The following is a 144,179-nucleotide window of genomic DNA, read 5'->3' as shown; positions in this document are numbered from 1 at the left end:
ATAACGAAGATGTCATAATTTCAATTCCTGTGCGTGTACAGAGGGAATATGAATTATAATTAATTTCTCAACAGTTCTGAGAATGTATTGGTTGGACAGACGGACGGACGGACGAACCGAATAATTATGCCTCTGTTTAAAAGAAAACGCTTAAAGAACATTAAACAAGAAACATGGGCATCATGTTTCCCAGTTTACTAAAAAAATTAACCCGTAAAAAGACAGTTTTTCACTCTAAATCCTTTATATGCGTGGCGGCTAGAGTCCTCTCGTCCTCTGGCTTGAGATGGCTGCCACCTATGGGTCAGATGATTGTCTACCAGCATTAAGCAATTGGTAATTAAATATTTTTTAAAAATCCCTAAACAGTGTAAAATTTAGGATTTTTTTTCACGAAAATTAATTGTCACACACAACGAGTCTGTGTGGAAAATGTCAGCTCGATTGGATCACGGGAAGTGTGTTAAAAAACGACCGAAAGATTTGCACGGTCGTAAGCAAGCAAGCAAGCACGCAAGCAAGCAAGCGAACTTAATATAAAGGATTTTAAAAAAAATTCAGCCGAGATCTTCCCTTTGGGGTTTGGGAGTGGGGGCGCTGTTGGCGTGGTTCGCTGAGGGTCGCCAGTTGCGGGCATGCAGCTCGTCTAGGGCCTCCCCTGCCTCCACCTCCGTGCTGATAGAAATATCTTTACAAAATGTTCCCTCGTAGTGTGTGCCTGCAAGAAGGACTCCCACCGCCCCCCCTAGCAAGCACTTCGGCACCATCTGGAAACGTTCAGCAAGTCTTGTTTATCCACTACGTTGAATTTAAGTTGTTTTAAGCGCAAAAATAAGCAAACAGAGATGAAAAAAACATAGATCTGGACGTGCACATTATATGCTTCGTCATGCATGCGAGGCTCTTTCATGGGTGTAAGAGTGGTTGGCATGGGCCTTGATGTGAGGAATACAAATGTGTCAATGTTCAATTCTACTCTCCTGGTTGTAGGCAGGGGGCCTCGGTGCAGTCGCACCGCCTGCACCTTCGATAGCCACGCAACTAGGCCTTGACTCAGACAGCCAATTGGGAGTTTGTGCTCAGAATGACTGCTTATTACGCACAGCAGGTTTATGAAACAATTTTTTTTCTCTCTCTCTTTCGATTATCTACTACTCATCGTCCCTCCGCGGGCGAGAAAATGAGCACCGCTTTGTGTGGATAAAAATCAACAGCGGTTCTCCAACGGAGGAGAGTGTCCCTGTGAGCGGGATGTGAATTCCCCGCACCCTGGATCAGCACCAGAGTTTGAGTTCACGTGATGACACACAGGCACCACCATAGACGATGTTCACAACGCGTCTTGTGCATCCAAAGGGCTTCGCTTCCGATCACCGTCAGACCCCAGAAGCCAAGCAGCATTGAGCCCGGAGAGTGCTTGGTGCGGTATCCCCCCATGTGTGACGACGACAACGAAAATCCAGGTGCTCATGGCACTGTGGGCAGTAGAGGGACGCGCAGCAAAATCCGATGTTGTTTTGCATTCCCTGTCCCGACCAAGTCTTCAAGTCTTACCCCCCCCCCCCCCCCACGTCTGAGCTGCCAAGGGATATGCATGGTGCTCGATGGGTTTTTGATTCCCTCTCCAGATCCGAGTGTATCACCAGCTCCAATACGAACACGCCCATTGTGCTTTAGAGATGTTTTTTTTTAATTCGGAAGCCACTGGAACCACGCACCTTTAAATCTCAATTGGAAAAACGAATTTCTTTAGAACGGATTTTTTTCCCTCTTCAGTTTGTTGTCCTTCCCCTCCCCCGCACCTCCGATTAGCGCGGTTGGCTACGTACGGTGCGAAAGAAGTTTAACGTTATACATACTTAGCAGGCTTCACTCATTCGCTGTTGGCTTGAGCGTCACGCTGCACAGGAGGTGCGTTATTTGTCTCGCTGATGGAGAGGATTATTATTTTCTAAATGTTGAGGGCTTGACTTAAGAAATGCTGCACCTTGGGTTAACTCTGTCCTGTGAGTGAGAGCAATCAACCTCTGGGCTCTAAATCTTGCGGTCACAAATTCTGAATATTTACTTTTCAAATGTTTGTAGATACTTTACAAGCGCACATTTGACTGTACAGTATATGTGCTTAACGTTAGATGTAGAACCCTTCTACGTCATTAGAATTGACATCGTTCGGTCACAGTCACCTACACGTCTAAACCATGGTGTGAGGGAGGCAGGAGGGACAGTCTGGAGGTATCTTCTTGGTTCTTTCGGTAAAGTCACGTAGAAGGGAAGTAATAAAATAATAAAAATAAAATAAAACATAATAAAATAATTCTCACGACTTTTCGGCCACAACACAAGTAGCCGTCCTCAGGTGAAGACAGGTCTGTCGAGGCGACAGCGTCTAAAAGAAAAACACCACTACGCTTGGAGCGTCTATTTAAGCTGGGTTGGAAGGGGTGGAAATGCGCATTGACAAAATAATCTGCATATCAAGAGGAATTTTGCATATTTATGGGAAATGCAGGAATGCGATTAGTGCTATTTAGTGCTAGTCTGGAGGTAGGCGGCTGACGAGGAGCAGATGACACAAGACTGCACCAGTTAGGGGCCGTCCATAAATGACGTCACGCGATTTTGGACGATTTTTGACCCCCCCCCCCGTCACACGGCGTCACAAAAAGTCAGACCCCCCCCCTTAAATATGACGTCACAAAGCTCTACCCCACCCCCCCAAAATGAAACATGCTTCAAATCGCTTTAAACTATTGTCATTGAAGTGCCAATTTAATGTGGCGCTGCACTCTGATGTTGTAGGAGAAAACATGTATTAAAAAGTCTATTTAATTAAGAAGAACGTGTTGTCTACATTTATTTAGAGTTGCGCATTTTGATGTGACGTCACATTTCTCAACCCCCCCCCCCCTCGTCACACATCGTCACAAATGTCTAACCCCCGCCCCCTAGGTGCGTGACGTCATTTATGGACGGTCCATTATGCATTGAACGTGTGCGCCACGAACACAACAACACTGGGGGTTAAAAGCCACTGGATGGTACCTGCAATCGCCCTTTGAAGACAACAAAATGCTCTAAAAAAATCCCTTATGAACCCTTAAAGCTGCCTGCCACCTAGGGTTAACTACTCCTGAGGTGCAAAAGCCCAGAACATATCGTGGGAATAGTATCCCACAAGCAGGGAAAAGGGCAACACTTCACGCGCATGCATTGTTGTCGCGAGTGTTGGGTTTTTTTATCATGACAAAACTGGCAAAAGACGTCCAGATTTCTCAGGACAGTTGCCCCGAAGAGAGGACGATCCTGGGAAATCCAGGATAAGGTGGCAACCCAACTCCCACTCCTCTAGGTGGCTACGAATGCTGTTCACGCGGAACCCAGCTGCAACTTTCATTTCTTTTCTCGATTTATTCTGTTTCTTATTCCTTTTCAAAAGTCCCATCCCGCCACCTGACCTACTCCCACCCACCACGTGTCCTCGTCTAACCCACCACGTGTCCTAGTTCCACCCACCACGTGTCCTAGTCCCACCCACCACGCGTCCTCGTCCCACCCACCACGTCTCCTAACCCCACCCACTACCCATATTACAGTCCCACCCACTACCTCTTCTAGCCCGCCCACTACCCATCACAATCTCATCCACCCACTGCCCCCGTCACATCTCCAAATTGTTTTAATCCCAACCACCACGTATTTATCCATAATTGGTGGCACACACCTGTAATCCAACACATTGGAAGTGGGGTTGGTGGATGATAGGGAGATCATTGATAACACATCCTAAGCAGGACCCCTACCGAAAGCCTCTACTCTGTGCAGCTGTCCTGTAACAATGCGCACATCCATGGGTCTTGCATACATGTCAACCCCAAAGGCTTCGTATCCTGATGAAACCCAATACATTTTAGAGAAACCCCAAATAAAGGGAGGCACACAAACATTGACATGTCAATGATAATTTAAAATCACCTTGGATAGTTGTGATGAGTTTCCTGCTGTTTCCTCAGAGCAAGGCTGTGAGTAAAGACAGCACTTTTGGAGCTGACCCTTACATGAGGCATGAGCCATCGGCAGCATCCACCGGTGAGACACGGCAATACATAGGGCTGAGTTGTGTACGAAAGGTAAACAACAACAACAACAAAAACAACAACATGAAAATCCATTGCACGGCCACGAAACGCTCAACGTGTGAGTGTCAAGGATAATTATAATCCTAGAAAATGGACAGGATTATGCCATACTCTTAGGTTTTTTCGTTAAAGTCACGTAGGTAAATAAATAAGTAATAAAAGATAAATAATAAAAATAATAGAAATAAAATAAAGGTTTATGCCAGTCATCGGTGATCGGACTGATACCATAAACTCACCTCACTTGACAAAAGGGTTTAATCACAACTCAGACCCTGTGAGCATATGGGTCTCTGCAATTATCTGGGTCTCTATGCAAGTCTACGGTTCTGTATCTACATCTATGGCTCGCTATATCATTGATTGCTGACAGGGCTGAGGCCATCAACTCAACCAAACATGAGCACCAACTCCGTCTACACAGGTCGACGGTTCTGCGTGGCGAGATGCGAACTCCCTCGCCTGGCACACCGGGGTAGTAGTGGGCTCCATCCCGACCCTGACGCCTGCACATTTTGGAGTTTGCGTGGATGATTTTTTCTCCGGGTCCTCCAGGGTTTCCCATCCACAGTAAGAAAGATGCATTTACAGCGAGTGGCTCGTGATAATCGTCCACTTTGTTGGTCAATCGTTTGTGGCCAGCTCGTTTCTGAAGAAGAACTATTGAGGCTCAGCTGGGCCTTACCTGGTAAAATACAACAACAATAAAAATAGTGTGCAAACCTCGGGGTCTCTTGTGCGAGTGTACGGGTGACCTAGGGGCCGTCCATAAATGACGTCACTCACCTAGGGGGGGGTCAGACATTTGTGACGATGTGTGACGAGGGGGGGGGAGTTTGAGAAATGTGACGTCACATCAAAATGCGCAACTTTAAGTAAATATAGACAACACGTTCTACTTAATTAAATAGACTTTTTAATAAATGTTTTCTCCTACGACATCAGAGTGCAGCGCCACATTAAATACGCACTACAATGACACTAGTTTAAAGCGATTTGAAGCATGTTTTATTTTAAAAATGGAAATATGGTTTGGGGGGGGGGGCAGAGCTTTGTGACGTCATATTTGAGGGGGGGGGTCTGACTTTTTGTGACGCCGTGTGACGAGGGGAGGGGGGGGAGTTCAAAAATCGTCCAAAATCGCGTGACGTCATTTGTGGACGGCCCCTATTAAGGGCCAGAGCCAGCGTTCGGCAATCAGAGCTGTATCGGAGGCGGCAGAAGGCAGCAGTCAGTGGCTCTGGATGAAGAGGAAAGACCCCAGCTGGGCCCCAAAGTGAGAGGGCCAGGAGGTATGCAGTCAACAATGCTTGACTCAGGGAGGAGGACGCCCCTGCCATGCATAGTCCCATGGGATGTTGGCTACCAACAACAAGGCAACTCCTATGACTAATTGGGAATGGGACGCAAGCGTAGGATTGATCACCCTGTCGCTGGCCGCCTTTGGGGAGGGTGTATAGTATGAAAGGCCGAAACACCCTAGGAACCAAAGGGTCACTACTGACGATGCGCTCCCCAAATTTCACCAGGCTCACTGTTCATGAACTCTTGGAAGTGCTTGCACAAAGGATAGTAACATCTCATCCTGTGTTCTTTGGAATCAGAGTGCAGCGCCACATTAATACGCACTACAAAGACAATAGTTTAACGCGATTTGAAGCATGTTTTATTTTCAAAATGGAAACATGTTTTTTTTGGGGGGGGGGGCAGAGCTTTGTGACGTCATATTCGAGAGGGGGGGGGGGGTCTGACCTTTTATGACGCCGTGTGACGAGACGAGGGGAGAGGGGGGGGGGTCAAAAATCGTCCAAAATCGCGTGACGTCATTTATGATGGACGGAGTCCACGCGCGTAGCCCGGTCTCTATGCCAGTCACCGGCGGCGAGGCTCGAGCCGTGGGAAGGAACTCGAACCCCGCTCCTGGCCGCAGCGGTGGTCCGGGCACGCGTGGAGAGCCCGCGGCTGCGGTGCTGCCAACTCAGCCGAATCAGCGACTGAGTCGTGGACCACACGAGCTTGCTGTGGGGTTCCTTGGCGACTGCTGCTGGCGACTCATCGCTACCGAGGACATTGACGATGATGATGATGCTGACTTAAGATCGATCCACGCACCTCCCTGGGTGTGTATTGAAGATGCATGGCGTGCGGTGTTATCGTGTTTAGTTAGCGCAGGTTAAGTTGGTTTAGCTCTTGACTTAAAGCTTTCGTGAGTGCAGGAATTCATATTATTTGGGTCTTTCGGTAAAGCCATGTAGATAGGTTCCTGATGAAGAACGCTTGTGTTGCGATCGAAACGTCGTAGTTTTTTGTGATTTTTGAAAACATTTTCTGTGAACCTATCTACGTGACTTTACCGAAAGACCCAAACAATTGGGTTTAGCTCGTCGAAGGTGGTTGTTGTAAAAGGTCAAATCTGTCGTGGTGCGGTGGTCAGCACACTGGCCTTGCTGGACGTCTGTGAAAAAGAGCTTCATGGCTCATCGGATTTCTCCAGCACGAATTAATGTTCTGATCGTGATTCTGAAGAGTTGTTTGGGGCATCTTAAAACCCCACGCCCCCCCCCCTCCCTGCCTGTACCCACCCAGCAGCTCCGATCAGCACGGTTGGCTTCGTACGGTGCGAAAGAAGTTCAGCGGACAGTAGACCACACATAGCGGTCAATCGCAAGGCGGCGCGCGGTGGGATCAAACGCCGTGCCCCCCCCCCACCAGTCGTTCTCAAAAGTCGAAGAGTAGGCCAAGAGCCGAACAGCTACCGCAAGTGGAGCCTCCTCCTCTGCGGCAGCAGTGGGCGTGAGGGGGGCTTTTGCGGTGCTGCGCCTTTGCCCGTTTCTCCACACCCACAACCAACCAGCACCACCACCCCACACCTCCCTACGGCCACAGGACGCACGGACCGAGTTGGTGGTGGCGGCGGTGGTGGCGGCAACTCCCAAGAGGTCGAATGGGCGACAGCGGCGGTGGGGTCGATGCCGTGGCGGTTCCTGCCAAGCGCGGCTCGCGACAAGAGGAGAGCGGCGAGCGGTCCCAGGTGAGGCCACCGGCTGCGTCCACGCGTCTTTTGCGACCAATCCCCGCGATCATAATAAGACGCGCTCCGGGAAAAAAGTCAAGACGCGCAAACTTGCAGACATCATCAACCACCACCGCCACCACCACGCCGCCACTTGTCAATAAGGTCACGCAAATCTGGTCTCACGCACACACGCACGCACACACGCACGAGTGCGCGCACGCCGGATTATAAGAGGAGCGAAACGTCCCCGATCCAGATCCTGACGCCTGTATATTTGGAGTTTGCATTTTCTCCCCGTGGTCGTGTGGATTCGACTTTAGGTCCTCCCGTTTTTCCCTCCACATTTATAAACATGTGTTTAAGAGTATTTGGCTGCTATAAATGTCCACATGATAAGCCACTTCGTTGGGCTATAATTTGTGGCCAAATCGCTTCTGAAAAGAGCTATATAGACTCAATGGGCCTTACCTGGTAAAATAAAAAAAAATTGTTTAGTTTCAATTAAAGTGGAACAAAAGATGAAAAGTGCCAAGAATCGGAGAGAGGCACGTGCTTGAAATATGAGTGCGCTTTCCGTTGAATTGCGGGGATGCTTTTTTTTGCGCGCGCGTCTTTAACCCAACGTCGGAGGCATTGTGATGGGCCACGCAGGATGACGTGAGCGGCTCCGGAGATGAGAATGCGGAGCGCGGCAACTGGACGTCAAAGAGCGAGTACATGCTCTCCATGATCGGCAACGCCGTGGGGCTGGGAAACCTGTGGAGGTTCCCCTACCTGGCCTACAAGAATGGCGGCGGTGAGCGCGCACTCGTGCAAAGAGATAGAGACAAAGATACCCCCCCCCCTGTATAGCCTTAACAGATTGTTAGGGGCAAGTGCTGTTAGCTAGTAGCACCTATTAAGGCCGGCACGGCACACGAGGGGAGTAGGTGGCCAGCACCATGCCCGACTGCCGTCTCCCTGGTGCTGATGTTTACAGAACGCTAGGGACTCATTTTAGGCTGAGTCGACCTAGGGGAGGCCTAGGATCAGTTAATATATTCGTCACTGATGTTGGCCGTGAGCGGGAATCAAACCCGGGTCACCAAGTCTGCAGCACAGTGCTCTAACCACTGCACCACCGCTTGCCACATTCATGCACACACACGTTCTGGCATTATACTGGTAGGAACCTCCTGGTTACACCAGCCCACAGGGGATTATTGTGTCCGTCCATCCGTCGTGAATCCAAAAATGGGAGGTGTGGGGCTGGGTGGAGAGGGGAGGGTGGGGAGGGGCTGGGTGGGGAGGGCGGGGAGGGGCTGGGTGGGGAGGGGCTGGGTGGGGAGGGTGGGGCTGGGTGGGGGGTGGGAGGGGTGGGGCTGGGTGGGGAGGGGCTGGTCACCCCGTGGTGCCCTTATAAAACTCGACGTTTAACCTACTCACGCCGGCTTGTGTCCGCCCTCACAGTCGGCCATATTTGCGGAATACACCACGCCGCCGTTGACCCTGGCCATTGACCGAGCAACCCAACGTTCCTACCAGCTCCCTCCGCAGGAATGTGTTACGAGCAATGCTTTTACCATATAGTGTAGTTGGTCATGCGCCTATATGGAGATGCACTGAACATTTGGCTGTGCTGAATATTTGGGAGCAGTGTTGAATTTTGACCAAATGCCCGATTCGTCTAAAGCAGGAACATCTTGCTCTGTTGCAACACTAGTTTTGTACATTGGCAGCTCAATGCGTAATTGCTCTATTTTCATGATTATGAACAAATGAAAACACTTGATTTGAAGCTTTCGTGACTGCAGGAATCCATACTCTTTGGTTATTTCGGTAAAGTCACGTCGGTATAAAATAAAATAAATCACGACGTTTCGGGCAAAACACAAGCGTCTGTCATCTGATGACGTCATCTGAAAGAACCAAAGAATATAAATGAAAACAATACAAGAGAGATGTGGTGTATTGAGCTGACCTCTTCCATTCAATGCATTCTCATTTGGTTGAGGTTGCCGGTATATTATGCATACGGAATTATTGTTCTGTGATTCGTGTTGTAATGTGCTTAATGTAAATTGCACAGGCGTGTTCTGTCTTGTAGTCATGGCACGATGCTGGTGTTTTAAGGTTTCATCTTATCATCTGTGGAGCTTTTATTAAACTTGGTTTTGTCATCAGCAGTAAATTTTGCTAAGAAAAGATACCTTTCCCTTCTCAGCCATCATTTCATCAACTGCACCTTGTTCCCCTTCTTTCATCTCTGAACCTTTTTCGTCTCATTCGTAATCTCCACAGAGGGCATCTACCCCACCGTGAATCTGCAACGCAACAATCGAGTCCGTGTCTTCAAAGTCATAAATAAGTACCTTTATAACCGGCGAAGTCCATTCGAGGCCTCACAACAGGGCTTGACTAGAAATAAGTGCCTGTAAAGAGAAACGTGGCATGTTTATACGTCACGGTCTGTGGTGGCCAGGAGTGTCACCTCACACATTTCTGGTAATCGCCTTGTGTATTTTTTCCACATGCCTTTGCGCAAGGAAGAACACATACGTGTACGGCCCTTTTGTAAATCTACTGCTGGATGAGGACCTCCCCCCTAAGTTTCGCCCACACACCGCCTTGCAACGTAGTATACAACAATAAGAGAAATTGAATAGCAACGTACTCATTTTTTTTCAGACTCTGTCTCCTCGACAGACCTGTTCTCCACCTGAGGATGGCTGCTTGCGTTGTGGCCGAAACGTCGTGAGAATTATTTTATTATGTTTTATTATTATTATTTTATTATTTCCATTCTACGTGACTTTACCGAAAGAACCAAGAAGATGAATCCCTGCAGTCACGAAAGCTTTAAATCGAAATTTAGCACTGGTTGTCCAATGGATAGACTTGCTGCCGTCATAGAAACGTGGAGCTTCTACCGCTGGCTCAGAGCTATAAACAGGAGATGAGCACCACCACGATGTTCATTTGAGATAGAAATCACTCAGACCCAATTAATATCATTATCATAGTGCCTGGTCTACCAACGACTGGATGAGGACCTCACACTGTCGTCTTTCCACACAGTCCTGCACACTCCATCTCCACGGTGGCCATGCTCAGTTGTGATCTCTGCTCTGCTATCAGGCTTGTCCACCAGCCACTCTGCCTTCTAACGATACGTCCTCTCTAAGGCCTTCTGGTTTTCTCAACAACCAGATTTATGTCTCTCACTCGTGTGTGCATATTCTTGGTTTTTTGTTTTGTTATTTTTGGTTATTTTCTTTGAACCTATCTACGTGTTTAGATCGCGTTATTTATAAATGTGTCGTAACCCTCCACCACCCGACACGGCCAATCAGTAAAAAATGTGTACTGATTGGCCGTGTCGGGTGGTGGAGGGTTACGACACATTTATAAATAACGCGATCTAAACCCAAAAACGTTGATTATGAATAACATTGGTCGCGAAAGCCTACGTGTTAAACTATCTACGTGTATTTACCGAAAGACCTAACAATATGAATTCCTGCAGCCACGAAAGCTTTAAGACAGTCAAGATCTTGTGTGCATGTTCCTAATCCATGCGAGTCTCTTTCTATCTCTCAGTGTAATTTCAAGAATGCATCTCTCCATGCTGCCAGGCAATATTCAGCTCTTTTTTTGTCATTACAAATTCTTCTAAATCATGGCAGAGTGGGCATAACGGATTTATTCATCAAAGCGATTTAACCTACTTGCGCGCACACACACAGGCATCGTTCATTAAATTAATAAGAAACAGATTGATTTTTAGAGACCAGTCAAACACACACGAGCAAGCTGGATTTGGGGAAGGGTTTTCTACCACATCGAGAGTAGCTATCAACCAGAATTATGTTTAACGTGCCTAATTCTCCAGTTATTTGTGTGAAGTTTTGACCAAAGGATATAAAATAAGTCAAGTAAAATCCCATTCAGCAATAAGCAAGACCTTTGACATGTGCGGAACAACAGCGAGGGTTGATCATAAATTACAACACTTGGCATCATAAATGTTTCTTTATTGTGTCGAGAACCAAGGTTGAACAGCGTAAAACACAAACCGCATTGCAACTCAAGGCCATGCGGGCCTTGTAGATTGCAGGGCTGGTGAGGTTTTTTTTTTCCTGCAAGTTATGTATCCCTATAGGTGTGCCTATGTTCACAAATGCATTGTGGATATTGCCCATGTGTTTTCTACACGTCCATACACCTCTTGTTGAAAGACACACGGATACCTTGTATGTTAACCATAGCCAAAGCTAATATAGATCAAGTATTCAACTAGAATGACCTCGATATGTACTCTAAGTTGAGATTACTTTCGTGGAGGCCACTGTGGTAAGTTTAATATAAAATCAGTTTTAGTTTATAAAGTTCCCCTCTCCTCCCCTCCTGTTGGAAGAGTAGGCAAAAAACACCCTCCAGAGCAGTGCGAGACACGGACAGATTTTTTTAGAAAGTAAATCATCGAAACACAAATTAAGCATGGGCTCGTAAGTACAACCTTAAATTTCGATTTAAAGCTTTCGTGACTGCAGGGATTCATCTTCTTGGTTCTTTCGGTAAAGTCAGTGACTACAAATTTGTTTCGTCAAACCCCCTGTGTGTTTATTAACATTGTACATTGTTTTAAGCGATTGAGAACTGGAGGGGTGCAAGGCTGCAGCGAAGTTGAACAACCACGATTCGAGAGCCATTTTTGCCGAATCCGGTAAAAAAAAACTAAAATATTTAAAGAGCCGCGATGCATGTGAATGCGAGACCATCCGGAATAAATAACCATCACGAAGCAGTCCTTCAATTTTGATTTAAAGTTTTCGTGACTGCAGGGATTCATCTTCTTGGTTCTTTCGGTAAAGTCACGTAGAAGGGAAATAATAAAATAATAAAAATGAAACATAATAAAATAATTCTCACGACGTTTCGGCCACAACGCTGTCTCCCCGACAGACCTGGTCTTCACCTGAGGACGGCTGCTTGCGTTGTGGCCGAAACGTGGTGAGAATTATTTTATTATGTTTTATTTTTATTATTTTGTTTTTTCCCTTCTACGTGACTTTACCGAAAGAACCAAGAAGATGAATCAGTCCTTGAAGAGCCGCATGCGCCTGTGGAGCCGCAGGCTACAGACCCCTGCTGTCGTGGAAAGTCTTCTACCAGCGGTGGTGCGAGCGAGCACTTGCAGGGCTGTTCCATTAACCATCGCGAGGCTTCAACACAGAATGTCATTGCGATGGGTGGACTCTTCATTGGCCCATCTTATTTATATTGTTTTTACATATCAGTAAAACGACAGGTTAAACCTTTTTGAATCTGTAAGAACGACCCATTTAGTGAGGCTATTAAGATTACAGTTTTTTGCAGGGTCAGTAATCCATCAGCTTAAAATGGGCGTGAAGCCTCCATAATTTAGTTAAGCATTCTCAGCTACATTCAGTTTATTTTCCAGCCGTAAGTGTTCCGTCACTGCAATTTCCTATTCTATGTCAAGGACTCACGAATGCATACTTCTGTTTTAACTTCACTCAAATAAGTTGGATTGCAGAAAAACGTCTGAATTGTGTTTCATCTGGATTGCAATCTTGTGACGTGTCCATTGCGATTCATATATCGGGATTTAATAAACCTGCCTCCTTGTTTGAACTACCACGGTGGGAGATCAAACCGGCGACACCTGGATTGCAAGTACAGTGTGCTGCTAACCATCACACTGCAGCGGCATTCCAATCACATGTACATTTATAGAATCTGCATTGAACACCGAGAATATATTCAAGGTATCGTGTTACCAACGGCTCGACATTTGTTCTCATGCCCGGTTCTCAAACGCGTCCTCTTCTCCTGCCCCTGTGCCCCCCCCCCCCACCGGATGTTGCCCCCACAGGAGCCTTCCTCATTCCCTACATCATCATGCTGGCCTTTGTGGGGCTCCCGCTCTTCTTCCTCGAGTGCTCCATTGGCCAGTTCGCCAGCCTGGGTCCCATCACCATATGGAAGGTCGTCCCTATCCTCAAAGGTCAGCGACACATGTGGGGGGGGGGGGGGGGGGTGTGAACTTGAGGTGCGACCGAGGCCGGGGTCTGTGCGGCCGGGGGTTCGTTCGCAGTGGGCTCGTCACCGGAGCCAGCTCACGCAGCGTATTACGCAGAGCCCCATCATAACAGAGATTGGTGTCTTCCCGAGTTGAAAGGTGCACAGATAAACGAAGTGCGTCTCTGAGTAGGTCTCAGGATAGAGTCAGACTGGGAGGAACCCCCCCCCCCCCACTCAATAAATCCGTGTCCAGTCCCCCAAGAGACCATGAAGCCCTGGCTGAGAACCCTGCCTTGTTGATCAAATTGAGATGATGGCTTTTTTTTACTTTAATAAATATGTGTACCTGGAAAATTTATTGAAATTGAACATCTCGTTTGCAAGCATGTCCAGAGTCTGAATATTTGAAAAGAATGAAAAAAATAACCCCATATCCTCTTTCCCTCTCCTCCCTCTCGTAGGCTTGGGCTGGATGATGGTGATAACGTCCTCCCTCATCGCACTCTACTACAACTCCATCATCGCCTATGGCCTCTTCTACCTGTTTGCGAGCTTCACGTCCGAGCTGCCGTGGTCATCCTGCAAGGAGTGGTGGGGAGCTGACGAAAACTGCTTCGACCGCTCAGGTGAGACGTGAAACCACGTGTGGCGTGGAGTCGCTAGGGAAGTGTGCATTATCAGCACCGCACTATTTTCACCTTTTCGTTGTCGGCGCATTAAAGCATGAAGTAAATTATTATGGACTTACATTTATAGTTGGGACTGCTCACTTTTTGCGACATTGCATCCCTCTGTTCCAAGTTTGCAACAGCTCCCTGGCAGAGGCAAACTGTTCCAGCGTCAATTCCAGCAAGCAGACGCCCAGCGAGCAGTACTGGAAGTGAGGATTGCCCATCCGCACACACACACACAGCAGTAGCAGCCCAGCGCTCTCCCATCGCAAGCCCCTTCAGCGGGGCTGACGCTCGTGTTGTGACGCAGAATCAGCAGCTCTAGGGGCCTCGGTTTGAGCACTGGGTCACTCGCTACTTTTGGTGTAAGATGTGTTACACACTGTACGGTACTTGCAAAAGTATAACGGGCAAAGCAGTTTGAAAATAATAATAAGTATAGACACTCACAAATGGTTCCAAAACTCTTGAAATCCATAATTTGCATTTTAAATAAATATTTCTCTCCATTTCGGTTTGTCCATCTGTGAGGCTGTGTAAATAAGCAGCAGATGCAGCGTGCCGCATTAAAACCTCCGATTGGCACGGTTGGCAATGCATGGTGTGAAAAAAGTTCAACATACATACAGAGTGCAAATAATAGCTCTTTTACACGGTACAACTGTGACGTTCCGTGCCCATGCCAAGCCAGCCCGGTGCGGCTCACGAAACACTGGAAGTGTTCCCATTGCAATGCCACAGCTCTGCCACCGACACACACAACGAACGAGTCGAGGTGCGTTTAAATGACGCGGTCACGCCGTGCCCTCACCGTGTCTCGACCGACCTGACGTGCAACGAACGCGTCGATTGCGCCGTCACTGGCCCTGCCTGTTGGGGCCACAAGAGATCTGCCTCGGCATACAAGGAGCCGTCCATATTTAAATAAATATAGACAAGACGTTCTACTTTATTAAATAGACGTTTTAATAAATGTTTTCTCCTACAACATCAGAGTGCAGCGCCACATTAAATACGCACTACAATGACAATAGTTTAAAGCGATTTGAAGCATGTTTTATTTTTTTTTGGGGGGGGGGCAGAGCTTTGTGACGTCATATTTGAGGGGGGGTCTGACTTTTTGTGACGCCGTGTGACGAAGGGAGGGGGGGGTCAAAAATCGTCCAAAATCGCGTGACGTCATTTATGGACGGCCCCCAAAGTATCCAGTAGAAAAGCACCCATACCTCGAGGGCCCTGCGCTGGCTCGGATCGAATCAGATGTCCCAGTGGAATAAGGATATAAATATGCTCTTTGAACGAGGCTGTTAAGCGAATGAGGCTGCTGATCGCGATATTCGCCGAGCAGACCTACGTATCAAGAATCACCGATGCACGTGTGCGCGCGGGTGCCCCGCTCCCCTCCAGCAAGTACGCTCTGCGGCGGTCGGAATCCATGGACGAAACAGGGGACGTCGTGTGGCACCTCGCGCTCACCCTGCTGCTGTCCTGGATCGTCACGTGCGCGGCACTCGTCAAGGGAATCAAGTCGTCTGGCAAGGTGGGCGCTCGCACGCTGAGAAGGGGGCACGCGGGGGCACGGCCAGGAGGTCAGAGGGGCACACTCGCCCGTCCCGACGACTTTTTGCATCGTTTTACAGGAGGATGGGAAGCGTTCGGGATGGTTTATTGTTGCCCCTAAGCAACATCCGGCTCGCGAGGCACAAGGGAGCAGGAGGGGAAACCAAGGATGCCTAGACTGGCCTCAGTGATTCCTAAGAAGGATGGAGCCGGTGTAGAGCCGTCTCATTATCCTGCTGTTGTGCGAAATGACAGGGCCACAACATTGACTCGCCATCTTTTAAACAATGCTGTGCGCATTGCACGTGCAGAATGGTGATGTCACGTGACATGCAAGGCATGCTGAGAGGACTCATCCTATGGTCACAATTGCATATTGTTAATCTGGAAATCACCTTTTTGCCCGTGTTGCCGTACGATTGCGACTATATTTGTGATTCAATGTGGGGTTATGGACTGCATGTTTCGCATGCAGGTGGTGTACTTCACGGCCATCTTCCCATACGTGGTGCTCATCATTCTGTTGATCCGCGGGGCAACGCTGCCGGGAGCCATCCTGGGCATCGAGTACTACATCGGACGCCAGTCCAACTTCACGAAGCTGCAATCTGCCGAGGTTCGTCATGGCTTTAGCTTTTCCCACTCCAAACCTCCACACCGAAGCCAGACAAATCCATTCCTCCTCTTGGACAATTAACCGTGGGGAGTAGAGCGGTGGTATAATTGTTAGTGCACTGTGCTATGTAAATGTAGGGACAGTGCGGGGAGTGAGATGGTGCTGGTGTCGAGACAGTGCGGGTGCAGGGACAGTGCATGGCCGAGTGGTCACGAGGGGTAACGACAGAAGGGAACCGTCTGGAAAGTTCGGGAAAGTGCGATCTAATTCGAGGAAGAGGGCGCGGCCGAAGGCGGAGTGGGGGGGCCACGCCGGCAATAAAAGGGGTGAGAGGCGAGGTTCGGGGCTGCTGTGGGATCGGGGTCGACTGTCTTCACGCCATCGCTGTCTTCACGTCATCGCTACTTGCGTGCCATCCCTGGCCCAAGCGATCTGTGCGTTATCCCTGCCCAAGTCAAGTTATCTGCGTGGCGCGTCCTAAGTAATAAATAAAGCAACCTCTACAGTTCAAGTTGTCCGAGTGTCACTACATATGTTTGTAGAACTTCTTCCTTTGCACCGTACGTAGCCAACCATGCTAATCGGAGGTGCTATGAACCCAGTGACCCGAGTTTTTTTCACATCAGTGGTAAATGACATCTGAACTGGTCCTGGGATTCCCTCCGCTGGTTCCCAATCTTTTTGTACAACTTCTACAGACACAGCTGTATTTTCACGCGACAAAAACCCAAATTGCATCGTGCGTATCGTGCGTTGCCAAGTTTGTGCCTCCAGAAATTCGTTTTACCCACGTTTATCTCGAGCCAAGGGTGCATTTTGCATGCGCAGCCACTGTACGTGTACGCCTGGGTGTGTGCTCTTAGGTGTTCTCCAACAGCACTTGCCCCAACAGTCTGTCGAGGCTATACGGGGGGGGGGAATCTTTGTCTTTGTCTTCAGGTGTGGAAGGACGCAGCCACCCAGATCGTCTTCTCCCTGGCCACGGCCTCCGGCTGCCTCATCGCTCTCACCTCCTACAACAAGTTCCACAACAACTGCTTCAAGGACGCTCTCGTCGTCACCATCACCAACTGCTCCACCAGCGTCTTCGCCGGCTTTGTGATCTTCAGTGTTCTTGGGCACATGGCTTACACCACCGGGCAGCCGGTTTCAGAGGTGGCCGATGCCGGTGAGTTTCTGTAGTTACCTGCACGGTTCCCGTGTGCAGCTATTGCACAGTAAAAAGTTTCAGTTTTGTTGCCAGAAAAAAGGGTAAAAAAAAACTAATATTATATTTTGCTACTGGCAAAGGAGGCCTCATGATGTAAATCCTTACCCCGAGCCCTCATTACTCTGATGGTGGCGTTGTCTTTGAGTTGTGCGCCTTTTGGCGTCATCTGGTCGAACACCATATGAGACTGGGCTCTAACGAAAGCTGTTTCTGGTGTGGACCAATCAATTTCAAGGACAATGCATACATTATCAGAGTGCTGTTTTGTGTTTGCATTCTGACTGCAGGTATTGTGGTTAATGTAAACATGATTCCTTGTAAAAAGGTTTCAGTTTTGCTGCCAGAAAAAAGGGTAAAAAAAACTATTATTAGCCATTACATGGATCCCGTGTGCAGCTATTGCACAGCTATTGCACAGTTCCTGTGCGGTTGGTGCTATGCAGACATTGGTATAGTGCTGCGCTATAAACCCGGCGACCCCAGGTTGATTCTCGCTCACGGCTAACACCAGCGACGATTATTTGAACCGGTCCTGGGCCTCCCCTAAGTCGACTCAGCCTCAAATGAGTACCTGGTATGGTGTGTAAAAGCATTGCCACTGGAGAGACAAAGGCGATGTTGTTGTCCACAGGATTTGGACTGGCGTTTGTGGCCTACCCTGAAGCGCTGGCACAACTGCCAATCTCTCCCCTTTGGTCAATCCTCTTCTTCCTCATGTTCCTCACGCTGGGCCTCGACAGCCAGTTTGCCACTATAGGTAAGTCCGCGTCACATTTCCCATGAACCATGCCTCTCAAAAAAGGCTCGTGCCCATGCTGTGGAGCACGGAGGCGTCGCTCCACATTCAGGGTTCATGCGCTCTGGGCCCCTTGCATGGCTCGTAATCTGTTCCTTCACCGGTGAGTTGAATAAAAAGAAACATCCGAGTGTTCGGGGTAACAGCATGTACGCGTACGGACAGCCCTGACGTCATTGCACTACTGGAAGAGGGCCTCGCCACACAATGCTGGCCATGGGGAGTATTTAAAACGTAGCCACGTTGGTAAGAGTAGGGTTGGTGAAAGTAAGGAGCATAGGTATTGGAACGTAGAAATACATGATGTTAAGGAAGCTGACAAACAATCCAAAGTAGAACCCTGATAAAAAGTCTTGAGTTGTTCCAAAATAGAGAACACATTTTTTTTATTCTAGGCATGATACGTGTGGGACCCGACGCCTGTATTTTTGGAGTTTGCATGTTCTCGCTGTGGTCACGTGGATTTTTTCTCCCGGTCCCTCAGTTTTCCCCTCCACATTTGGAAACATGCGTTTAGAGTTTCTGGCCACTATAAATTTCCGCACGACAAGCCAATTTCGTTGAGCTGTCATTTGCGGTCAGGTCACTTCTGAAAAAAACCTGTACAGCCCAGTGGGCTTTACCGAGCAAATCAAAACAAAAAGTACCTGCTCAGAGCAGGCAAACGATTGAAAGAGCAGCTGCTCCGTGAGTGCACAGCACGTGGTGTCGCCTGCAGAGACGGTGACCACGGGATTGGTGGACGAGTTCCCCAACTTCTTCCGCAAGCGCCGCCTCCCGCTACTCTTCTCGGTGTGCGTGTTGCTGTTCCTGCTCGGGCTGACAACCACAACTCAGGTGCCCCATGTTCTCTTGCCAAGGTGACACTTTGTTGCCCAAACCACGTGGCCCACACGCCGCATGCAGCCCAACTGAGGTTCAATCGACGTCGGAGCCTAGCTTATGATTATTTTATTCTGTGAATCACTCTGTACGGAATCTTGGGATACTCTACGTATTTAGGCAAGATGTGCATTCACAGTTGTATTACCGTGTGTATGCGTGTCTTCATCTCCCAAGACTGGGATCTACTGGGTGAATCTGGTTGACCATTTCTGCGGTGGGTGGGGACTTTTGGTGGCTGCTGCGCTAGAGCTGATTGGAATCAACTGGATATATGGTGAGATATAACACATTTAGCTGCAACGATACAAGCCAGTGCTCGCGAGAGCATTGTTTATCCAAAGATAACTCTGAACCGGCATCGACTCTACAGTTGCACCAGCAGTGTGGCCTTTAGATTCATGATACTGGATAGACTGATGGCATCGACAAGTCATCGACGTAAAATTTGGGCTTCCAAATCGAATTCAGTGGAGTACAGGCATTGTTGCTGTATGGCAAAGGCTACCTGGGTACTATTGGTCCTGAAATTCCATTAGGTGGTGGATGAGATGTTACTTTTGTGAAGGAGCACGCGTCACATGTTTATTTGTCTATGCAAGTGCACGCATGTCCTGCGCTAGAAGCACTTGTGCTCTGTCGTGGAGGATTGTGAGTAGCAAATAAGACAGCAGTCTGTGTCTCCATGTAAAACTCATCTCAGCCAACATGTGGGTTGTAGTTCCTTATTCCAATCCTAAAACCTCTCAGGGCCAGACTCAGCTCAGTCAAGATTTTGGCCATATGCCTCCCAAAAATATTTAAAGTACAAAACATTGCAAGCTGCGTGCGTTCTACGCTCATGCCACACGGGTACCCACGGGCACTGGTTCACCGATCGCGGCCTACTGATGGTGCGGTGAGATTCTTGGACATTTTATAATTTAAATGCATTTTAATTGAAACATGTTTAAGAAAGACCACACCAACTTGTCCTTCCGTCACACGGCTTGGTTTACGTGCCGACGGTATTCCAGCTGGAGTTAAAACAAAACATTTTGGGAAGACTTTTTGGCACACACGTAATTATAGCTTAATCCTGTCTGCCTTCGAGAGGTGTTGAGTACGTACGGTGTCTTCTTGCAAGACAACCAATGACCCTGCCTGCGCTTTCCACTTATGAGCACATGTCATGTATTTCAGTAGTCGAACCAACAGCTTGGTAAAGGGAAGTCTTAAGGGACGTGTCCACTTCAAATCGGATTCACCAGTTGCACACCAAAGTATTTTACCATAACCACCGTGAACAAACACTGCCTTATGAACTCCTGCTATAGCGGTGTGCTTCGAGGATTACCATTTTGACATTGGCCACCTGTTATACGGCCACTGCTACATGTCTGCTTTACATTTGTAATTCGAGCACGGCCCTCTGAGAGCTGGAGGTAAGTGTGTTTGCACACTTTCAGGTGGAAACCGTTTCATCCGCGACATTGAGATGATGATTGGGAAGAAGTCACAGCTTTTCTGGATTTGGTGGCGTGCGTGTTGGTTCGTGATCTCACCCCTACTCCTCATCGTAAGTCCATCGCCTCTCCTTACCGCAAGTCAATTTATGAGCACTCACGACGATGGCTGCCTCAAATCACTTCCCGACTGTGCACGACTAACCATGGCCTTCTCCCTCCAGATAATCGTACGTACGTACGTGGTCAATTGTAGATTTGTTTTCGTAATCCAGTTTGCTTATGCAGTTGCTTGTCTTCTAAATTGCCCATTATGATATTTAAGGCCGATTTATATATACACACACACACACACACGTGTGATAATGGGCAAAACTGGAAAGTACAATTGAGAATGTCTATCTCGCGTAAATGCTGATGAAAAGTAAGAGCTAATCAGGTGCGTGAGAGCAGGTTAGTCATTTTGGAAAATGTATTTTGATCATGAAAAGCAACAGCATCCTGTGCTTGAATTTCACATGACCTGTTGTTTCCACGAGCCTCATCCATTGAATGTAAAAAAAACATCCGTTTTAGGCCATCTTCCTGTGGTCAATCATCACATTTCAAGCACCAACATACGGAGACGTGGTCTACCCCATGTGGGCCATTGCACTTGGCTGGTGCATGATCATCTTCAGTCTCATCTGGATCCCTATCATTGGCGTGTGGAAGATCATCAAGGCGGAAGGTGGCACCATCTGGGAGGTGAGGCTGCACCGCTCAAACGAAGCACCTCTGGTTTTGGACAGGGACTGAATAAGTTTGAATGCGCAATGCACATCCTTGTGTGTTGTTTAATTTTTGGTCTTCCAGCCTGTACACTTTTTTCTGTTGCGATGGGGCATTTCTCATCGTTTACAGATGTGAATTGTTCCTTTGAGGCAGTGCGAATGGGGTCCCCAGAATCTCAAGGCTACGGCCCTCTTCATATCGGGCTCCTAGATGTATACAAGAGCAGCAAACAGGGATGACTATAATGAGGATGAAACCCATCTATAGCTTGTTTCACTGTTGCCTGTCGAGATGGTCTCAAACATTTTTTCACCTCTTCCGAGTTGGTGTTCTAAATGACAAAATGGCCACACGCTCAGGTATGTTGAGCTGGTGGTCTGGATAAGGCTTGAGAGCTTTGGTACTTGCAATGTTGAACATACCTGGTGCTCGCTCACAACACTTGCCCCAACAGTCTGTTAAGGCTATATGGTGGGATCTTTGTCTTTGTGGACAAAATAATGTCTGTACGGATAAACGTCGAGATTATTAGGTGTTGACATCGATGAAGCTCTCCACAATAATCTAACTCTGCACTCTTCTTGACATGACAGCGCTTCCAGGCCGTCTGCAGGCCCGAGGCCGACTGGGGCCCCTACCTTGCCCAGCACCGCACGGGACGATACGCGCATCTTGCGAGCTCCCAGGGCCCGCCCGACAAAGAGACCACGAACGGCTGCTCAACGGGATCGAGCCACCCAGGCTCCGATGCAGAGAGCCAGAAAGAAGTTCGCTACACCACGGCACTATAGACCACACGCTACACACAAAGACAGAGATAAGCTCCGTTACAACACAGCACTGCAGACGACACGCTTACACACAAAGCCAGAGATAAGCTCCGTTACAACACAGCACTGCAGACCACACGCTACACACAAAGCCAGAGATAAGCTCGCTACAACACGGGACTGTGGACCACTCATGACTCACAAAGTTGACGATCAGCAAAGTTGCACATTAATGACAAACAGAAAAAAATGACCTCATTTGCTTGCACTGTTTTGTATTCTATTTTTGGTTGGGGGTAATTTAATAAACATTCAGGAACCAGAGTATTTGATTCCACTGTTAAGCGACCGCCTGTCCCTCGTCCCTCCACGGAGAGACGTCTCCAGCCGGCCTCGTCATTCGGTGCGGAGTCTCGCCTCTATGTCGCTAGGGTTGCCGCGATATATTATATACGATATAAATATATTATATATATTATTGGTTCTTTCGGTAAAGTCACGTAGAAGGGAAATAATAAAATTATAAAAATAAAACATAATAAAATAATTCTCACGACGTTTCGGCCACAACGCAAGCAGCCGTCATCAGGTGAAGAACAGGTCTGTCGGAAAGACAGCGTCTGAATGAGTGTCTGAATGAAATTATTTCCCTTCTACGTGACTTTACCGAAAGAACCAAGAAGATGAATCCCTGCAGTCACGAAAGCTTTAAATCAAAACGTATGCACTGTTTATTCATATCAGAAGCAAAGTACGAAAGCAATGCCATAAAAGTTTAGAAAAAAATGATACCGCGATTGTCGTCGAAGTGTGAAATTTTATATCGCGGCAGCCCTACATCTAGACCAGGGGTCGACAAACTGCGGCTCTTGAAAGGACTGCTTGGTGACAGTTATTTATTAAGGACCCACCGTTCCGTATTCACCACAGTGCATTGCGGCTCCTGAAATATAAAGTTTTTTTTTTAAACCGAATTCGTAAAAAACGGCTCTTCTTGTTATTTTGGTTTCTGAGCCCTGGTCTAGACGACACACGTTGGCCCTGAGAAAATATGACCGGCGTCATTGCTGCCTTTGCCGTGGGGTGTGCTCAGCACAGGGCTCTGGAGGTTTGGGATGATGCACGCGTCTCCCGACAATGATCCTCTCTCAAGACAGCGGCGGAACCCCGTGGCTCAGGCCAAGCTGCAGGGATTGCATCGGACCGTTCATGGGTTGCTTGAATGTCTCCACATAAAAAAAGTATTTTCTACATCAACTCCCATCGGGGCCTCACAGCCTTCTGGCAGTGCATAAAAGTAGCAAGCATTGCTTCAAGAGACGTCAACTCTGGACCGGTTTAGATATAGTGTCTCATCGGCAGATTCAGGCTTGCTCGAATTAAACCGGTCCACAGTTTGTTTGTTTTGACACAACGCGGCAGAAATTGTGCACTTCTGGAAAGGCATGCGGCTGATGGGTCGTCTAATAAAATTCTTAAGATTTATTTTTTGTAGAGGGACGGATAAGTGGAGACATGTCTGCTTATTTGCCCCCAAATTCTTGCAAATGAGACTAACCCTGGGGCTCTTGAGTTACTTCGCCTGGTTAAACAAACGCAGATTGCCAGGCCTGCATATACGCGTGGTCTGCCTCGTGTTTTCGTGCCTGATGCCAAGTCCACGTTGGTGCTACACACTGCACCAACATCAGAGCTGACCACGACTTCAAACGCTTTTCCCACAAGCGAATCTTCAAACCCGTGTTAGACATTTTGGGACAGGGCCTAGGAGGTGTGTAACTACAATACTCGTATCGTTTATTTAAAACGGATGGAATATACCCACAGACATTGCATGAAACATCATCGCCTCTTCTTCACCAACCGCAAAGAAGCGTTGTTTCCGCAAGCTGTGGTGCAAAGTACAGGATGGAGCGAGTGTTGCATTGCCCATCGAAGACTGATGCAGCCATCAAACGCACCAGAACATCATATTCTTAGGTTTTTTTCGGTAAAGTCACGTAGGTAAAAAATTAAAATTAATAAAAGTAAAATACTTTAGAAAAGTAAAATACTTTTATTAATTAAATTTTTTTACCTACGTGACTTTACCGAAAAAGCCAAAAAATATGAATCCTTGCAGTCACGAAAGCTTCAAATCTAGAAGCATCAGAACAGCAAATGTAAAGTTAAAGGACAAGCCACGGCAGTGTGCTGGTTGATCATATACCACAGTCGTCTGCGCCGCTTCACACGGAGAGTCATTTATAGATTAACACGCAAACGCGAGGCCATCTCGCCGCGGCGAGATTTAAATCGAGCGCCTCAAACAACAATAACGATGCTGCCACCATGCGGAGAAGAACGGAAAAGTCGGCAGGAGTGGCGATATGGAGCTTTGATGGGAGATGGTGATGGAGGAGGCGTGGTGACTGAGGTGGGAGGCGTGGTGATGGAGGTGGGAGGAGGCGTGGTGATGGAGGTGGAAGCGTGGTGATGGAGAAGGCGTGGTGATGGAGGTGGAGGCGTGGTGATGGAGGTGGGAGGCGTGGTGATGGAGGAGGGAGAAGGCGTGGTGATGGAGGAGGCGTGGTGATGGAGGAGGGAGGAGGCGTGGTGATGGAGGAGGCGTGGTGATGGAGGCGTGGTGATGGAGGCGTGGTGATGGAGGTGGAGACGAGGCGTGGTGATGCAGGAGGGAGGAGGCGTGGTGATGGAGGAGGGAGGAGGCGTGGTGATGGAGGAGGAGGCGTGGTGATGGAGGAGGCGTGGTGATGGAGGTGGAGACGAGGCGTGGTGATGGAGGAGGGAGGAGGCGTGGTGATGGAGGTGGAGGAGGCGTGGTGATGGAGGAGGGAGGAGGCGTGGTGATGGAGGAGGGAGGAGGCGTGGTGATGGAGGAGGAGGCGTGGTGATGGAGGAGGCGTGGTGATGGAGGTGGAGACGAGGCGTGGTGATGGAGGAGGGAGGAGGCGTGGTGATGGAGGATGGAGGAGGCGTGGTGATGGAGGATGGAGGAGGCGTGGTGATGGAGGAGGGAGGAGGCGTGGTGATGGAGGTGGTGGAGGCGTGGTGATGGAGGAGGGAGGAGGCGTGGTGATGGAGGAGGGAGAAGGCGTGGTGATGGAGGATGGAGGAGGCGTGGTGATGGAGGATGGAGGAGGCGTGGTGATGGAGGTGGTGGAGGCGTGGTGATGGAGGAGGCGTGGTGATGGAGGAGGGAGAAGGCGTGGTGATGGAGGAGGGAGAAGGCGTGGTGATGGAGGTGGAGGAGGCGTGGTGATGGAGGTGGAGGAGGCGTGGTGATGGAGGAGGGAGGAGGCGTGGTGATGGAGGTGGTGGAGGCGTGGTGATGGAGGAGGCGTGGTGATGGAGGAGGGAGAAGGCGTGGTGATGGAGGAGGGAGAAGGCGTGGTGATGGAGGTGGAGGAGGCGTGGTGATGGAGGTGGAGGAGGCGTGGTGATGGAGGTGGAGGAGGCGTGGTGATGGAGGAGGCGTGGTGATGGAGGAGGCGTGGTGATGGAGGAGGCGTGGTGATGGAGGAGGCGTGGTGATGGAGGAGGTGGAGGCGTGGTGATGGAGGTGGTGGAGGCGTGGTGATGGAGGAGGCGTGGTGATGGAGGAGGGAGAAGGCGTGGTGATGGAGGTGGAGGAGGCGTGGTGATGGAGGAGGCGTGGTGATGGAGGAGGCGTGGTGATGGAGGAGGCGTGGTGATGGAGGAGGCGTGGTGATGGAGGAGGTGGAGGCGTGGTGGGGGTGTTGTGGGAAGTGTTGGCAGTCGAGGCGCTGTAGTCGGCTGTGATGTCCCCGCTGCTGCTGCTGCTGTTCGCGCTGTTCACGTTGCTGGTCCCGGGCTCCGCGCTCTCGCGGACTCAGAAGGAGCGACAGCAGAAGCCCGAGGTCACGGTGAGGGGCCCCACTCCAAAAGACAAAGATCCCCCGTGTAGCCTTCACAGACTGTTGGGGCAAGTGCTGTTAGTGAGCGCCTATGAAGGCCGGCACGGCACACGAGGGGGTGGTGGGTGGCCAGCACCACGCCCGACCGCGTTTGTCTCCCCGGTGGCGATGCTTACACACCGCACCAGGTTACTCGTTTGAGGCTGAGCCGACCTTGAGGAGGCCCAGAACCGGTTAAGATAATCGTCACCTGGTGTTGGCCTTTACATTGAACTCGGGTGCCCACGTGATCGTAGCGCAGCGTGCTAATCGCTGCACCACCGCTCCTCATCCTCATTGACCCACGGACTCCACTCAAATCTCTCCCCGAGCTCGTCTCGTTCGTAAGCTAAGCAGGTTTTGAGCCTGGATATTAGCCGGTAGTGGAGCCTTGCATTGACTCAATTTGCAATCATCATCATCATCCCATAACTGTCAACGCATCACGTTTTAACTCCGTGTATTCTTGTACAATGCAATTGAGTTTTCAGGTCCCTACACCGTACAGCCGTTTCAATGCGGGGAATAAAAAAAAGTTTGTCAATTTGTTTGTGTTTCTCCCTTGTAATGGGAACTTTGTAGGATGAACGTTGAGATGTATAAGGGCACGGGGTGACCAATAAGGTCTGAGTTGGTCTGTAATAAGGTAAGGGCATTGATAAGGGGTTGACAGGTATATTCGATCCGTGGGCAGATAAACGCGTAAATTTGGTGTCCGCTGCACATTTCGTCATTTATTGTTTCCACCGTCCTGCAGTGCCAATATGCTCAAGTAGTGTGGCCGCATCTTTCTGGCAACCAAATCTCTTCTGATGTCGTCAGTCGTCAAGCCATTTGCCCTCTTGGGTCTTCCTCTCTTTACGGTTTACTTCCATTCCCCCCCCTCCCCCGAACAACAACACCGCACTTTCTGACCCAGCATTACATTTTTTTTTAAATGACCATCGGGTCAGAGTGTGTGTATATGTGAAAATTCCGTCACAGTTCCTATGATCACTGTTTCATTGCTTTATTTTGGTGATTTCGAAAAGTTTACTGGTTTGGCCATGTTTGTTTGTTGTAGTACGGAGTAAGACTGATGGTCTTAATCTAAGTTGTCTTGTGGTTGTTGTTGTTTGACTTGCATCCCACTGGGATTTTTGCACACAGCGTTTGTGTACAGTGTTTTTTTCTGCAATATTTTGCTGTCTTTTCTTGAATTTCTGTTTGCACTTAGTCACTTATTCACTTTAGATGTTTTCTTGTTCATGTTTTTGTTTTTTTGTTTGTTGCGGTTGCACCCGATTCAAGAGCCGAATGGCTCACAGGGCTCTACCTAATACATGAACTTGTATATGCATGGTTGTCCTTCCCCAGCTGCTGGAGGCGGACGCCAGCGTGTGGGAGCGAGACCTGGTGACTCTCTCGCCACGCTCCAAGGACATCGTGAAGGAGCACGGGACCTTCTGCCCTCGACGGAACCTCTCCACTCACTTGGCTGGCCCGGTTCTCGGCTACATCACACCGGTCAGTGTAGGCCGGGGGGTGTTGTCGCTGCTGGTTGCGGCGAGGTTGGTCTTCCACGGCCACTGTGTTGCACGGTTGGCTACGTACGGTGCGAAAGAAGTTCAACATACAGTTCATACAATGGCGTAGCGAGGGGTAAAGGTACCGCCCTGTAATTTCTCTCACGCCGTCACCGCTAGCCGAAGGGCGTTCACTTAATGGGAGCTCTAGAGGGTGCCACCCATACCTCTTTCGTGCTGACCAGTTTTCTTAAGACGAGGAGGGTGTACCCACACTTTGACCCACCACACCCGACCTGCCGATCTACTGATGGGTGGACTATCAAGGGGAGGGATGATGGGTGGGTGGGAATTTAAACAACTTGCCCCATTGTTTCAACTTCCATGCTGGGGGAGATCAAACTGGTGACCTTTTACCCGAAGGCTCAAGTCTAAAATTAGTACCTTGCGTGACACAGCCCTGTGTATGTAATCCTGACTTTTAGAGGTGCTTACTCAGGCATATTGTACTGAAATAATATCTCTCTCTAAGGCAAAGCAGGAGATCTTTGTTTTGCGTACAGCAATAAAAACAGTTCTGCAAGTGTGGAGGTGGAGTGGTTTTGTAGGCATACGCAGATGTTGGAGCATGTAAGGTGAAAAAGGGGGCCTTCATGTGTTGGTCACAATGTTGCTGGAGTATTACAGATTGATAGAGGCGAAATGTCGAACTCGAATTGTAAATGTTGTAGGTTTACTCTCCAACACACCGGAGTGCTGTACGAGTAACTAATTTGCACGTTTTGTTTACGTGAAATACCTTACTCATTGGCTGTGTCGGGTTTAACGACGCATTTATATTTATGTGATCTAGCCCAAAAACCTCTCTTATGGATCTGCGGAAGTTGTTAAGAGTAGGTACATTGCTTTATTGTATATCTATCTCGTAGATGCAGGAATTGCTACTTCATCTGGGATGTTGAGCATCATGTTAACAAGTAATGGACTTAAATTGTATAGCCTCACACACTTTACACGGTTTTGCCGAACTGCAGTATAGAGGCCACCAAAACGGAAACGGCACACTCTCAGTGTGGCTTCTATGATGTCAACCAAAGCCACTCCACGAGAAAATGAAAGTCTATGTAGGCACGAGAAACACCGCGTCGTCATTCTCTAAAATGGCACGTGACGGACGTTTATTGTTAAACTTGTTTCACTGGATGTTCATGATGTGATTTTCTTTCACGGCGCTTGCACCAATTACCGTACACTGACAAGATGTGTTTGTTTCCCCCCCCCCCTCCTTCCCTTCCTCAGTGGAACAGTCATGGATATGATATTGCAAAAACTTTGGGGTCAAAGTTTACGACCATTTCTCCAGTATGGCTGCAGGTGAAACCCAAGGTTCAGGGGTCATATGATGTCACAGGTCGCCATGACGTTGATCAAGGTTACCAAACTTTACACACACGCCTCACTCTCGACTCATTAAGACACCGTTTAAACATCATTTGCATTGCGTACAACTCCGGTTCTGAATTGTACAATCACACTTGCAAACCATTAATGTAAAGTGGTGGATGCCCCCACTGAAGATGGTGCATCTGTCACGGACCCACTTCCATGTCTCAAAAAATAGATTTTAGCATCTCTGCAGGGATACATTAAGAGATGGAAAGTGAAGTACATAGATTAGAGAACATATGCAAGTTTGGGGATGTGATTTTATCTGTTATGATAAACATTTGGCTACTATACATTTCCACGTGGTACGCCACTTCGTTGAGCTATCATTTGTGGCCAGGTCGCTTCTGAAAAAGAGCTACATAGCTCAGTGGGCCTTACCAGGTAAAATTAAACATAAAAAGTAAAGAAAAACGTTTAAAACAATGGGCTTGGGCAAGACATAGGAGGGATGATGGCTGGTGGTCGAGACTAAGCCACGGAGGGCACACGTACTGCAAGGGTTTCCTCCCATAGCTTCAAAAAACGCCACGAGATGTGACTGGTATTGGCCAACACAATCACAGTTCTGAAACTTTACTTGCAAATTACTCATTTGGGATTATGTACAGCAACATCGCCCCCCCCCCTCACTGCAAAGCCGAGGAAGAACATTCATGAAAAATGATGAACAGGCATAGTGGTAAATGTGTATTTTAGATTCTTAATTGCATATTGATAGGTTTTAAAAGTAATTAAAAAAGTAGTCCAACACTTTGCGCATGTCACAATGATGATTCTGCCTTGTAATATATAGTTATTGTACATAAACTAGAAGACTGTGGCTGTGTAAGGTGTCATAACGTAAGCCGAGCTACCGTTGCCAACTACTGTTGGGCATTGTTGTGCTGTTCAGGGTGGATACGGGACGTGAAACGAGGAAAAAAGGATCTCAAAATCCGTGAGTCCCTCCCCCCACTCTGTTCTCATTTCACACAGATCGCTTACACATTGTAGTAAAAACAACAACAACAACAACTCTGTGCTTCATGCATTGTATCCATCATTATTTACACCGGTGGATGAGAGTTGTAGTCCTGGAACACAATCCTGACAATTGTTATTTCAAAAACTCCCCGTCAGACCTCCGTTGATGAGTTTTTGCCAGGTATTCCAGCCAGTTTCCTCAAACCTGACAGGTGTGTACGATGTGATGGAGCACTTTCTTGTGTTGTGGTAAATGCAGATTGTGCGAATGTGTTATTCGGCAGGTGTTGTGTGTGTGTGTGAGATGGGAGGCGAAACTCAAGCTGGACTTAAGGTTGACTCCTGTCCTGGTTTTTCCAGGATAATACCATTGAGGCAGGCTAGCTGACCAATAAAGATTTGTTAGTCTTCCCAGGACATTTAAAGATCCCAGTTTCCATCGTTTGCAAGCAATGATAATCCACGCAAGACATTGCAATTCACTTTTAGTTTACCCCCTCTTCCGGTATTGTGAGATATTCTCCCCACTGATAGGTTCTGTTCTTTTAACCCGAGGGGAGGTGGCAATTCTCAGCTTCAGAATATTTATACTGGAGGAATCCGAGGAGCTGTAAAGCTCACAGATGTCCAGTCGCTTGATCTGTGTTAGGGGGTCTAGGGTGATGGGCGCTTGGCGTGTGTCGCGGTGTCGCTGCGAGTCGTCGTGTGAGCGCCTCGGTGTGGTGTGCCGTGCCCAGTTCCCCGCGTGCTCTTTGAGGCATGGAGCATGGCGGATTACGCGCAAGTGTTTGGCAGTCGTAAAGAAGCAAAACTACTGAGCAAGGCCCTCATAAAAGTCGCCAAGGTGCGTATATATACTGCATGTGCCGTGTACCTGGGTTTGGATGGCCAATCATCGCATCTCTGTGAAAATTTCGCTGGGAACCTATTGAAAAAGTCATGAAACTCTGCAAGGCTGCTCCTGGGTGAACGAGCGTAATAATCATAACATCAGATCATATAAAAATAATACTCCTAGCATCTCACTGTGGTCTGTGCAAGACACCTATTCAGACTTGCCTTCTTGACTTATTTGATTAATTTTGATCCATTTACTTTCTGATGCTATTCGTCGTGCGCGGGTGCACTTTTTTTGTTCAGTCAGTGTTAGCCGCTGAGGGCGTGACGGGTTTCTATTTTCACTTCCTGTTGCTCCGTGCCCCACCCTGTACCGCGCCCGCTGTAATGTGCACGATGGACATCAAAGTAAAGGATTGATAGATAAATAATGAGTAGCCATACAGCGCATACAACATTTAAAACCAGGTGAGAGCGATGACACGGATCCCATTTGCAGGGGAAGTGATTTTTTTTTTCTGTCGGTTGTCTGTGAAACAGTCCACTCGGCTTCTGTTGCTGTCTCAGTGGGGAACCTTTACTGTGGCCTTGCACCCCTTTGGTTCTTAACCATAAAAAAAAAATGTATAATGTTAATATATCGGTTTGATTAAACAAAGTAGCTGTATGCTTAATGTGTTTCGATGATTTGACTTCTAAAGCAAAATCTGGCCACGTCTCGCACCCCCACAAAGGGCATCTCTCACCGCCAGGGGGTGCAGAACCACCGTGTAAACGTCTGCCGTGTTTGACCCTCAGACGGACAAGTTTCATGGATTTGTGCTGGAGGTGTGGAGTCAGTTTGGCGGCCATAAGAAAAGGCATGTCGTAGCTTCTCCCACGTACACACACACGCCGCGTGCCAGCTTTAGTTCGTCGTCCTTCCCCCTCGCCTCCGATCAGCACGTTTGGCCACGTGCGGCGCGAAAGAAGTTCAACGTACTGTACACACATCCACCAACATCACCCAGAATGCAACAGCACTAGCCAGGTCGAACCTGCCCTCTGCTGTACACCAGATCAGCTCGCAGAAGGCTCTCGTCATCTGCTGTACATGGTGGTCGCCCATACCAAGCACTGTCTGGGTCGAGCCTGGACCCACATTCGACGAGTAGTGCAGTGAAATTTGGTCAAATAACCCTGAATCTGCACAGTGTGTGCGGAATGCCCTTATCCAGGAGTGGATCGACAGGGCTGTACAGGCGCACATGCATCGTGTTCACCGGTGGTGTCGCCAGACTCTGCAGAGGGAGCACCATCTGCAGTTTGTGCGAGGTCGGAGCTGCTGCTCAATTACGAGATTGTCCCCTTTTTAAATATAACAAGTGGGCGCTAATCCACTTGTATTGAATAGGTTGTTTTATGTAGTCATTGGTGGCGACTTCTTACATGTAAACTCCGAGCAAGATAATCGGCTTTTATCAGAAAGGACGGGCCTTTGATCCCACAAATTCAGAGGCATTCAAAAGCCAAAGTGACTTTCTGCTCAAATGATCATTGAGGCAGTATCCATCTCCCATTCACAGCTCTGAGGCAGTGGTGAAAGTTCAACATACCTATGGTGAGGCAACGACCAATGGCTTACCTGACAAAGTGGCACTGCATTTGTCAACGTTGGGAAGATGATGGGTTGAATCCACCCCCAACCAGGATTTGAACTCACAACCGTTTGATAGAGAGCCACTCACCTCTACACTGCCCACACAATACCTACTACTCGTTTGTGGCCACCCATCCAGGCGCCGTCCAGGTTCGTGCTCAGCTTCCAAGGGCCGATTGGATTAGGCACACGTGAGATGATTTAATAAAAAAAAGGCAAAGACTGCTGTGTAGCCGTTAGAAAATCTTCAGACGTAACAATATCACATTCGTTATAAATCACATAAATGCCTCTGCCAGTTGACACGTGTTGGGCCGTCTGGCTGCCTCCCATTCGCGGTGTTTGTGCCGGCGCCCACAGCGATCTCATGAAGCTGATCGAGCGCCTGGCCGAAGACTTCCACGCGGAGCAGCTTAAGCTCATCCTGGTCATTCCTCCCGGCATCGTCCCGGGGTACGTGACATCTAAAGCACAATGCCGCGTTACGTGATCATTTGTCAGCAGGAGTCCTTATACTGGGGGGCATAGGAACGTTGACTTGAAATGACGTCAGTCAACTTCCCTTGACATTTCCCCCACCCCCCACCCTGCTCCCATTCTGCACTCTACTTGACCATACTCCCCTCTTGACTGTTCCCCAACGACCCTTGTAATTCGAATGGGAGTCCCCTATTCAAGGACCCTGGTGTACGGAATAATACATTAAATACCATATAGTGTAGGATGTTACTCGCAGAGCAAAGCTTGGCAGTTTCGAGTGGGCTGTTGAGTTGACCACTGCTGTAACTACTGTTGGTGCCGCTGCTGGTAGCGTAGCTGACCTCTACTGTGGCTAGCTGTTGATGTCTTCCAAATCCTCTGGGCTCCTGAGTTTTATTTATACCATTCCTGGGAGAGCAGCACCACCCTTATCCATTACACATCGCTGCCTAATTGCTCCGTATCAGCCCTCTGCACAATTCCAGACAATCAACTGCTTGATTTTAAAACCATGCAAAATAGACCACAAGTGAGCCAGCGCTTTCATCTTCTGCTGGGGACATGCAGCATTCGCCCCCCAACACGTGTGCAAATGCAGCCAATCACTGCCACGAGCCTCTCTTACCAGTGGGTGTTTCAGGCCTAGACAATAATTATCGCTGTCATCCCCGTGTCCGCATTGTCGAAAACCTGCGCACACTGAGTAGACACTGCACCACAGCCACACACCCATATCTTGCAGCCAGTGACCAGCTTGACACCCAGCCGTAGGATAATATAGAGCAGTGGTTTTTCACCTGGGGTGCACACACCCTCTGGGGGTGCGAGATGCCTTTTCTGGGGGTGCGAGGCATGGCCAGATTTAGTTTGTGAAGTTAAATCATTGAAACACAAATTCAGCGTGGGTACGTAAGTACTTTGTTTCATCAAACTCTGTGTTTATTAACATTATACATTTTTGTAACAATTGAGAACCAAAGGGGTGCAAGGCTGCAGTAAAGATTAAGAACCGCTGACGGAGAGCGATGGTAATTATACCCATCAGTCACTGACCACCCACTCCTCCCATCATGACGGCCCTTGTATGAAACTGCACTGTCGAGAACGCTGCACCAAGATTTGCAACAGCGTAAACCTCGTTGACCAGAAGAGGGCAGTGGGAAGCCTGTGAGGCTTCGCTCGCTTTATACACAGTGGCTCAATTTGCTGTGTCTGTGCGTGGCACTTAACTTGGCAGTGTGTGGCGTCCCATGTTCAGCTGGCGAAACATTGTGTTTTATTCATCGGCCGTTGTTTAACATTGGCCATGTTTCGTCTTGAGTTTTTTTCCTCCCCAGGATAGCTTGCGTACAATGAATCTGGCTCCTAATTTAATTGCTTTTAATTTGTGACGACACGGTTTCCCCACTTTCACAGCGGTCAGTGCAGGCCTCGTCGTGTAATAAATCGATCGGAACTTATTATATTTACACCGACCGCACCCGCGGTGGTGCGCGTGCGCTCTGTGTGTGTGTGGGACCAGGCCCGGGGAGCAACGTGGCGAGTTTGGAGAAGCCGAGTTTGCTCGCCTGGTGCTCACCGTGGACGCATTCAGCCTCATGACCTACGATTACTCCAACCCGGCACGGCAAGTCCTCTCCGCGCATCCACGCCACACGCTCACAAACACAGCGACGCGCACAACCACGCAAGCCCTACAAAGCACAACCAAGTGGATTCATCTGCACCATTACCACGCTGCTGCATCTTCGTAGCATCTTGCCCCGTTCATGCGCCCCTGAAAGGTCACTCGGATGTTTACATCGTAGGTATCTCCGCGTGCGTGTTCTGCAGTTTGTCTCTGTGCATGCCGCACCATTTGTAGGCTGTCTTGAGAAGCGGCTACACGTAGACATGTCGTAAATACAACTTGTGTTGTTGAATGCATCATCTGCCATGGTTAATTTACTGCTGGATGAAGGTCTCCGTGAGCTGTAGCTGTCTGTCACGGTTTTGTGATGTATAAATACGTACATAAGCTGCTATGTATGTGTGCATGTTGAACTTCTTTCGCACCGCACGTAGCCAACCGTGCTAATTGGAGGTGCGGGGGAAGGACAACAAACTAAAAACACAAAAAGCAGTTCTTAAGAAATTACTTTTCAATCTATATTTAAAAGTGCATAGCTCCAGTGGCTTCCTCATTTCGGAAGGAAGAGCGTTCCAGACGGCCGCAGAAGCGCATCTGAAAGCGCGCGATGCGGTGGCCATCTTTGTTCGATGGCGAGCCAAAAAGCCGCTGATACTGCGAGGATGACCGGAGTTTGCGCGATGGTTTACGCTCCTTGAGATAAGCAAGGTATTGTAATCGCTCCATACTCCACGGCGTGCGCGCTCCCCGTGTCGTTCCGGTTATGTTTCGACTTTCTTTGAAATCTACTTTTTGCCGGGATGAGCTCAAATGCGGGCGGTTGCTGTTGCCGGCGGTGGTGGCGGCGGTGGTGTTTGGCGGCGCGGCAGGCCCGGGGCGGTGGCGCCGCTGGGCTGGATGAGGAGGTGCGTGGAGTCGCTTGACCCGCTCTCCCTGCACCGCGAGCGCATGCTGCTCGGAGTCAACCTCTACGGCATGGAGTACAGCGCCACAGGAGGGCAGCCCATCCTGGGGATGCGGTAAGTCAACGCTCGTTCAACACACTCCTCGCCCGGTAACCAGCTCATAGACCAAAGACAAAGATCTCCCCGTATAGCCTCAATAAACTGTTGGGGCACGTCCATAATAATGTATTTTTTGGGGTTAGATTGTGTAAATAGAATGTGTCGTTAACTCGCCACCACCCGGAACAGCCAATTAGTGAGCTTTGTGACATAAAACGTGCCAATTGGTTATCAGTTCAGCACACCGGTGTGTTGGTGAGTAAACCCACAACTTTTACAAATTGAGTACTGTGACGTTTCGTTGGTGAATACAACCAGCTTCGTCGGGCGATTTGTTTTTGTTACCAATTACATTGCACTCACGATTTTTACCGCAGCGATGGAGGGAGGCCCCCGTGTGTTCACGTGTGCACGCGCTGCTCACGTTTGCAGGTACTTGGAGATTTTAATGAAGCACAAGCCCAAGCTAAAGTGGGACGAAGAGACAGCCGAGCACTTCTTTGAGTACAAAACGTACGTACGCCGACGCAGTGAAGTTGTTGGCTCACGGTTCGCATCCGGCAAGCCGCCTTGCTTATTGCTGCGGTGTGCATTGACTATAAATTACTCGCCGTCTGCTTCGCAGCGGACGTTAAAGGTCCCTTTGACGTCATTCGTGACGAGTCGGGTAAATCTTTGTGCCGGTGTCACGGTCCAAATTCGCCAAATTCGGAAGATATTACCCACAGCTTACTCAATTGGGATGACACAAAGCAGCAATCCTCTCTCCCTTGCCCACCAATGGCAGACTGATGCCCACTTGCAGTTCAGGTGCAGCGTCGCCTTGCACCACACAGTGACAGCTGCTACCGGGGGTGCCCTTTAAAACGTCTTGATGTGGGATGTGATGCAAGTCGCTCGTCGCGTGCGAAGCCGCTCCGAGATGCCCTGGTGTGAAGGAGGGGTGACTCCATCAATCGCAGATCACTGTCGTTATCACTTGGGACGACGGGGATGTCACTGCACGGGTGTTGGGAGTTGCGCTGCACCGCTCCTGATTGCGCTGCACTGCTCTGCAACCAGAAGAGCCATCACGGAGGCGTCACCGGGGAATTATGACTTGGAGATTAGGGAACTTATATTTGATTAACAATAGTCATTTACAGCCTGTAGTGGTATCCCAGCGATAATGGCGAGAACACTTTATAATTACCTGCGCTGCACAACGATAATACTTTGCAAACATGTTCAACAATCCGAGTTTGCGGTGGTGAGATGTTAGCTACCTCGCCTGGTATGCAGGAGGTCGTGGGTTCGATCCCAACCCTGACACTTGTATATTTGGAGTTTGTATGTTCTCTCTGTGGACGTGTGGATATATCTCTGGGTCCTCAACGTGCGTTTAGAGTATTTGGCTGCTATAAATATCCACGTGATAATCCACTTCGTTGAACTCTCGTTTGCAGCCAGTTCGCTTCTGAAAAAGACCGACATAGCTCAGTTGGGCCTTAGCCTGGTAAAACCAAAAATATGTTAACTGCTTGTAAAAATGAGACGTTTGCAGTTTTGAACATCAAAGACAAAAGTCTGCGCCAAGGGCCGGTGCTGCTGCAGCTGCTACAGCCCTCGTGTGGTGGAGCCCCGTTGCAGGGATGGCCATTACTGCCTCTGTCGAAGGGGATAGTGCCAGGCCACCATCGATGGCTGCACAAACAACACTTGGCTGCACACAATGCACAGTTTGTGTCTTGGTGTGTGCCTAAGCACGCAAGGTAGAGCAGCCCGTCTGCTTACCATCGGCGTCGTTCGCTGGTGGTAGGAGGTTGGTGAAAGTGAAGTGCGTTGTACGGAGACACACACTTGTTCATGGAGGCAACACGTTTATTACAACACCCCAACAGGGCTAACTACATAAACGTACACTGGTTCTACATCTAGGTGATAACTACACGGTTAACTAGACCACAACAGGGTAAGTACATAACCGGGTCAGTCAGTAACACACTGCCTGACCCACGATGCCGAGCGTAACATCGAAGACCGAGGATCGAGGATCGAAGCACCGACGGGTTCCATTCCAACAGAGAGCCTCGATCGCTCTCGGGACTTCCCTTTTATGCCCCCGAGCGTGGCCTCGCTCCGCCCTCGGCCACAGATCCTTCTAGATCCTACTAGAAGGCTCTGGCCCATATCACGTGTCCCTCGAGCCCCCTTTCGGGCCCCCTTGCTACCCTGCCCCGGTCACGTGCCCTCTCGGGTTCACACAGAGTATCACGTCCGCACTTGCTCTCTCTCCTACCCTCACCAGAACGATGCCCCCTACTGCCCGCTTCCATGCCATATCCACTCTGGTGCCAGTAGCTGGCGCTAAACACCATAGTGACTCCATATAAGTCACGACACAAGGAATGTGGGAAACAGCTGTTTGAATTCTGTCCAGAAGTTTTTTCACCCAACTTGTCATGGTTGCTCCCCTTAAGGAGAATCTGTTGCAGATCTTAATTCGTAATTTATTTTTCCAAAACAAAATCGGCACGCATTTTCTCAGGAAATCAATGAAATTATCACGTAAAAAAATGCAAGCCAAAGATCGTGATGCTGTAAACGTTTCTGAATAACCTTACTGTGACGGTGATCCAACGGAACTTGAAGAAGAAAACAATGGATCAGAAGTGATGGGACTGCTTTGGTAGTGGTGTACAAACACGTAAGAAACATCTCTCCACCCCCGTCATTCAAAGTCTTATATGGACTTATTTCAGTCAGCGGTCCGTCTGGCTTTCAGGGAAGAGAGATTGACATTTATAGTCGGAGCTGGAGCTTTACACTGTGGTCCCTTGAAAACACTGGGCTACGTGAGGCAAAGGTGCAGCCCTGCGATGGCTTTCTCACGCCCCTGCTGGTAGAAGGGGACTTGGCTAGAGAGGGCTCTGAAGCGGCCCCTCTAGACGGGTTTTATCCAACTCTTACACACTCGGCACATCCGTGAATGATGGGGAGGGGCGGGCGAAACGTATCGCAAACAGAAGAATTGTGAAGGCTGGGGAACCATACGTTGCAACCGAGATGCAAAAAAAATGTGTAAAAAGCACACAGCCCTTGTGCATTTTACATAGAGCATCAGCGGTTCCTAAAGAAGTGCGTCCGTGGGTCTGTCACACTGGCCTGGCGTCTCAGAAGAAAGAGGTGGAGATGTGCACATTATCCCGCCACACGCAACCTGCAGGTGGACAGCCTGCAGCGTGACCCATTCATTCTGCTGCGTGGACAGAGGTGGGTGGGTGTGGGGGGTTTTAAAAAACTTCTGTTTTAGCTGCCGCGCCGGGAGATGTGCAGTGGGAAATTAATAATAATATTTCGATTTAAAGCTTTCGTGACTGCAGGGATTCATCTTCTTGGTTCTTTCGGTAAAATCACGTAGAAGGGAAATAATAAAATAAAATAAATAAAACATGATAAAATACAATTGCAAAAAAAATATTTTATTATGTTTTATTATAATTTTATTATTTCCCTTCTACGTGACTTTACCGAAAGAACCAAGAAGATTATCATAATATGGCAACGTCCTTCCACGCCAAAGCCACAGCAGCTCTTCGAGAAGGGTCCTCTGTTGTCACGTTTTTTTCCCACAGCTAATATCGGTGGCCTCTAAAACGCCTGAACCTCCGATTAGCACGGCTGTCTACGTATGGTGCGAAAGAAGTCCGACATACACGGATACATACGGACGTCTTTTAGTAGGAACCAGGATAACCTGAGCAAAGCTGCTTTGTGGGGCAATTTACTTCCGATAGTTGGTGATGATTTGTGTGGTGGCTGCCAGCATTGGCTGGTGGTTGCCAGCATTGGCTGACGTGCGCCCGGCCTGACGATTCTGTTTGGCTTCGATCTCCGCCAGCAGGTGGTGCTGCACACCTGTGTGTGTGTGCACCCACCTGTGTGTGTGTGTGCACCCACCTGTGTGTGTGTGTGCACCCACCTGTGTGTGTGCACCCGCCTGTGTGTGTGTGCACCCACCTGTGTGTGTGTGTGCACCCACCTGTGCGTGTGTGTGCACCCACCTGTGCGTGTGTGCACCCGCCTGTGTGTGTGCACGCCTACCTGTGTGTGTGTGCACCCACCTGTGTGTGTGTGCACCCACCTGTGTGTGTGTGCACCCACCTGTGTGTGTGCACCCGCCTGTGTGTGTGCACGCCTACCTGTGTGTGTGTGCACCCACCTGTGTGTGTGTGCACCCACCTGTGTGTGTGTGCACCCACCTGTGTGTGTGTGCACCCACCTGTGTGTGTGTGCACCCACCTGTGTGTGTGTGTGCACCCACCTGTGTGTGTGTGCACCCACCTGTGTGTGTGCACCCACCTGTGTGTGTGTGCACCCACCTGTGTGTGTGCACCCACCTGTGTGTGTGTGCACCCACCTGTGTGTGTGCACCCACCTGTGTGTGTGTGTGCACCCACCTGTGTGTGTGCACCCACCTGTGTGTCTGTGCGCCCACCTGTGTGTGTGCACCCACCTGTGTGTGTCTGTGCGCCCACCTGTGTGTGTCTGTGCGCCCACCTGTGTGTGTGCGCCCACGGCTCCTCCACTCAAGGAGGGGCTTCAGATTAAATTTTTTGAGATAATTGAATTTTCTGGTGTTTCGGGGGTTCCCAAGTTTGTATTTGATTTTGTATTTTGAGGCTTGCGTGTATAAAATGTTAACGGTGCCCATTGTTTCTGCACTAAATGTATTCATTGAAATATTTTATAAAAATGTGATTTTTTTTTTTGTTCTCAAAGTTTCAACAGAATTTTTAAAATGTATATAATCATTTCAATATTTTAATGTGAGCAAAAGTGTACATCAAAATGACACCACGTGGAGTTTTCACCATATTCTCTGGGCAGTGGCTATGTATCGCTCGCTTGAGCATTGGGAAATCTCTCCGACGTGCTGTGGAACGTTGTGTGTGGTGGCGTCGTGTTGCACAGGGCACGTCTGTTGCACGTGTGTCTGTAAGCGTCTGTGTGTCACCGGTGTACCCTGTCACACGACCATGCAATCCGCCCGAGTTTATCCATTGCGTGACTTTGGAAGAGTTACAACAGGGATTGTTGCATCCAAGGATTGTGGAAGATGGCCGATGGCCTGGGGGGAAACCTTCATCCAATCTAGCAGTGGATTGATGGAATGCTATTTTTATTTTTGTAAGGTACAAAAAAAATGTTGTGTCAGGGGGCGTTCCTACATTTACCTGTTTTAAATTACTGGACATCTGTAAAAAAGAAAGAGCTTTATAGCTCATCGGATTCCTCCGGTATGAATACATATTCTGAATCTGAAGCGTGGCACTGGCTCACACGAAGTTGTGTTGATGTGGCAGGGACAGAGGCGGCAAGGGGATCGTGTTCTTCCCAACACTGCAGGTGAGCGAGATTCGCGGACATGTTACCCGATTGCGCCCAGGTGCACGGCCCCTTTTGTCTTGCAGCATTTGATGGATGAGGTCCACTTATCTTCAATCGGGGGAAAATAAGTCTCAATTGATCGCGTTAAATGTCTGCACACACGTGTCGCAAGATGTCCTGTACTTATCCCCTGCACCACTTGAATACATTCCATCGACCCACCCTCCTCTCCCCCTTTACCTCCACTGTTGTTCCCTTGATATAAATATTCATCCCTGGCCTTTCGCTGTTCTCAATTACGTATCTGTCCCACTGTACTTGTGCCTGTCCCTCTTGCTCAGTCTGTGCCCGTAACCGTCTCTGCCTTCCCCTCCTGTGCCCCCCCCCCCTTCTCGCTCTGCGAGTCTCTGTGTGCGATGGGCGGTAGTGCCATGCTCAGCGCGCTGCACCGCAAACCCAGTCACCCGAGTCCGATTCCCGCTCACGGCCAACACCGGTGACGATTATCTGAACCGGTGTTGGGCCTCCCCTGGGTCGACTCAACCTCAAATGAGTACCTGGTGCGGCGTGTAATTATTGCCACTCGGGAGACAAAGGCGGTCGGGCGTGGTGCTGGCCACCTACCCCTCTCGTGTGCCGGTCTTCATAGGTGCTCGCTAACAGCACTTGCCCCAACAGTCTTTTAAGGCGACACGGGGGATCTTTGTTTGGGCACGTGTTTCTTTGTGGGCGCGTGTCTCTTTGTTTCGGCACGTGTCTCGCTTCGTGAACCCCGCTCCGTGTCTGCCCCGTCCCCCCGCCTGTGTCCCCCCGCCTGTCTCCGCCTCAGTCGGTGTGGGAGCGCCTGCACCTGGCGAGCAGCCTGGGCACGGGACTGGCTCTCTGGGAGCTGGGGCAAGGCCTCAACTACTTCTACGACCTGCTCTGACCTCAAAGAGAGTGCGCGCGCGCGCAGACCACACGGCTCCGTTGCCATTCTGACTCGTGCGTAAAAAAAAGATTAATATTTTTTGGACACGTTCTAATATAATTGGCTGCAATGATGTACGCGTTTGGGATTATTCTCGGATAATTTATAAACGTCTGCTTTTGTGCTGAGTGTGTGTTGGACTCGTGCCTTTCTGTATAAGGGGAAGTTATGAACTTGCACCACAACAACAGAAACTTTTATTTTACCAGGTAAGGCCCACTGAGCAATATAGCTTCTTTTCCAGAAGCGACCTGGACACAAATGATAGCTCAATAAAGTGGCTGAGCATGTGAACACAGCAGCAGCATAATCTAAATCATCTTGACCTGGTAAGGAACATTATTTCCCTTCCACTCCAAGAAGTCGTCCTCCTCACAGCAGCAGTCCTCGCGATCATCCCCCGTCACCAGGTGGCCTTGTAACTTCCTCCACCTCGCCCCTCTCCACCGTGGCGTAGCCATGGTCGACATGGGCCCCGAGTAAAATTCATGATATGTGGCCCTGCGTCTCTCCAATTCTCCCCCCCCCCCTGTTTTAACACTCAAGAGTTGCTCGTCTAATCTCCGCACAGATCTATTCACGAATCCACTCTGGCCATCTCGACACACCAATGTGCACGTGATATGTTCATCAAACGTGAGCCGGGGAGGTTCGTCGGGTAAATGCGCATATCGCTGCGTCGACGCGCGCTCCCCGATGTACATTTGAAGAGCGACGGGCTGTGAATTCATGGTGTTAAGTAAAGATCAGTAGGTAGGAGTGGCAGAGGGCCCATGATATTGCACGCATGCGCAAGCAAGAGTCGCAGCTAAAACGGCAGTAAAACGTTACACCAAGAAACAATACAAAAACACGATAGGAGTGCAAAGTATAGGAAAGGTAAACAAATCACTTAAAAATAGTACAAAGAAACTTTTTAAAATCTTACCAGGTCAAGCCCATCCAGCTATTAACTTATTTTTCAAAAGCGACCTGGACACAAATGATAGCTTATCATGTGGACATAGCTACAATAGTAATCTAAACCTGGTAAGGAACATTATTTCCCTTCCAGTCTAAGAAGACGTCCTCCCCACAGCCCCAGTCCTCGCGACCCACCATCAATAGGGGGGCCTCTAACCCGCTCCGCCCCCCTCCGTCTCGCCCCTCCCCACCGTAGCGGAGCCAGGTCGACATTTTCCCCGAGTAAAATTCGTAAAAAGTGGCCCTTAGAATCTTCAATTCTCCCCTCCCCCCGCTCTTTTAGCACTCAAGAGTTGCTCGTTTAATCTCCGCACAGATATTCACGAATCCACTCTTGTAACTGCCTTCTGGCCATCTCGACACACCAATGTGCACGTGATATGGTTATCAAACGTAAGCCGTGGAGATTTTTCGATTTAAAGCTTTCGTGACTGCAGGGATTCATCTTCTTGGTTCTTTCGGTAAAATCATTATTTTATTATTTCCCTTCTACGTGACTTTACCGAAAGAACCAAGAAGATAAGCCGTGGAGGTTCGTATGGTAAATGCGCATATGGCTGCGTCGCCGCGTGCTCCCCGATGTACATTTGAAGAGCGATGGGCTGTGAATTCATGGTGTTAAGTAAAGATCAGTAGGTAGGAGTGGCAGAGGGCCCATGATATTGCACGCATGCGCAAGCAAGAGTCGCAGCTGAAACGGCAGTAAAGTCGCTGCGCGTTCCGTGTTGTGTGAAATCGCGTCGTGCGGGGACGTAATGGCTGGGAGTTCGTGCTAAATCAACCGCTTGCGAATTGCCAACAGGCACAACATTTTTTTAATAAAAATGTGTCGACGCAAGGATTAGGCCCCAAGCGTTCACGGGGCTTTGTGTTACTCGGGTTGTGAATGTAATTATGGGAGTATATTTACAGTGATGGTGATCGAATACAATTATACATGGGTGTTTATATTGAGGGAATGCATACCTATCAACCCCTTATCAGTGCCATACCTTATTTCAGACCAATTCAGGCCTTATTGGTCACCCCGTGCCCTTATAAATCTCAACATTCATCCTATAAAGTCCCATCACAAGGGAGAAACACAAAAAAATAGACAAACATTTTTTTTTATCCCGTATAAAAACGACTGCGCCGTATGGACGTGAAAACTCAATTTTTCTGCACAAGAACACGGGGTAAACCGAATGGGTTGACAGGTATGGGAATGGTGCTCCAGATGATGATGAAGCTATTCATGTAACCATTGTTGCTGCTGATATTGCGAAGAAGACTGCCGAGCCGAGGGCATTTCCCACTATTTAGCAGTCGCAACTCCGCAGATGTATTCGAGATCCCACGGCATGATTGTTGTACACAATCACTATGCCCGTCTCTGCACACCAATGTGTACTGTGGCCAATAAACTCGTACAAGTCGCCGCCGGGTGTATGGGGACGTGCACAAAACACTTCGCCACGACTCCCGTTCAGCAACACGCGCACGTCAAAGTGGGTCAGTGGGTGTGTCGCACTTGAACTGCGACGGATCAAAGGCGACGGGGCCACAATTAGCGACAGCCGCCTGGAGCTTGCCGAAGAGCAGACGTGACGCCGCTCCGCCAAACCCTTCGGATCGATACTCTTTGGTTCTTTCGGTAAAGTCACGTAGGTAAAATAAAATAAATCACGACGTTTCGATCGCAACACAAGCGATCGAAACGTCGTGATTTAGTTTATTTTATTTCTACATACGTGACTTTTACCGAAAGAACCAAAGAGTATAGATTCCTGCAGTCACGAAAGCTTCAAATCACCCTTTGGATCGACTCGAAAACTTTTTTCAAACGGTGCCAACGTACGGGCGTGTGCCGAGCGAACGCGTTGTAACGGACCTGTGCGCGACTTCACAGACGCCACGTGATCGAACACTCGTGTGTGTGTGTGTGTGCGTGTGATGATAATTGACCGACACGCGGCCCTTTCGCGAAACGCATGCATGTATGTACATATGCACGTGTGCTGCACACAGTGCTGCATTAAGCTAGTGCGGGGCCTGTAGCACATGTTAAAAAGGGGCCCTTACATAAAAAAAACATAAATTTTAAAACACGAATTTTTAACTTGCATAGTAAAGTAATTGCATTTTTTTCATCTGCTATGCAGCCAGATAATACGATAAATCGCTAAGGGGCCGTTCATAAACGACGTCACGCGATTTTGGACGATTTTGACCCCCCCCCCTCGTCACACGGCGTCACAAAAGACCCCCCTAAAATATGACGTCACGAAGCTCTGCCCCCCCTCCCAAAATCATATTTCATTTTGAAAATGAAACATGCTTCAAATCGCTTTAAAACTATTGTCATTGCAGTGCGTATTTAATGTGGCCCTGCACTCTGATGTTGATATTTTTATTAAAAAGGAGGCGTTGGAAAGCTGAAATTTAGCATAAAATTCACTTGAAAATATTAATCGTCTAACTAAAACTGCAGATGTTCAGAATATTATATTGAAATTCTCTTAGAATTATCATATATTAAAAGTAATTATAACTATAAATAGTATTTGAAACTTTGTAGTAGAATGAAGCAAAATGAAGAGTACAATTATAACTCACATTCATTCCACAGAATGAAAAGCCCTGGTAGAATCATTAAAATAAAAATGTTGAATAACTAAATTTATGCTTCTCCATTCTGGATAAGCAGAATGCTCCTTCATGGAATAAATAAAAGGTGACCTTAGTAAATTAAAATAATCAAATAGTTAATGATAAAAATTAATCAAAAAAGTAGAACGTGTTGTTCATATTTAAAGTTGCGCATTTTGATGTGACGTCATATTTCTCACAAATATCTGACCCCCTAGGTGCGTGACGTCATTTATGGACGGCCCCTAACATTAAACACCCAGTCATTCATAAAAGTTAAAGGCGGTATAGTACTTTAGTAATAGTGCAAGTGCAGAATAACTGAACTCGAATTTATATCTTGAAAGCATTTAGCGCGGGGCCCTTAGAGTGTGTAGCTACTTGTGCTACTGAGATAATGCGGCAATGGTTGCACGCATTTCGCATCGTACGTAGCCAACCGTGCTCGTCGGAGTGGGCGAGGGGGAAGGACGACAAATTGAACACAAAGAAAGCTGCTGAGTCCGCTGTCCTTCACCCGCAACTCCGATGTGTTTTTTCGTCCATTTTAGAGCACTCCTGTCGGCGCCTGTGTTGAGCTCTTGATGTCCCCGTAGAGCGCTGCGTGGATTCCGTCGGTAAGAATCAATCGCTGTGCATGCTTCTAATCGCATGATGGAAAAGACGAACAAAAACTTGTATTTTACCAGGTAAGGCCCACTGAGCTATATAGCTTCTTATTCAGAAGCGACCTGGCCACAAATGATAGCTCCACAAAGTGGATTATCATGTGTAAATGTATAGCAGCCAATTACTCGTAAAGCATGTTTCTAAATGTGGAGGGAAAACCGGAGGAGCCGGCTAAAAAGTAACGCGACCACGTGAAGAATATGCAAACTCGAAATATACTCCAGGGGTCGGGATTTAACCCACGACCTCCTGCATACTAGGCAAGGTAGTTAACATCTCGCTACCGTAATTTAAATTGTCTTCATGCCGAACTTTTGGGGAGACTATGAAAGAGAATTAAATTCAAACTGTAACAAAAAAGTTAATGAGACATCCCATTTACTTTTCATCAGTGCGCTCGGTGGATTGATAACATCGTGGGATCGTGAGAGGTGACTCGTGAAGGCCTCTCATCCAGCAGTGGAATCGACAGAATTACGACGACGTTCAAATAATTCTCACTTTGAAAAGTTCCAAGCCGTGAAAATAGACCGCGCGAGTTCGTTGGCCGGGCTATTCATGCGCGCATTGCCCGCCCTCATCGTTGGCGTTCACACAACACAATCGGTGCGCGAAGCCCTCTTCGCAAGCGACCTCCCCCCCCCATTTGCATTTGAGTTGCATGTAAATAATGCGCCGTGCGAGCCGTGAGTTTTAAAAGGGAGGGTCACACGCCAGGTCAAAGTGTCTTTGGTCGCGCGGCTCGTCGGTGACTGTTGCCGACCTCACCTCCACCATGAACATCTACGGAGGCTCCTATCTGGCGCAGCCGCTGGGCTACAACCACCCCAAGAGGCCCTTCACCATCGAGGCGCTGCTCGCGGACGACGCGGAGCAGGACCCGGCCCGTGTGGGTCCTGTGGGCCTCGTGGGTCCCGTGGGCCCCGCGAGGCCCGTGATCTCGCCGCTACAGGGCCCCCTGGCCTTCCCGTGGCCCGCGGCGAGTGGCGTCCTCCTGCCTCCTCACCCGCTGCTGTCCGGCGAGGTCGTCTACGTGCGCGCGTATCCCTTGATGGGGCCGCCCGCTCCTCTCCCTGTTCCGTGGCACTACCTGCAGCAGCGGCACGCCGCTATTGCTGCTGCTGGGACACTGATGGAGAGCGCAGCTGTAACTTTTGGTAAGTCGTCAAGAGTGCCCACCCATACCTACACATTCATTCAGACAGTTATGGAACAATAGGGCTTGCAAAGACGATTGCATGTTCGAAAGCGTTATATAATCCACGCAACGAAAGTGGTTTCCTTTGTTTTTGATGCACACTCATTCACCGTCCGTAAATCATATCAACACAAATGTCTTCTCGCACACACCCACGCGCGTGTGTGTGTGTAGGAACTGCCTCGTGTTAATTTCGAAAATTCCGCGAAAATCAAATACCATCGCGCAAAACACCCAAGCATGAGCTCCGTGAATAGATAGACGTCCGTGGCTCACCTGGGTGGAATGTTGTTCATGTGATAATCTCCATATCGCACAGAGAGAGGACAGAGTGTTAACGTGCATGGACATTGGCAACCGAGGGGGTTTCTATTAAACGGACTGGCACCCACCATACGAGTGGATATCCGTAGCTCATCGGCTTCCTCCAGTACGAATAACTATTCAAATGTTTTTAATTTTGAGTGTGGAAGTTTCACCGCCGCGTCCCCCGCGTCGTCCCACTTGCGTTCTTCCCTATCAGGCAACGGCGCCGCGGCCTCCGAGGTCGCCGTGGACTCCGCGGCGGGCTCGGATCGAGGCCACGAGGCGGTGGGGAGGCCAAAGCGGTGCCGAGGCCGACAGCGTCCGCGCTTCACGGCGGAGCAACTGGACGCGCTCGAGAGGGAGTTCGCGCGCGCGCCGCGCCCGGGAGCCGCGGAGCGGGCCAGCCTCGGGGTCACCATCGGCCTCACTCCAGAGCAGGTGAGGGCTCAGGGTTCGCTGACCCACCGCTCCCCCCCCCACCCACTCCACCCACTCCACCCACCACACCACGCGACGCGTCCGTTTTTATTCAGCTATTTTCATCCAGATTTCGTGACTGCAGGAATCCATACTCTTTGGTTCTTTCGGTGAAGTCATGTAGGTATAAATAATATTTAAAAATATTATTTTATACCTACTTGACTTTGAAGCTTTCGTGACTGCAGGAATCCATACTCTTTTGTTCTTTCGGTAAAGTCATGTAGGTATAAAATAATATAAAAAAAAGAATATTTTAAAATATAAAAAAAGAATATTTTAAAATATTATTTTATACCTACGTGACTTTACCGAAAGAACCAAAGAGTATTTTCAGCCAGAATAAATATATATAAAAATATATACCTTGATCTGTATGTACGTCTCAATAAAACGCTCGGGTACTTCCCTACAAGGTAGAACGCTGACTATTTTGCTACCCAGGAAGCTTTTAGGACAACAAACAATTGGGGAAATTCGATATTATTCATTTGAAGGCCCCGAAATCTCGATTTTAAGTGCCCCATACATTGTTTGTGCCTGGTGTCATTCAGAAATCATTCAAACTATAAGATTGCGGTTTTTTTTCATTTGAAAGAGCGTTCAACAGCAAAACAAAATTAAAGCAAGAACCATTGTTCTATCTTTTATTGCGTTTTGAGATTTTTCGGATTCAAGCGGTTTTCAACGAAAAAATACAGATTTTATGATTTTCGAATCTGAATAGTCAGAAAACGGTAAAAGATAGGAGCTTCCCCTCATAGAGTATTAAGTTAATAAAAAATTGTTTTCTAATAAAAAAGAAGGGAATCTTTAAATTTAGCGGGTTTCGACTGCTATGTCCCCTAGGTCGACTCAGTCCTCAAATAAATACCTGGTGCGGCGTGTAAACATCGCCACTAGAGAGACAAAGGCGGCCAAGCGTGGTGCTGGCTACCCACCCCTCGTGTGCCGTGCCAGGCTTCATAGGTGTTCGCTAAAAGCACTTGCCCTGACAACCTGTTTAGGTTGCACGGGGGATCTTTGTCGTTGGGGTGTGCGCGCCTGTGTGCGCGCCTGTGTGCGCGCGCGTGCCCGCGTACAATTGTGGTGAACTCATTGCCCCCCATCCCACTACAAGCTAGCAGTAGAAATTACCAAGCACTTGCAGGGCTGCGCCTTAACTTACAAACCTGACCGTGGCCTAGCGCCGATGTCTCCCTCCCGACTTGGTGCTCTATCTGCACGCCCCATCGCCGTTTCTCACCCCAGCCATTCACACGCCGCACAGAGCCGAGCCTCCCGCTGCTGCTGCTGTCGTGCCCGTTGGGCGATCGGGGATCAAGGGTGAGGGTGGGTGGGGTTGGTTACCCCGCCTCACCCTCCCATGGGGGTCTGGAGGGGGTCCCAAAGGTGAGAGATAGCCGCGGGCAGGAGGCGAGACGTTACGGGATAACAGCGATGGAGGAGGCCCTTTGCTGGGATTTGTCTCCAGTCGGCCCGAATGATACACAGTATAACCCAAGTAAAACCCCGTTCCGTCTCCACGCATGAACATGCATCTGTTCTGGTCGCATCAGCTAATTGGTTTTGCAGACATTATCAAGCAGCGACTTGTCTAAGCGTAGATACGACACGTGACTTGTACGGGAATGTATTTAATGAGCGGAATGAGTGCCTGTGAGTGGGTGGGTCACCTGCAAAGGTCACGTGTAGGCATTACATCGCAATTAAAGTTAGGTGTGTCTCGTAAATCCGCACGCGCGTGATTAACGCACGTGGCAGTTGCATTGCTGCTGCTTCGGCAACACCACCGCGTTGCGCTGCTGGAGATGAGCGATCCACTCGCATTTGAACAATTTGGTGCAGGAGTTAGAGGCGCAATCCACTGCTGGATAAAGGCCTCGCCAAGCCGACCTCCGATTGGCACGGTCGGCTGCGTACGGGTGAGAAAGAAGTGATGCGTAAATGCAAAGCCGTCGCCCCCCCCCCCGCTCTTAGGACCTTGCGATGTTAACGATGCAGGTGTTGAAGCGAGGCAGAACTCTTTCGCATGCAAATGCGGCGCGTGCAAACACACGCGCCTTCCCCAAAGGTCGATATTTGAATTTCAAGGGGTCCCACCACCATCACCACCACGCCCATGGCGGTGAGGTGTGGCGTGGGGGTGGGGTGGAGAGTGGGGGTGAGGTGTGGCGTGGGGTGTGAGGTGTGGTGTGGGGGTGAGGTGTGGCGGTGAGGTTTGGGGGTGGGGTGGAGAGTGGGGGTGAGGTGTGGGGTGGAGAGTGGGGGTGAGGTGTGGCGTGGGGTGTGAGGTGTGGTGTGGGGGTGAGGTGTGGCGGTGAGGTGTGGGGTGGAGGTGGGGGTGAGGTGTGGGGGTGGGGTGGAGAGTGGGGGTTGGGTGTGGGGTGTGGCGTGGCGGCGAGGTGAGGTGTGGGGTGGGGTGGAGAGTGGGGGGAGGTGTGGGGGTGGGGTGGAGAGTGGGGGTGGTGTGGAGGGTGAGGTGGGGGGGTGGGGTGGAGAGTGGGGGTGAGGTGGGGTGAGGTGTGGCGGTGAGGTGTGGCGTGGGGTGTGGCGGTGAGGTGTGGCGTGGGGTGTGGCGGTGAGGTGTGGCGTGGGGTGTGGCGGTGAGGTGTGGCGTGGGGTGTGGCGGTGATGTGGGGTGGAGAGTGGGGGTGAGGGGTGACGGTGAGGTGTGGTGTGGGGTGGGAGGGTGGTGGGGTTCACGGGGTGGGGTGGGAGTGCAGCTTTAAAGACAAAAACCTGTTGCGGCAAAGCAGGGGATGCGCTTTGTGTGTGCACGAGACAATGGGATTTGTATTTGGTTTTATATTGATGAGTCTGAGAGCGACTGCATCTCAATAGGCTGCCCGCACCGTTTCTCGGCATGTATTCTGTTCTCATGTCTGAGTAGTCACTACATACGCATGTTCAACTTCGTTCCCACGGTACGTAAGCCGATGGTGTTAATCGTGGGTGCGTGGGGAGGACAACGAACTAAACACAAAAAGCAGTTTTAAAGAAATTAAATCTATTTTTAAAGGTGCACAGCTCCGGTGGCTTCCTAATGTAGGACGGAAGAGCGTTCCAGACGGCCCCAGAAGCGCGTCTGAAAGCGCAACGCGATGCGGTGACCGTCTTTGTTCGATGGTCAGCAGCCAAAAAGCTGTTGAGAAGTCCGTGGTCTCATTAGTTACAAATCAGTGGGCTATTGAGAGATTACGGGACGCCCTATACGCCACCCACCATGGATTCATTTAAAAATAAAGTTCTGGCACTCCCACTAGAGTATAAGATACCATCCACAATAACTACTCATTGACTTAAAGCTTTCGTGACTGTAGGAATTCATATTCTTGGTTCTTTCGGTAAAGTCACGTAGATAGAAAACAAAAACTAAAAATAATAAAATAAACATTTTTAATTAAAAATAATCAATTTAAAATAAGAATAAAAACGACGATAAAAAGAGTAAAATAAATGTTAAAATTAAAATAAATTGAAAATAATAAAAGCAAAAAAGCCCACGACGTTTCGATCGCAACACAGGCGGTCTTCCTCATGCGGAGAGAAAAGAGGGGGCAAGTCTCAAAATGCCACTGGCTTTCAGGGCTTCCAAAGCGAGTGGGCGGGGGGACGAGAGAGCTGCCCAAGCAACACGGGCGGGGCAGCCGGGGCAGCCCCCCCCCCACCACCACCCGCGCTTGAGATGATGAAGCAGCGAAGCGCCGTCTCGCTAGACGGCACCCCCCTACCCACGTGGGCGATGTCCGCGCCGTGGATTGCTGATGGCTTTGTTTCTGTCGTGGAAGCGTCCACCACACGGGCCCCCACTAGCCGCCTCACCACCTGTTGTGTGGGATAGAGAGCGCTCCCGTTCCATGAAGCATGGGGCAGTGCATCGGCGGAGTTTGGGGAGAGCACGGGGGGGGGGGAGGCAAGCCCCCCCCAAACTGGTCACCTTTATTCATTTAATTTCAGTAGTTTATAATAATCATTAATTATATGCACACGCGATTCCTTACGTGCGGGACAAAGCGAACCGCTTGCTGACCCCCCAAAATATAGAAGTCAAACTCCGCCTATTAATTCCCTGTAAATTACAGCAGACCAGTAACAAAGATATTTGCATTTAATGTACAAAAGCCTCCGGCCTTGTCCTAACCACGTGCTCAAAAATATCTAAACGCGTGTCGCTCTTTGTCTTTGAGACCACCACGTTCACGGTCACGTTTCTCGACTCTTTGAGTCGGCGGTCACAACGACAGACATGGTCGCATATTCAGTTCCGTTGAGCTGGTGGTATGGACAGGGCTGCATTTGTTGGTGGCGCGAGTTGGTCATTGTGTGTACAGTATGTTGAACTTCTCTCGTACCGTACGTAACAAAAAAACCCTGCTGCCATATAGGCAGCTGAGAGTCTACGTTGTATGAATGTTGAACTTTTTCGCACCGTACGTAGCCAACTGTGCGAATCGGAGGTGCGGAAGGACAACAAACTAAACACATAAAGGCAGTTCTGAAAGAAATTAGTTTTCTATCCAGATTATTTAAAAGTAGAGAGCTCCAGTGTCTTCCTAATATCGGAAGGGAAGAGCGTTCCAGACGGCCGCAGAAACGCGTCTGAAAGCGCCGCGCAATGCGGTGACCGTTCGTGCCGCAGCTGCCGACGTCACCCGACACCGTTCCGTGACCGCGTGTGTTTGTCTCGTGTTGTTGATGATGGTGGCCAGGTGACCTCGTGGTTCCAGAATCAAAGAGTGTTCTACAAGAAGCAGCGCCCGGCAGGTCCGCAGGCCTCCTCGCCTCCGGGTGGCGCCGAGTCGCCACCAGCCGGCGGCCACGACTGAGAGGGCGAGCGGCCGGATGCTCACAGCGGATTCACTGGGGAGATGGTGCCATGTGTATGTATGTTAAACTTCTTTCGCACCGTACGTAGCCAACCGTGCTAATCAGGGGGCGCTGGAAGACAACAAACTAGACGCAACAAGTGGTTCTTGAAGAGATGAGTTTTCAATCTTGATTTAAAGGGGCATATCTCCAGTGGCTTCCTAATATCGGAAGAGCGTTCCAACCGGCCGCAGAAGCGCATCTGAAATAAGAACATCATTCTTAATTACCAGTAAGGGGCTCCTTCCCCTCCTAAACTAAAACACCGATGTTCATTTTACCAGATAAAACCCAATTGAGCTATAGTTCTTTTTCAGAAGTCACCTGGCCACAAATTATAGCTCCACGAAGTGCCTTTATCGTGTGGAAATTCATAGCAGCGAAATACTCTCAGCGCATTTTCTAAATGTGGAGGGATGTTAGATCCACGTACGATGTTAGGTGAACGATAATCGCATTGTCCCGTTCCCCCCCCCCCCCCCCACACACAAATATGGTGACATCGCAAATTTTATTTCCTTTTCATCTTATTATTCAAAAATTTATCGAAGTCACAACTATTTTTATTGGCTCCCAACATCGATTCATATAATTCGTTGCAATTTAAAACCAAAAAACTAAAAAAACCCTTAAAAAACACCAAAAAAATCATTATTTTTTCTCTCTTCAAATAATACATCACAAACACGATGACATTAAGTTTAACATGATTTGGAGCTTTCGTGACTGCAGGAATTACTCTTCGGTTCTTTCGGTAAAGTCACGTAGAAATTTCCACGTGGCTTTACTGGAAGAACCAAAGAGTAAATGTAACATTTTACCGCTGTGACATTGGTGCTATAATTGACCGTATGGTAATATCAATATATGGTCATCATATTCATACTAATATGAGGTCATCATATTCATAATAATATGACGTCATCACATTCAGAATAAAATGACGCCACCACATCAATAATAATAATATGACATCGTCACATTCATACTATGCCGTCGTATCATAACGGATCATATTCATGGTTGGTTTTTATTGAATCAGAATCAGAATCTTTACTGGGACCGTAGGAATCCGATGAGCAATGAAGCTCTTTTTAAATCCTTTATATTAAGTTCGCTTGCTTGCGTGCTTGCGTGCTTGCTTGCTTACGACCGTGCAAATCTTTCGGTCGTTTTTTAACCCACTTCCAGTGATCCAATCGAGCTGACATTTTGCACACAGACTCGTGCGAGACAATTCATATTCATGAAAAAAAATGTCCAAAATTTTACACTGTTTAGGGAAAACAAATTAAATATTTAATTACCAATTGCTTAATACTGGCAGACAATCATCTGACCCATAGGTGGCAGCCATCTCAAGCCAGAGGACGAGAGGACTCTAGCCGCCACGTATATAAAGGATTTATAGTGAAAAACTTTGTTTTTACGGGTTATACTTATTCACAGATGTCCATTACGGGTCGGGTCAGCAAGCTGCAACCGCAAATGGCTTCTCTGTGACTCACTGATGTCAGTGCTACTGATGGCGTGAGCGTCTCGTGCCAGGGTTATGTTGAGTCAAGTGCCGATGAAGAACATTCGAATCATTATTCGGAGGGCCTGCGAGCTAAAAACAACAATAACGCAAGATGCGAGATGCAGTTCTAATGCTTAAGTGGAGGGGAGGGGAGGTGGGTGTGGTGGGACGGGGGTCACATCGCGATAATCGCCATATCGTGAACATATCGTATCGCGATTTTTGATATATGGCGTCGGCCACACGATCACGCCTCGCAAATCTGGTTCTCAATCTTCACAAAAAATGTCAATAAACATGTCGGGGTTGATGAAACAAAGTTAAGCACGGTGCCCCGTGCTTAATTTGTTTCATGATTTACTTTAAAAAAAAAAAAATGGCCGTGTCTCGCACCGCCCCCCTCCCCTCCCGAAAGGGCATCTCGCACCCTCAGGGTGTGCGTGCACCCCCTGGGGGGCTGAGACCCACCGGTTTAGATTCATGATCTGTGTTCTGTAACGATCAACTTATAGCCGTGATACAACGATGGCATTGGCGATCGGGGAGGGTGGGGTGGGTGGGTGGGGGTAGGAAGATTTCGCACACCGCTTCGATGGAACGATGGTTTTTTGATCAACACCTCTGGGATTACTCGGAGCTTCGTGACATTGAGTGGTGACCCCGCACACTCGTTTCGCCGCTGCCCGCGCAACACAACGCACTCACAGCACAAGATACATCGCCTCATGCTTATCACGTTTGGCACGTGCTTTTTTTGTATTAATTGTAACATTTGCTTCTTTTTCGTAGTTATTAAACTTACACTTTGAGTGTATTTGGTTTCCGTGTGCCTGGTTTGTTTTTTGTACGTGTGTCGTTACGGGCTTGTTTTTTGTTGTTGGTATTTTTGGCTGGGCACAACTTTGGGTCGACACGTGAACTTTGAGCCCTTTCGTCAAGGCCCCCGCCGCTGCTGTATGACGGCCTCGCTTTGCCACGTCAAGCGCAAGGTCGTCATGGCGCTTTGACCATACTTCACCACGCCGGTGGTTAGTCCGGGTCACTCAACGTTTGGGGACGTGGAAGTGAGATCCTAAGGACGGTACAACAATGGGTATTTGCAGTAGCCAATGCTGGTAGCGCTATCCCGGAAATATCCGTAAAATAATGCATTTGAGTAACGAGAGTACGGCCCAGGAACCATGAATGCGGTAGTACCCTTGATGGTATGAGTCTGTTACTCGATTTCTTCCCACTCATGGCCGCAACAAATCTCCCACTGAACCTGCACACATGCAGGGCACCTCAAAGCCGTGGAGAAGTGCCCATCGACGCTGCATCCGGAAAACATTTCAAAATTCGCTGCAGAGGACAGACGAAACTAGTATGGGAAATAAATAAGTTCAAGATTTACCCTTTCTGGCTATAGAACAGGTATTGAGATATTCAAACACCACATAGATACATTTTGCAAGGAGTCACGTGTGCATTAACCACACACACGCGGGACTTGTGGTGAACATACAATCAAACATTCTCTAATAATAGACGCATTGTCTTTGAAACCGATTGTAATGTTCACCACAAGTACGTGTGGTTAATGCGGATTTGATTCCTTGCAAAATGTACCTTATTTGGTGTTCAGACATCTTAACGCCTGTTTGATTGCCAGAAAGGGTAAAAACCTATTCTTATTTTTCATACTTTGATACTGGCAACAACAAAAAAGGTCCACATGACGAACCTACATCAGCGCTCTCTCTCTCTGGCCAACCCCTAGCACTGAGGTCCTGAAATCATCCACGGCCGTGCAGTCACGCAGGCATACATCTCTTCTCTGAACTCCGCCACGGCAAACAATCTCATTGGAAGACAAACAAGTACGTCCTTACAGCCTCCTTTGCAAAAAAAAAACAAATCTAACATCCAGTGCCGGATTAAGCTAGTTACGGGGCATGTAGTATGTGTTATAAAGGGGCCCTAATTTTTTTTTTTAAACACGTAAATATTAAAACACAATTGTTTTTACTTTCATTTGGTATACAACCAGATAATACTACAAATCGCTAATCTTAAACACCTAGTTCATGAACGTTGAAGGCAGTATGGTACTATAGTAATAGAGCAAGTGCAGAATCACTGAACCGGAATTGATAGCTTGAAAATATTTAACGTGCGGGGCCCGTAGTATTTGTAGCTACTTTTGCTACTGGGATAATCCGGCACTGCCAACATCAACACCGACACACACGGGGGGTCTTTGTGGCTGAAGACCACTCGGATCGGCTCTGTTGCACTCTTTTGAGTCTCTCCGGCGAGATCACGAGGAAGGAGGGAGCTCACAGCTCCACCGACTCACCTCCGATAAGCACGGTTGGCTACGTACGGTGCGAAAGAAGTTCAAGAAGACAAAAGAAGATTCCCCCATATAGCCTTAAGAGACTGTAGGGGCAAGTGCTGTGAGCGAGCACCTATGAAGACCAGCACGGCACACGAGGGGGTGGGTGGGCCAGCACCACGCTCGACCACCTTTGTCTCTTTAGTGGCGATGTTTACACATCTCACCAGGTATTTATTTGAGGCTGAGCCGACCTAGGGGAGGCCCAGGACCGGTTAAGATAATCGTCACTTGGTGTTGGCCGTGAGCGGGAATCGAACCCAGGTGGCCAGGTTCGCAGCGCAGCGCGCTCACCTCTACACTACCCGTAAACACATTTGACTCGCTAAGTTACCAACGTCCCCGCCGGTGACAGTCGAGAACGCACAGAATCACGGTGGGAAGCAAGTCATCCTCGATGCACGAGGTACTTGCCTAAGGAGTAGAAATAGCACGTTGCTTGATATTCAAAGAAGACCCTTGCGGCCCTTGACACAAAACCCAGTCCTGTGTGTTTTAAGTGGCACGACCGCGCTCTAAATGTAAACGATAACATCGTCAGTCTCCACGTGTAGCTCTATGACGACCACAACAACATTACTTATCCCATTAACTGGCAAGGACACGTTGCCTTGAAAGTTAGGACGGTTCAACTCGGAGGGCATTGGCCAAATAGGTCTGCAAACACTTGAAGTTTTGATTTAAGTTCGCTTTCACCTATTGCATGTGGCCACGCGCCAGCTGGCAACGCTTTTTGAACAGCAGCCTCCCATTAGCGGCAGGTTTTTTCTGTTTACCTCCATCCACCTGCCCTCCTCCTCCTCCTCCGCCACACGCCCCTGTGGTCGACGCCGTGCGAGAGGGCACGGGCTCGAAAACCCCACGCCGGCCGCTTTGAAAGCCTCAAAGTGAAGGAGAAGGGCTGGGTCGCTTTAAGTTTACACGACGGCAAACTCTCTTATTCTTTGGGCCTTTCGGTAAAGTCACGTAGATAGTACAATAACGTAATTAAAAAAAATAAAAATAAAGTGAATCAAAAATTATAAAAAAATAAAAATATCACGACGTTTCGATCGCAACACAAGCAATCGTCATCATGTGAAAAAGAGAGGGGGAAAGCTGCTGAAGCAGGCTGTTTTAAACCTTTAAAACAACCTGCCTCAGCAGCGTTTCCCCCTCTTTCTTCAGCTAATGGAAATTTCTTGTGTTGCGATAGAAACGTCGTGATATTTTAATTATAAATTATTATTATTATTTATTATTTGTATTCACTTTATTATAATTTAGATTTATTTTTATTTTATTGTTCTATCTACGTGACTTTACCGAAACACCCAAACAATATTCATTCCTGCAAGTCACGAAAGCTTTAAGTCAAGAGCAAACTCTCCGTTTCGTTCGCTCGACGTGCCACCACGTGCGCGTGAACACGCCCATGGAGTCGGTGACGCGCGCCCTGCGCGTCACGAAGACAACACCAGTGGGGGGCAGCGGGCGGGTTGGGGGGGGGGGGCAGCACGTGCAGTGGGGTCCGTGCCACGAAGAGCCGAGGTCAGTTCGGTCCGACATCACAAAAAAACGGAGATCAAACGTTGGAACGGCTCCCGGGAGGGCTACCGTCGCCCCGCAATACAGATTGATGTTTACGATCGTCGCCTTATAGATTCCACGGGGGCATTCTTTAACGCGCCTTGGACAAGCCGCTGGCGTGGTGCTTTGCGCACACACGGAACGCGTTCTCTCCCAGCGCGATGGGTTGGGGCTCCTGGCACCGTGGGGAGCACAGCATCGCGACACGAACCCGGTGATCCGAGACGGATTGAACAGGTGATGCTGTTCCACACATCCCTCCCCTCTCTCGCTTTCTCTCTCTCCGGACTCTTTTATCGACCCGTACCGACCAGCGCGGTGAAGTATGGTCAAACAACCCCCCCGTTACTAAAAAGCACGTGGAGGCCTTCATCCAGCAGTAGATTTACAAAGGGCTGTGGTGTTCATAATAGAGGGTTTTTTGGGTTAGATCGCGTAAAATGTATGTAGTAAATTGGTTAACCATCGCCAGCGATCGGTGTCCAGTTCAGAAGTTCTGTCCTTTGGGTTGCCTCTGGGAGAAGGGACTCCTCCACCGTGGGCGGTCACGAGAATGTTTAGAGACGTAAATGTCACCCAGGAACCTCGAAACAAATCGCCTAGAATGAAAGCCGATGTGGTCAGGTCTCAGAAAGCTAAGCTGTGTTGAGCCTGGATAACGCTTGGATGAGCAACCACCACGCATCGACAACAACACTAAAAGCTGGTGTGCCCCGTGCGCCTGCAGGTCTACGTGTTATAGGCGTGTCTACGTTGAACTTCTTACGCACCGTACGTAGCCAACCGTTGTTAATCGAAGGTGCGGGGGAAGGACAACAGATGAAACGTACAAAGCAGTTTTGCATTTTTTAGTTTTAAATCTATTTGATGTAAAAGTGCAGAGCTCCAGTGGCTGTTTGAGAAATGTGACGTCACAACAAAATGCGCATCTTGAAATAAATATAGACAGCACGTTATGCTTAATTAAATAGACTTTTTAATAAATGTTTCTCCTACAACATCAGAGTGCAGCGGCACATTAAATGCGCACTACAATGACAATCGTTTAAAGCAATTTGAAGCATGTTTTATTTTGGGAGGGGGCAGAGATGTGTGACGTCATATTTGAGGGGGGGTCTGACTTTTTGTGACGCCGTGTGACGATGGGGGGGGGGGGGGGTCAAAAATCGTCCAAAATCGCGTGACGTCATTTATGGACGGCCCCTAAGCCACTTCGTTGAACTATCATTTGTGGCCAGGTCGCATCTAAAAAACATCTACATAGCTCAGTTGGCCTTACCAGATAAAAAAATAAAATTGTTAAAAATAGTTTAGATCCTGGGTTCGCATCCAGGATCTCACTAACGACTGCAAAACAAAGAAAAAATTATATCAAAATTTGTTCTGCACTTTTGTCCTGGTGAGGCTGCGACGAACGAAATTCCAGCTTTAGGAATTAAAATGATCGGTTTGATAGCCTTGCCATAAACATGACTCTCATATGGCATAGCGGGTGGGAAAATGCTGTCCTCTACTGTGTGGACCAGAGGTCACTGTAAAATGCACCTCAGTAGTAGATCTGTGGTAACTGCTTCCGTGCACCATTCTATAACACTTAAGGTGGCACTGCTTTGGGAGATATCAGAATGGGTTCTACATCTCATGATTTGATGACGATACCACAATTAAAGTGAGATTGGGGGAAAAGATTAAAACAATTTAAATATATACTGCAAAGGAATGATATTTATCAGTTTCATAATAAAACATTTTAGTTTTAATAAAAAAAATTCAGATTGGCCGCCCAATCATCATCATCATCATACTATAATGGAGCGCGTAACGTTTGTGAAAGTCCGAGTAGGCCTCAGACCTCCGAGACATACTCGGACGCTCTCTTTATAGATCTTCCCCTGGGTCGCAGACCCCTCGGTGGGGCTCCGATGCCCTTCCCGGTGACCTCCCCTCCCTCCCCCTCCCCGCATGCCTCGTCAATCACAACCTCCCATTCACGATTACACATCTGCAGTGCTCTCCTTAGCGCGTTCTATTTTAAATGTCCGTGTCACTTGCCCCCGCCATGCCATGCCATTCCAAGCACCCCCACCCTCCATATATCTCTCTCTCCATGGGCCAAGGTATTCAGAGTTGCCTATCAGGGTAACGCAAACGTTACCACTGCCCCGGACCTCATCTCGTCGTGGCGAATTTGAATTCCTACGCTATTACACAAATCGGTTCAGATGCTTCGTAAAAATATACTGTATTGATACACAGGTCAAGTCTGATTGGTGCAACATTCACATGAGTCGTTGGTGGCCTACAAATGAAACGGAAGGAATGGAATGCATCTGAGAGGATGTAACATCGAGGAGATGGAGTGACAACATCGGTTCGTGTGCAAGGTGCAGGTGGAGCATTCACATCGCGGGATCGTGAGAGGCGGCGGCGGCGGCAGTAGTTTCTGGAGGCCTTCATCCAGCAGTGGATTGAAGGCAGCTGCTGCTGATGGTAAATGAAATGCAATACGGTAACACGATGATCAATCCTCTAGAGTAGTGGTTCTTAACCTGGCGTGCACCGCATCCCCTGGTGGTGCGAGATGCCCTTTCTGGGGGTGCGAGACATGGGCAGATCGAAAACGCGAGCGAGTGACATGCATCACGACACCGCACAGCTGGTGCTTTATACGATTTAATAACAACAACAACAGCAGCAGCAGACCAGGCGATGGGTTGTTACAAGGCTCCCTCTTTAGTTCCGACACACGGAGGGGGCGACACGAATGCTGTGCGCGACTTCACGCGAACAACCGACACGCGTCGGGCAAAGGCAAGCCCCGACACCCAGGAGTCGTCAACGAAAATAACACAAGATGAGACATTTTCTTTTATTGTTGTTCGAATTCGGTAACAAACAACAACAAAAAAACCCTCGAAATGTCAAGAGCCGCGATGCATGCGAATACGAGACGGTGGTGTTTCAAAAACAGAGCCGCACGCCACTCCGGAGATTACAGGGTTCAAGCGGTACAGGGCACACGGTTGCCGCACCCTTTGCCCTGTACCGGTGTGGGACGCAAGGTGGCATACGGCAGCTTTATGACGCTCAGATATTCTTTATTTCTCTCACTCCCACCCGCACGGACGGCCATGATGGTTTGTTTGGTGATACCAAGGACAGCGCCTCGTACCCCTGGCGCCGCCGGGCCGAACACGAGCCGCGTGAACGCGCGCCGAGTTTAAGGAGTTCAGTGGGCAGCCCATTGTCTGTCTCGCGATTACCCCCCGGGCTTAGAAGGAGGGGGGGGGTCATGCTCTACTGTTTGAGCCGGTCCCATTTACCATTCAAACCGCTTTTTAACGAATTAAAAGGCGGCGAAGATCACTGCGAAGAAGCGAAGTCAGATCCATGCGCATCGAATGGAGAAGGCCCGGGTGAAACATAAAACACACATCAAGCGAATGTAGGCACTTGCGATGATTACCATACATGTATTGCCTACTGGTGTAGAACAGGGGTGAAGACGCGCATACGGCTTCTCACATCGATCCGATGACGCGCCGACGTGTTGCGTGCCACGTGGGGACCGAGCCAGTCAGTGACCCTCGACGAGTGAGGAGCAGCGGACACTTTTTAGACCAGCGTGGCCGAGATCATCGACGATTGCGTCCCTTGGCCAGCACGGCTGCTGCGCGAAACCCCAGGTGGGCTTATTTTGGCGAACGAACGGTATGAACGAGGGTTCATTGCATCATTGCGAGTGTTTCTGTTTTACATCGGCGATGGCAGGCCAAGACGACATCGGCCGTCATTGGTATCAAAATGTGCAAACGGCGAACGTTTGCGCGAGAAGCCAACAAGCCAAATGTTCGACGACTGTTTGGCTCACCTCGATTTGCTTCACGAGATTAAATTGAGAAACGCGTTTGTCAGGTGTTGGACGCAAAAGACGGCAGTGGTGGCAGTGGTGGTGGGGGGTTGGTCGCGTTGAGCAGCGTGGAAGGCCAAGGGGAGACAAGCCAGGAGTGGAATAAGTGACCGGGGAGCGATATTGATTAGCCAAACACTTCAACGCGAGCAAGCGAATGGGAGGGTGGCGTCCAGCGGCTCGCGCGGCCGCTCTCAGGCACGTGGTTGAAAGGCTGCGCACGGATCCCGTGCAGGTGAAGATGTCAAATGTGTGCGGGGAGACCTCAGTCCCACGTCGTGGCGACAAAACACGCGAACGCACAAGCCGACAGAAATCTTCTTGATTCTTTCGGTAAAGTCACGTAGAAGGGAAGTAATAAAATAATAAAAATAAAACATAAAAATAAAACATAATAATAAAATAATATGTAATATATTATTTTATTATTTTTATTATTTACAAATAAAACATAATAAAATAATATATATTATTTATTATAAAAATAAAACATAATAAAATAATATATATTATATACTATTTTATTATGTTTAATTTTTATTATTTTATTACTTCCCTTCTACGTGACTTTACCGAAAGAACAAAGAAGATGAATCCCTGCAGTCACGAAAGCTTTAAATCGAAATTTAAGCCGACAGAAAGTTTAAGTTCCACGGGTGCGGATTGGGGGGAGGGGAGGTGGGGTGTAGATAGAGTGGTGTTGATAGGCGGGCTGCCGTACACACACGGTTGATAAGCCACCGAGCTTAATGTTTGAAGGAAATTTATCGACGTGTGACTAAGTGGAAGGAGAAATCGAGTTTTGGGATGACAGGTAAGCTACGAAGTGGACCGGAGTGGAAATGTGAATTCAGAATTTCAGCTCCTTCCATCATGAACACAAAGCTGGCAATGTAGCAGAGGCTCGGGAATGATCAGAAGTATGGTCTTGGGTTGATGTCCGCTCTCTGAGACACCAAAGAGGGTTGTTAGCCTTTGAAGGAGCATTCCTGTATGTTTGGGGTTTTCACATCTCGTTGTAATCGCAAATCTGGGTCCAAGCCAAAACCTTTCAAGTTTGAGAGAGAGAGAAAAATTGGTTACCCTAAGATCAGCGGGAACACCTTTGGGATGATGAGGAATGAGCGGTATGTTAATTGAAGCCATACCAGCCAAGCGGTGGAGTGGGGGGGGGGCACACGTTGAATCTGAAGGCAGTAGCAAGATACTCGGAATGTCACTCGTGTTCAAACAAACACACACACACGATTGTAACGTGCAACTCGTCGCACATAAGTCGCTCACTCTCAGAGAGAGCGACGGAGGGAGAACGACTCTAGGAGGCGGCGCGAGGAGGCACCGCGGACAAGCAGGAAGGGAGCCTAGGCGGCGAGCCGGCGTCAATTGCCCAAGCTCTGCGGTTTACACTCATTCGTTTGGTGGGCGTGGCCTCTGCCGCCATGTTTAATATGCTAAAGCAATCTGGATTTGAAGCTTTCGTGACTGCAGGAATCAATACGCTTTGGTTCTTTCGGTAAAGTCACGTAGGTAGAAAAATAATAGATAACGACGTTTCGATCGCAACACAAAAAAAACTGCTGAAGTAGGCATCCTTCAGCAGTTGTTTCTTGCGGTGGTTGTCCCACCTGATGACGATTGCTCGTGTTGCGATCGAAACGTCGTGATCTATTATTTTTCTACCTACGTGACTTTATCGAAAGAACCAAAGAGTATGCTAAAGCAACTCAACGTTATTTCACCAGGAAAGGGCCCATCGAGCTGCATAACTCTTTTTCAGAAGCGACCTGGCCACAGACGGTAGCTCAACGGAGTGGCTTAGCACGTGTATATTAATCGCAGCCACATACTCTAAACGCGTGATGTTGATTATAAAGGTGGAGGGAAAAACTGGAGGACCAGTAGAAACAAATCCACGCGACCAATGGGAGAACGTGCACACTCCAAACATATATATAGCATCAGGGTCGGGATCGAACCAACGAACTCCTGCATACCAGGCAAAGTAGTTAACATCTTACCACCGCGGCACCCCAGTGAATGTGCTGGCACCTGGGGCCACTCTGGCCCGTGGGCCCCGGGTGCAGTTGCACCGCCTGCACACTCAAGTCACCCCACCGCATGCGACTGGCACCCAGCGTCCAGCGCGTGATTGACGCGTCGGTGGACACCCTTACCCACGTTACAGTAGACGGTGCACTCTGATCAACATGGACACCAGCATCAGCAGGTAGATGTGCCACTTAGCATAGCGAGTCTTTGCAACCCGTTGCTCAATAGTGGCACGCAGGTTTTGACACAAGATCTGAGATTCGTCGTTGAAGAAAATACAGAAGCAGGCCCACGATTATCTGCCGCGTTTCGAGCATTTCCCCCATGAATACGCTTCCAAAATGGCCTTCTTACGGGGACTTAATTTTCACTGCGTTGCACATAGCCAGGCGCGGACTAATTTAATCGGATTCACGTCCCTCCGGTAGACACCTATTTGATGCCGTGAAACTTTCAAGGGCCAAGGCCGTTTGGGTTATCTTGAGCAAAGCCCTGGCAACCCTCACTTTGGCCTGCCCGGAGGTTCAACGAACAAATTTTCTCGGCCCAGCAATAAGCGAAGAGACTTTACGAACCAATGGATCATTGTGCATCAAAACTTCTGGACTGCTTCCGCGAGACATTCAGAAAAAAAAATATTTTTTAAAACCACGGACAAAATCTGGGGCCTTCAGCCACGAGTGGGCGAGATGCATTCTGGGACCACGCTGGAGTGGCGGTGAAGCCGTCAAAACCTGCAAAAGCGCAGCCACAGTCATCGTGTTTGGCAGAGGTGAACTTATTTACAAGGCCATGAAAACCGTACGTGAAACATACGTACGGATAATTTCTTTTTGGTTTAATACAAATCTAATATTTTGTTACCGTAAGATAGTTACATTCATTTCTTCCCAGCCCCCAGCACCACCTCCGCACAAAAGTTCCCACGCCACTGCGCTCGCAGTCGACGCGTGCGGTGCGTGGTGGCGTCCGCCAGGCTGGGGAGGAGGGGAGGGTGCGAGCGCGTCGTTTGGGTCATCGCGGGCCGGGAAGATTGCGCGTGCAACGTTACAAATGGGAATGGGGGGGGGGGGGCTTAGCTCGGCAATCGACATTTAGGTGCTTGCACACACAAAGGGAAATGGGTCCTCGCAGCAGCTTCTTTTGGCTCTCGGATGTGCCTTCTGCGGCCACCTGGAACGCGGTTCCTTTGCGATATTAGGAAGCCACTGAAGCGGTGCATTTAAATCTGGATTGAAAACGGGGTTTCTTTGAAACTGCTTGGCGTTTAGTTTGAAGTCCGTTCCCCCGCACCTCCGATTAGCGCCGTTGGCTACGTACGGCGAGAAAGATTTCCACCATACATATAAGAAATGCCACGTGGATGGCGCGCGTACATCCGGGGCCCAGCCACTGTGTGGGTTGTTGTGGATGTCTGGATAACCAAATGAAAATATTGGTAACAACAACAAAAAAACCCCACCCCTTGCAGGAAATGTATTCCCTCCCTTCAAAACGAAAGGCGACGCAAAATAGCAAATTGCGCGGACGTCAAAGCCGTTAAATACGCAGCAACAGCAGAAAGCAATGCGCGCACCACCAGCATTCTCGGTGCCGTGTCAAGGCCAGTAGGTCGCGTGGATTTCATTTGACGAAGGCGCAGTCGTTCAACGCAGTGACAGACGCAGCGAGTTCGGTCACCCCCCCCCCCCCCCACCGCATGAACCTTCGTAGCGATTGCGAGCGAGCGAATCCCGACCACGGCACACGCGATGACTGCGTATTGCCGAAGACTCGGTTCCCTTCGCCCCCCCCGCCCATTGACGTCCCAAGTCCGGCACACAAAAAGGGACTCTCGCTTCAAGGGCCGAGTCGGCCAAGCAGAGGCCCAGCCAGGAGCGAACGGCTGTGCCTGCTCCGACTCACTGCACCCGCTCCGACTCACTGCACCCGCTCCGACTCACTGCACCCGCTCCGACTCACTGCACCCGCTCCGACTCACTGCACCCGCTCCGACTCACTGCACCCGCTCCGACTCACTGCACCCGCTCCGACTCACTGCACCCGCTCCGACACTCACCTCGCTCCGACTCACTGCACCCGCTCCGACTCACTGCACCCGCTCCGACTCACTGCACCCGCTCCGACTCACTGCACCCGCTCCGACTCACTGCACCCGCTCCGACTCACTGCACCCGCTCCGACTCACTGCACCCGCTCCGACTCACTGCACCGCACACACAGTGATGGGGGGAGGGGGGATACTCCATATCTCTCGAGGCAGTTTTATTTTATTCTGTTAAATTGAAATGTATAGACTTATAAGACTTTGAAGCACAGGACACAAAAAGACTATATTACTTTTACATATACAAAAGATACAATAATTAATATGCAACCGATGTACAAGTGAAGAAGAGTAAAGAAGTTGCAAGTACAGGGGCCTGCCCAACCCCCGCCCCTCGCTCAAAAAGCGTCAGCAACTCAAAGCGCCTTGCGTCTCACATCAACCATCCCAATGCCCTGCTGCAGTCGAGCCAAGGGGACCCCCTCGCCCTGTGGCAGCTGTCTCTGTGTGGCCGCAAGGTGAACGCAGCACCGGCCTGATAGGTCATTGATAGTCTGCCAGTAGGGAGGAGGAGGAGGCGATATAAAAGTGACCGTGGGCACTGCAGTCAGGGCCGGGACTCGACTCGAGCCACTCGTTTCGCTTTGACGAAATCTCGAGCGGCTCACACGTGGCTCGGCTTTGATCCCGAGCGTGGCTGGGACCGTGGCTCCGAGCCGGCTCAAGTCGAGCGTGGCTCAAGAGCCGACGGACTTCGCTTGAGAACACTTCGGGACCTTCGGCACCGTTTCTCCCTAACAACCCCAACATCTTTATTAGTCTTGAAATAAAAACGTATATAAAATTCGGTATATTAACTAGTGTATGCGAAAACCTTCACCCATTTTTATTATGAAACTTTTGAGAAATGTTTAAGCTTCACTTGTGAAATGCTTTGTATTTGATAACAAGACTACATTTGCTAAATCAAATGAGAGTAACTGAACTATTTAAAAGCAAGGGTTGGTATATTACAAGGAGGTTTACTGGAAATAAAGGATATAGACTAAAATTATATCATGATCATCTTGGTGGGAGTCTATGTTACATTTTTTGACCCAAAATGCTCAATGTGGGATGCCAGATCAGAACAAAATTACAAACACCATTCTCATTTTGACATTGTCTTTAAGGGAGGCCCAATTATTTTTCACCGCGCGGTTAGAATCGGCTCCACTATAAAGCTTTGCTGGACAGGGGTCGCTCTTACTTTACAATGTACGTCTAGTATCTAGAACCAAAACATACAAATGTCAGCAGCGAATATAGTTTGCCAATTCAAGCTGCACGGACCACAATGAGCGGTTCCTACTTCATGTTACACGGGCAGCTTTTGGTTTACAAGTCACCCACCACAGGGATCACAGTCCGCCGACGCTCGTAACTCGCGACACCCACGCCGCACGCGACACCCGCGCTGCAGCGCGATGGAGCCGGCTGCGTGACCCGGCTCTCTGGCCTGTCAAAGGGGTTCACACGCGTCACGGCAACCTTAGCGGAAGCCTTGGCCCGGGGAAAAAACGAGACGACTCGCCAACTTGCGCAACTGAATCTGGCCCGATTATCGAATGCTGTTAACGGATACGGGGGATCCACGCAACAGCCTCGTTGCGTCTCGCCCCGGCGGGTTTGAGGGGGCCGCTGACGAGTCGCCGTGCCCCACGCGATCCCCTTTTGTCCCACTGTCCAGGGTTTTTTATGTGGTCGCGCTGCACGGTTCTCCGATGTGGTTCTCGGGAGGGGGGGGGGGGGGGGGGCGGGGGGCATCGTTCGGCACACGATGTCCGACGTTTTGCTCCACGTGCCGAGGAGTTTCTTGGGTGACCGTGCCGAATTCTGGATTTCTTAGGTTGCCGAAGAAGCTCTCGTGGCACGTGGAGGAGAAACGTCGGAACGTCGTGCCGCGGAACGGACGGCACGAAAACCACGTGGGAGGAGCTGCCTTCATCGTTCCACACTAGAGCGCCCCCCTCCCCTCAACCACCCCACCCCTCTCACCCCTCACCCCCGCGCCCTATCAGCACATGGCGTCTGCCATGTTGGCCTGCAGCTTTGCGAGCTCCTGGTGCGATCGCGGGGTCCCGGGCTCGGGCCCGGAGCTGGCCGGCTCTTCGGGGAGGTGCAGGCCGATGAAGATCTCGTAGATGAAGGCGCCCAGCACGCCGCCCAGCATGGGCGCCACCACAGGCACCCAGCTCCAGTAGTTGCCCGCCCTGCAGCAGAACGCACACTCGCGGCGTGAGCTCACGTTTGTTCGTCAGTGGGTGTTGTTGCTGTTGGTCAGTAGGTGTTGCGAAAGAAGTTCAACATACACCTGTGCATCGATGCAGTGGGGCCACTGCCTTGTAAAACAATGCTCGGGTCAAATTTTCGGAGCGCAATATTCGTGGTGCGTGGCAGCCAAAACGCTCGATCACCCATGGGAAATCTTTTTTTTCATAAAAAAATAATAATTCTCATGTCTGCGAGGCCTTCATCCGCCAGTGGATTGACCACAGCCGACTGACGACGAGACTTACGAGAAGACCTGCCAGCCCCAGCCGGCGAGGGCGGTGAAGATGCGGGGGCCGAGGTCGCGCGCAGGGTTCACGGCGTAGCCGGCGTTGAAGCCCATGGAGAGGCCGATGAGCACGACGATGAGGCCGATGAGGAAGGGCTGCATGCCGCGGGGCGCCGGGTTGTTGCGCTTGTCGATCACGGCGAGGATGCACACGAGCAGCGCCGCTGTGCCAATCAGCTGCGGAGGGGGGGGGGCGAGAGGGGGGCACTGGAGCTCAACGCGCAGCTTTCCATCGGGCAGTTGGCGAGTCCAGGTCAACGGTCAGCCAAGGCCGTTATCACTCGGCGATCAATAAAATAGAGTAACACTCCGGAAAGGTGGCAAGGCCGCAGAAACCTATTTGCTGGCCAAGTGCAACGTCCTACGTTTACAACTTCAGAATGTCCCTGCATGGCCCGGCGAGCCTCGCGACTCAATGGAGGGAGGGAGGGAGAGTTTGTCACCTGATCAACAAATCCGTTTCCGATGGAGAGATGCGGTGACGGGAAGGTGGCGAAGACCCCTGCGAGCTGCAGCGTCAGGTTCCCTTTGGAGACGTACATGAAGGCGTCTGCGAAAAAACCGTGACAAACGTGTTAACGCACCTAAGAGAGAGCGAGAGAGCGAGAGAGAGGAGGACATCTGCCTCGGCGATGCCGGAGCAACGAGAGAGCGCCCGAGCCAGACGGATCGGTTTCATCGCAAGACCCTTCATCCGGCGGGGGAGAGGCCGCGGCTGACGACTGAGATTGGATGCGCCGAGCGAGAGGAGGGCTGTCGGTGATGAACTCCGGGAGCCAAAAGAAAAGCAAAACGCATCTCTCCGCCGACGTCACGGTTGGCGGACACTGCAGGGTGCGGTGGTGCTCTGCAAGTCGAGTGCAGGCCACACCACCACGGGAGAGATTGTGGCCCAAATCTCTAACGCAGAGAGGGGAGGTGGAGGGGTGGATCTGTATTGGAGGACAATGGGGGTTCGCTACGCACCACAGATCGGGGGGATGCACTGGCAGGGATGCTTTAAGGGTCGCGCCATAAATATTAGCGATGTTGACTTTGGGGGTTGCAGGTCGGACTGCCAGTCGGTTCACTCGTGACGCTCGTGGGGATTAGAAGTCACGTCGCTGAGACGATAGGGTTACACAAACAAAAAACAGCCACCGCACTCGCCCACCTGCTAAGCAAACACTCATCTTTGCAGCACCAAAACAGATCAAGGTCCTTTTGCCTTTTGAACTCAAGGTCCTGGAATACATTGATCCACAATGCACCGGCTTTACAATACACACACGAGGTCTCGGAGGAGGAGGGAGGCGAGGGGAGTCGCGTTGGAGATTTGAAATATCAGAGGGGAATTTTCAGTGGATACCGGGAGGACGTTTCAATGAACGGGGTGGGGGTGGGGGGGGTGGGGAGCAGCAGATAAGAGGAAGTGACCACGTACCGCGCCAGAGGTTACCGTGAGAATTGCGGAGGTGGTGCGGAGTTCCTCATGCAGAGAAAGTTAAAAAGCACGCGAGAGGAGACATCAGATCACGAAGGTGGCAGACGGGGCAAGGTGGTGGGGGGGGGGGGCGTGTTGCCGTGTCCCCCCCCCCGTGCGAGCGAGGCCGCTGTGTGGGGGTAAATAAATGAATAGAAATAAACATACTAATAAGGTTTTTCCCCTTTTTTCTGGCAACAAAACTGACACCTTTTGCAAGGCATCGTGCTTACATTAACCACAATACTTGCAGTCAAATGCAAACAAAAAACAATACTCTGATAATTTATGCATTGTCTTTAAAATTGATTGGTCCACACCAGAGACAGCTGTCAGTTTTGTTGCCAGAAAAAAGGGGAAAAACCTTATTAGTATATTTTGGTACTGGTAAAGGAAGTCCCATGATGAAGAAATAAACATTTCAAAAACCAGACAGGGTGGAACACAAAGCCCACGGCAGGCGCGCGGTCATCTGTGAGAACCGTGTCCACGCGTCGGGGTTTATAAATCCGACCTCACGTGCTAATCAACGTCCCTCACCCACATCTTCCTGTCCACCGCCAGTTGTATCATTTACCATCACACATTCCTGCCCCAGGACTCATACCTTGAGAATATCAAAAACAACGACCGAACCTCTTTGTGTAGATTAAGATCGCAACGCTTTCAGCGTTAACAGCATAGGTGGTAAGGTAAAAAAACCCCCATTGCCAGACAGCGTTGGTGGTGGTGGTAGTGGCGGCGCCGAAAGTGGACCCCGTGGTGGGGGGGGGGGGGGTTGGGCGTCAAATGCAAGACAGCCAAAAGGATTTGGGGCAGAAGGAAAACATTTTGGGCTCCACCGGTGGCAATGGCTGCGACGACCTCTTCATCGAGGTGACGCTAGCGAGGATCTCGTAAGTTGCCGAACGCTGCGTCAGCCGTTATGGAAAGTGAAGCGCGGTCGTGTTTGCAGGGCCGTGTTAAACTGTTGACCATGCGCACATTGTCATACCTGTCAACCCCTTATCAGTGCCCTACCTTATTACAGACCAAGTCAGACCTTATTGGTCACCCCGTGCCCATTATAAATCTCAACGTTCATCCTACAAAGTCCCTTCACTAGGGAGAAAAACAAAGAGAGACAAAAAAATGTTGCCTGTATTGAAACGGCTGTACAGGAATAGGGGTAAACCGTATGGGTTGACAGGCATTACATGAGCTAGACTTTTTATGTAACTAGGTAAGGCCCACTACTGAGCTATATAAACGCGTTTTCCGAAGGGACCTGGTCACAAATGATAGCCCAATGAAGTGGCTTATCATGTGCAAATGTATAGCAGCCAAATATCTCTAAAACACATGTTTCTAAATGTCGAGGGGGAAAACCAGAGGACTGGGAGAAAAATCCACATGACCATGGGGAGCGAGACACGCAAACTCCAAATATACAGCAGGCGTCAGGGTCGGAATCGAACTCACAACCTCCTGTGTACCAGACGCCGCCAGGAAGAGCTCAGAAGGAAAATATTTACAGGACGAAGGTATTAGGCGGATGTGCTAATAAGGTCGGATGTGTGAATATATGAAGCAAACGAGAGCTACACTGCGCACGCACAGTACACTGGGAGTGGGCGGTTATCAGCCAGGTAGAGAGGCATTGGCCGAGGTGTGACGTGCCGTACTGCATGTGTATATTTTTTTACCAGACACAGTGTAATTTCCAGCAGAATCGAAACCCCTGCGCATGCACACACTTCGCAAACTTCTTCAAAACGCCGCAATGGTCACAATGGATCGCGTGCAAAACATTAAATCGTCACATTCCTAGGTGCAGGAAAAAAACACAACCCTCGAGTCCTCACGCAACACAAAAACGCTATCTGAATTCAGCAACAAACAACAGCGCGCCTGTTAGCGTTTGGGAAAATACGGTCTTGTCGCTCACGTGGAAGCGACCCTCGGAAACTCTCATGCTGGTGCGAGCCACTTGTGCGCACGCACGCACAGATGTCAGATAAAAGAATGTTTGTACATCACAACTCTGCATTGTGCAGACGTGGAGTGTCCTTAAAAAAAACACCACCCCGGGCCGTGACACATGCGCACTACGAAGGAGGAAGCGTGGCGACACAACGGTTTGTTAAAATACAGAATCAGAATATGTATTTATACTGGTAGAAATCCGATGAGCTATAAAGCTCTTTTTCATAGATGTCCAGTCGGGGCGGGTAAGAATGCGACAACAAACAGCACAACACACGATAGGAGTTCAAAGTACTAGAAAAGGTAAACAAATCGTCCAAACACACGCAAATAAATCTACACCATCCCCTTCCTATCAGCCAAAGCCCACAGAGGTGTTTATCAAAAGCGACCTGGCCAAAAATGATAAAGTGGCTTATCATTCGGACATTTTAAATTGCAGAACAATCTAAATAGTCTAAAAGCGTGTTCCTAAATGTGGAGGGAAATCCCGGAGGACGCGGAGAAAAAAATCCACGCGACCACGGGGGCGAGACACGCAAACTCCAAATGTACAGCAGGCGTCAGGGTCGGGATCGAAGCAGCGAGTTCCAGCGGCATTGGACAAGCAAGCCAGCAACTTTGCTCGTCTCGCTTAAAATTCGATTTCTGGCTTACTGTAACCGAGTGCTTATTCACTGCGATCACATCGACAACCAACATCGTTTGGGCACAGCACCGTCCGGTGAACCTTGCCAGGACAATGCACAGGGCCTCACGAGGATTGGTCAACTTGGCTGCCAGTGGACACGCAGATACACCGACTGCGATCGAGCCCGTGTATAGCGCTGGGTGGACAGAGTTGGTGGGGAGAGGGGGGAAGAGATAAAAAAAAATTCTCCACCATTGTATCAACTGCCACGCCAGGGGATGGAATCGATCCGGTGACCTCTGGATTGCAAGTCAAGTTTGTTAACCGTTACGCCACAGAAGCATTCCTGTCACTCCGCAACTGTTGACAAATGACGGAATAGATAAACAAATAACGACAAGAAGAGAGAGAGGAGGTGGGGGGAGGGGGCGCAGGTGACGCGTGTGCACAGCCGCACCGTAGTAGAGGCCGAAGACGGTGCCGGCGCCCATGAAGGCCCCGAGCAGCTGAGCGGTGACGTACAAGGGGAACTTGCTCCAAGAGAAGCGGCCGAGCACCGCCAGTGCCATCGACACCGCCGGGTTCAAGTGCGCGCCTGCATGGGGACAAGGACGGGGGTGGGTGGCGGTGGGGGGAGGGGGGGGGGTCACAGAGCACAACGGTTCAGGAAAGGTCAACCAAAGCCCCCTCCGCCCAAGTGTTCAGATCGACCCGATCATCCACGGAGGTCGGACCAGGTTCCGTAGCGGTGGCAACGCAGCAGCTGCGGAATGCGAACGCTCGCACGTCTGTCCGTGTGTACGCCTCCCCTCCCCCCCCCATGTCAATCCGCTGCTGGATGAGGGCTTTCCCCGGGCCGTGGGGCTCATTTGACTATACTTCACCGTGATGGGTGGGCGCGAGTTGGTGAATGCGGAGGGCGCATCGAACTAAAAAAGCACAGCGATAGATGTTGTGCTGCAATGCTGCACGTAAATTTTGCTGTAAAAAAGACTCCGTCCTGCCCATCAGTCCATCCAGGGCTGGGATGGAGGGAAGTCCATTAGCGGAAAAAGCCACATCCGTGGAGCGGATGTGCGTGCAGTCGCTGGTGTCCAGGGTGGGACCACCACTCACGCCAATTGCAAAACGAGTGACCCCGAGTGGCCGGGAGCACGTCCGCTGTCGAAACGAGAGCAACGAATTCAGCTCGCGGGGGCAGGAGTCGGATCGATTGTTACGACGCACGGCCACGAGCGAGAGAGAGAGAGAGAGGGCAGGACGACTTCTGGAGGCCTTCATCCGGCAGCGGTACAGACCCGGGGATGCTAACAATGACAAGCATCTAAAAAAATTGTTGGTTTTGGCGATGGGGGTTTTCGGGGTGAGAAAATCAGGTCACGAGAGAACGCGGAGCGGACAGTGCTCAGTGGATGAGCGGGGGGCGTCCCCGGCAGAGGAGGGATAGACTTACATAATTGGTGTCTGGGTAATGAGGTTTGGGTGCGATGGGTTTCTTGCAGAGGACGGCTGAAAATCAATCAAGGAGGGGCATTGAGTGTTAAGCTTCGGTTCGGGTTGTAAGCATGGCGAGAGGAAAACCACCACGTGAACGGTCAACAAAAAAAAAAGGGGTGCTACTGATGAGCGACCTACCCTGGCCACGCGCGGGACGCTCGGTCATCTCTCACAACCGTGACCACCTTGAGATGGTTTACAGCCATGACCCGATTGTACAGGAGTGCCGTCATACGGAGACGCTTCTACCTTTACACACGGATCATTCTATATTTCTGCGCAAAAAGTGTTTGCATAAAACCCCACCAAGTGGAAGCTCAGAGTCCCAAGAGGCTGCTCAAGGGGCCCTGGATTCACAGTAAAACGGGTGCATTAAATAGGAGCTCAAATTCAATTCCTAATAAGCATAAAAATAAAAAACGAACCTAGGCAAAGACAACAAAACTCAATGCATGTCTGTCCATTGTCTACAACTCTAAATTCACATCCGTCTCAACTGAAGCTCTCTTCCTTTAATCTCTTCTCACGACGTAGCCATCTCGGGTCTCGAGGCGGCTCTCAGAGCATCTCACAGGGAGATTAAAAATCCAAAAGGTCGGAGAGACCAAAAATTATTTCTGCTTGGGGCTCCCAATGGGCCGGTCATCCCCAAAGCACAATCCATAATTCCTTGCCTTCGTGAAAATGTGTGAATTGAATAAAAAATAATTACCTGGTTAAAATGAAAATAGCTTAGTTTTAAAATAAAACATTGTTTAGTTTAGTAAACGATCATCCAGAAGCATGTAAAAACTCACACACCGTAATGATTATTGTAGCACAGAGTGGGTTAGCGTGCCGAGCCATCGCCCAACTATAGACCGAGGGACCAGACCATGAAGTTTAAATACGTTCTCATGGCTTCCCCAAGCTTCAAACAGTCACACGGCCCACGTCTAGAGAAGCAATGTTGCAGCAGGGGGTGAGAGCCTGCAGAGCGCTTTGATGAGCGACCACCAGAATTTCCAGGTGGCGGTTTTCAGGGCGGCCAGGATAGTGCAGGGCTGGCCGACGAGCACAGCAGGCCGTCATGGGCGGCTGCAGGAGACATGTGCCACGTGCCAGGCCCACGATTGTGGTCCCTGCAGTGGCCGGCGGTGACGGGCGCTCGGATGAACCCCACGACCCTGCACCGTGCGGGGTCGTGGGGGTCATTTGAGCGCCCGTCACCAGGGAGGCCCTCGAGCAGAACCAGCGGCGGTGGTCGTGGCTCGAGAGCGCTGCGTGTGGAACAGGAGCCGCTTGTTCGTTCGGGTTTCACCTGGGAACAGCGAGCGCTGTTCCCAGCACGATGAGTGCCCACCGCAAGAAGCCTCCCCCCCCCCCACCACCACCGGCAACTCCTGCAGGGCCCACCACAGGGCCTCGATTCACACGCGGCTCTGTGGGGACGTGGATTCCCCCTCCCCCTCCTCCACCCCCCCGCCCAGCCCGCTCCCCAACGCCGACCCAATTGGTGCTGAACTGGGAGAACCCCAAATCCACCCTGGCGACTACACAGCAACGCCTTCGTCAGCAGTGGAGGGTCCACTTGGGCCAAAATTCGCGATGGCGTGATTATCGGTCGCTCGTTTTATTCACCTCAATGTTTTTACTTTTTGACAAAATGCTTACAAATGAACAAAAGTGTACGATTAAAGTTGTAAATAAATACCTCCTGTTAGCTATTCAATTAGGGGGTGGCATGGAGATTAGGGGTCGTTTAAGGTGATCGATTTATTTTATTGGAAGCGTTCGACTGACAGCGGCGTGTGCGGTTTAACCACGAGGGGGTTGTTGTGAAGTTGCTACGATTCAAATTCTCTTGACGTTGTCCTGCCAAGGGAACTGCATTTGAAGAACTTTTAAGCCACCTTCAATTTCATTACAAGAAATACGAAGCAAAGCAGCAAAACTAAAATAAAATCCGAGACAATGCACACCGCCATGAGAAACTGGCCACTGGTAAAATCGCGTCAGTCGTCACGTTTGGCAGCGTATCGTCGGAAAATTATATCGTTGAGAGCTTAGCGAACGTCACACGGTCACTGCCCTCAAAGCACTCAGTAGCGAGCAATTGCCCCCGCTCCTCCCTCCCCCCGACAGCTTGCGACGGTGGTGGACTTACACATTCCAAAATGCAGCAAGGATGATTGGGCCACGCCGACCTCCCGAACAGGATACGAATCAGAATATGTATTTATGCTGGAGGAATCAGATGAGCTGTAAAGATTCTCCAACTGCAGAGCCACCAAGCCAGATGTACTTAGTACACTCTACTGTACAGGAAGACCTCGATATGCATACATTCGATAAACTTAAGTTTTGATATAACGAACTTGTTTTTTTTTACAGCCTTATGTTACACAGAAAGGTAGAAACAAAGTAAAATAATGCACTGAAAATTATAAATAAATATTTAACCCATCTACAGTACTATGAAATAAGAATAACAAGTTTCTTCCACATGACTCATTAGATAATCTATTGAAATTGAGAAATAAAAATAATTTTAACCATTTGGATAGCAACAGACTTAGTGCTGCTTGACTCATCAAATAATATAGTTTAAATGCATGCCTCTCCAGGTCACCACACGTCAATTGGGATTACCTGTGAACAGACAATAACGTACTGCTATTTCAGTGCACACAAACGACAGGAGATACAAGATCAATGTACATGCATCATGTTCGTTGATTACCATACAAATATATTCTTTGGGTCTTTCGGTATAGTCGCAAGCATTGCGTTGCGATTGAAACGTCGTAGTTTTTTTGTTTGTTATTTTCTTTTAACCTATCTACTCAACTTTACCAAAAGACCCAAAGAATTTGAATTCCTGCAGTCACGAAAGCTTTAAAAGTCAAGATGTTACCATGTATATAACCCACCCGGTAATGGCTGCCCATTGTGATTTAGATGCATTCATCAATCCCCCCCCCCCACCCACCACGCACAAGAAGGGCTCACAAGGGATGTCTTCACAGCTACCCCCCTATTTAAGGAACGAAACAGGCAGATTTATCCACAAACTGGCTGTCGCCTGAGGCCGGCTGTAAATACTGGCGAAACGTCGTATTCAGATGATAATATTATTTTCAATACAGTCTGTTTACAATACGAATGGGCAAGTTATGGACGTGTTTATGGGATGAAATGGAAAGTTACAAAGGCTGCGTGAAAGCATCCTCAGTGATGTTATACGTCGGTCAAGATACGACGCTACAGGAATGTATCTCCTCCACATATCGAGGTCTTACTTCGCCATCTACTTTTGACCGTACAGTACAAGGAGCATGTATCACCCTCGGTGACAGCAGCCACTGCAATGCCTACGATTCTCGACAACGGCCGAGCAAAGACATTTTCCCCCTCACTCTAAAAATCAATGTCTCGCTGTTTAACAGAACGCGATTTACTTACGGAGGAAATCGCCAGGCTGATTGCAGCTAAAAAGGAATGACCACTCATCCTGGGATGTTACATTTTAGAATAATGCATTATTTTTTTCTGAAATGAAAAATTCACATTCACTCATGACGTCCATTTTCCCCCTCAGCTGGGAGTTTTAATCCTACCAATTGCACGGTCAAATATAAAAGTGCCCTAATGGTAGGGGGGACAGGATGCGGTGTCTGTAGAACATCGCCACGTCATTAACACGTCACCCAGCGGCACTTCTTTGTTCAGAAATGGAGATGGACTCGGCCCATCATCACTCAGGGGTAGATAAAATTAGTCGCCTCTGTGGTAAGTGACCATTGATAAAAAAAAAATCACATTGTACATTCTAACCCCCTGCCATTGGAATGTCGAATTTCCATCACCGACTTGGAAACACCAACGCAGACGAAGAATGCTGCCCAAGCGCTCGTTTGCGCAAGGAAAAACCTGGGCTCACCGAGCACCTCCAATGAGCACGGCTGGCTACGTACAGCGCGGAAGAAGTTCAACGTACGTACAACTCAGCATGGAGAGCATCAGTGGCAGGGACTTCTCTCCACAGTGGCTCAAGGCAAAATCACCAATGTGGCAACTTTCAAAAGAAGGATAAATGGTGCATCCGTGCAATTCTTTCTTCACGCCACTGCTGCTGCTGGTGGTGGAAGGGCTTTCGGAGGGTATTTGGCCTACTCTTCCAGGGTGAGCAGACAACGCTAGCCGATTGACTGACTGCGGTGTTCGCATTTACACCGCTGGGTGGAAAGAGGCGGCTATGGGGCTGAAATTAAAAAAAAAATACTCGCTCATCGTTTCAACTGCTGCCCCGGGCGATCTAAAAAAATGCAGTCACTGGTCAATTGGAGGAAGGCTGGCGGATCGGCGGCCATGCGAAACGAGCAGTTCCGTCTTGTGGGATTTCCCCCCCCCCCCCCCCCCAGAAACATATTTTAACAAAGTGCAAATAAACCGAGCACGCGAGTCCGTGCCGGTTCCCACCACCTACGTGTAAACGATATCTGTTATGCGAAACTTCTGGCACTCAAGAGCAGCATAAACACGACAATTTGCCATGATTAAAACAATAAGGACCATGCGACTCTCTAATCCGCAAATTGCTTACTTGAAGTTGATCAACGCCTATTTCAACAGGGCGTATGTCCACACGGTGGTGTGGCGGGGGTGGCGCAGCGATTAGCATGCCGCCACTTTAAAGCCAGCGACCAGAGTTCAATTTCCAGCCACTGCCAACAACGCCAGTGGCGAGGGCATGCCCGGAGCGGTGCCGGACCGCCGCTTCGCCAAACCTTGCACAGAGCAGCCAAGTGAAGTCTGGTCCAACAACGTTTCCCTGCGACTGATGCAGCTTAGGGATGGATGGCTTAATCCATAGGTGTGAAACAAAAAGATGTTTGGATGAAGAAAATAATTACGTAAGCCTATAGTTTAAGCCGCATCACCAGTACCATTACTTGGGCCCATGTGACTACTGTGACTCCACTAAAATCAGGGGTTGGGCAGCCAAAATAACAATATTTTCTTTTTCGAATTCGGTAAAAAAAACCCTCAATATTTCAAGAGCCACACCGTACGTGAAAACGAGACTGTGGTCCCTTAATAATGTCACGAACCGGTCCCTTAAAGAACCACACATGGCTCTGGTGCCGTAGGTTGCCCCCTCCTTTACTTAAACGTATTGCTGGGGATTTCGAGTGAATTAGTCAACTACTTTGTGCGTGGTCGATTAGCCAGGCCCATTAAAATACAGCACTCCGATCACCCATGCAGCCTCTCAAAAAGGCAAGAAACCCGCTAAAAAGCCACGCCCGGTGTCACGCGGCCGATGACGTCAAAGCCTGTCCATCACCTCCCGTCCAGCGGCACATGTGGAAACAGAGGCGAGAAATGTTTTTATCCCCTACAATCGTGTTACTTGTCGAGTGACCAAACCGATGATAAATACGCGCAATCAATGAATATAAATGGTTTCCATTCGGCTTCTACTTAACTGCATGGTTAAATAAAAAATATTGATACCGGAGTCTTTAAAATGATAACATTTTAGCTTCAACACCGGTGTTACGATGCACGAGGCAAATCCAATCTGCAACTCCGGCAACGCGCACATGGCATTGATCGAATGGAAGGGGGGGGGGGGGCAATCTTCCAGCGAGAGAACTGATGCAGCATTAAGTACCGTACGCACAGGATCAGGTGTCATGCCCGGTACGAGGAAGGCTTTTTGAGCAATCTACCATGCAAATGATTCGTAAAAGGGAATTTCCGCCCCCCCCCCTTCCAAATTCAACTTTCAATATCAAGGAAGGTATTCTCGTCCCGTAAACGGAGCTCACAAGGGTCCTTTGAGCAATGTACGTCACACGGCAATGCTTCAGTTTCAGAGTCATTAATAAACCCAGCAGATTTAATCCATTATCCTGACAACCACATAAACGGATAAATACACGACGCTGCGAGGTCACGCCTATACTTGGGCCAAATTTTTGGGGGGAGACGAAAATGGCAATACAAACTGGCCCAAGGATAGGCCACGTGGTGCTAGTACGATGCTAAAATGTGGCATTAGCCTGCTACCACCTAACAATATTGTCCTGTACACAAATATAAAATTTTGAACAACCAAGCTTCAACTCAATGGTGGCCGTAGAGGGCTTTAAAAGTTGGCCGAGGGTTAGTTTACAGAAGCGTTCATGACAAGCGCGAGGGTACAAACCGTCCGTACAGGCCTGGGCAGTTACTGTGTGGTGCGTCATGCTGCATCGATTTTTATTTTTAAGAAACTTAGATTAACCTCGATTTGAAGCTTTCGTGACTGCAGGAATCCATACTCTTTGGGTTCTTTCGGTAAAGTCACGTAGGTATGAAATAAACCACGACGTTTCGGGACGCTTGTGTTGCGCCCGAAACGTCGTGATTTATTTTATTTTATACCTACCTGACTTTACCGAAAGAACCAAAGACTTAGATTAGAGTGTATTGATTAATTTCGGCAGGAAGGGCCCACCAAGCCGTTAGTTCAGTTCCAGTCATGGTGTTATATATATAGGTCAAGATACAAAAAGGAGAGTACATCGGCACACGCTTTAAAAACACGTGACAGGATTTGCTTGCAGGCAGGACCGCGGCGCGTTACTGCGAATGTAAAGCGTTGATACACAAAGTGGTCCTGGTCAAAGCAGCAGCAGCAGCAGCCACATTATTGGCCGACAGGCCTCCCTCCAGTGGGCTTTTATTCAATTGGCATCTACACTTAGCCCCCCCCCCCCATGCCTATCACGTTCTCAGTCATAGTCGATTGCCCATAGGCGCTTTGTTGACTCGCTCTTGGATTGAGGGGGGATTCCCGCAACCGTGCCGGTCACGTGCCGGTTGTTGGCCCGCACTTCATCGAGCTGGTCAGTGAACGTCAAAGGCAGGGGACGGCACAAGTATAATAACATTGGATTTTGAAGCACTGCCATTTGCTGCAAACGATAGCACCTGTTGGGTGTGGTGGTCACTATCCAGGCTAAAATACAAACCCTGCCCGGCGTCGGCAAATTTGCCGAAATTGGGGTCATAGGCACCGGTAAATCGTAAGCGCAGTGCGCAAACAGTGTGCAGCGGACTCTAACGTCTCGGAGTAGGCCGTGTACTACTTTGATTAATTATTCCTCCTCTCATAATTGGGAGTATCAGACGTAGCACAGGTCATGCCAACGCCGTGTTAGGGCATTTGACTCTCCAGGCGTGCGCCCTCTTGTGGGTGCATACGATTTGTTACATCAGAATACGACCAAACAATAGGTTTTTATTTTACCAAATCTTTGCGAATTATTTGCAATTCATTAACTGCCCAGCAATATCTCCGAGATTTTTTAATTAACCTTCATTAGTTCGCGCCGTTCAACGGGAGAGATCTCCCAGAAGGCATTACAATTTCTGAAGTTTGCATTGAACACTCAACTTCCATTCAGTAGTTTTCTTCACAAGGCGAATAACTGTGGCTCACAGCCACCGTGTTGGCTCCGATTAGAGTGGGCTTAGACGATTTTAAATTGAGAATCGTTGCGAATTTACACGCGCGTTTTTAGTGGCGTATCCTAGCATATGTACGGTGCGAAAGAAGCTCAACATACGCTACCGTGGCCAAAAGTTTTTCTCCAATAAAAAAGGGACTGGCCAAACATGGCAAGGCAGGCTTTCTCCTGCGGCTCCCAAATGCAGAGCAGATTGGCCTGGTTTCCTAGGAATATCTGATCAGCTGATCATAACTGGAACGGGGTTTAATGGCAAATATCAAATTGCGTACAATGATAACGCGGGCGCCCTCTTGTCGAGAGGCTGCGATAATAACGTGCACTATTTAATTAAGTGCGGTTCCTAATGGAACACTGGAACCTAATCAAGCCGTTGATCGGTGATGGGCTTCACGAGTGAGCCCACGGCTCAATAACGAGCACGCTATAAGTGCCACACTGCCAATCGACTAAAAAGACAGCTGTGCAAGACCGGTCCCCACCACCGGAATGTGGAATTTCCACCTCTTGTTCGGAACATCCAATAGCGATAAGCACCACCCAACAGCTAGAGTATGAACAAACTCCCGGATATATATATTAATGCCAGTACTAGGATGGTGTTCGATTGTTTTGGCTTGATCTGAATAAAACAAAAATCAGCCCTAGATAGGAGATCTGTAAAATGAGTTTTGGATGGATATGAATGGATGGCGTCACAGCAAACATCACCGATATCCCGCGACATCTGCATCTTTCCTGCCAAGCGATATCACACGGCATCGGGTGACACCACTTTTGTAAGCGTGGACATGCGCTAGATTATAAAAAAACCCGATCTATAAAGACCCGAAATTGTTCTAAAAAAAGGCATCCCTCCCACCGATTCATAAACAGACTTTTGGATGAGATTGCACAAGTTACAAGGTGCCTGCCATAAAACCCTCCTCAAACTCGACACAGCCCAATGAAGGATGAAGCTATTGCACAACACCGGTGGCATTCCTTGAGAGCGATCCACGCACAATTGGGTGCAAACGTTTCGCTGGTGGCTATAAAGCAGCAGCAGCAAACAGTTGCCAGAATTGTATTTGTGCCATCCAACCAAAAAAAAAACTATTTAGAATCAAAAATATTGCTTGAAGGCCTCAACATGTTATATATATAAAAAATACCTTGGGAACTAAACCAAATACTGCGTCTGGCAATAGGACAATCAGCTGTTGGACCTCGGCCGGTCAGGTTTTTATTAGTTATTCCTAAAGAGAAGCGCTGTCGCGTGATGAAGAGAGCAGTGCGTGCGCGCGCGCGGACACGAGCAGAAATTCCGCGAATTCGCACACGCCGCACGTGCCACGCCACCAGAGCGCCGTGTAAGCGTAGGAGCCTCCCCCGCGATGTCGTTGACGTCAAGCAAACGGAGGGGAAAAGCTTCGAATGGATCGTCGTTTAAAAAAAGGTGCTGGCAGAAAAACAAGAAGAAAAAAAACGGGGGGCTTTGAGGAGACGCGCCATGCACGCGCACATTCCAAAAAAAAAAGGAACCGAATCTGGCAGAAAATGAAAACGAACACCGGCGATGAAGTTGCCCCGGCTGTGCGGTTTCACTTTCGGCTGCGGTACGAACCCTTGAGAGCCGACACAGCCAAGCCCGTTGTTGTGCCCGACTGCCTCGAGCTGGTTTTAATGATAATCGCTCAGCATTTATTTGCGTACGCAGGAAAGCCTCGCCGTGGTTAGTGACCCCACGTCCCCCCCCCCACCGCCTGCCAGGTCCGCTTGGGAGGAACCTCCCAATTCCCTTAAGGGTATTTCTACATGGGAGCAAAGGGAGGGGGGGGGGGGGAGCCGAGAGAAAATACAAAAACACGGAGGGAAGAACGTGAGAACTATCGCACGGAGAACAAAAACCATGCCGGGAGTAAAGAGATAACAGGAGCGAGGGGCCCTGAGATTGCTGGTGGAAGAGCCTCCACCAGGAGGGAGCTCTAGCAGCACCTCGAGAAGCGATTTGGTCTCCACCTTTCAGTACCCCCCCCGAGACTCCTACTCCACGGCCTCTCCACCTGCCGTTGGACTAAACTTGTCCTCATCACGTCCCGCGGCGGAGACACCTTGCCGCGCCTACGCGTGCGATGTTGTTTTGCCATCTCGGTGTGATCCACCGACCCTGCAGCAAACAAATTGCTGGAGTTGAGAGTGTAATGGGGAAAGAGAAAAAACCCCCCAACACTCTTGCCGACCACAAGTGCCTTGGAAGCTCCCAGGGCACGGGCGTGTAAGTGGGTGCGACGTTGACCATGGACAAGAGGGCAGTGAAAAATTGATTTGAAGCTTTCGTGACAGCAGGAATTACCCTTTGGTTCTTTTGGTAAAGTCACGTGGAAAGAAAATAAATTAAATAGAATACGACGTTTCGATTACAACACAAGCATCCGTCATTGGGTAGAACTAAATTTGAGAGAGAGACAAAACACAGACACGGAGACACACAAGCAGAGACAACACAGAGACACACACAGAGAGAAACACCCAACATGTCTATGTCTGTGTGTCTCCGTGTCTGTGTTTTGTCTCTTTCTGAAATTTACTTCTACCCGATGACCGACTGCTTGTGTTGCAGTGAGACTCGCGCAGCCAGACAAACAAAAATCCGCTGCATGTAAACGTTTTTTTTTTTACACGTAATATCAGCCGAGCAGTGTCAGTCTCGGAAGTCCGTGTGGCCGATGGGTTGTGTGTAAAAAATAAGCAAAAAAAAGTAAAAAAAACGTTTTTTTAAAGTTTTTAAAAAGGTTTAGGTTTCGAGAGAAGGTCCCAGCACATGGAGCGAAATGTCAGACATCGCACGGTACAACCCGGATTGCATCGGGCAGCCGCACGGCGCAAGCGACACACGCGCTTTTTGTTTGTCCCCCTCCCCCCGCAACTCCAATTATCACGGTTGACGACGCACGGTGCGAAAGAAGTCTCAACGTACGCACGTGCGTACGTTTGTCACGTCAGGGTCGAGTCGAGTCGTAGGGGGTTGCGTTTTTTTTTTGGTTTTGGCGGCGACGTGCGGCGAGTTCCTCGCTCGCGCCTACCGGAGACGCCGGCGGCACAGTAGGCGCCCATGGTGACGGCGAAGCCGAAGGCGAGGTTGATGGTGAGGAACCGTCCCTTGGTGCCGTCGCTCAGCTCCACCTGCGCCACTGAGCCACAGCCAAACAGCTGCGTGGCAGCGGGGGGGGGGGGGGGGTCACACGGGGTCACACGGGTGGGGTGGGAAGAGTCGCGGCTTAGCTTGAGCCAAGTTTGAGGTTTTGAGAGTCTATGCCCATCCCGGGGCTGCTCCCACGTTTAGCCGCGACGTGGCCCCGTTATTACCTCCGTCGCCTCGGAGCTTCGTCCCCCCCCCCCCCCCCTTTGCCCGCCCACACACTGGCCCCGTCGGCCACGCACACGCACGCACGTACACACACGCACACGCACGCACGCACACGCATGCACAGGCAGGCAAGGGGCACACGCCCCCACATGAGCTCACCCGGCAATGCCGTCACCTGTGCAGCCGAACAAATCGCAGATTAGATTTTTTTTTTATAAGTTCCATGAAGAGCACAGTTTATGGTCGACGACAGCCAACTGCACCAGCCGTCGCAAACTAATTAAGGCCCCTACAAGCCCCACAGCCCCGGTCTACGGCGACGTTAGCCGCACCAAAGAAATGCATCACAAAAAATGGCAACGAGACAACGCATGGTCATCGTGCCGATTTGTGGCGGACAGAACGGCGGCAATGTTTTTTGACGGCGACGCGCCCGTTTTTCTCGCACGGTTGGCAGAGTTTGCCGTCTTTAAGAGATCAAGGGGGTCAACCCTCACGCCAATGGAGCGTTGGGGGGTAGGCACTCATCCTCCCCCCGGGGAGTCGGGTGGGAGCAACTCCACACTCCTGTTGCAGGGGACGAGTCTGTCCGTGCACGGCACAACCACGCACCGAGGACTCCCCAACAAGGTGGCACGCGTCAACCTCGCACGGGAGACACCGAGGGGGGGAGTTTGTGTCTGGCGCAAGCAACACTACCAAACAAATTCTCAGGGCCTCAAGCAGCTCAAAGAAGGGGGGGGGGTCCCTGAATTTGTGAAAAAAAGAGGTGCATCAACCTCTCAAGTTTATAATCTATAGAAACAAAGCAAGACAATTAATTATATCTAATCTCACTACATCTGTCTACATTTCTCGGATCTCCATCCCTTGCCAACATCCTGCCTGTCATCTGACAAATACGCTACACTTATCTGAACCCCCCCCCCCCCCCACCATATGGGTGGCTCGCACCACTACAGCGAAGTAATGTGGAATTGTTCACGACAGCCTTGGGGACTGCTAATGATGGCGAGTCGCGGCCCAGAAAAAAAAAAAATCACCCGAATCTGAATATTGATTTATACCAGAAGAATCGCTGGACCAGGGGGAGAAGCAGCTTTGTCCATCCTCCACGCTCTTGCACAGATGGAATGGCCCTAAGGGTGTGGCAGTGGACGCCCCCCCGCCGTTCCACGCTGGGTGCGAACGTAAATCTAAAGGGCCTTTGTGCACGCATGACCACCTGCCGCTGAGCGGGGTGGAGAAACCTCACCGTTCACATTAATTGCCCCAGTGGTGCAATGCAACACAGAGACCGAGCAGAACCCAAGTGCCGTGCAGCAGAGCAGGTGTTGGTTACTCTCGCCAGGTCACAACAGGCAACTCCTCTTAGCACAACAAGGAGCAACCGAGCAAACTTTACTCAAACTCGACTAACCGCTTTAACCACGACTTAACTCGCATCCTACAAACGCTTGCCAAAAATAAAAACCATCACCTTGACTAATAGCCGAGCAGCCCTTGCCACAAATCAATCAGCGACCCTGAACACAACTCAACGAAGCCACCCACCAACAACTCCACCCGAGTTCGAGTCCTGGCCGTGGCCAATGGTCAGACAGAAGGGCACTAACTCAACCTCCCCCTTTCCCAAACCGCACTGACAAGTGTGGCGAAGCCAAACAACCATCGCTCATGAAGAACGTGGCGTGGAGAGGGGAGGGGTGTGGGGCGCGGCTTCATCCAGCAGTAGATTGACACAGGCGGCTGTAGTTGAAAATTGTTTTTATTACTTTGAAAAATTAGGGCAATTTTTTTCTTCCATTTTAATTATAATCACCAGATTCAAATAATTCAATAAACAGGGCGCTATACGCTTGCGGGTTGTTCCAAATGAATGCCACTCAAAACATAAAATCATTTCTCCCTTCGTGGGCATACAAACAAAATACGCCTGCACAGATCGTTCAGGGCAGTGGTCGCGGCCGAACGAGCAGCTTGTTCTCAGAGGTTCGCAGTTCGGTTCCCGCGGGCAGCCCCGGTTAACGCCGCGGGTGTAATTAACCGTAAATACACACCTCCTGCTTTGCAGTGAACGGTTAAAAATAATCCCTCGACGTCATTTGGTGGAAAGGAAAAAAGAAAGAGTGGCTGCGTTCTGTGCTGGAGTCACGGTCCACTTTTCCAAGTTGAAAACTTGCACCGCAAATTGCTCAATTGGAGGGGGGCGAGAGCAATCATCACCTGCCTACTGGCGGATTAATGTCCACCATGCCAGTCCTTGTGCCAGAGGCAGGGTTAAAAGCTGACATTTAGAGGGGTCCTCCCTATGGATAAAAAAACCCAACAACTTTGCTCAGAGGACGTTTAATTAGACTATGGGCACAATCTGAATGCAAGTGCCCTTGTTACAATCATCATCACGGGATCTTTTCTTGCCAGTATCAAACAACCAAAAATAAGAATAGGTTTTACCCATTCTGGCAATAAAACAATATCCATGATATCGCTGCTCAACCCGAGCTACAAATACCCCGATACAATCATCGTCTTTTCACTGTACTCTTTGGTTCACCAGCCTCAGCAGTTCTCCTGCTGTGTTTGTCTCACCTGATGACGATTGCTTGCGTTGCGATCGAAACTTCGTGATCTATCAATTTTTATTTTTTCTACCTACGTGACTTTAGCGAAAGAACCAAAGAGTTTGGATTCCAGCAGTTACGGAAGCTTCAAGATTGTCCTTTTACTCTTCGCCTTTTGGCGTTCTCTGGGCTGACACTTCTGAGACGAGGCCATAAAGAAGGTGAAAGCCAATCGGTTTCAAAGACAATGCGTCTGTTATTAGAGCATGTTTCTTGGCATGTTCACCACAAGGACGTGTGGTTAATGCAGACTTGATCCCATGCCAAAAGGTGTCTATTTGGTGTTTGAACATTTTAACACCTCCTGTTCCATTCCCAGAAAGGGTTTCATCCCCCTATTACTATTATTTCTACTACACCCTACAGGACACAATCAGTGCCCTCCATAGACTGCACTGTGCACAGGTGTGGAGAGAATTGGCGGGCGCGTGCGCACAAGCACGTGCTGCGGGGGCCTCGTGAAAGTTGCTCTGTACTCACGACGAGAAGGAAGGTCCCCATGAACTCCGCCAAGGCCTCACGGATCATCACGTTCTTCACGTGCAGCTTGCGCTCCAGCTGCTTGAAGCGACCATCGTGCGACGGCATGTCTGCAACCGCACACACGCGCACAAGGTGAACGCACCGACGCGAAGAGAGGGCGAATATATACGGACCAACAACAGACAAAGAGGGTGAACATACATGCACGGATGTATGTTGAATGTACGCATGTTGAAATGATTTCACACCGTACGTAGCCAACCGTGCTAATCGGAGGTGCGGGGTGCACACCGAGTCAAAGACAAAGATCCCCTGTATAGCCCTAACAGACTGTTGGGGAAAATGCAGTTAGCGAGCACCTATGAAGGCCGGAACAGCACACTAGGGGGTGGATAACCAACCCCACGCCCGGCCGCCTTTGTCTACCTCGTGACGATGTTTACATATCGCACGATGTACTTATTTGAGGCCGAGTCAACCTAGGCGAGGCTCAAGACCGGTTCAGATAATCGTCAATGGTGTTGGCCGTGAGCGAGAATCGAACCCAGGTCGCTAGGCAAGTAACGCAGCGCGCTAACCGCTACACCACCGCTCCCGCACAAACACACGGGGGGTGTACACCGACACACACACGTGCAAGTGCACACCGACACAACAACAACAACCGGCATTCGCCACTAAGTGGCGGTGACGTCACCACGACGCTTGTGCCAGGCTAGGTGCACGTTGAGGCCACGTGAAGTGTCGAACGCCCGCTGGCAGGAGGTCACGGGGCAGACCCAGCAGGTGCCACGGGTCGACTGACCGAGATGACTGGCCGATGCACCACCTGTGCCCCCTACTGTGCTTTAGCCACCCGGCGCTCCGCTCGTTGTGAGCGTCGCTCCTCCGCCCTCCGTTGTTGTTGGAGGGCGACTGCCTCCAACTGCCCAGTAGCGTCCTTCACGAGCCTCCTCCACAGAGGCCGATCTTGACACCGCTGGTACCAGTCATCGGTAAGTCCACTTAGCTCCACATCCTCCCGTGCCACATCACTCCACCTCTTCTCTAACCCCATGCCTCGCCCATTAAGTCTCCTCGATCGGTGGCTGGGCATGCGGGCTACATGACCCAGCCAACGCAGCCTTGCCTGCCGGAGGAGCTCACCGATGGGACGGTCAATATCTTTCAAGGATATGCGAGCTCCTCACACAAACCAGCCTGGTTATACCCAGAGTGGATCGTAGGCAGGCCAGCCTAAATGTTTCTAACTGGTGAAGATGTTCCATTAGGGGGGGTCCAAGTTTGGCAAGTGTAGAGAAGGGAGGGAATGACTGCAGCCGAGAAGACCTGGAGCTTCGTGCGAAACGACAGACCAGGTAGCTTCCACACAGCGTTACGTAACCGATGAAAAGATAATGCCGCTCGACTGATTCGGAGTGAGACCTCTGCTGTCAAACCAGAGCCGGTCATGAGCACACTGCCCAGGTTTGGGAAACTCTTCACTCTCTCCACAAATGCCATATCACCAATTGGGAGTTGTGGGGAAGGAGTGTCCGATGGTACAAAATACCCAGGCAGGTGCTTAGTTTTGGTGGGGCCGATGGCAAGGCCCCAACTCTTAGTGGCATGCTCCAAGTTCAGCAGCTGCGCCTTCAACTCCTTCTCTGAGTGAGCAACAATTACCAGATCATCGGCATGCATAACATGGTTGAGCAATAGGGAGCCATCCCTTGATCGCACACGGGCATCGATCAGCCTCTCATTGTATCTGTACCAGATGGAAATTCCTCCGGGACAGCGATTGAAGGCTTCACGACCTACGTGGTCGAAATAAATCTTAAATAATGTGGGAGCCAGAGGACATTCCTGTCGCACCCCAAAGTGAACAGGGAATGGCTCCGACTCCCGGCCACGTAGTTTTACCCGGGCCCGCTCACCATCATGAAGGTCCTTAATGATAGCGAGCAGCAGGTCAGGGACTCCGAAAGCACAAACAACCCAGAGCCCAGGCTTACTGATGGTATCATAGGCTTTGACCAAGTCAATAAAGCAGAGATGTAGATCTTGTTGGAATTCCTTACACCTCTGCTGCATCTGTGCAGGACCGCCCTTTCCTGAAACCACATTGGGGCTCCACAAGCCTCTCCTCAGCGTGCCTGGCAAGGCGATGTTGAATAATCCTTGCCAGGACCTTTCCCGGCACACTGAGGAGTGAGATGCCCCTGTAGTCTGTGCGGTCTTAAAGAGGGGGACAACCAGGACATCCTTCCAATCCGTCCAGTGGTCCAGACTGTTGTTATGATGTCATATAGGGCAGTCTGTGCACAAACGCCACCCTCCCTCAGCATTTCGCTTGGGAGATCATCTCTGCCCGGTGCTTTTCCTGGTCTCAGACTCTGAATCGCCTTCAGTACTTCCTCAAGAGATGGCACCTCAGCCAGCCACTCACAGGGGGTGACTACTTCACCTCTGTCAGCCAGGGTCTCTGGAGAGGTCTGGACCGTGTACCCAAAGGACTGTTGCTCATGCAGCTGCAATAGGGTGCACGCACTGACACACACGCACGCACACGGGGTTCGCACTGACACCCACACACGCTACCACACACAAACACGGGGTACGCACCGACACACACACCGACACACACAGGGTGCACACGTAACGTCGCCTAAACGTTACTAGATATAAACAGCAAGAGAAGACTCCGACAACCGTGCACGTTTTAACCCAAACGGGCAACACGAATTAATAAAACTATACTCGTCCACACTTTGAACAACCTGTAGCGCGTCGACTTTCACTATTATGAAACAACTTCGTGTAGAGCTCTCAACAGTGGAACCCACGCTCTCCTTCTCAACTCGCCAAACTCCCTGAACTGCCCCTTCACGGACACGCGCTCGTGACTTCCTCCGCCGACCGCACTCCGCGTCGAGGCCACGTGCTTGCAGGGCTCCCAGGGGCTCTGCCGTCCACTGAGTGGGCGATGTTCGTGTCCAGCACCACGAGCCTCATCCCCCGATCAAGTTCGCTGTTGTGGTGCCACTTCCTTGTACACACAGCCCCCTCAATCCCCTCCCCTGTTACACGAGGGAGCATGTTCATAAGCACGGCGTTTCATTACAATGACCCCCTCCCCACCCCGTGTAGCCTGTAACAGGCCGATGGGGCAAGTGCTTATCGCGAACAGCGCCTATGAAGGTCTGCACGGCACACGAGGGGGTGGGTGAGCTAGCACCACGCCCGGCCGCCTTTGTCTCTCTAGTGGCGAGGTTTACACACCGCACCAGGTACTTATTTTAGGCCGAGTCGACCTACGGGAGGCCCAGGACAGATACAGTTAAACGTCACCGATGTTGGTGGTCGCGGGATTCATAGAGCAGCGCGCGAACTGCTACACAGACACAGACAAACACTCACAACAACAACAACAACCGCCATTCGCCACTAAGTGGCGGTGACGTCACCACGATGCTTGTGCCAGGCCAAGTGCACCTTGAGGCCACGTGAAGTGTCGAAAGCCCGCTGGCAGGAGGTCACGGGGCAGACCCAGGTGCCACTGGTCGACTGACCGAGATGACCGAGATGACTGGCTGATGCACCACCTGTGCCCCCTACTGTGCCAACTTGCTGTGCTTTAGCCACCCGGCGCTCCGCTCGTTGTTGTGAGCATCGCTCCTCCGCCCTCCGTTGTTGTTGGAGGGCGACTGCCTCCAACTGCCCAGTAGCGTCCTTCACGAGCCTCCTCCACTGAGGCCGATCTTGACACCGCTGGTACCAGTCATCGGCAAGTCCACTCAGCTCCACGTCCTCCTGTACCACATCACTCCATCTCTTCTCCAGCCCGTGCCGCGCCCGTCTAGCCCCCTCGATCCGGCCGAACAAAAGCTGTTTAGGCATGCGGTGGCTGGGCATGCGGGCTACATGACCCAGCCAACGCAGCCTTGCCTGCCGGAGGAGCTCACTGATGGGACTTTGCCCAGATCTTTCAAGGATTTGTGAGCTCCTCACACAATCCAGCCTGGTTAAACCCAGGATGGATCGTAGGCAGGCCAGCCTAAATGTTTCCAACCGGCGAAGATGCTCCACCAGGGGGGTCCACGTCTCGCAAGCGTAGAGAAGGGAGGGAATGACCGTGGCCGAGAAGACCTGAAGCTTCGTGCGGAGCGACAGACCAGGTAGCTTCCACACAGCGTTACGCAACCGATGAAAAGATATTGCCGCTCGACTGATTCGGAGTGAGACCTCTGCTGATAGACTGGAGCCGGTCATAAGCATACTGCCCAGGTATGGGAAACTCTCCACTCTCTCCACAACTGCCCCATCACCAATTGGGAGTTGTGGGGGTGGAGTGTCCGATGGTACAAAATACCCAGGCAGGTGCTTGGTTTTGGTGGGGCTGATGGTAAGGCCCCACCTCTTAGTGGCACGCTCCAGTCTCAGCAACAGCGCCTCCAACTCCTCTTCTGAATGAGCAGCTATTACCAAATCATCGGCATACATAACGTGGTTGACCAATAGGGAGCCATCCCTTGATCGCACCCGGGCGTCGATCAGCCTCCCATTATATCTGTACCAAACGGAAATTCCCCCGGTACAGCTATTGAAGGCTTCACGAACTACGCGGTCAAAATAGATGTTAAATAATGTGGGAGCCAGAGGACATCCCTGTCGCACCCCAAGGTGTACAGGGAAAGGCTCCGACTCCCGGCCACGTAGTTTTACCCGGGCCCGCTCACCATCATGAAGGTCCTTAATGATCGTGAGCAGAGGGTCAGGGACTCCGAAAGCACGAAGAACAACCCAGAGTCCAGTCCTACTGATGGTATCATAGGCCTTGACCAGGTCAATAAAGCAGAGATGTAGGTCTTTTTGGAATTCCCTACACCTCTGCTGTAGCAGACGGACAGAAAATATGGCATCTGTGCAGGACCGCCCTTTCCTGAAACCGCATTGGGGCTCCGCAAGCCCCTCCTCAGCGTGCCTAGCAAGGCGATGTTGAATAATCCTTGCCAGGACCTTACCCGGCACACTGAGGAGTGAGATGCCCCTGTAGTTGTTACAGTCTGTGCGGTCCCCCTTCTTAAAGAGGGGAACCACCAGGGCATCCTTCCAGTCCTGCGGAACCCGTCCAGTGGTCCAGACTGTTGTTATGATGTCATATAGGGCAGTCTGTGCACAAACGCCACCCTCCCTCAGCATTTCGCTTGGGAGATCATCTCTGCCCGGTGCCTTCCCTGGTCTCAGACTCCGGATCGCCCTCAGTACTTCCTCAACAGCTGGAACCTCAGCCAGCCACTCACAGGGGGTGACCTCTTCCAATATTTGAGGCACCGCAGCCTCAGCAGGGTTATCCCCACTTTGTGCCATGATGTTTTCCTGGCTGAGAGAATTTCCCTCCCCCAGGACCTCACAGAAATGCTCAGAAAATCTGCAAACCTGTTCCTGGGGGTCGGAGATTGGATCACCGTTTTTTCCTCTAATGATGGTAATAGGTGTGGCGCTGCAGGTTACTTTTTTGATGGAGTTAAATAGTGATTTGTGATCACGGGCCACTGAGGCAGACTCCATCTCCTCAGCAACCCGCGACCACCACCCATCCTTACAACGCCTTACGGCTCTCCGAACTTCCGAGCGAAGGCTGCGGTAAACCTCCTCATTCTCTGACGTGGGATGCTGTAGGCGATGAGAGTGGGCCTGTCGCTTTTTCTCAATTAACCTGAACACCTCCTCTGTCAGCCAGGGTTTCTGGGGAGGTCTGGACCGCGTACCCAAAGCAGCCATTGCAGCTGCATGAGTCACAGTCCTAAACCTCGCCCATTTACCCTCGACATCAGGTGGAGTGGGGGACGATGCCAACCCCAGCTGCAAGCGATGATGAAATTCTCGCTTGCAACTTTCATCAGCTAACTGAGACCAGGCCACTTTTGGTTGGAATGGGATCCTGGGTGTACACCCACCACCGGAGTGGAAGAAAGGCAGGCGCATCTTACAGATGACTAGTCGATGGTCAGAGGACAGATCAGCTCCACGGTAGGTCCTGGTGTCAAGGACATGGGTTCGCATCCGCTGGTTCGTCACTATGTAGTCCAGCAGATGTTCTTGCTTGGACCCGGCATGTATCCATGATGTTGTGTGGATGCGCCGATGCCGGAAGAGCGTGTTGGTAATTACAAGCCCATGGGCTGCACAAAAATCTAGCAGCCTCCTACCGTTATTATTGAGCTGATCTGGCCCATGCCTTCCAATCACTCCAGACCAGGTGTCAGCATCATGACCAACTCGGGCATTGAAGTCACCCAACAAGATGACTCTGTCCCGAGTGGCCACTTTAGCCAGCACCTGTGACAGGAGGTCATAGAAAGCGTCTGACTCATCGGCTTTGCTTGCATCCCTCCACGGATGTTCGTCTTCGGTGGGGGCATAAGTAACCACGACCAAACACTCACAGACACACACTCACAGACACACACTCACAGACTGACACACAGACTGACACACACATCGCGTTCACACACGCGTGGCTGTTTAATAGACCACATATCCTATTGGATCGTCGCACGCGGTGAACGCAACAACAGTGACAACACAATTATCGTTGACCATACAAGCTTTGTTACCATTCAAGTAATGTAATGCCAGCAAAGCTTCGCCTGCTTCACCATCTCATTGTCACTACAGCCGCGACCGGGTCCCACCTACTCAATGAACATCCCAAGTCAATTTGTAAGACCGCATTCAGCAAGATATTAAAACGAAACTCTTACGCGTCGTATACATTCCGATCGCTCTAGAATTAAACGCGAGTAACGACGCCCAAATGCGCGTGCGAGGTGGCATCGATATTCCAACGTTTTCGATTTCCCCAAACTTAAAAAAATCCCACAACGAACCTCCCCCTCCCCCGCCTCTCTCTCTCTCCCTCCCTCTGCTCGGTGAATCCGGGCAGGAGAATGAACGAGGCGAGTGACCCTGGATGTCTCTACCTGCAGGTTTTGCTGTTCTGGCCGCACTACGAGAGGCGGAGACCGAGGAGGCCGATGAGCAGGATGGAGATGGAAGAGGAGGAGGATGGAGCTGCTGAACACGAGGCTGTGAGCGCAGCGCTCATTTTAAAGCGTGGAGGGGCGCGGGCGAGGATTGGGGCGGGGAGCAGAGGGGGTTTGGGGGGTGGGGGGAAGGGCAGCCCCTCCCAACGCACACAAAGACAAAGAGAACCCGTATATACTCAACACACTTTTGGGGCAAGTGCTCTGGGTGCGCAGCGAGCACCTATGAAGGTAGGAACGACACGCGAGGGAGTGGGTGGCTAGCAGCACGCTCGGCCGCCTTTGTCTTTCTCGTGGCGATATTGACACACCGCATCAGGTACTCATTTGAGGTTGAGTCGACCTCGGGGACTGGTTGAGATAATAGCCACTGGTGTTGGCCGTGGGCGGGAATGGAAGTCACTGCAATCACTTGTGCGCTCTCCGTCGCGAGGCTGGCACACACATCAACTCCACACACCTGTGCGCATACTCCACAATCACTCCGCACACGCACACACCGAACACACACTCCACACACACCCAACACACACACCACACACACCACACACCCAACACACCCAACATACTCAAGACACACACACACTCCACATACACACACTTGACACACACACCCAACACGCACACCCGAAACACACACCCAACACACACCACACACACACTCCCAATACACACACTCCACATACACATACACACACTCGACACACACACTCAACACACACACCACACATAAACTCAACACACACACACTCAACACACACACACCAAAGATCACTCTATAACCATAACATACTGTTGGGGCAAGTGCTGTTAGCGAGCACCTATGAAGGCCAGAGCGGCACACGAGGGGGTGGACGGGCAGCACAACGCCCAGCCGTCTTTGTCTCCCTAGCGGTGATGTTTTCACGAACCGTACCAGGTACTAGTTTGAGGCTGAGTCGACCTAGGGGGGGGCCCAGGACCGGTTCAGATAATCGTCACCGGTGTTGGCCGTGAGCTGGAATCGAACTTGAGACGTCAGATTCGTAACGCAGCGTAGCGCTAACCGCTACACTACCGCTCCCCACTAACCCCTACACTACCACACACCCAACACACACCCAACACACACACCCCCAACACACACACACACCCAACACACACACACCCAACACACACACACCTGTGCGCGCCCAGCAGTCGCCGTTGCGCGCATCTGATACATCGACAGCTCCGAGACTCAACACACCCAGCAGGCGCCGATATCCGTTTCACATCATCCTCGTCGGCCACGATTACAACCGCTGCTGGGTAAACACCTCTCCTGCAAGCCCCGCCGTCACATCTCACGGTTCTGCGATGTCACGACTATCCGCGCAGCACTTGCACACGAGCCAATTCCACTGCCCCGTCTCCTCGCTACGCATCCCATCGGCGGCAGAGGTTCACTCCCTTGGCTGAGACCCCGACTGCAGTCTCGACCGCGGACCCACCATCCCTCCCAGCGACGAGTCCTGCTCAATCATCGCTGACTCTCTCTCTCTCCTTGGCGATTCGGATGGGTCGTTGAACCTTCGCGTGCCACTCACTGACTCGAACCCGCGCGCTCATCTCTCCGTCTCTCTCTCTCTCTCTGAACGCGCGGCAAACTCCGTCACACGAGGCGAAACACAGGCGGTCATTTAGAAGGAGCGGTAACAGAAACAAATTAAAATAAAATAAACTTCCGAGAGGACGAGGGGAAGGTTCGTTGGCGAGGAGTGGAGAGCGGCCGTCGCGGATTCCATCCACGTGATGGGCGTGGGTTGGGGTTGTTGCGTTCCGCGTGCGGAGTTCTCCAGGGACTCGCCTTAAGCACGCGTCCTCTTTAATCAGCAAGATACGTTCACTTAAACCCACGTTAAAGCCTCTGTATTTGTTACAGAGTGGTCTAGATGTATTGTAACCCCCCCCCCCCTCCACCACCAATAAATTGACCCCTTACATGTTTTACCCTTTGAATATTAATTCCTGTTTTAAATAAACATTACTTAAATTTGTTTTTTTATTAAATGGGGGTCACAGGACATCTGGATTACCCTGTACAATAGTATTTCATTCAAGGCAATGATATGAGCACTATTTTTTTTATCTTTGTATTTAGGACACATTGGGAAATCATGATGTATAATTTTTACTGCGCGATGTTACGATCATCATGAATACGTCAATGAGCCGAGTGTAGTGGCGCACGCCTGGGGGCTGGTGGGTCACGTAGAGATTTGTGGAACTCTAAAACCTGCTGGAGTTTCAAGGTGCCCAGCAGATGGGAGTACAGCAGGCGCATTTGAATCAATCTCCCGGACAAGGGGCGATGTGAATTTGCATACTGATATATGCACATATAAACATGTTCATGAGTATGGATGGAATCAATTCCGACACTTGAAATTCTAAATCACTCAATGACCAAGCCACGTTAAATCTCGCCAGATGGACAAAGCTAAGCAGGGCTTTCAGCCTGGAGAGTAGATGAAGGTGCGAGCACCATGCACAGACAACGCTGCAATTAGGGCTTGTGGGAATATGTATCTTCCGGAGTAGAGCTCATCGGCGCATGGCTATGCCATCACGCCAACGCTTCCCGTGTACACCAAGTGACACGGCGAGCGTGGTGCGGTGCGGTCAAATAATGCCCACAAACCCCCGTGACCTCATCCTGCAGTGTATGTATGCTGTACTTCTTTCGCACCGTACGTATAGCCAACCGTGCTAATCGGAGGTACGGGGGAAGGACAGCACATTTAAACACAAAAAACATTTCTAAAGACATTAGTTTCCAGTCTAGATTGTTTAAAAGTGCATAGCTCCGGTGTGTTCCTAATGTCGGCAGCAGGAGCGTTCCAGACGGACGCAGAAGCGCATCTGAGAGCTGCTGCTGCTGCGATGATGCCCGAAGTTCGCGTGATGTTGTTTTGCTCCTTGATGAGATCGGCATGGTGTGTTGGTTCATTCAGCGGGAGGCACTTTGTGTGTGCGCGCGTGCGTGTGATGAGGACTGACAAAAGCTTCTGTGCATATAAACAGACGTCCTTGTAAAGGCGGTGAGCGCGGGACACTCTTGCCTGGGGCTGCTGCACCTGTGGGGGGTGAAGATGAATTCAAATTTGCCTCTGAATGTGAGGAGTGGCAGCACGGCGGCACGTGGGCGTTGATTGTGGTTTGGGGGTGGGGGCGCGCGCGCAGGTTGTGATGGAATGACAACAGATGACGATGTCATTGCGGTTCCAAACGTCCCGCGAAAAGTAAAGGTGCAGGGACTTCCAGAAGGGCCTCTTGGCCTCTCTCCTCGCCCACGATACACTTCCAGCAATGCGGTGATGGAGTTCGTGTCTGTCTCTCGCTCACTGACTTCTGCGGCCGTCTGGAACGCTCTTGCTCCCCGGTTATAGGACGTCACTGGAAGCGATGCACTTTTAAATGATATAGATTGAAAACTAATTTCTTTACAAGTGATTTCTGTGTTTCGTTTGTTATCCTTCCCCCTGCACCTTCAATTAGCACGGTTGGCTTCGTACGGTGCGAAAGAAGTTGAACATACAGTCCGTACATACGAGTGAGAGCCCATTCATTATGTAAATCATAGGCAATCAGTGACGAGATAATGCGACGCGAATTTCAAAACGATTTTATGTTTAAGCCCAGATGTTCTGAACCATCCATTTTTAATTATGCACTAAGCCTGCCATGGTGTCTTTAGAAGCAAACAATCACACATTTAAATATCAAATACATTGGACTGGCGGGGCGATGACGCCACTCAGGTGACCGGTTGGGTGACTTGAAGGCCGTACAAGGTCGCAATCGATGCCTGTAGGCTCCCCGTTCGCCTATTGCCATCATGCTATGGACATATAAAAGTTCAGCATACATACATACTATAAAGACAGGGATCCCCCGTATAGCCTGTTGGGGGGGACAAGTGCTGTTAGCGAGCACCTTTGAACGCCGGCACGGCACACGAGGGGGTGGGTGGCCAACACCACCCCGGCCGCCTTTGTCTCCCCGGTGGCGATGTTTACACATCGCACCAGGTACTCTTTTGAAGGCTGAGTTGACCTAGGGGGGGCCAGGACCGGTTCAGATAATCGTCACTGGTGTTGGCCGTGAGCGATAATCAAACTTGGGTCGCCGGGTTTGTAGCGCAACGCGCTAATTGCTACACTACCGCTCCCCATGTATGTATGATGAACTTCCTTCGCACCGTACGTAGCCAACCGTGCCAATCACAGAGATGGATATTAACATCAGCCGGATACTTCTTTTCGTTTGGATTGAACACCGATATCTTACAGCCCGTGTGCCAATCCACTGCTGGATGAAGACCTCCCCACGTTGTGTCGGTTGGTGGGGGGTTGTGTGAACATACTTCACCAGGCTGGTCAGTACGGGTTAGTGTAGGGAGTAAAGAGTGTTGCCCAGGACCTGTTCAGGTATTATAGGGTATTTGGCCTACTCTTCCACGCTGACCAGGCGTCTTTGAAGAAGTGGGGTATAAAGAGGCAGGGGAGGGAGATGGAGCCGAATCGGCGACCTCTGGATTAAAGGTTCAGCTGCGCTGACCAATCGCAATCACTGCGGTGGCAGTATCCGTATGCGACGCGAAGCCGCCAGTTGACTGAACTACACACGAACATCAATCACATCTGCCACGGAACGTCTCACAGGTGCGTTGTGCTCGCCACGTTTCTCGTTGCGGATCGCGGCTGAGCCAAATCGAAGTGGCGTGCAACTCTCTCGAGCTGACGACGTGAGAGGCACACACACACACACTGGTGGAATTACGTTTCGTGTCTCCACATATAAATACCAAATACGCGTTTCGTCCATCACCCACCGCCCCCGTGGGTTGGCTCTCCGGGAAACCACTGTTCGTGGAGCAGGATTTGTTGAAGCGAGCAAACTGTGGATCGCTATCGGCGGAAGGGCAACTTGGATCAAGAGGCAACTGGCGGTGTCATCGCACGCGCAGCGGGGACAGACACGGAACGCCGTGTCCTCCTCTGTCCGGAGTGGCAACACGGATCGCCGCGTTCCGTACACAGCACATTGCATCGCTCACTCATCCGCCAGTCTCGATCCACAGGCGGATGAAAGCTTCCCCTGGAAGGTGCCGTTTGTTTTAGCGAATGCGTTTAGCACTTTTTGTTGTTGAATGATTACAGTTGATCATCGATTTTCGCGGCCGCTTTCCAACAAGGTTCCCGGAACGATCCGTCGAAATCGTTCCAGAGGCCCTCGCCAGTCCGGCGATTGGCACCACGGCCGTGACGATTTTTGTTTTGTTTAGCTCTGCTTGATTTCAGTGTCAAATATTATACACGGTCTTCTTGTTCGTCCATCAAAGTTGATGATGACCATGGCACGTTTGTCATTTTGTTGGGTTTTGATGAGTGCGCAGATGGCTGAAGAGGCCAATCCGAGCCCGGAATTCCCTGTGGCACACTGGACAGGTCAGGGAGGATGTAGAGCTCTGAGGTGCAGCCACACGCCCTTCCTTGGTAGATTTGCGCTGCTGCCTCTTCAAGATGGCACCGGAGCGTCTCCTACTCTCACAGAGGACTGCACCGTCCTGTAGTTTTCTTCTCCAGGCAGGTCGGTCCTGTGCTAGGGATATACACGGTACACTTTACACGACGTACAACAACGTAAACAATGATCATACTGCGCTATATTCATCACCCATGTGGAGTGGTTCGTACGGTTACATTAAATGCAGTATCTTGTTAAAGCAGGATGTTTATTTTTCTCGATTTTTACGTTTGTTTATGGAAATTTCATGTCGTAAACACATTTGAAACACGAACAAAAACATAACAACACCTAAAAGTATATTCTTGGTTCTTTCGGTAAAGTCACGTAGGAGGGAAATAATAAAATAATACAAATAAAACATAATAAGATACAATTCTCACGACGTTTGGGCCACAACGCAAGCAGCCGTCCTCAGGTGAAGAACAGGGCTCTCGGAAAGACAGCGTCCTAATGAACACTGCAAAGCTTGGCAGCGTATTTTTAAGCTGTCATGCAATAAGCGATTTTAAATTATGATTAGCGGTGATTATGATAAAACGTCGGATAATCATCCGACGTTTTTTTTTTTACCGGCGCCCCAATCCCTGCTGAAGCCGCCTGATAATTAATTATAGATGATCTTCTGTATTAGTACATTGACCTCTTTATCGGTGGATTTAAAATCGTTTAAAGAATGTTTACAAGTGTGTGTTTTTTTATAGATATAGTAAGAGTAAATCTTTCGGCCAATCAGTTTCAAAGACAACGCATACATTTTAGCAGAGCACGTTTTGATTGCATGCTCACCACACGTGCGTGTGGCTAATGCAGACTTCATTCCTTGCCAAAGTTTTCTTTTTGGTGCTTGGACATCTTAACACCTCCAGTTTTATCCAGATTTGAAATTTTCCTGACTGCAAGGATCCATACTCTTTGGTTCTTTTGGTAAAGTCACATAGATGAAAAATATAAAATAAATTAACTCACGACGTTTCGGGCGCAACACAAGCGTCCGTCATCAGGTGTGACAACCACAGCAAGAAACAATTGCCTACTTCAGCAAGAAAATGTAGCGCCTATTATTCTTATTCTCAACAAAGATGAAGGTGCCGCCCTGATGTTTTGCCTGCTCCACGCCACTGCTGGATGGAAGGATCTCCACTCGAGAGAGTGTATTTGGCCTACTCTTCCGCGCTGGCCCAGATGTCTTGGAAGAGGTGGATGTACCACCGCCCCACATTTTACCCCACCGTGTCGACTCGCCGCTCGCCTGTGGTGCAACACAGTCGGTGGAGGGTTGAGGACATTGCGCCGTCGTTTCAACTGCGGACCCAGCGACCCCTGCGACCCCTGCATGCATTGCGAGTCCAGCGCGATAACCACGAGACCACGGGCAGCTTCTCGTTTGTGTTACCACAGCATCAATGTGGGTCTGATATTAGCCGGTCTCGGTCTTAGGTCCCTTTGCATCCTTCAACCAACCCGCATCAACCAGCGTGGTGAAGTATGGTCAAACAATGACTGAAAAAGGGTGTGTGGCGGTCAAGTCGTCATCGAGAGGTGGATTTAGAAAGGGGCTTTAAATTACGATCACACCCTAACCCCGCAGCGCGGTTGGCTACGTGCTCTGGGCAAAGGAGATCAACACACAAACATGAACACAAAGTTACACCACCGACGGCTGAGCTTATATTCCTAGTGCTCGCTCGCGTCGAGGGTCCGATAACTTCGCACACACAGCCAGCCAGGGATGGCTACGGTGCAGGGAGGCCTACATGCAGCAGTAGACAATAGCTAATCGTGATGATGATGATCACGACATGACAGCCACTGAATTGGGCAACACTTTGAGTTTAGGTAGTCTGCCCACGTAAACACGAAGTAAGGCGTAAATCCTGTCACAGATGCTTCAGACAGGCACACGTCATTGCCTCTGGGAAATAAAGGAAACTGGAATCTCTGGACGGAAACTTTGAGCGACTCGCCGCATCGCAGGGCGGCGAGTTAAAGTTGAAATTCTCACACGTCGTGTTTTTTTTACGCGAGGCACTGTACGCTTGCAGAGCTGCGGTGTTTGACAAACCCTAAGGGGGGGTCCAGCCTTACGGATGCGAATCATCGACCCTCATCTCCACACTGAGTCTAGTGGAGCGTGCGGTTCGCCATATGTCCCCTGAGTCAATCAACTGCGAAAGCAGCTAGCATGGTGCTCTGACGCCCAGAGTACCACAACCACCACATCCACACCACCAATACGAAGACAAAGATCCCCCATGTAGCCTTAACAGACTGTTGGGGCAAGTGCTATAAGCGAGTAGCACCGACAAAGGCCGCCACGGCACACGAGGGGGTAGGTGGCCAGCACCACGCACGGCCGCCTTTGTCTCCCAAGTGGCGATGTTTACACACCGCACCAGATATTCATTTGAGGTTGAGTTGACCTCGGGGAGGCCCACAACCGGTTCAGATAATCGTCACTGGTGATGGTCGTGAGCAGGAATCGAGCTCGGGCCGCTGGTTTCGTAGCGCTAACCATTGCGCCACCGCTCCTCACACCACCAAACACGACGCGCAATCCCGCCACCACCACCGTCACAAGTGGCCCCGCTAAGCTTACCATGGCCGCTACCATCACCACCACTACAACCACCACCAGGACTGCACTCAGATTGCGATGGCACAGTTAGCATCGGAGGACTGCACGACCAGTGTGGCGATTGCGGGCATCACTTGGTCACGTGCGCCATGGAATGTTGGTGTGTGGCCACGTACCTGGGATCAGTATTGGAGGGGGAGGGGGGGGACGCAATGTCGGTGTTGGATAAGTGTTTTACTTTATCGAACGGAGTGGCTTATATGGCTTCATTTATTCCGTGGGCCACATTGGCTGCGGATATGGTCTACTCCACCCAGGGCGCATCACCTTAATAACTCACGGGATACATCTCCAACGCACCAGAGACTGCGCATAGCAGACCATTTGTACACGTGGACTATTTTCAGATATCCAACACTGAGGGTCAGGATATTATGCGGGTAAATTATGCAACAATCTGCTCGGCCCAGTGGCAGTTGTGCGGTGTACGCACTCGTCAGCAAGTCCAGCCACTGGCGAAGCGAAAACAAAGAAAATCTGCAGCCTTGTCGTGGTGCCAGCTCGCTGGAGAAGGAGAGAGCCACTCCGCAGTGAGGACGCATCCACGCTTCCAGTGAGGGCGCATCCACGCTTCCAGTGAGGGCGCATCCACGCTTACAGTGAGGGCACATCCTCACTTCTAGTGAGAGCTCTTCGTGCCTGTTTGTAAGATCCTTTGCAGGGGAGCGCGGTGGTTGGAGGCCGAGTTAGATTTGCGCTCACGACTAATAACAGTGGCTAATATCTGAACTGGTCCTGGGCCTGGCCTAGGTCTACTCGGCCTGAAATGAGTACCTACCCTCGGTGTGTAAACATCAGCACTGGGGAGACAAAGGCGGCCGGGTGTCGTGCTGGCCTTCATGAATGTTCGCTTGTGCCACTTACCCAAACAGTCTCTAAAAGGCTCTATGGAGAGGTTGGGGGGGGGGGGTCTTTGTTTTTTTACATGATATTTCTAAAATTCAAAATGGCCTGCAGGGAAAATATAAAAATCTATTTGCATCGTTACTCATGAGAATTGATCACTGTCATGGGGGAAATAAATATGTATCTAATAATGGCCATTTGTATTTACAATTTACGTAACCGAATTTATCCCGGGCTCCCCTTAAGAGCAAAAGTTACAACAACAATAATATTTAATAACATTAGATATGCACGGGGTTAAAGAAAATAAGTCAGTCCACGTGGTTATATATATTTGTGGGTGGAGAAAATTTGCCCAATTTCCTCCCAGGAAATCTGAGGATCGGCCGCTTCGTCCAGGGTGACAGTCAGGACCTGAGAGTACAGTTGGCTACGTACGGTGCGAAAGAAGTCCAACGTGCATACATATACATACAAACATGTTTATACTTAACAGAAATTTTTATTTAAAGCTTTCGTGACTGCAGGGATTTATCTTCTTGGATCTTTCGGTAAAGTCACGTAGAAGGGAAATAATCAAATAATAAAAATTAAACATAATAAAATATTTCTCACGACGTTTCGGCCACAACGCAAGCAGCCGTCCTCAGGTGAAGAACAGGTCTGTCGGAAAGACACTGTTTACGTGACTTTACCGAAAGAACCAAGAAGATACTTAACAGAAGTTTCACGTAGCCAACAGTGCGATTCGGAGGTGCGGGGGAAGGACCTACATAGATAATAGAACAAAAACATCCTCCCGCATTGCCAGTAATGCGACGGAGAGTTGTAAAATGCCGATACAAACGAGGCAACATTGCAACTGCAAAGACACTTTTTGGATGTTGTAATCACAGATTGGAAGTGCTGTATTCGAACACAGGCACAACGTGACCCGGACCAACCCATTCGTGCAGCTCAGGGCCCACGGTCAAAAACATCGCCCGGGCAAAACACCCACGCAGTGCCCACTTGGCCCTCCACACAGCACACCGCTGGGTCAGGGCTCTGGTGACCCTGGCGTTCCTCTTGGGTTTCCAGGCCCTGACCAAAATGTCTAAACTTAGTTTAGCTGCGGTAGAATGCAGTGCCTAATTACGGGGTTCCAGGGTTACCCGGCGTCCCGAACAACCTGTGGCGGGTCGCGTGCGACAAAAACAATCTCAAGTGACATTGTCACTCCGCATTGTAAATCAGTGCGAACGAAGGGGACGTTTCACTCGAGCAATGTCACGCAACGGGGGATATCATGGGCTTGAGGTGCCCTTGTGGGTAACAACGCCGTGCGGGAAGCTGCCAATGGCACACAGGTAAAGCGACCGACGGTCGATTTTGCTATCCAGTCCTGGCAACACGGGTGAGTGTGAAGATCTGCAATGCTTTTCCCTTGTCCACGTCCGTTAACGTTTTGAAAACACAATTTTCAGTACCTTTGCAATGAGGTGCCCAACGAGCTAACCCGCTACATTCGTTCAAACGCAAAACATCCCGCTTGGCGGTCAAGTACAAGTGTGCCCACTGCCTCCGATGAGTTTGGCCAAGGTGCAGTAAAGGCACCGAATGCTATCGAGCGCCTCCATCTCGTGCAAGGCTCATTCCTAACAGCGTGCTTCAGCCGCACCGAACCTCACAATAATAATATTCAGGGCCCTACCTTGGCACCTCCCACCCTCAACCAGTATATATACAATTACTGTGTTCTTGGAATTTATCTCGCTTGATACAGCTATCGTGCTGTGACGGTTCCACCTGAAGACGGAGGCTTGTGTTGCCTGCGAAACGTCGTGAATTTTATTTTATTTTTATTTTACTTTTATTAATTTAAAATTTTTACCTACGTGACTTTACCGAAAAAAACCTAAGAATATGAATCCTTGCAGTCACGAAAGCTTCAAATCTAGAATTAAACCCGAGGTTGAAAAGTGCGCGCGGAATATCTATCGGCGCCGCGTGCGGCGTGACGGAGCAGCCCTTTGTGGTATGACGCAACAACAACAACAACAACAACCACGTGACGCAAATTCTGCGATGTGACGAGCACCACGCGATGGTCCCTGGCGTGACACGGCAGCTGGTCTTGAGTGTGTGGAGGGGCTGGCGCGTGGAGGTGACAGGGGGAGAGAATCAATTGAAATTGAGAAGAATTCACGTGATTTCAATCGCCGTGATAGCTATAGACTCAGCGCAGCCTGGAAGCGTATTATTAAGTAATACACAACACATATTGCAATTCATTACAGGTGAGTCACATGCTAAGTGGCTGATTACTGATCTATTACATAATTGCATACACCCCCACCCCCGCCTCTGATCTCGAATCCTGATGGGGTTCAACAATGATGATGCCATCCTGCACTATAGACCGGAAGCAGGTGGATGGCTTCACTATTCTGGCAAATCGCCTGAAGATGCGGGATGTAATTTCCAGCGAAACGTCGTACTCACATTGTAAATGTTGTGGATTTGCTCTTCAACACACCGGTGGGCTAAAGTAGTGAACTATTTGTCTTTTGTCAACGTGACAATTTTTTTTTACTGATTGGCCGTGTCGGGTGGTGGAGGGTTGCGACACATTTATAAATAACGTGATCTAACCCAAAAAAACCTTTGTTATGGATGGCTAGGAATCCAACTCAGGTCGCGGGGTTCACCACCCAGTGATGAATCACCGCACAACCGTACCAGCCCACACATAGTGCTCCACAGCTGTGCATTCTGAACGTTGGGAGTCGATGCGAGTCATTTACATTCATTCATTGGAGTTGAATATGCAGGGGAAAGATTTGTGGTGGTGGTTGGGAGGGGGGTATAGGAAATAAAATAATATAGAAAATAAACAAATAGGAAATAAGCAAGATGTTCAGTTTTGATTTTGGTTTTGTTTTTCAATAAAAAAATTAAATCCCTTAAATTTGTGTCTGGAATGAAAACCACACGCACACTTACGGTGGGTCTCATGCACCCTGTATAAATATGATGATAGGTTTGTAGGTAAGATAGGGTACAATAATATATTCTTATTGTGGATAGACCTACGTTGCATTTTAGTGGTCGTGCCTGAAATCACCGATTGTCCCCACTCCATGCTAAGTTCGCGACGTTTCAGAAAACACGAAGTGAGACATGAAGATCTCCTGAAAATGCAAAGACAAAGATGCCCCATATAGCCTTCACAGACTTTTGGAACAAATGCCGTTAGCGACCGCCTATGAAGGCTGGCACGGCCTGGCATACGAGGGGGTGGGTGGCCAGCACCACGCCCGACCGCCTTTGTCTCCCGAGTGGCGACATTTACACATTGCAACAGGTGCTGGTAAAGATAAAGATCCCCCTGTATAGCCTGAACGGACTGTTGGGGCAAGTGCTGTTAGCGAGCACACATACCAGTGGTGCTTTATACACGCCTCGTGAGAAGACAAGAGGCACAGACAAGAGATAGACTTGAAGTGAAAGGACGAGAGAGATGGTTCGCTAGGTACGGTGCAAAAGAAGTTCAACATACACAAAAGAGTTACAGGTGTCGCGAGGTGAGAGAAGAGAGGTACAGATGGGACAGATCACGTGCTGGAATGAGACTAAAGTAAATGAGAGACAAGGATGGTGTTAGATGAGAGGCGAGGCATACAGGGACGATAGGGATGGGCTACATTACTTGAGTTTAACTATAGCTATTAGGATTTGAATCTGAGCTGATGTCTGATTCGCCCGTATTTATTCATGAAGTCGGGGGCTACTTGAGCTGCTTGGGCCCTGAAGGGCAGTGCTTGCGCCTCCGTGCCACCACTACACACAGCCATGCCGCCTGTGCCCAACGCGGCAAGAAGGATTTGCATTCTTGGGTTCAAAGTGAACAGCGCCTGGGCCACGTTAAAATATGGGCCTCCAGGCAGGCCACGCAAGGGGAAACAGGGCTCCTGGGAATTCGGGTGTTAGGGAGCTGGGAGCATGGGAGGGTGTGGAGGGGGGGGGGATGGAGAAAAGGGAAGGAGCAATGAAGACGGGAGCCATCAGCGCTGAAAAATAATAATAATATTAATGCATTTCGATTGAAAGCTTTCGTGACTGCAGAGATTCATCTTCTTGGTTCTTTCGGTAAAGTCACGTAGAAGGGAAATAATAAAATAATATAAATAAAACATAATACAATTGTATTATGTTTTATAATACAATTGTATTATGTTTATTTATTTTATTATTTCCCTTCTACGTAACTTTACCGAAAGAACCAAGAAAATATTAATGCAGTTAAAACCACACGCGATATATTACGTAGACATAAATGACCTTTGATTCTGATGCGCAGAATGTGGAGTGGGATGTTTGTGTCTCGCGGTAGAGGCAGGGAAGGCGCTACTCTTTACCGCACCGCGATGCCAACTGAGATTTGTCTCTGTTTGTCTTTCTGAGCTGTTCAAAGAGACGGCGCGACGTGGCTTCGGCTGTTCGTGTTGGGGGATCTTGTTTCTCCCGAGATTCGTTCTATTCCGTTATTTATTTATTTCCCCTCCCCAGAAACTCTTTATAGAACGGATTTATCAATTAGGAGGAAATAACGTGGCTTATTTTTAATAAAAGCGTGCCCGTAGAAGTTGAGCGACCTCCAGTTTTCCAGCACAGAAACGTTTCTGACAGCCACTACTGGTGCAGCGTGCGCTGCCAATCGTCCTTTGCACAGCGGCGTGTTGATCACGACTGCCTGTGATTGGATGGAATCTATATAACATATAGATTATTGTGACTGAAAACTTAATGACTGAATCCTACATGCATTTATGTATTGAAATATCGCGGTGGCGACATGTTAATTGCCTCGCCCGGTATACAGGAGGTCGTGGGTTCGATCCCAACCCTGACGCCTGCTGTATATTTGGAGTTTGCGTGTCTCTCTTCCAGCGTGTTTCCCACGTTTTGAAAAACGTCCGTTTAGAGTATTTGGCTGCGATACATTTCCACATGATAAGCCACTTCGTTTGAGCTATCATTTGTGGCCTGGTCGCTTCTGAAAAAAACTACATAGCTCAGTGGGCTTTACCTGGTAAAAAACAACAGTTATAGTTAAAGGATGCACTCATATTTATCCATGCGAGTAGGAAGAGTTGTTTGTATATGTATTTTTTTGTCATCCTACCAACCCAAACAACTCTTATTTGATAACGTCACTTGTTTAAATATGAACTTGGCTTGGGAAACCCGGGCCACCGTCAAGTCCACAGCATCTCTATGCTCGAATTTACAAAGTAGCAGCGCCCACCCACTCACCCACTCACTCTCCAATCAACGGATTTGAGCCACTGGTGTAAATTCCACCATTCTCATGATGAGAGCCAGCCTATCCAGAAAACAACTGTGGACTTCTTACAAAGTTGCAGCCATTGTTTCGATATTCTCCTTATGCTGTCCATAACGCTGTGGCATCCTGAAATCTTTGATTGCAGGACAGCCAAATGACTCAGAGACGTTGCCTCCAGAATGCTGGCATTGCACCTGCAAAAAGGGACCGACCCTGGGCCAAGTGTCAAATCCATCCGCGAGCTCCCTTTTGAGCTCAGACCTCACGCTACCCTCGTGGCCTCGCGTGGCCTGACATGGCCCCGGTATGAGCAATGAAACGGGGGCCCCCTGTTCGTATCCTGGCGCCTGGGCCCCTCGGGCCCGTGGAACGCAGTGCAGTTGCACCGCCTGCACACCGGTTTAAAAAAAAATGTCGAACAAAAACGGTCAGTGCATCGCGCGCTTTCAGATGCGCTTCTGCGGCTGTCTGGAACGCTCTTGTTTCTGATATAAGGAAGCCACTGGAGCTATGCACTTTTAAATGATATCGATAAAAAAATATTTTTTTTTCAGATCTGCTTTTTGTGTTTCGTTTGTTTTCCTTCCCTCGCACCTCCGATTATCACGGTTGGCTACATATGGTGGGACAGATTCCCTCCCCCTCTAAGATCTCCCTTCTCTCATCTGCTGTGGATGAGTAACTTCCCTAAGGTCACTTTCCACAATGTTACCACCTTTTCTACCTCCATTAAAATCATCATTCCTCTGCTTCCCCCTGTTGCTGCTCCGCTCTATCGATGCGTACATCACAGGTGTGTAGTATTCGTCATTATCTTGCCGTTGCGTTGTTTGGGATGGCTTGTGCAACTCAGTTTATGCGAAAGCCCCCGGCTCTCGCATAAACTGCGTTGCGCCGTTTGGATTGAAGTCAACTCAAATGCCGTTTGGATTAAAGTCAACTCTCCTGGAAGAAAAACAAGCCAGAGTAACGCGGTGCAGGTGGACGGCTAGGAGGAGGATATCATTCTATTGCTCATCGCAAGCCGGCAGCGCTGAGACCCGGGGGTTTAAAGCGTGGGGTGGCCCCGCAAGGTGAAACAGATCCTCGCGTGCAGCAAACCCCCAGCTCTCGCTGCTCACCCAGTGGCAGCAAGGGACAGCGTGATGGTTGTTGTTGTTGTTTTGTTGTTGTTGTTGTTGTTGACATTTGGTTCAACGAACGGACGGCACCAACATTTTACAAGCAGAGACGATGGGGGGCAGGGTCGGGGCGGGGCTACAAAATGACACCTGGGTGGCTGGACGGGGGGTGGGGGGGCAATACAGGGACGTGTGCGAGAATATCTGAACTCTACGGGTTTAAATCCAATTCAGATGACTCGGTACTCTTGTTTTACTCAACCCCCCTCTGCTGTAAACTGCGTGTGTGCGTGTGTACGTGTGCGCGTGTGCGCGTGTGTGCGTGTGTCCGTGTGTACGTGTGTGTGCGTGTGTAAGTGTATCCGTGTGTACGTGAGCGCGTGTGTCCGTGTGTACGTGTGTGCGTGTGCACGTGTGCGCGTGTGTACGTGTGTGCGTGTGCACGTGTGCGCGTGTGTGCGTGTGTACGTGTGTACGTGTGTGCGTGTGTACATGTGTATCCGTGTGTACGTGTGTGCGTGTGTGGTGTGTACGTGTGTTCTTGAGCACGTGTGTGCGTGTGTACGTGTGTGCTCACTCCCACTGCTACGTAATTGGCCATCTATTACCAAGCGTAGTCTCACTGAGACCAGAACAATCGCAGGTTAATCACAGGCATTCAGAAATAATACGGAGAGAGTGGAGCAATACCCAGAGTCCCCATGCCAACCGCATTGCACAACGGCTAAGAAAGCTTCACTGATGAGTTCCTATGGCATTCGCTCGTCCGCGTGTGGGCTGCCCGATGTGGACTTCACAAGTTCACACGCGTGTGCGTCAGACCCTAGCAGGGCCGGATTAGGGTTCTTGTAGACCCTAGGCACTTCTGTTTCGTCGGCCTTCAGTGATAATTTTCTACTTTGAATCACAGTTCCTATGATTACTGTTGTTACATTGTTTTTATAGCTTTATTTTGGTGATTCGAAAACATATGCTTAATCTAAATTGTCTCATGGTTGTTGTTGTTGGCTTGCAACACATTGGGTTTTTTGCACACAGCGTTTAAATACGTTTTTTAAAATATTTTGCTGGTTTATTCCAGGATGTTTCTGTTGCGCGTCGTCGCTTTAAGATGTTCTGTGTTTATATTTTGTTTGTTGCGGTTGCACCCGACTTAAGAGCCGCATGGCTCACAGGGCTTTACCTAATAAAGTCTCCGTCATCAGGGGGGACCGTCACAGCCAGATTTGCTGTATCAAGCAGAAAATCAATTCACTTGATGCAGCAAATCTGGCTGTGACGGTCCCACCTGATGACGGAGACTTGTATTGCCTCCGAAACGTCGTGATTTTGATTTTATTTTTTATTAATTTTAATTTCATTTTTTACCTACGTGACTTTACCGAAAGAACTAAGAGTATGAATCCTTGCAGTCACGAAAGCTTCAAATCTAGAATTAACAGCGGCAAATCCCGGCTGGCATCACAGTGCGGCAAAGCGTGGAGACACCGTGCAGAGACTGCCGACTGCAATAGCGAAGCAATTCCTGCGCGGAATGTCATTTTGCCACGATTATATAATAATGTTTCCCCACTGGGAAACATTGGGTTGTGCTGTTAGGGTCTTTGTTAAGATACACATTTAAAAAAAAATCCATTATTGAGACGCCGTCACAGGCTTTCCGGTGGGCGTGTTTTCGGGTCGCAACGCGTGTTGTCCGACGTTTCGCTCCACGTGCCAGAGCGAACGGAGTTCAGCTCTTGAACCAGCACCCTCAGCGAAAGATTGACCATCGCGCCAAGCAACACTGCGGCGTAAACCCACCCGACAGCTCACCGGAGTTGTCTATAGGAAACGAATTAGCAATACACAATAACCACCAAAACACAAATCAAAGAGCTTTAGGACACAACAATCACAAGCGGTTTAACACGTAGGCTTTCGCGACCAATATTATTCATAATCAACGGTTTTGGGTTTAGATCGCAGCAGAGCCTCACCATTCTGGCGAATTGCCCGATGATGCTGGATGCAATTACCAGCGAAACGTCGTACTCAAATTGTAAATGTTGTGGTTTCACGCTTCAACACACCGGTGGGCTAAAGCAGTGAACTATTTGTCTTTTGTCAACGTGACACTTTTTTACTGATTGGCCGTGTCGGGTGGTGGAGGGTTACGACACATTTATAAATAACGCGATCTAAACCCAAAAACGTTGATTATAAATCACAAGCGGATCTGCAGAGACAACCCATAGGTAAATTGCACGCAGTTTTGTTGATTATATTTAATGCTATTTAATATTTATTTTGTGACATAGACCCAGATGGCAGAACAGCTCCGGTTGGTTCTTGTGGGGGAAAAAAAACTCCGATAATCCGCGAATTTGTCGCAGGACACCAGAGCCGCAAGTCACGTACCACACTTTATTTGATTCTCTCTGACGATTTGGAGTGGGGTCACTTCTTTGCTACTCGCGAAATGCGTAACACGCCGTACTCCGCAGATTTCGGGAACACATCCACGAAATGGTCCTCCGATAGGTGCGGGCTATTTAAGTAACGTATCTTTTTTTTTAGTGGGGTGTTTATAAATGGACCGCCCCATATGAACATTATATTCATATACCATACCTCAAATGTATGTATGTATGTGTGTTCAACTTATTTCGTGGGGAGCGGTGATGCAGCGGTTAGCGCTACGCTGCGCTACGAACCCGGCGACACGAGTTTGATTCCCGCTCACGGCCATCACCGGTGACGATTATCTGAACCGGTACTGGGCCTCCCCTAGGTCGACACAGCCTCAAACGAGTGCCTGGTGCGGTGTGTAAATATCGCCACTGGGGAGACAAAGGCGATCGAACGTGGTGCTGGCCACCCACCCCCTCGTGTGCCGTTTAGGCCTTCATAGGTGCTCGCTGACGGCACTTGCCCCAGCACTCTGTAAAGGCTACACGGGGGATCTTTGTCTTTGAACTGCTGTCGCACCGTACGTAGCCAACCGTGCTCATCGGACGTGCTACTTACGGTCACATGATAAACAAGCCTCACAAGGTTTCTACAGTAACAGCGCCCCCGTCATAGGAATGTGGAATTTCCACCGCTGGCGCAGGGCCCCGTCGTTCGTTTTGAGTGTGGGGGGCGGGGAAGGCTCCATCCGAGAGAGTCAGAATGTTGTGTGTGTGGTGTACTTAACGAGAGAGGCACATCGACAGTACAAACAGGATATATAACACGAAATCATAGGCCGAGTTTGACTTCTATATTTGGGGGGGGGGGGGGGGGGGGCGGGGAGAACTTTTACCTGAACGAGCGGGCGAGGTGGAAGATCGGCAGGAGCCCCCCACAGCGATGTTCGCACTGTTTTTTTGCCAGGGGATTGGGGCATCACAGTTCGGGGCAGGACACCGATGCACTGATAAGCAATGTGTTGCGAAGGGCGGTGGTGGGGCAGGGTGGTGGTGGTGGTGGTGTGGGGGCGACTTTTCCTTCCAGTGGAAAATCTCGTAGCACTTAGGCAAGAGCTCATCTCGGGTCATGTGCGACAGGAAGGCAGACACCCCCCACCCCCCCGATCTGTTCAAATGTTAGCACCGGTTGTGGACAATCGCCTAACATTTCACCTCACTCACGGCAAACGCCTCTGTGGTGGGGGGGGGAAGCGCAGCAGAGTGGGTAACGATTTCCCCCGGTGTTGTCAGGGAGGAAATAAAAACAATAACACGTTAAGTACGACACACGCACACGCACGAGACGTTTTCCTTTTGCATTCAAGTTCACAGCCAGTGGGTTTCCCGCCAAGCCGTGATGCTAATCTTGGAGTGCCACAGCTGGGTGGAGGGGCGATAAGGATGTCCCTTGCTCCTTTGACTTCGCAAATCGGCAAGCGGCACAAACTGCTGCTGAAAGAAATGTGTTCCTGTTGTGGCATCACGCCGGGTGCAATCTAAGGGCTCGATTTTAAGGCTCACTTAACCCGCAAAGTATCCAAACAACACATAGAACGGTCACATGTTCCATGCAGTAGATTTAATGTTGTATGTAAATTACATGTCCCTTAAATTTCGATTTAAAGCTTTCGTGACCGCAGGGATTCATCTTCTTGGTTCTTTCGGTAAAGTCACGTAGAATTGAAATAATAAAATAATAGAATTTCAACATAATAAAATAATATAATAATATATAATACATGTCCCTTGTCCTCATTTTGAGCGTAGGTTTACAGACACCACGGGGAGGGTGCTGGGCTGGTCTTTCCAGCACACCGCTTCAAGCTCTTTACTTTAACATAACTCCTAACCTTGTGCAGAATATGTTAAGAGAAAAACTCTTTCATCGGTGGCGTAGCGATCGAGTGTGCAGGCGGTGCTACTGCACCAGGGAACACAGCAGGCCAGGCACTGGCCCACGAAGAGGGTGAGGGGGGAAACGGACAGACAGGGTGCTGCATTTAATTCACTAAAAAATTATTAAACTAAGCAGAAATTCTCGCTCCTGCGGATGGGGTTCTCAAAACGCCGCGGCTTGCCCGCCTCCCCACTGATGTCCCCCCCATCGCCCCCAATGTGCGCAGATACTACTGGGTTGGACCTCAAAGTTAATTCGATATTTTGTTTAAATTTCACTCTCCAATGATGACCGCAACTATCAGAACTCGAAATAAATGCTCAATTAATAGAAAAGTACGTATTTCTGGATAATGAATAAAAAAGGGATGAGACTATAGATTGATAATACTGCCTATATGGCCTCTTGTTGCAGCAGCCCTTTTGCCCATTTCAGCAATTGTTTATTGCTGTGGTTGTCCCACCTGATGACGGACGCTTGTGTTGCGCCCGAAACGTCGTGATTTAATTTATTTTATTTTATACCTACGTGACTTTACCGAAAGAACCAAAGAGTATGGTTCAGAAGGCTCTTATAATTTAGTTGACGGACAAACGGAACGCCGGGCTTTTATAATATAATTACACCAAAACCCGTCCCAACCACGCTACACTTCTAAGCTTTAATGATGGGGCTTTTATAATTGGTTTCACCTGGGACATCAGTCAGTGTCCATTTAGGGCTGTTAGGGAACTTTATATACGTTTTCTATAGACCACTTATACTTTAATAAGATGTTCGGTAAAGTCCCAATGAGTCTGAAGACTGTTTAAGGAAGGTGGCCGCGTTGAAATGGTTGGCTTGTCAAGCGACGCGAAGTCTACACGAGCAGGGTGGAGGAATTGGGGGGGTAGGGGGGGGCACGAGTCCCTGGCGGCATGGCGAGTGCCCCCCGGATTAGCCCCGCGTCTCCTCTGCAGTCCCCAATGCGCCATTATTGCAAGTCGCAGCGAGCAACAACCCCTCCCGGGTCTTCTGCCCACGCTGCCGAGCCGGGCCGCCGACTCGACGGGGCCCGTGGTCACAGCTGCCTGTACAAGATGGAAATCCCATGCCTCCTCTCGGTGACCTCCCGTGCATGGGAGGTCAACCCTTCACCCGAACGCGCATGGGCTGCTAGCCACGTGGCCGGAGAACTCTCTGCACCTATGATGCCGCTGCGTGGAATAACCCGAAAAGACATCAGAGAGTCGCACAGCAGCACAACCGTGAAAACCCTACACAGTAGTAAATACTCAGATGGGTTCGCAACCTACTTGCTGTACTGCCATCTTCCAGCGACTTTGCAGCCCGACAAATGTATACGATCCACCAAACCTCACCTTCGAAGTGCTATATTACAGGCGTGCGCTATCATGCCCGACAATGTAATTGGTCCCTGTGTACAGTAATTGAGTTTGCAGGACGGCAAAATTGAAGCTTTGGAACCCTTGCGCAAAGCTGTGCACTATTGTGCGTGACGCGTGCCCATCGGCTTCGATGAGTCACACGTGCAGCCCTCACCAAACAATCCCACGTCCTCCACCAGAATCACTCTGGTGAGGTCATGGTCAGTGACAGACAATTGTGTCTTGACTCCTTTTGTCAATCCACTGCTGGTTGAGGGCCTCCTCACCTGGGTTATTGGGCCACATTTCACCACCGTGGTCAGTGCGGTTTGGTGACGGCCAAGGTCGTAGAGGTAAGAGCTGTCCACCGTGTAGCCCCATAGAAAGTACAGCACAGTAGACCAATGGATGTTGCTGCATGGCCTGCTTTGCCCACGCTTATGACCGTCCGTTTCCGTGTGGTGGTCGCCCATCCGAGCACAGTCCAGGCTTAAACCTGCTTAGCTTCAGAGATTTGACGAAATCGGGTGCATTCTGGGTAAGGTGATCCAACGCTTCCAAGGTTAATTTGCGCATCATGCAATGCACAAAATAAGTCCTCGAAACAGCACCGTCCTGATAACACGAAACACATATAATGAATTATATAAAATCGAGAAGCAACTCAGTGGCGGTACAAGATCACCACGTCCAGTACATTGCTTGGGCACGCTGAGTCAGCAGAGGAGCGTCTACAGTACTGCCAAAACATCGCCGGCCCTGATGGATGCGACGTACCCAGGGTGGAATTGCATCTTCCCCAAACACGCTGTAGTCTTGAGTCCACATCGCTATTTTTACCAATCCCACGCAGAAACATGGCCATTTCCGCACGAACATTCAACAAAAAAATGTAGTTGTGCACAAGTAAGCATGGAGAGATGCACACTTTGAATTTCAATCTGAGGTAGAAAGAGGAACACGTGGACGAGAGGTGATTCCCTCTGTTGGCTAATCGCCACCGATGTTGTCCACGCCATCCCGCTCTGTTCTCGTTCGTTGGTCTCTCGGTTCCCTTCTGCCAATGTTGCCATTGCTATCTTTGTTTTAGAACATACGCACGTTAATAATTCAACCAGTCAAGGGAACTTAAGTGGGCTTGTGCAGGACATGTCGTTGGAAGGGATGACGATGAAGGGAAGAATCGGAAGGGACGTTCACTGAAGAGATGGAACGATGCAGATGCCTGGTGTATTATTACATTGCAGGATAGCGAGAGATGGCGATAACCTGGGCAAGCCTTCATCCAGCAGTGAATTGATAATGGCTGACAATGAAAACCATTTTAGGATATTTTTTTTATTTTACCAGGTAAGGCCTGCTAATCTATATAGTTATTTTCCAAGGGGACTGTGGCTTGCAACAGATGTAATAAACCAGACAAAATAAACAGAGATTTAAAAAATAGCATTCCCCCGAGAAGAGGCATGGGATTTCCATCTTGTACAGACAGCTGTGAGCACGGGAGAGAAAGTGGATGGCTCGAATACATACTGTGATGTACGGGCTGTGGTGCGCTGAAGCAGTTGCTGCCAGCGATGTATGTCTTGTTTATAAACCTCACCAGGGCAGCACTTACTTAATGTGCAATAATTCTGGGTCTGCTGCTGCTGCGTTCACTCGACTCGCCGTTTGTTTGTCTCTAGCTGGTGCAGTTGAATGATGGGTCTTTACGATTGTGAAACCTGTCGATATGTCTCACACACTGCCGAACACAATTATCCGTTTGTAAGAAATTAGCTATTGTTTTTGCATGGAGTGCTAATTACATTTCCCCATGATGTTGTTTGTATTTTATTGCCAAATTTAATTCAGTAGCTCTCTCGGTATCAATGCGATGGAGAAACTTTCATCTGGTGCTTTCGGGCAAACACTGCCCCACCATGTCAGGGATTGCTCCCACAAAGGTGGTATTACAGAACTACTTCTGAAATAAATTCAATGCGCCGCTTATGCAACTTTGAATGGCATGCGCGTTTATGCCTATGTACAGTGTTGTCATAGGGCAAGCCGTGTTTAATTATCAGAGCCGGAACTAATCAAATGTATTGAAAAATCGAATCGTGGCTTTAGGGAGCCTCGGATGTTGAAGAGCTATCAAAAATAATGACAGCGTGAGAATGGGTGAAACGCAATTGTGCGGCACTGTGATACATCCCAAGTGTCGTTTGGTCATGAAAGCCAGAGCATGACCTGTGTGTCACAACCGTTTACGTGCCGATATTAAAATAGTTTTCTTACCTTTCTAATTTGATTTAGTATTATAATTGCTTCTGCCACGTAAAAAAAATACTGAAATAACCCATGTGAATAACAACGGAGGGTTCGGTGTCATTAAGAGGTGAGAGAGACACAGTTTCATGAACGAAATTAAAAGTGTACAGGCCCCCAACAACAAATGTAATCCAGCCACGTGTTAAACAGATGCATTGCGATTCTTGATAGCAGAGCCGTAAAACATTTTTACGTCACGTTATTATGAATGTTGGTTTCATTGTTTAGCTATTTGTGAAAGCCTAATAGGTACGTGAAGACAGCGTGTCTCTGTGGCAGGCTACGAGCTCAAATCCCAGTTGGGTGTTCGATTAGATCGTCATCTCCTCGTCAATATAATGACTACCACTGTGTGGAAAAGAGATTGTCTTAAAAAACAAATAATAGCCCCAACCATAAGAATATGGAATTTCCACCGTAGCTACAAAGCTGTAAACCATATATTAGCATAATCAAACTTTAGTTGGCGCGTGTAGACACCTTGATACGGTGCTTGTAAAACACAATATTTGAATTGAACTGTGCAATAATTATTTAAGAATATTATCTTGAAGTGTGTTCTCCACTTTTGCGAGATGCTTGGCTTGACGTGACCCAGTTTAGCTTCCTCTTTCAGTCCTCGTGATGTTCCCTTAAAAACAAACTCAAAGTAAACACACCTTGACTTTCCTAGAGGCGGCGGCTGCCGTTGCAGGTGAGCTGCATTCCTGGAGCATGACGAACATTCGGAGATGAACACTGGCGCAGCGGTTTGCACGCTTCAACTGCAAGCCAGCCAGCTTCGGCTAACATCACTGGCAAATAATACCACTTACCTTGGTCACCCCCGCCCAAATCCTCCGATTTCCCCAAACCACGCTGACCAACAGTGGAAGTATGATCAGACAACGCCCATAATTAATATGGAATGGGTAGGCTTCATCCAGAGTTCTGATATCAAACACGACGAAAGTTATCCATGGCCAGAAGTCGGACTCAGGTGCAGTGTGCGAGTCACTGCCACGCTCCTCACCCCCAGGTGTGCCGGTGATACCTCTACTCCAGTGATGTAAAGACACTGTAACATTTTTTTTTTTTAACTGTAACATTTTGTTTTTTTTACCAAGTAAGGCCCACTGAGATATAGAGCTCGTTTTCAGAAGCTACCTGGCCCCAATGCTCGCTCAACGAAGTGGCTTATGTGGAAATTTAGAGCAGCCAAATAATCTAAAGGCATGTTTCTAAACGTGGAGGGAAAAACCGGAGTACCCAGAGAAAAATCTACGTGACCACAGGGAGAACACGCACACTTCAGATATACAGGCATCAGGGTCGGGATCGAACCCACAACATACCTATCAACACCTTATCAGTGCCTACCTCATTAGAGACCAACTCAGACCTTATTGATCACCCCGTGCCCCTTATACATCTCAACGTTCATCCTACAAAGTCCCATCACAAGGGAGAAATACAAACAAATATACTTTTTTTTTTGCCCGGATTGAAACGGCTGTTCTACCCCGTATGGACCTGAAAACTAAATTTCCCTGTACAAGAATACGGGGTAAACCGTATAGGTTGGCAGGTATGGCACAATCGCCCGTATACCAGGCGAGGTAGTCACCATCTCGCCACCACACGGTTGGGGAGTCACGGTGAGATAGAGCCCGCGAGAGACACTCTCCCGCAGGGCGGAGGTTTCGGTGCTTTATATCTCCAATGTGTTTTTTTGGTTGTAGCGAACGTTGTTGCTTGGAAGCGGTTCATTTCCTGAAGCTCCCAGTACCCGGAGCGAAACATCTGACATCGTGCCTAACAACGCGCAGAACGACCCGATTGCAAAAAAAACCCCGTGCAAGGTGGGCGTCTGACCGAGCGATGGAAATGTTTGCGGGAAAATTTTGAGTGTCGAGTTTCTCTCCTCGGGCACAAAATAGACTGAAGTGTCCAAAAATCCCCAGCAAGAAACCTATTTAAAGTAATTTGTGGAACTGGGTGAGGTTGCTCTGAGTAATCCACTGTATGTTACATGGAGACACAAAGCAGAGGTGTTATTTTATATTTATTAATATTTTCGACAACGCAAAATTATTATTATTATTCGTTAACTTAACAAATAGGCTAGCGTAACACATGCTATTATGTGCGGCGTATTATAGAGTTTTGCGTCAAATATATGACCCCATGTCTTCCGCGGGGGGTCCTTGCCTATAATCATCTGGAAATTGTTCAGCTTCGGCTTCAGCAAGCCAGGCTCTGGTGATGAGACACTAACACTGTCGAGACACGAAGCAATGCCGAAACCGGTCACGAGTTTTGCTGGTGTTGAACCAATGCTTCTGCAAAAGATTTACTCCCAGAATGCTGTGCGGCTGATGGGTGTTGTGAAAAATACTTGAGAGGGTTTTTTTTTGGCGTGGAGAGACAAATACGGAAAGGAGGCGTTTTTTGTTGTAAGTATTTCAGTATGTTATTCAAATAATGTACCGCAAATGGTCTCATACGTACAACCAACAAACTGACCATAGCACAGTGAACGTTTTAAATATTTAACATTTCACCAGCAGCAACAAAAGCCCCCCCCCCACCTCCCCTTTAGAGGACTGTATGGTACCAGCCTCTTAATAATAATGCAGTGCATTTGGTATTTGTGACATTTGTATTGTGAAACATAGCAGCTTCGTGATAGCATTGCACTGACAACTACAGTATCGTCTAACATTATTGCCTGGCTTAATCAAATCCAGTTCATTTAAGAAATTAGCCGTAAAAGTTGGCACATTTGGATCGTAACGCCGGCACTCATGGCCCACCCTTTTCCCCCGAAAACCGCCGATGGGAATCTCTGTGACGTCACCGTGAAGCAGGCGGTGCCGGAGCGTGCGCGGCTCAAGACACCCCACGGCGTTAGACCCGGCGGGGGGGGGGAGGGGTATTAGACCCCGGGGGGGAGGGTGTTAGACCCCGGGGGGGGGGGTGTTAGACCCCGGGGGGAGGGGTGTTAGACCCCGGGGGGAGGGGTGTTAGACCCCGGGGGGGGGGAGTGTTAGACCCCGGGGGGGGGGGGGTGTTAGACCCCGGTGGGGGGGGGGGTGTTAGGTGTTAGACCCGGGGGGGGGGTGTTAGACCCGGGGGGGGGGGTGTTAGACCCGGGGGGGGGGCCGCTGCGTGAACGGCGATACGAGCGGCCACGCGGCCCCCCTCCCCCCCTCCTTCACCCGCTCGGCCACGTCACCGCCCCCTCCCAAACTCGCCGGTTTCCCCGCATAAAATAAAACTGTGTCGTAATCAACAGTTGCCATTATGTGTATTAAATCTGTAAACAAATATATACATAATCACCACATTCAGCTTCACCGCTGCAACAAATATTTACGTATTCTAGGTTATTTCGGTAAAGTCATGTAGAAGGGAAATAAAAAATAGAAAACAATAAAATAATTTAATAATAAAAATATAAAACAATAAAAAATGTTGTTGTTTTATATTTTTATTATTTTATTATTTCCCTTCTACGTGACTTTACCGAAAGAACCAAGAATATGAATCCCTGCAGTCACGAAAGCTTTAAATAAAAATATTTACGTATGAATTCATTTATATCTGGTGGACAGGTTTCATTGCAGGCTTGAGAGCTTGCGGCCACTGCTGGTATTTGCTTATGCCGTGGTGCAGATCGACCCAACAACGGAAAAGCAAACACACACGCACGCACACGAGTTCACATTTTGGCCACGGGTCAACTTAGCTCATCATCCAGCCGGACTTGTGTAGGGAATTGACAGTCGCTGTCTCACCTACGAAGGAGAGGGTGACCACCTACCATAGCAATGTAGAATCCCTCACCATTGGCGCAGAGCCATCGAGGGGAAAGGAAAGCTGCCCAGCACTAATTTGTGCAGCAGAGAGGCACTGTTCTCTCTGTGTAACGCCAAATGTAGATGCCACTGCTGCCTCCACGGCAGTGGCGTAGTAACTACATTATCAGTGGTGTAGTAACTACATTATCAGTGGCATAGTAACTACATTATCAGTGGGGAAGTAACTACATTATCAGTGGTGTAGTAACTACATTATCAGTGGTGTAGTAACTACATTATCAGTGGGGTAGTAACTACATTTTCAGTGGGGTAGTAACTACATTTTCAGTGGCGTAGTAACTACATTATCAGTGGTGTAGTAACTACATTATCAGTGGCGTAGTAACTACATTATCAGTGGGGTAGTAACTACATTATCAGTGGCGTAGTAACTACATTATCAGTGGGGTAGTAACTACATTATCAGTGGGGTAGTAACTACATTATCAGTGACATAGTGACTACATTAATTACACTGTGTAACAATATTTTTTTGTTCCTGGGTAGTAAGTGTTATTTCCTAATTGCTTATGCCTCAGAAGTAAAGAAGATGGATATTATTCCCTAGAAACTTTGCTTTTGTGACCAGGACGGTGATATTTGGAAATTTTACTATTTTCCAGAAAATTCCAGATAGATCCAGTGCTGAGTAAACTTGGAGTGACTTCTAGAACATTCTAGAACTTTCCAGTAATATAAATAGTAGTATAAATACAGGGAAATTAAGCCCACCAGTTCAGTTTAGTTCCAGCTGCCTAAGTGGATACAGATCTGCATTTTTCTGAGGTGGCATCAAGAGGCTGCAAGCATCCGGCAGACGCATTTTGCTTTGTCTGCGGCCAATTTATCAAGCCAAGAGCGAAAAAGTTATCTGTCAAAGTATCTGCTAAGATGTGTGAGGCCTACAAGGCATATTTCGGCATGCCTGTCAGGGATCAAGACAAACCCTGGGCACCTCATTTTACCTGCGAGCAATGCAAAAAAACTCTGGAAGGTAAGATGGACAATTGTTGCTCGGAATTTTATGTTATCAAATTTGTAAAAAAAAAAGTTTTTTTATTTTAAATGTTTTACAATGTTCAATGTTATTGAAAAAAATATATCAAATAGGACAAATATTGCGAGAATCTCTTACATATTAGTCATGGGTGAAATACATTTATTTTTGTAAGATGGTACAGAGGGGAAAAGACAGCCATGAAGTTCGCTATCCCAAGATTTTGGCGGGAACCCATTGACCACTCAAACAACTGCTACTTCTGCATGATGGACCCTTCCAAACGTCGTACTGGCAAGAATGCACCTGCTATCACGTATCCGGACCTTCCTTCATTCATCGCCCCGGTGCCACACTGCCATGAGCTCCCCGTACCCACTCCTTCGGAGAGAGAGCAGCCGTCTTTAGAAGAGAGCAGCAAGTCAGAGAGTGAGGAAGATGTAGATCCAGATGACAATTTAAGAGGTGGAGCTGAGGAGAGAAATACATACTACACCAACCAAAAAAGCCTCAACGACTTGATCAGAGATCTTGGTCTCACCAAGTCCAATGCCGAGCTTTTGACGTCTAGGCTCAAGCAGTGGAACTTGTTGGATGAAAGTGTGCAAGTCGCAGATCAGAGGAAGCGTCACCAACCTTTTTGCAGAGTGTTCCAGGAGTGATCGATATCCGAACTGGGTCAGGATGAATGCCTCGCCATTCAGTGTCAGTCACGGGAGTTGTTTGCCAATATTTCTGCACAATGGTCAGTGTGGTTTGGTGAAGTGAGGGCCTAGGATGGGTTCAGATATGCCTCGCCACTGATGATAGCCATGGCTTGGAATGGAATGCTGGTCACTGGTATTCTATGGCAGTGTGTGAACCACTGCCCCACCGCTACCCTGGGTTAGTCTACATACGTGTACCGTATATTACGTGGATTAACATGTTTTTCTATCTTCCAGAACACTGCCCAAATAAATTGAGGTCATTTTTTTTTCTGTTGGAATGTATATACGTTTTGTTTTTTTCGATAAAGTCACGTAGAAAAAAAAAAGTATGGATCATTGCAGTCACGAAAACTTCAAATCTAGAATAGAATGTATATGTCGAACTTCTTTTGCACCGTACGTAGCCAATCGAAGGTGCAGGGGAGAAGGACAACAAACTAAACACAAAAAGTAGTGATAAATAAATGAGCTTTCAATCTAGATGATTTTAAGTGCATATTTCCAGTGGCTTCCTAATATCGGAAGGAAGAGCGTTCCAGACGGCCGCGGAAGCGCAACCGGAAGCGCGATGCAGTGACCGTCTTTGTGCGATGACCAGCCAACAGCGGCTGCCAATTTAAATTTCGAAAAATAATTTGGAATCCTTATTCTACAAAAGGGGAATGAAAGCTGAAGAGAGAATTCTGGCGGGGGTTGGGGGGGGGGGTTAAACACGAGGAGGGGAAGCCGGGGGGGGGGGGGGGCGTTGCTCGCGTCCAGGGTGGCCAAGAGAAGGGAGGGCTCGACACGAGGCTCCCCCACACGTGCGTGAGCCCACGCGCCTGGACGTCCAAAAACCTGAACCCTCGTACGCTGGTTCTTTCGGTAAAGTCACGTAGGTATAAAATAAAATAAATCACGACGTTTCGATCGCAACACAAGCGACCTGCAGTCACGAAAGTTTCAAATCAAGACTGAACCCTCCTCGTGTTTACAGGAACCGTGAAAAAAAAGTGGGCAAAAAACCTGCAAACTTTTTTTTTGTAAAACCGCATTGGCAGGGATGCACAAGCACAACACTCAACACGATCGTGAGCAACGCTGCCCTCAAGAGGACAGTATATTTGTAGTATGCAACGTTTGTGGCCCTTCTTTATAGCAGGATAATTGCTCAAAGCATCGCCTTCTTATATATTTTCTTTTTACGGCAGTGTTATTGAAAAAGTGTTGGATTTTTCTTCAAAATGTTCGCTCAAGTTGTACATCTAAGACAGTAAATCCGTAGCTAAAGCCGTGCGCTGATTTTCTAAGAAGTTAAAGACGACGGCGTGAGTTTTGTTGAGTCACACACCGTGCTGAACCTAAACTCAACGGAGCGTGAGGTCTCCTACCCTCCCATGGACTTGTCAAGGCTTGCGCTGCTGCTGCTGCTGCACAGACGTGGCTGGCCTCTGTGTGGCCGCTACAAACCAGGCGCACGTCCCTGCCACAGCGCTCGCCGTCACAGCCAGACACGTGTTTATCCTTCGCGTCTCAAGGTGGGATTTACCGCACTGACAACGTTTGCAAGTTCTATCGCAGTCGCCCGTCACAATGCGAAGGCGTTAAATAAATCACGGGCTGCCGCTCGGCAAGAGAGCGAATGACTTTCGGCGTTAACGCGCATTCTCTAGAGCTTAGATGTGTTTTTTTTTTATTCGGCGGTAAATTTATCATCAGCAAGTTGAACGGCGGGGAGGTGCCTCGACTTGCAGTGTGAATGGCACAATCGGCCACCGAGCACAATACACGCATTGTTTTGCGGGAATCGCGAGGCAGAGAGAGTTCTGCGCGAGGTCCCAAGTTGAAGATTGTGTGGCGAAATGGTTATGCCGCTGTGGATCTGCACCACGGTTTATAACTGAGGCCACGATTACGTTCCGCGTAACTTTTTTTGGGTGACATTTCACAGTGTAAACCTTAAACGTGTTTCGACCAACTTTTCCACAATTCTCTTTATGGATGTCGTTTGAGTCCACGATTTCTGTGACCCCCCCCCCCGTGACCTCCTTGTTAAAAAATTGTAGCCTTTATGATTTGAAAAAAAAAAACCGTAGAGAACACAGGGTCCAAACTGTGAGATGAATGGAATACTGACATTTAGAAAAAAATCTGGAATGTTGAATTGTCAAAATTGGATATATTGTATCTGCATTACATTGGAAGTTTTTTTGCCCACTGCCAACTCTCACTCACTGCAGCAGCGAGATCAAAACATCTGAAAATATGCAACCAAACTAAAAAGTTTCATCCTGATTAATGGGGTTTTTGTCTTCCATCATGTACCCCAAAACACACAAACATAACTTAAAGGCACCTCCTCGTTGGTACACAACCCACGAATCATCGTGATGGGCGCTGTGTGTCATTACGTTTGGCAGGCCCTGGTATTCCGCCGCGTATCACAACACATCTCTTCAAAACGTTTGAGACGTTTGGCCTTTGAAAATGTCCACGTGCCCGGCAATCACAATAATTCACGTGAATGTCAGAATAAATGAATGAATAAATAATAATTGTGCTGCCGCTGACAGTGTATGTCAATGGTGCTCTCATAGGATTGGGATAAAATACTATAAGGATTTCAAGTGTCATAAAAAAAATCGATAGGAGTTGTCATTGTGCAGTGATTGGTAACTCGGCTAAAGTCCTCATCAACTCCATCACCACACGTTGAGACCCTGGTACTGGTAGGAACCTCCTGGTTACACCAGCCCACAGGGGATTATTGTGTCCGTCCGTCCGTCGTGCAGGGAGGGGCTGGGTGCGGAGGGAGGGGCTGGGTGGGGAGGGGAGGGTGGGGAGGGGCTGGGTGGGGAGGGTGGGGCTGAGTGGGGAGGGTGGAGAGGGGCTGGGTGGAGAGGGGCTGGGTGGGTAGGGGCTGGGTGGGGAGGGTGGGGAGGGGCTGGGTGGGGGAGGGTGGGGCTGGGTGGGGGGTGGGAGGGAGGGGGTGGGGGCTGGGTGGGGAGGGGCTGGTCACCCCGTGGTGCCCTTATAAAACTCAACGTTTAACCTACTCACGCCGGCTTGTGCCCGCCCTCACAGTCGGGCATATTTGCAGAATACACCACGCCGCCGTTGACCCAGGCCATTGACCGAGCAACCCAACGTTCCTACCAGCTCCCTCCGCAGGAATGTGTTTTAATCACTGGCACCCGCAACCCAGATACGAACCCAGAACTCAGCAATGTTTGGGGACAGCACTCGGATTGTTGAACGGCACCTGACGAACTCCTTTGATTACTTGACATTGTTTTGCAGTCACTGGTGACCAGATGGACACCATTAAGATATCTGTACTCGAGTCGATAAGAGTTCAACCCACGATCTCAGTCGTTCTGATGCGGACATTAGCTCTGAGTATTGTGTCATTTCGATAGGGACACTTCAATTGCTGCATATTTTCTACTCGCACCGCACATTGTATCATTGTAGAAAAACAAACATTCGTTCTCTTATCCAGCATATTTTCCCAAGCCACACATAGCAAACAAACGCTGGCAACTTCAACTTTTCACGATTAATTACGTAAAAAAAAAGGTTTTTTTAAATTAATGGAACACATTTTTTAAATTGTTCTACATTTGAAAGTGTCAAAGTAAATAAACAGGACCGTGTCTTTGTACAAATTTAAGTAAAGTAAATAGACGTGTAATGGCCAAATCTGGAAAAATGTGAGTTTGGTAAACACCGTCAATGATTGTGAGGTGTGCATAGTGGGAACTCGTCCTTGTCGAAGTGGTGCATCGTAAGCCAGTATGGATAAGCGCGGCATGTCATTAATCACTGTAACTAATTCAAGTAACGCACCTTCGTTCACAATGTCACGTGGTTTCGCTGTTGTTATTATCAGCGTTGTTCCATTCATCATGTGCTGGGTTCATGAACTGGCACGCAGGAGCATACCTTTGTTTACATTTAGAGTCACGTTTTTCTATTCCCACAGTCGTTGCACCTGTGGCGGTGCTGTTGTTAGCTCGATCAAGTCACGTGGGTCAGCCCACAGTGGCTGGTGGGTCATTGGGTCGAGAGCGTGAGGACTGAACTCCGTGCTGATTGGCTCGCACGCGTTACAGGATATCACGACACTTTCTGTCACAGTTTGATGGCAAATATGTCATAGCAGTTGCTAAGCCATTGATGTGCCACCATTTCGAATGTCCTACGATGTAGCACCGCGATTCATCGCCCCGAGCCAGACCCTCCACCTCCTGGAGAGGCACAGTTCGTATGTGTGTATGTATATACGTTGAACTTCTTTTGCACCGTACGTAGCCAACCGTGCTAATCGGAGGTGCGTGTCTGCAGCATCGAGCGCGTTCTTCTTCGTCAAATCTCCCGTCCAACCTATATTGTCTTTCCCCAATATTCCGCACAAAATATCGAGCGCGTCGATTTGAAGCTATTTTTCACAGAGGGACGATGGCCGATGGTCAGGAATAGTGACGTGGTGGCAGCCAAGGAATGGAACGCACCCAGGGGAGATGGAGCGATGGGATCGGCCTGTGTGTGCAGGTTCTGGGTGGGATGAAAAACGTAACAATTGGCTGGTGGATGCCTTCATTTAGCAGTGGATTGAGCATGGCAGATGATGATGGCTTAAAGTAAATTTTTTTTGTAAAGTTATGAACTACTGTACTTCAGAGATGGACGACAACAGGACAATAAAACGTGTGTAGTTGTTGTTGTTGTTTGGAAAAATGGTCGGAACCGGAAAGAGAGGAAGGCCTCAGAAAGAATTTCTTGACGACGACATCGTAAGAGATCGGTGCCAGAACGACGTGGCCACGACTTGAGCACATTGGCACAAGACAGAGAGGAAAGTGGAAACAAATGACGACATCTGCAGTGGACATTTACGGGCTATCTGCCCACGGATCGAGATGATGATGATGAGTTCTGAGAAATGCACTATTCCGGAATGACCCTTTAACGATTGTCGTGTGCGTCCGTTCGTGGAGCTGAGGTCTCGAAGGGCTGCGCGCATGGCTGTCGTCACTGCCAAGCGAATAGTCAGGACAATACGAACCTCAAGCTGAGACAGGTCCGCACGAAGTCTCGTCACCAACTGAACCCCAGCCTATTTGGCTCAACCCTGCAGCATCCCGGGAGTCCACTGGGGTGTAATTACTCAAGAAGAAGGGACAACAACAACAAAATAATTTCCGCATCCTGTGTATAAAAATGCACGATATAATTTTTTGGAGATAAATTCCAACACCCATGCATTCATCAGCCGTATGCTGTAAAACCAGTGGCTCTTAACCTGGGGTGCACGCTGCATCCCCTCGGGGTGTGGGATGCCCTTTCTGGGGGTGCGAGACGTGGCAGCTTTTTCTAGGAGGTAAAACACATTCCTGCGGAGGGAGCTGGTAGGAACGTTGGGTTGCTCGGTCAATGGCCAGGGCCAACGGCGGCGTGGTGTATTCCGCAAATATGGCCGACTGTGAGGGTGGGCACACGCCGGCGTGAGTAGGTTAAACGTTGAGTTTTATAAGGGCACCACGGGGTGACCAGCCCCTCCCCACCCAGCCGCACCCCTCCCACCCCCCACCCAGCCCCACCCACCCTCCTCACCCAGCCCCTCCCCACCCTCCCCTCCCCACCCAGCCCCACCCTCCCCACCCAGCCCCTCCGCACCCTCCCCTCCCTCCCCACCCAGCCCCTCCCCACCCAGCCCCACCCCTCCCACCCCCCACCCAGCCCCACCCACCCTCCCCACCCAGCCCCTCCCCTCCCCACCCAGCCCCACCCTCCCCACCCAGCCCCTCCCCACCCTCCCCTCCCTCCCCACCCAGCCCCTCCCCACCCACCCCTCTCCACTCAGCCACACTCCTCCCATTTTTTGATGCACGACGGACGGACACAATAATCCCCTGTGGGCTGGTGTAACCTAGGAGGTTCCTACCAGTATAATCGAAACACAAATGAAGCGCGGGCACGAAAGTACAACCGTTTCATCAAGCCTATGTATTAACATTACACGTTTTTTTACGATTGAGAACGAAAGGGGTGCAAGGCTGCAGTAAAGGTTAAGAATCACTGCTGTGAAAGGAGCGATACGTGAGAGCGTGGAAAGAGGACATCCCCACGGCAGTCATTTCAACCCTCGGTTCGGGGCTCCCGTTCACTTTTAATCAGCTGTTGCTGATGTGAGCCCCTAATGGCCGAGCCGGCTTCGTCTAAATGCATTTACTACAAGCACAATATTTATTAGCGAGATATCCGCAGGCCAGAAAAAAGAAACACCCATTTGTGAGTCTTCCTGTTTTACGTGACCGAAGACCAATTGCCATTATCTGCGACGAACTGAAAAGAACAAACAAACAGACAAACTGCGCCACAGCTCACAGACGGCTGAGAAACAAACCACGGAAACATTGGGAAACAAACTTGAGTCCGTCCAAGGGAGACGTTGACTCGTGCGTGGATAATTCAAACAATTGCAGAGCCATTGCAATTCTAACCAAGGTACACGTAAAGCCACTGAAATTCACAATTGTCCGACGTTTTGCTCCACATGCCGGATCCTGCTGCAGATGCTGAACTGGTTGCACACAACTGGCAGTGCAGTACAATACACATCAGAGAGCAATTGGCTCCCAGCACGGGAAGCTGAACGGCAGCCTTCACTCTAAACAAACACGCATGCACAACCCGTTCCGAAACGCATCCAAATAATCCACCGCAGAACGCAGAACCACGAGGACTTGCGAAGTGGCATCACGCCAAACACCCGCGCCCAATCCAAGGCATTCATATTAACGATGCGGTAGGCGCGCTATAAAAGTACGTTATGCGATTATATTAATGGTCTTTCATGTAGTGGTAAACTTTTCACAGAGATGACGGATTATGGTGCTAATGACAGGCGGGCATGACCGCGCACTAAGTGAGCCTGTGTTAGGGACAAAGCCACATGGTTTGACTGTTCGGGGGGGGGGGGGGTGTCCGCCATGTGTCACGGCGATGTGCATCTAATCCTCGCTGAGGATCATTTTCAAGTGTAACGTTACACTTTATCCTGAGGAAGAAAAAAAAAAACTCCCAACTAATATATATATGATATTACATTCTGTGGCCATACGGTCAGCCCTCTCCAAATGCGTGCGAAGTTTCACCAAATTAAACCGATCTGCAGATGGAACCCACGAGAATACCCTATCGGCCACACTGCCTCCCCTTTGCCGCAATACATCCAACCTGTGCTACGTTTGGTATCGGTGCCATTCGTGTAGCCCCGAGGCTACGACGCAGGCGCTGCGTTCACGGGCGATTACAGTCGGGCAGGCGCTGTCCAGTAGGGGGCGATGTGGCTCGGTGGCTCTACCCAAATAGGTAATTTGCGGCGTAAATCTTCACGTTTGGACCGTGACGCACAATTTCCCCGCTCTTTTTAGAACGACGTCACTGGGGGGGGGGGGGGGGGGTCTTTAACGTCGACTGCGAAGCGGACGACGTGGAGTTTTTATGGGTAAGGGGTCGTCCATAAATGACGTCACGCACCTGGGGGGGGGGGGTCAGACATTTGTGACGATGTGTGACGGGGTGAGGGGGGGGTTGAAAAATGCGCAACTTTTAATAAATATAGAATTCATATTCTTGGTTCTTTCGGTAAAGTCACGTAGAAGGGAAATAATAAAATAATAAAAATAAAAAATAAAATTCTCACGACGTTTCGGCCACAATGCAAGCAGCCGTCCTCAGGTGAAGAAGAGAGCTTTCGCTGTCTTTCCGACAGTTCTGTTCTTCACCTGGGGACGGCTGCTTGCGTTCTGGCCGAAACGTCGTGAGAATTTTATTATGTTTTATTTTTATTATTTTATTATTTCCCTTCTACGTGACTTTACCGAAAGAATCAAGAATAGGAATCGCTGCAGTCACGAAAGCTTTAAATCGAAAAATATACAATTGTTATAACAACGCTAATTGTTATAACAACACTCCTACAACATCAGAGTGCAGCGCCACATTAAATACGCACTACGATGACAACGTTTAAAGCGATTTGAAGCATGTTTTATTTTCAAAACGGAAATATGGTTTTGGGGGTGGGGGAGCAGAGCTTTGTAACGTCATATTTGCGGGGGGGTCTGACTTTTTGTAACGAGGGGAGGGGGGGGGGGTAAAACATCGTCCAAAATCGCGTGACGTCATTTATGGACGGTCCCTAACCTGCGTAGCCCCCGCAGTAATTAACCAGGGCGCAGCGAACCGACGCTACCGTTCGGCCCACGTCAAACCACGCACGAGAGGCAAAGCAGGAGGACGCCTCGGCCACTCCTGTGGGGGCCTTGGTGGTGTGCGGGGGCGAGAGGGCACGCCCCGTAATAGGCGCATTTTAATTGTCAGCAATCATTCTGTGCAACTGAAGCTGCACTAAGACGGACGCATGAATCACAGCGCGAGCGCGCGAATTCGGCGCGTGCGTTTCATTGTTAATCGACTTCGCGCGCGCGCGCGTTTGTGCGTGCCGCACGCACGCCGAGCTTCTTTCGCACCGTACGTAGCGGACAGTGCACATCGTACGCATCTCTCGATACTTGCGCCACACCTCGCACGGTGCTTGTCAACCCACTGCCGGACGACAAAGCCCTCTCCGTGCAACGTCGATCATGGGGGTGGTTTGACCCATCGCTCAGTCGCTGCTGCTCGGTGCGGGCTGATCAAGCGATGGCCTAGCACGGGTTCAGCTGTCACTCACATTAACTCTGGGGGGGTGAGGGGGGGTGGTTGCACCTGTGCTAAACACTGCACCACCGTTCCACCACCATATGGACGTACACCCATGAGCAGAACGTGGATGCAGTTTTGGAAAGCGATGGGATCGTGCACCGGAGTTTTCTCTTCAGAACCCAAATGTCTCGTTACATTTCTGTCACGTGTAATATGATGATGTATTGTGATTTGTGTAATGGGCTCTACTTTAACAAAAACAATTTTGACAGGTGCTTCCTAGTTCTTTGAACACAAAACAAAAAACAGTTTTTAAACATTTCCCAGAAGAAGCCTTAGGTGATGTCTTCAGACTCACACTGCACACAACTATTACGTACTATAAATAATCCGAATTAATTTTCTGTAATTCGCTCTTACGGGAACAAAAATGGCACGTGCGTACTCGCGATGAGTTTGCCGCTACATAAGGAGATATTTAAAAACAACAAGATGAAAGGGCAGTGAGGAGGAGGAGGAGGTTTGCGAGAGAGTGAGTGGCAGGGAGACGGACTAACGCAGAAGGGCCCTGTGGAACGCACGTGTGGATCTTTGTCTTTCCTCACATGCAGGATCGCTGTTTAATTCCAAGCCTGGTACGAAAGGAAATGGAATGAAGGCTTGGGATTCCTTGGCAAACGCAAGCCAGATGCGAGATGGTGTGTGTCAGCACTCAACGCAGACACTCACCAGCACATCGAGAACGAGGCGCGAGACGACACGGTGGAGTTCAGTGCGCGGCTGTAATTAGGAAAATACAGTATCGGTACCTTGAAGATGTCATTTTCGAAACGACTTTTCTTACTTTGGCGTGAAACGCGGGACAATTTGTTAAGGTTTTGAAACATTTGACATTTTGGCGTTTGCTCACATTTTTCATTGTCTTCGTCGACAGCCCACTGCCGGACAGATGACTCCCCACACCGTGTCGGTCCGATTTGACCATACTTCACCGCCTTGGTCAGCGCGGGTTTGGTGAAGGGGGTGCCCAGGACCGGTGCTGATATCACTCGCCACTGATGTTAGCCGTGGCTGGGAATAAAACTCGGGTCGCCGATCTAATCGTGCAGTCAAACTAACCACAGTACCACCACTCGTACCCCACTCTATATTATATACCGATAACATTTATTGAATTTTTTTTTATTTGTTTATTTCGAAAGTAATTTTCATCAGCCAAGTTACACACAACTGCTATCACCAAAACCCGTCACTCTCCGACCCCATGTAACTAATTGCAGAAACAGAACAGAAGCAACCTTTCGTGCTTCACGTTGTCTTTCAAGATCCTTAAAACAAAATTAGTTTTTTACATCGCACGCACGAATAGATATCGAAACGTAACTTCACGAAGACCAGAGGCAAATGTGAAGCTCACGAAACAAACACCTACAACGTTTTATGACGTCACAGAGGAGTTTGTGCTCCCTGCCTCCACTACCGCGGTGGAAATCCACGAGTGGCATCGAACGTGACACTTGGAGGGCTTTATCGCCCTCTATTATCCAGGAAAGCCTTCAGAGTCTCGAGAATCATTTCCAGAGGGACGCGTCTTTTAGGCTTCGTTCCCATCTGTGCGTTTGTGGGCCACGTGCGTGCACGCGTGCTTGTGCACACCACACAACCTGGTGACCAGGGCGTGAACGGTGACCAGGGCGTGAACGGTGACCAGGGTGTAATGGTGACTGGCTGCAGAGGATGGTGATGGAGCAAGGGACACCGGAAGATGCTCGGGGAAGAGGAAGACCACGATCTGGTTGGACGCCAATCACAAAACCAGTGTGGTGGTGGTGGCCACGGGACACGTGCCTTTTGGCTCGCCATCGAACAAAGACGGTCACCGCATCGGATGCATTCAGATGCGCTTCTGCGGCCGTCTGGAACGCTCTTCCCTCCAATATTAGGAAGCCATTGGAGCTATGCACTTTTAAATCTCGACTGAAAGCTCACTTCTTTCGAACTGCTTCTTCTTGTGTTTAGTTTGTTGTCTTCCCCCCGCACCTCCGATTAGCGCGGTTGGCCTTGTACAGCGCGAAAGAAGTTCAACATACCATGCCCTCACATTCAGCATTGAAGGCAGTGAGGGTGGGTGGATCACCACATTTAGTTGTGAAACTCCCTTCCCTCGGGGCATCGAGGTGCCAAAACCTGGCTCGCCGGGAGAATGCAGTACAGCAAGTGGACCAATCGCCATCTCGTTCCATCTGTACGGAGATCTGGCGTTGCTCGCCCAGCGGTGAGTTGCTTATCTCCGGTTTCCTCCCACTCATACAAACACTCGCTCGGTCATTGGCTGAAAACATTTAAAAAACAAACAAAAAATCCCAATCCAGAGACCCTCCTGACAAAAGTCCGACGACTCAGTGTGGCGCTCCTGGATGAAGAAGTAAAATATAAAATCACACTCGTCACGGTGTGTCTGTCGTGGGGGTTGTAAGACCATATTGCGCCAAGTTGGTCAGTGCGGTCCAGGGCAGTGGGAGAGGGCCAGCGTCGGTCCAGCTGTCCCCATAGTTGGTGATGCAGACAAATATTGTGGGGGTGGAAAGGAAATGTCTCGCTCCTGGATGGAGCCCGCTGCTTCGCCACACTCGAACGAGCATCAGAGCGGCGTTCATCACCACCGATGTCTCCGAGCGAGCGGAGGGAAATTCCACATTGCTGTAGCACGGACCATCCTCTCGACAGCAGGAAAAACACCCCCCACACACACCACCCACTGTCGCCTTTCCTGCAGCAAGTGGTAACAGGGCCAGCGCCAGTGGTGGGCCCTGCCCTACCCAGCGTCCCTTTGGCACCACCCAAGTTCTCTCCTTGAACGGTGAAACTGTTAGGGTCGCACCAAAGACAAAGATCCCCCGTATAGCCACAACATACTGTTGGGGCAAGTGCTGTTAGCGAGCAACCTCTGAAGGCCAGAAGGGCACACGAGGGGGTGGTTGGCCAGCACCACGCCCGGCCGCCTTTGTCTCCCTAGCTGTGATGTTCTTATGCACCACACCAAGTCCGGTCGCACCCCCCCCACGCACGCACCAGCTTTACTGGGCCCTAACTCCCATCAGGGAGGAGATGGAGACAGGCCTGTGTGGGGTTTCACTTTATTGGGATGATAGGTCGCGTTAACCCCCCCCCCCCCCACGCCTAGGGTTTGGCGCAATGTCCTTCTGATGGTGAGTCAGGTGCTCTGGCGTGGAAGATCGTAACATTGTGTGTTTAAATGTACAACGCGAGGCTGCAAATAATGCCCACTAATAAAAAACAAAAGGCACGCAATTCGTGAATTTCCACACGGGTGAGTCATGGGCCATTGGCCACGATGTCCCGGTACGGCCCAGAGACGCACTCCCACAAAACAGCGCCACAAGCAGCACTGCCCACTGTCGCCCCAACTGCCCACATACGTGCAGATCCAGGAGATGTATATATATGTATGTACACGTTTTATCAGTGGAATAATAAGGATCATATTTCAGGGATTTACAGCGCTTTCCGACCTCGCTGCTGGATCAAGGTCCCCTCCTCACATGTGTCGGTTATGTTTGAACATACTTCACCACGCAAGGTAGTAAGCCTCGGAAAAGCAAGGTAATTTACCCTTTTTACCGGGTAAAAAGGTAAAGGTGTCGACATGCCACGGGGTAAGGTAAAGGGTAGGGTAAAGGTAGCGTGGAAGAATTACCCGGTAAACACCATGCTTACCGCTCGCTAAAAGCTCCGTGGCGCAGTCCGTGGCCTCCCTTTAAAATTGGAATCATCGAGAGTATTATAGACGAATAAAGCGCTCTACCTAGCATTTACCGTTTTAAATCTTGTTCAAGTGTAGTAGTACCCCAGTAATTACCCTGTAATCGGGTAATTTTATGGGGTAAGGTATAAGTTAGGGTAAAGGTAGGCTCGTTGCTTTTGACCTTTTACCTTACCCTTGCTAAAGGGTAAACGGTAAGGGTAGAGTGATTGTATTGTGGTAAGGTAAAAGTTAGGGTAAAGGTAGGCTCGTTGATTTGACCTTTTACCTTACCTAGCCGAGGCCTACTAGGTAGTGGGCGTTGGCGAAGTGGTGGGGTGGGGGGAACCGGTACAGATCTGACTCTTCGTTGACGTGAAACGTGGTTGGAAATCAAACTTAGGTCACCGGGTTCACGGTGAAGTGTGCAATACCACCGGGCCATCTCTCCCCATCTCTTGGCGAATAAGCATAATTGTCAACAGCTGAGTATATGGCAAGTATACGGGCAAGGTAAAATGGCAGCCATGCAATTGCTCGCTCCCACCACTGCGGACGAAAGGGCCTCCGCCAGAGGGGGCGCGTGAGAGCCCTCTTGCTACTCGCAAGGCCAACAGCGCCGTCTTTATGAGCGTGGTGGTCACCCATCCAAGCACTACCCAGGCTCAATGCCCGCTAAGTTTTGGAGGTCTGGAAGAATCGGTTGCATTTCGGGTGAAATTTGGTTGTATGTGTGCAATGTGCTTTTTGTTTTAGTGCCATTTTTTTATTTGTAGTGGTTAGCGCTACGCTGCGCTACGAACCCAGCGGACCCGAGTTCGATTCCCGCTCACGGTCAACACCAGTGACGATTATCTGAACCGGCCCTGGTGCCCTCCCCTAGTTCGACTCAGCCTTAAATGAGTACCTGGTGCGGTGTGTAAACATCACCACTGGGGAGACGAAGGCGACCGGGCGAGGTGCTGGCCACCCACCTCCTCATGTGCCGTGCCGGCCTTCATAGGTGCTCGTTAACAGAACTTTCCCCAACAGGTTAAGGTTATACGGAGGATCTTTGTCTTTGCTTTTTGTTTTCGTGCCATTTCTTAATTTGTTTATTGGTTTTAATTTGCTGGGTAGTTCCTTATATAGTATTTGGTCCCTTATATATATAATTAACGGACAGAGTTGTGGGATGTTATTAGAAAGAATGATGCTGAATAAAATAAAAGTATGAGTGAGAATAGGTTTTCCCCTTTTTTATGGCAACAAAACAGGTGTTAAGATGTTAAAACACCAAACTGAAACCTCTTACAAGGAATCACGTCTGCATTAACCACAATACTTGTGGTCAGATTGCAAACAAACAAAAAAAACATACTCCGATAATATATGCATTGTCTTTTAAACTGATTGGTCAACACCAGAGACAACTTTCTTTGGAGCCTCGTCTCAAGCGGTGTTAGACCAGAGGACGCCAACTAAGGGGAAAACCTATTCTCATGTTTTGGAACTCGCAAAGGAGGTGCTATGATGTAAAGGTATGAGTATTATGTTGAACTTATTTCGCATCGTACGTAGCCAACCGTGCTAATGGGAGGTTCGGATGGGTTGTAAAGCTGTGAATACATTATTTAAACATTTCAGGTATTTAGAAATTTACGGGCAATTTACGATCTTTTTCTGAGTGCTGTGTTTACATTGTACGACATTTCACCGCTTGTTTGTGCTAAAAGCGACATCGTCTGATGGGAAATGATATTATTTTTCGGGGAAAAATCCCAAATTTGGATCGAGTCCTGATTTTTGGGGTTTTTTGTTGGATGAACTAGAAATTGTGGGGCACATCCCATATGTAATGTAATTGAGAAATGGGTTTGCATGTGGTGTAGATTGACATTTATTGATAGGTAACGATCACTATGAAAGTAATGGAAGGATGGACAGCAGGATTAAGTGATTTCAGGCAGCGGAAGCAGCAGAAGAAAAGAAGCCAACACCCACAAATCAACTCAGTGCATGTATTTACTTCAGTAATCCGAATGCGTAGGTTTATATAGCGTCGCTGTTCATGTCAAGTGCATCTCCCAATCGCCGAGGAACCACAGAACCAAGCTGGAAGGCAGCAGCCAGGCGGTAAGCTGGCGAAAAAAATTGCCTAAGATCTGCAGACCTCGCTATATGAATATGTTTTCGCAAAATTCACGAGTGTTTATCACACCTGGGTGGAAACCAGAGGACCTGGAGAAAACCCACGTGTGTAAGGGGCAACACACTATCCCATTGAGAAGGAGCAGATGGTTTTCATCTGCACCTTGCTTTATCGCTTTCTCCTGGCGAGCCAGGGTGCATCTCTTCCTCGACGCCCACGGGAAGTGAGTTTCACACCATCTGTCTGTGACCCACCAACCCTCGCTGATGCTTGCCTCCACCAGCGCTGGATTTCAGGCCACGTGTGTAGCCACCACCACCGCCGCCCTGAACCAAACTAGCCGTCGTGGACATCGTTACACACACGTTAATCCTGCCAGCAGCCGCATCTGTGTGCGATTGTAACGTGCTTGTATACCCACCCATTGCCTCATTCACATGCCAGGTAGCTTGCAGCCAAATGATCCCGGCTGACTTTATTGAGAGAATCTTTAAAATAAAAAAATAAAATGTTTCGTGGCTTCCAAAAATTGTATCCAGGCTGTGTTCTCGGCATCACGGCACGAGACTCTGAGAGCAGTTTATAACTCGTCGTGCTGATGTCCAAAGAACGCGGGCATCAAAAGGGAACCCTTAAAGTTCCACGCTGCTCTTTCCCACCCGCTTTGCATGACAGTCACCTCGCCCCCATGTGTTTGTGTGTTTGTGTGTGTGTGTAATGTGCTCACAACGAGCGGAGCGCCGGGTGGCTAAAGCACAGCAAGTTGGCACAGTAGGGGGCACAGGTGGTGCATCAGCCAGTCATCTCGGTCATCTCAGTCAGTCGACCCGTGGCACCTGCTGGGTCTGCCCCGTGACCTCCTGCCAGCGGATGTTCGACACTTGACGTGGCCTCAAGGTGCACATGGCCTGGCACAAGCGTCGTGGTGACGTCACCGCCACTTAGTGGCGAATGGCGGTTGTTGTTGTGCGTGCAATCAGTCATTGGCGACTGTGCTGTGACCGTGAACTCACTGCACTTTCAAACTGCGTTCGATCACGGACGGCTGTCTGGAGTCAAGCCCAGGCTTTCTGCGGTTCAAGGCCACCTCCTCTCAGCCACCAGACCACCTCCTCGTTTGAGGAGGACGTTTTTACTCAAACGTGACCTATAGTTAGGGGATAAGCGTTGTGATTTTAACTCAAAGCAAAACACATTTAACAACCACCCCCCCCACGCCCCAACAGCTTAAATGAGCACAACATACCCCTCAATCATCACAAACGTTGCGATGAACCCAGATAACCTGCGACGAGATGGCCCACAAATCAACTTTGTTGACACCATTAGGCGCACGCGCGCACACACGCAGGGCGCTTCCACGGCTCGACGAACGCACGATGAACGAACGGGAACAACAACAAACCACCCCGCCCCGCGCCCCGCTTCGGGATACCGCGACGCCACTCTCTGTTTGAACCCAATCCAGCGGAATGCGGCGAGGGGTGAACGAGTGACAGAGTCGTTCCAGCGAGAGCCGTTGTTCGGCGACGTCACCGAGGAGGACCGCGTGTGGATGGGGGGCACTGGGGGCCCCGGGCTTGGCTGCTTCTGATTTCACTTTGTTGGCGTGCCCAGGTGTTTTGTTCCATCGCAGGACACGGCGTGCTTAAAGAGGCGATGTCTGGATGTGGTTACGGAGTTGATTGCCGGCAGTGTTTCAACTGCGGCGCAGGAATTTTCATTGTCTGCAGATTGTCTTGACGAGAAGCACTTTCGACGCTGTGCCTGCACACCGCTTACTTGTTTTTTATTCAATTGCATTGCGGAGGGATACGTGCATATTGCCATGGCATATTTCTGTTGTCTACAGGATTATTGATTGGGTAACAATGTCATCGTCGTCACCAGCCACGATCTAGCCACTGTTGAATGAAGGCACCACCGATTCCACCGCACCTCGGATTAGCACTGCTGGCTACGTACGGTGCGAAAGAAGCTCGACATCCATACACGAACAAGGCCTTTCCAAGCCTTGCTCACGAGGCGGGCTCGTCGCTCCATCTCCTCGGCTGACGTCCTCTCGGGCACGTTTCATCCTTTTGGTAGCCGCCGTTCCCTTCTTAGTATCGACCATCGGCTCTCGTCCCATCGAACGACGCGCCCTCCCAACTTGACTTACTTTTCCAAGCAGTCGATGCGACGTCTCGAACTCGTATTTGTTCTCTGTCCCCACGTCTCTTCCTGCGAGTCCATGTATTGCACCCGTCCATGCTTCTTTGCGCATTTTTCAGCTTTTGTTTTATACGTAAAAATGTTTTTGGGGTTAGATCGCGTAAAAATATAAATGTGTCGTTAAACCCGCCACCACCCGACACAGCCAACTAGTAAGGGTTGTCACGTAAACAGAACTTGCCAATTCGTCACGAGTACAGCTACAAGATTTACAATCTGAGTACGACGTTTCGACAGTAATTACAACTAGCTTCATCAGGCGACAACCAGATTTGTGGAGAAGTCCATCTGTTTCGTTCCTTATATAGAGCCGTAGATGTGGTGCGCAAAATGGGAGATTAATGAGTCAACGTACATTATGCATGTGCATTATTCGAGCCCATTGATCTTGTCCATCCTGTCCATTGTGTACTAAATAGCCGTCGCTGTATAGGCACGCATTTAAACAATGTATTATTCGATTATTCGCTTCCACGCAGCACTAAGTTGATAGCGATCTGAACGGTTAAATTATTTTCATTTATTTCAATCTCGATAGATTATCTAATTAGTTTTGGCCAACAGCAACTAGTTTTGCACAGAACTTCAACACTATCAAAATCAGTTGAGTGTCCTTGTTGGCACGCGTGTTCTGCTACTACTGGCAGTTGTATTTGGGAGTATTTAATATTTTTTGGTGTTATTTTAGTCTCGTGCAGATCTTTCGTCATGTTTGCCCAACATAGCATTTTCCACAAGTGCAATAAATCCGGTACACACCTTCTGTTGTTTTATATTTTATTAATCAATACCATTTCTTTTTCTGATTGACGGATTGGAGACCATCTGCTTTGGGCACGTTGGTTATGGTGCTTTACATAATCAAGTTCATGGACAAGTTCATGATAAAGTTCGTAATCACGTTCATCAGATGGTGAGCAACTCCAAGGCCAGTTATTAGGATCGACCGTAGAGATTGCAGCGAGGATTCTAGAGGTGGCCGAGAGGAGGCTGGAGTGGTTTTCAAATAATTGTAACGGTAAACTGCAGTTAAATTGCAATTAATTTACAACGCTACGTATTCACACTGACATGGTGGTGGCGGGTTTAACGACACATTTATATTTAAGCGATCTAACCCCAAAAAAAAAACCTCTATTGCGGATAATATTTGTCGCGAAAGCCTACGTGTTAAACTCACACGGACATTTTTAAAAAGGTAAACGTATGCGCCGCAAAAATAAGTTCGGAATGCAAATTGTTTAAATGATCATGTCACTTCCAGTGACGTTGCTAAACTTTCATGTCAGGTCATGAAATGCGAATTCATGAGACGGTTCCAAGATGTGTAACAACATTGCCAGCGTGCGTTCTATCGTTACGTCTCTAATTTACGAAACGTTGATTTTATTTTAGAGGCTCAACAACTTCGAAAACTGGGATTAGGGGACCGAGCGGATCATACTTAAATACGCCCAACGTGGAGTCTTTAGTGGCACCAACCCAGGCCAGCTTTGCACAACGTATGATACAACACCTTTACCAACCATCTCATAGGCATGTATGGTAATTGCACCTTTGAGGTGTTTTATTTCTGCGCTGGCGAGCCCACAGACGCATGGGCAGCTCGTGTCCCCATTAGTGGCGCTTATACAACATCACCGGTGTTACAGTGGCACATTGTTTTTTTCGTATGGCTCACGTTGATGTAGAGCTACGACTATAATGCTAGACAATTGCGTCAGGAGTCATGGAGTGTATCACTGTGATGATGCCACCCTCACATAGATCTGTGCGAAGGGTCTGGGTGTCAATCTCTGGTTTTCAGTGTGAATCTATGGGTCTGGGTGTCAATCTATGGGTCTCGTGTTAATCTATGGGTCTGGGTGTCAATCTATGGGTTTCAGTGTGAATCTATGGGTCTGGGTGTCAATCTATGGGTTTCAGTGTGAATCTATGGGTCTGGGTGTCAATCTATGGGTTTAAGTGTGAATCTATGGGTCTGGGTGTCAATCTATGGGTTTCAGTGTGAATCTATGCGTCTGGGTGTCAATCTATGGGTTTCAGTGTGAATCTATGGGTCTGGGTGTCAATCTATGGGGTTCAGTGTGAATCTATGGGTCTGGGTGTCAATCTATGGGTTTCAGTGTGAATCTCTGGCTTTCAGTGTGAATCTATGGGTCTGGGTGTCAATCTATGGGACTCGTGTGGAATCTATGGGTCTGGTGTCAATCTATGGGTTTCAGTGTGAATCTATGGGTCTGGGTGTAAATCTATGGGTTTCAGTGTGAATCTATGGGTCTGGGTGTCAATCTATGGGTTTCAGTGTGAATCTATGGGTCTGGGTGTCAATCTATAGGTTTCAGTGTGAATCTATGGATCTGGGTGTAAATCTATGGGTTTCAGTGTGAATCTATGGGTCTGGGTGTCAATCTATGGGTTTCAGTGTGAATCTATTGGTCTGGGTGTCAATCTATAGGTTTCAGTGTGAATCTATGGATCTGGGTGTAAATCTATAGGTTTCAGTGCGAATCTATGGGTCTGGGTGTCAATCTATGGGTTTCAGTGTGAATCTATGGGTCTGGGTGTCAATCTATGGGTTTCAGTGTGAATCTATGGGTCTGGGTGTAAATCTATGGGTCTGGGTGTAAATCTATGGGTCTGGGTGTACATCTATAGATATTGGTGATCTTCTTTGTACGGCTGACGTTGATGTACAGGGCGGTCCAAATGACTTGTGACCACCCCCCCTCCCCAATTGAACGAAAACTGAATATATTTGCATACCAATGAATGTGAAAACATACATGAATAAGCAAAGGAAACAAAAATGTTAGGGGTCAATTCAATATGGGTTACAGGAGATCTGGACCAACCTGTAGGGCGACAGCTATAATTCGACATTGAGGTGGTTGAGCCAGGCAATCTGCGTCATGATTAGCGGAGTGGCGCCTCACTT

The 144,179-nt window shown here is 49.4% G+C and overlaps 3 protein-coding genes across 7 annotated transcripts; 2 read left to right on the top strand and 1 right to left on the bottom strand.

Annotated features, from left to right (window-relative positions):
* The first annotated feature begins 6,000 nt into the window (after positions 1-6,000).
* LOC133354155 (sodium- and chloride-dependent neutral and basic amino acid transporter B(0+)-like) lies at positions 6,001-23,312 on the top strand. 5 transcript variants are annotated; one of them, XM_061570769.1, is made up of 15 exons: positions 6,001-6,259; positions 7,026-7,170; positions 7,807-7,951; positions 13,034-13,165; positions 13,644-13,808; positions 13,984-14,062; positions 15,261-15,393; positions 15,889-16,029; positions 16,969-17,197; positions 17,871-17,996; positions 18,754-18,872; positions 19,095-19,194; positions 20,366-20,475; positions 20,939-21,109; positions 21,730-23,312. In XM_061570769.1, the coding sequence occupies exons 2-15, from the start codon at positions 7,084-7,086 to the stop codon at positions 21,925-21,927; spliced, it is 1,935 nt and encodes a 644-aa protein (XP_061426753.1). In that variant the 5' UTR covers positions 6,001-6,259; positions 7,026-7,083; the 3' UTR covers positions 21,928-23,312. The 5 variants fall into 5 exon arrangements, 3 of the variants coding, with proteins under 3 accessions (XP_061426753.1, XP_061426754.1, XP_061426756.1); XM_061570770.1 differs by having other exon boundaries at positions 6,729-7,170; XM_061570772.1 differs by having other exon boundaries at positions 6,726-7,170.
* A 2,319-nt stretch (positions 23,313-25,631) lies between these two features.
* On the top strand, positions 25,632-41,798 carry CHID1 (chitinase domain containing 1). Its single transcript, XM_061570826.1, has 12 exons — positions 25,632-25,793; positions 27,180-27,329; positions 28,628-28,760; positions 29,670-29,714; positions 30,478-30,584; positions 31,376-31,437; positions 32,577-32,669; positions 34,219-34,323; positions 35,196-35,345; positions 35,763-35,843; positions 40,676-40,718; positions 41,530-41,798. Exons 1-12 carry the CDS (start codon positions 25,689-25,691, stop codon positions 41,626-41,628), a joined length of 1,173 nt encoding a protein of 390 aa, XP_061426810.1. The 5' UTR covers positions 25,632-25,688; the 3' UTR covers positions 41,629-41,798.
* Positions 41,799-66,457: 24,659 nt separating this feature from the next.
* Positions 66,458-95,483, bottom strand: LOC133354118 (aquaporin-3-like). The gene is made up of 7 exons (XM_061570707.1): positions 95,335-95,483; positions 88,364-88,473; positions 84,976-85,102; positions 73,369-73,506; positions 69,297-69,403; positions 68,813-69,030; positions 66,458-68,506 (listed from the first exon to the last, which is right to left on the bottom strand). Exons 2-7 carry the CDS (start codon positions 88,469-88,471, stop codon positions 68,311-68,313), a joined length of 894 nt encoding a protein of 297 aa, XP_061426691.1. The 5' UTR covers positions 88,472-88,473; positions 95,335-95,483; the 3' UTR covers positions 66,458-68,310.
* Positions 95,484-144,179: the final 48,696 nt, after the last annotated feature.

Source organism: Lethenteron reissneri, chromosome 46, assembly GCF_015708825.2.
Source record: "Lethenteron reissneri isolate LAM-NWPU_2019-01 chromosome 46, ASM1570882v1, whole genome shotgun sequence".
NCBI classification, from domain to species: Eukaryota; Metazoa; Chordata; class Hyperoartia; order Petromyzontiformes; family Petromyzontidae; genus Lethenteron; species Lethenteron reissneri.
The sequence above is the reverse complement of the archived record's forward strand: the minus strand, read 5'-3'. Positions and strand labels throughout refer to the sequence as shown.

Coding starts and splice junctions, on each gene's coding strand:
- LOC133354155 (XM_061570769.1), top strand. CDS start 7,084: ATGGGCGACAGCGGCGGTGGGGTCGATGCCGTGGCGGTTCCTGCCAAG. Junction 7,171..7,806: donor AGAGCGGCGAGCGGTCCCAG/GTGAGGCCACCG, acceptor TGGGCCACGCAG/GATGACGTGAGCGGCTCCGG. Junction 13,809..13,983: donor AAACTGCTTCGACCGCTCAG/GTGAGACGTGAA, acceptor CTCTGTTCCAAG/TTTGCAACAGCTCCCTGGCA.
- CHID1 (XM_061570826.1), top strand. CDS start 25,689: ATGTCCCCGCTGCTGCTGCTGCTGTTCGCGCTGTTCACGTTGCTGGTC. Junction 32,670..34,218: donor CCTCCCGGCATCGTCCCGGG/GTACGTGACATC, acceptor GTGTGGGACCAG/GCCCGGGGAGCAACGTGGCG. Junction 35,844..40,675: donor CACTTCTTTGAGTACAAAAC/GTACGTACGCCG, acceptor TTGATGTGGCAG/GGACAGAGGCGGCAAGGGGA.
- LOC133354118 (XM_061570707.1), bottom strand. CDS start 88,471: ATGCCGTCGCACGATGGTCGCTTCAAGCAGCTGGAGCGCAAGCTGCAC. Junction 85,103..88,363: donor TGGGGACCTTCCTTCTCGTC/GTGAGTACAGAG, acceptor GCTGCCACGCAG/CTGTTTGGCTGTGGCTCAGT. Junction 73,507..84,975: donor CTGTGCCGCCGGCGTCTCCG/GTAGGCGCGAGC, acceptor GTCCCCATGCAG/GCGCGCACTTGAACCCGGCG.